The sequence below is a fragment of the Podarcis erhardii genome (genome assembly GCF_964252035.2).
Source record: "Podarcis erhardii genome assembly, chromosome: 7".
Taxonomy (NCBI): Eukaryota; Metazoa; Chordata; class Lepidosauria; order Squamata; family Lacertidae; genus Podarcis; species Podarcis erhardii.
The window spans coordinates 50,225,019-50,369,197 of NC_138511.1; the positions used below are offsets into that span (position 1 = coordinate 50,225,019).

At 42.0% G+C, this 144,179-nt stretch overlaps 4 protein-coding genes across 5 annotated transcripts in view; all 4 read left to right on the forward strand.

Moving 5' to 3' along the window:
* The first annotated feature begins 22,526 nt into the window (after nucleotides 1-22,526).
* On the forward strand, nucleotides 22,527-29,934 carry NUDT7 (nudix hydrolase 7). The gene is made up of 4 exons (XM_081869990.1): nucleotides 22,527-22,731; nucleotides 26,200-26,353; nucleotides 26,920-27,078; nucleotides 27,773-29,934. The coding sequence occupies exons 1-4, from the start codon at nucleotides 22,670-22,672 to the stop codon at nucleotides 28,139-28,141; spliced, it is 744 nt and encodes a 247-aa protein (XP_081726116.1). The 5' UTR covers nucleotides 22,527-22,669; the 3' UTR covers nucleotides 28,142-29,934.
* Nucleotides 29,935-43,608: 13,674 nt separating this feature from the next.
* Nucleotides 43,609-95,724, forward strand: VAT1L (vesicle amine transport 1 like). 2 transcript variants are annotated; one of them, XM_081871956.1, is made up of 9 exons: nucleotides 43,609-44,082; nucleotides 53,761-53,890; nucleotides 57,646-57,861; nucleotides 63,307-63,449; nucleotides 67,800-67,903; nucleotides 70,880-70,935; nucleotides 71,491-71,685; nucleotides 87,725-87,808; nucleotides 90,640-95,724. In XM_081871956.1, exons 1-9 carry the CDS (start codon nucleotides 43,859-43,861, stop codon nucleotides 90,739-90,741), a joined length of 1,254 nt encoding a protein of 417 aa, XP_081728082.1. In that variant the 5' UTR covers nucleotides 43,609-43,858; the 3' UTR covers nucleotides 90,742-95,724. The 2 variants fall into 2 exon arrangements, with proteins under 2 accessions (XP_081728082.1, XP_081728083.1); XM_081871957.1 differs by lacking the exon at nucleotides 43,609-44,082 and adding an exon at nucleotides 53,241-53,680.
* Nucleotides 95,725-112,731: 17,007 nt separating this feature from the next.
* Nucleotides 112,732-117,858, forward strand: CLEC3A (C-type lectin domain family 3 member A). The gene is made up of 3 exons (XM_081871997.1): nucleotides 112,732-113,078; nucleotides 114,520-114,603; nucleotides 116,668-117,858. Exons 1-3 carry the CDS (start codon nucleotides 112,934-112,936, stop codon nucleotides 117,057-117,059), a joined length of 621 nt encoding a protein of 206 aa, XP_081728123.1. The 5' UTR covers nucleotides 112,732-112,933; the 3' UTR covers nucleotides 117,060-117,858.
* Nucleotides 117,859-122,594: 4,736 nt separating this feature from the next.
* Nucleotides 122,595-144,179, forward strand: part of WWOX (WW domain containing oxidoreductase) — a 564,719-nt gene continuing 543,134 nt past the window's right edge. Inside the window, exons 1-4 of the mRNA XM_081871960.1 lie at nucleotides 122,595-122,782; nucleotides 125,194-125,258; nucleotides 126,522-126,579; nucleotides 131,067-131,245. Coding sequence (XP_081728086.1) covers nucleotides 122,676-122,782; nucleotides 125,194-125,258; nucleotides 126,522-126,579; nucleotides 131,067-131,245 — 409 coding nt within the window. The 5' untranslated portion in view covers nucleotides 122,595-122,675. The remainder of the gene's footprint in view (nucleotides 122,783-125,193; nucleotides 125,259-126,521; nucleotides 126,580-131,066; nucleotides 131,246-144,179) is intronic.

Genomic DNA, 144,179 nt, shown 5'->3' on the forward strand with positions numbered 1-144,179 from the left:
TGCATGCCTACCTGGGCATGTAAACAAGATATGTTTTTAAATTTTGTTGATTGTGTGTTGTATCCAATGTTAGTCCTACTCAGAGTAAACCCACTGAAATGAATGATCCCAAGTAAGTTATGCCCATTAGATTTTAATGGGTCTATTCAGAATATGTCTAGCGATGGATACAAATGTATATTTGTATAGTGATAATTGCTTTCAATTGTTTCATGTACACCATGTAGGGATACTTTGATCAAGTGGATTAAAAATTCATAAACATAGACAAACATTCAACTGCATATTGCATTTGTGCCTCCACTTCTGCAGATTTTACATCCCCACAGATATGCACCCCAGATGTTATCACCACTTTTTACTCCCCTCCCTTTCCTAAATTGTCCTGATATTCCCAGAGACTGGTCTGCCGGAATATGATATAGTTCTACTGTTAAAGCTAAGCAGATCTGGGCCTACAAACTAAGTGGATGAGACACCATCTGGGACCCATATGGAAAACACTCAAGTAATTTGGAGGAAGAGCAAAGCTGCAAGTGTGATTATTATTTTTTAAAATCCAAGGATTTATTGAGAGATTCTCTGTAAACAATGACTTAGGAATTAATAACAAACATATGTTCATCAAATGATGACTGCAGTATCAAGTGATGACTTCACATGTGAATGAGTGGTCAGAGATCAAACAGCTAAGATGTAACAATGAAGAATACGAATCCAGCATGCATGCATATAATGCAGATACATAATCAAGGAGACAGAATTGGCTCTTGCTGTATTATAATAGGAGAGTAGCAGAAAGTCCCCAGCATTACTCAGGAATTCTAAGAAATGATTAATAATAATAATAATAATAATAATAATAATAATAATATTTGCAGTGTTAAAAGATCCATTCTAATGACATCCAATAGTATATACAAAAATCTCTTTGATCTCAGAAACAATGATGCAAAAGTTTGTTACTGCCCTGATTCAGATCAATCTGAATCCAGCAACCACAGGGGCAACACTGCCCCCAAAGGCCTGGTCACAACAAAGGGGGAAAATAAGAGGCAAGGTCCAGAAGTAGTCCAAGGACAAAACAGAGGGAAGTCCCATCACCAGGTAGATCACAAGGCACACCAAGGAGCTTGTGCAAGGATGTTGTTTCAGCAATCTCTGTCAGGAACTGGAGGCTTTTTAACCATGGATAACTAAGTTCCAATCCTCACATTAGCCTAAGAGATTTAGATCAGGTCACCATATTAGAATATACCAAAACAAAACAAAAAACAAAACAAACACCCTGAATTCCTCAAGTATCGCTAACACCAGTGAAGGAGCAAGAGAAAAGACCAGATTCCATGAATACCTTCACTATATATTCTGAGAATAAAATGGAGGGTTCCAGTACAAAGTAATTGTGGTGTAGCAGTTATAGTTTTGGACTGGGAGACCAACAGTCCAATCCACAGTGGATTGCAAGTCACTGTCTCTCAGCCCAACCAACCTTAGATAGGGTCAGTGCAAGTCATTTTGCTGCCTGAAACAGAGCCCTCACCAATCCCTCATGTGCCACCCACATAGACCTCCTCCTCCTCATTTTTCATTGCTGCTGATATGCTGGTGTACCAAGGATTTCTGGAGCCTTCCACTGACAGTATTTGCTGCAACCAAAACAAAACAAAAACAACAAGCACAGGTGTTCTCTGAAGCCACCTTACCCAGAACGCTTCACTCTGGGGAAGGACCTGTCCTCAAGAGTGAGCCATTTGACCATGGGCACCACTAAAGAGTGCTGCAAAGTCATGGAGTGCTTCATTGCAGCAGCTTAGCTATTGTGATGCTCCTGGAGCAGTAAATGTTGGCAGATGGAAACAGAAATCCACCACCCTTCCTATTGTGCTACCTGAAAGAAAAATCTCAGTGTGGCGAAGTGGCTGTCTGTCCCTGTACATCAGCTTGTTATGGAGGGCAAACTATCTACACCACTGTGAGCTCCTTAGAAGAAAGATGGGATATGAATAAAACAAGTCAATGACAGAAAAATAAGCAAGCAGAGAAATACGTGGTGTCAGAAGCAGTGCTGAGAGCCAGACTGCCTTTTGTCTCCATTGCGGAAAACTTCCATTGACCTTGCTGAATTAAAACAAGCAGGATTGGCCTGAAGATTATCATTTAGTAATTGTAATGACAACATGCACTAGCTCGTGGCCTGTATTCTTCCAGTTATACACAAAGCACTTCTATACCCTTTGAAGTAGACTGCCTTCGAAACAATCATCAACAGCAGGGGAAAACATACTGTAACAATCAAGTGCAAAAAGAGGACCGCACTTGGATCCACGACAAAAAACCCCCACAAATGGAAGGCATCAATCCGGAGTTTCAAAAATGTTTGTTTCTTTCTAATCGTTCAGAGTGTGATGTGAGGCCAGCATAAATACATGGTGTGTGAGAAATGGGATAGGATATATAATTATGTGGTGAGGTTTCCGGTAAGGACTTTCCAAGACCGTAGTTAATTCCCAGATGTACCAGAGACATATTGTGTGAAATTGTTTGGGGGGATATTGTTTCGAGACAGCATTGCTGAACTCTGCTTCTATTTCATAAAACATGTCAGGGATCATTGGGTGGGTCAGTGGTCAAGTTTCCTTATCTGGGTTGACCCAGACTTCAGTCTGTTGGTGCCAGAGGGCAGATACATAGTTACTGCAGGCAAGGGAACCAGATAAGAAGTTTCCAGAAGTAGGCAGCATACTCCAAGGTGTCTCAAGAGAGTTCTGCCTGAGGTCCTGGAGAGCAGTTGGCAGTCACAACAGACAATACTGGGATAGACAGCCCAATGATATCTTTCTGTGGAAAGCAGTTTTGGGAAATGGACCACAGCTCAGTGCTGGCGCAGAAGCTTTGCTTGCTTATAAAAAGTCCTCCATTCGGATGTTAACAGATAAAGTTAAAGGCCTTAAGCTAAATCCCTAGCAGGTTCAGCTAAATGTTTACAGAAAGAAGAACTATGAAAGACCCCTTTCTACTTGAGTAAGACCCAGAGGAGCCTCTACTAGCAAGTGCAGACCAGCCTTCCCCAACCGGGTGCTCTCCAGATGTTTCGGACTGCAACTCCCATCATTTGTAACCATTGGCAATGGGGGAGATGGGAGCACCAAATTGGAGGAGGCTTGTGTAGATGATATTGGGCTAGATGGATTAGCCATTTGATTCATTATACAACAGCTTTCTTACTTCATTCCTCTCAAACATCCACCACATTTAAATTCTTCGCACCAAATGGATTCAGTATACAAAAGTGGTGGCTAACAGATTTTATATTTTAAGAAACATTTTCAAAAGGCCATTTCAGGGACAGAAAATTCAGGTTTGCAACCAACTAAATCCTACTCAGAGTAGAACCCTTGAAATTAATGAGTCTTAGTCCGTCATGTCCATTAACCTCAATGACTCTTCTCTGAGTATGACTAGCATGGATACAACCAGGGCTTTTTTCAGCCCAAACTCACCGGAACTCAGTGGGTGCCATTGCCATTATAAGAGAACAAAGGGGGTGTTCATGGTGAGTTCCAGCACCTCTTTTTCTAGAAAAATAGCACTGGATACAACCATCAATATGTACCCATGATCACTGGGTTTGGGTTACTCACCACCACCAGCAAAGATCATATTTCAGCATTGGAGGGGAGCATATATTCCCATGAATAAGAAAACTGGGTGCAAGAGTTATTCTCTTTAGTAGCACGATATCCAACAGCTTCTCAGCATTTGATTCTTCACTTTACATTACATTATCAATTCCACATTTACGCCTACAATAACTTCTGAAAACAAGATGAGTTGTGCAATTCAGAGAACATTGGAAGATATCTAAGGGTGCATTCAGACATTAGGATTATTGTGTTAGTTTTACCAATAATATTGTTAGAGCTTTTGCCCTGATTTCTAATGTTGCACTACAAAACTATGCATTTTTTAATCAATATGTACTGCCATGTTGTGCTAAATTTCATTTACACCAGTGGGCATAGTATAACACAACAGTGGATGTCTTCAGACTTGCATACTTCTGTTCCCCCATGATTCACCCATGAAAACATCAGGAAAGAACTGTATGCTGGAATAATGCTCCAAATTTCATCTCATGAGTGGGGTGGCATGATCCATGAAAACCATGGGGAAACTACAACACAAAACTCCCACAATTTTCTGGATTAATGGGGTATAAACATTTTTTTCCTGGAAGCTATTAACACAGAAATGAGTGCTAAATTCCGGTTAGATTCTTCAAGATTTCCAGAAGGAAATGTTGGGGGGTGGAATGAAGTCCTATCTGAATGTAGCCTAAGTTCTCTTGAGTTGTTCTGATTCTCATTATTTCGTACTGCATATTTTATTCTTTTTCAGTGAGCCATATTCAAAATGAGAAGAGTAAGAATATCAGCTTTAGGCAAAGTTTGACTCAAAGTGAATCAGGGAAAGAGTTCCTTTGTTAACATTCCCCTTGTGACAGCACATGAGGCATAGAATATGTAATTACCTGTTTTATCTGTAAGAGCTGTCAAAAGAAGCAGGTGGTAAAATAAGAACCACCCAGAAAAGAACAGACAGTACCAATATGTATGATCATTAAAAAAAAAACCACACACTTTCATAGGATGGGGCACTGGAATATCTGAGTTGCTGCCAAACGACAGTTAAAAAAAATAAATCAGTATTATAGATTTAATATCCCTCAAGAGGGAATAAAACTTTAGATCAGGGTGATTTGGATCCTGCCTTGTACTAGAACAAGAGTTTGTTCTTATGTTGTATTTCTGCCCCTCTTAAGAGAATCTCATATCCCCAGTATTTAGATAGCACGAGATTGTCAAATAACTAGGAAATAAAAGATCTTCCATGGTGGTACTGTGTTTGCCAGAGTTTACTGTGGGTTGCCACAAGTTCAATAATATGTAAGGAAAAAACTTGGGGAAATGTACAAAATCGGTCCTGATTTGGGCTTTGTGAAAATAGCTTTTGCTCCAAGTACAAGCATTCACCAGGCTAAAACTGGTGCACAGATTGAAATATTTTCTTTCCCCACCTCTGAACACACGGCCACAAATCAGAGAGAGTATTTTGCCCAAAACCTGAATAGGAACTTGGCTCTTAATCCAGCTTTTACAAGGTGATTTTGCTGGAGAGAAAGAGATGAGAAAAGCATTATTCATTTCCAAACTTCTTTTTTTGTGTGTGGTGGTGGCTGCGGTTTTTACGACTTAAGAGAGCTGCAATTAAGTGAATAAAGCAGAACTGATACATGCCAAAGAAGAAGAACAGTGACTCAGGGCCTCATTGAAACATTTCAGTAGGTGTAGCTAGTAGTCATTACAGGCCAGTCCTACCCCAGGTGTTTCTGTCACAAGGAAAAGAAAGGCTAGCAGATGAAACAGTGACTCTAGAACGTCTGCCAAGTCAAGCAATATTTCACTGGGCAGACCTTGGGGCAGAAATAGCCACACCTGGCAATGGAACTGAAAAGGGCAGCAGCACCAGAGCTGGATGTTAACGGTAAGGTCACAGCCACATTTAGAGTACTCAGGGCGCTTTCACAGTCATGGCTTCCCATAAAGAATCCTAGGAACTGTAGTTTGATAAGCATGCTGGGGTCTCCTAACAATTCTCTAAAATTCACACTTCTCCAAATTTTCGATATGTACAAAAATGCATATACCAGTTTAAAGTGTGCATAAAGATGCATATAATTCATGAAAATAACATCCAAAAACATTTCACGTGGGGAAATTGTTTTGCAAAGATGTGCATACAGTGGTACCTCAGGTTAAGTACTTAATTCGTTCTGGAGGTCCGTACTTAACCTGAAACTGTTCTTAACCTGAAGCACCACTTTAGCTAATGGGGCCTCCTGCTGCTGCCGCGCTGCCGGAGCCCGATTTCTGTTCTTATCCTGAAGCAAAGTTCTTAACCTGAAGCACTATTTCTGGGTTAGTGGAGTGTGTAACCTGAAGCGTATGTAACCCGAGGTACCACTGTATTAGAGAAGAAATATGCACTAAAATTTTGATGAAGTTTTATGGAGACTTTTGTTATTTAAAAAAAATGCAAGCTGATGCAGAAGTGTGGAATACTGAATTTAAGATTGAAAAAGAAAGAGAGACAAAAACTGAGATGAATAAAAATTCACCCATTCGCCCATTCCTACTACCATGTAAGCTCTTACTGCAAACAGTCATCCTCCCCTAACATGTGGTTGGAGCGGTCAGTGGGTGAGTGCACTTGTTAATCCAATGGAGAAAGGGACATCCAAAGGGTGTTTAGTGATCGATCTATCCAACGCATTTCCAGAAACACCATGTGAGGATTATGGGGAACTATTTCCTGTATGATTTGAAATGGCTTCTGTATGGTCTTATAAATATTTCACTAGAATAAATAATACTTCCTTTGCCCTTTCAGTTTCAATGCTCCAAATATCCATTTACACCATACACAAATATTATTGCATACAAGTACCACAGGTGGGACCTATTTGTGGTTCACTTTGGGAGTTGATTTTGAGCATGACTTTGCAAGCTACATTTCTTTTTTCCCTTTCTTTTTTTGGAGGCAAAGCATAAGTCTCCTGCAGCTCAGATCCCCCATTGACCCTCTCAGCTAAAAAGCACAGCTTGAGATCCTGAATTTTTTAATATACTTAAGCATAACAACATGTTGCGCGCATGAATTGAAGGCACAATTACTGTATTGCAGGGCCATTGACACAGCTGTGTGAGAGTGCTGTTACATGGTCTTTGCTTGCCAAAATTTGGTGTGTGCCTTTGTACATTTAAGAAACCAAGTGCTGGTTCAGGCATATTCTTTAGCTCCCTGAAGCTGTAAGAAATATGTTCTCAGCATGGAAAGCTTTGCCCTGCCAAGTCAGACCATTTGGTTATCCAGTTTTGTGTGCTCTGACTGGCAGGTCTCAGGCACAGCCCTTTCCTATCTCCTGCTACTGAACCTTTTCACTGGAGATGCCATCACCATTTAGGAACCACTATGAAGCTTCCAAAGAATAAAAGTGTTTGCTGAAATCACTGTTTGAACGCCACAGGTGCTAGTAACCGTACAAAACCTATTCTTTAAAATCTGCAGAGTTAATAATCCTATGCAGACAGTTATCAAACATACAAGTGAATGTTATACAGCCCACCTGGCAGTGGAGACTAGTCCATTATGGCAAATGTAGCATGGTGTTGCCCCATCAACCCCAGCGTACCCTCCGTCAGCCCCCATGTGCTTTAAAGGTATGGTGTGCACACAGCCTTAGTCCCAGTTTCGACCTTGTAGAACTCAGAAGGGACCAGAACTAGAGTTAGTTGGTCCCACACGTTATTGGCTCTCCCTTCACCTACTGTGGCCTACCTACCTGCTTTCTGCTTTTCCAGTCCCAGCCACCAATGCCACCAGTCTATACCTGAATGTGCTTAACTCCCTTGTATATGACAGTTTCTCTTAATTACTACTTCATTATTAATTGTCTTCATCCCTTTCTTAGTGAGTTACGTCAAGGGCCTTTCAGAACATAATTTAACTAATGACGTCTCAAAAAGAATGTTTGCACAATTATGGAAGATCATTGTGAGCAGGCCCCTATTCCCACACTAGTTTTGTGGCACCTTTGTAGCTAAGGACAATTTAAGGAGCAAACTAAATATGTCACCCTTTGGCTGCCTTCACGGTTAATATTATTACCCATGACTCACCCTGTTGGTGGGCAGTAACAATTTACACATGACTGAATGTCATTAAAAGGCTTTATAGTGCTATTTGATGTATAATGCTTCTCTTATTTTGCTAATGATGTTGCCTCTTCCTCCTTCTTTTTGAACATGGTTAGGCAACATCTCTGTTCTCACGGGTCATTCAGTTCTCTAGAAGGTGGCCCAGTCACCACCACCTGTAACAGTGCCAGTTCTATAGAACAAAGTGGTCAAGCGGGACTATGTGGGGTAAGGCAATCTCACAGGTAAACTGGTCCAAAGTTGTTAAGAGCTTTAGATACTAACAGTTGCACCTTTGCTAAGCCTTACCATTGGTCAACCCAGCAAAGTATCTTCTACTGTGATTGACAATGTGTCTTTCCCACATTGGTCCCTGAGATCCTTTCAAGAGGAGGTGCCATGGACTGAACCTTGGTCCTTTTGCATGCAGATCATGCACTCTACCATCTGAGTGACAACTCCTTCCATGAAGCCTGGAATGTTTCTACTGTAAAGATTCCAGGGGATTGAATGTTGCCACTTGGAGCCCATAGAGATTCATGGCCAATAAGCAGTTTTCCATCTTTACCAGAAAGTCAAGCCATGTATGACCCTGCTTTTTTTCTTTTTCTATAGGTTATGTGTGCAAAACAGGAGTAGAAAGGAAACATGGCTTTTGCTTCCTTATTAGCAACTAATGTGTTTAGCTTTCTTGGCCAGGGCTGAGAAACTTTAGGCCCAGGAGGCAAGTATGGCCCTCCAGATATCCCTGTCCAATCCTCTCCAGGCCACACACTTCACTGGCCCTGATCTGCACCCTCCCTCAAGTGATTTTGCCTTATTGGGTTGTTTACTCAAACTAGTATTAGCTCTGGTTTCCTGAATCAAGAATAGAGTGGTACTGGTGGGCAGCAGAAACTTATACATTTGTGTGGCCAGAATGTAGCCTACTGGATAATGGTAAGAGTAACATTGCACTGCAAACTCTTGCCTTGGGCACTGCCCACCATTGGCATGCACCCCTGAGAGGTTGCCTGTGAGTAGGGATGGACAAATATGTCAGTTTTTCTTCTATCAGTTTCTTAGTTGCCTCAGTCTTAAATCCAGTTCTTCACATTTCTTCATCAATTGGTGATAGGTCTTTAAAAAAAATATACTCAAGAATATTTGTTAGTATTATGGGGAGCATTTCTCCTAATAAATAAAGATTTGCATGACATTTTAGCTAATGCACACATTTCTTCCCAGAATTTCTTCCCCTATTGTAATTTTTTTTGTAACTTATGTCCACTAATATATGCATTTTTTAAAATTGGTTGGAGAACCTCATCACAAAATTGGGATAATTACAAATTTTGAAGTATAGCTGTATTTTGGTCCATATTTTGGTTCAAGAAGTGTGAATTAGGTGGTTTCTCATTAAATGCAAACAAAATTGTATGTCTATCCAATCCCTATCCATAACGGAATATGACCTTTGGGCTGAAAAGCTTTCCCCACCACCACCTTTGACAATAATTTGCTTTTTTTTCAAAGCTTTTTTTTTTAATGCCTGGGGGGTGGGGATGGAAGAAAGTCTCCTATGGGAGCTAGAAACTCAATGTCTTTGGAGGGTTATGATTCTTTTTAAGACTGCCTTAAAGAGGTTCCATGAAAAACTGAAATTATTTTATTAATACTGAAGCACTTGGTTGAAAGTAATCCAAGATTAAATGCAAAGAGCCTCCGGCAAAATATCTTTTCCAACTTTCTGTCTTGACTCAATAGTAGCTGTCAAGAGTAATGAATAATCTGTATGGAGTTTTGTTTTTTGAGATGGCAAAAAATAAACTAAAATAACGTTTGTTTTTGGACACAGGTCAGAGGAAACAAAAGAAGAACACCATTATTCTGGATTAAAGCAGATGTACAAAATTGGGAAATATTGATTCTGTTCTCATGTGTCCAAAAGGATTAGCTCTTTCAAGGTTCCAATTTTCAAAAGTCAAACAAGCTGGGGTGCTTACTTGTGTTATTAGTTATACATACCTTAAGGCATTCAAAACTATATTTACTTTGGGATAGTTCATGTTTGTGAACTTAAACAAATTGCCCTTGAAGACAACAGTAGTCTTTCACTATACACATGTAATGGGGCAGAACAGAACTGAAAGCTGTCGAATACTTTGGTTGTTGTAGAGCTAGCCCTACTGTTGGGCAAAGTGAGGCAATTACCTCAGGCAGCACATGTTTGAAGAGGGACAGTGGTGGCAGCCACCCAGCCATTTTTCTGAGACCTCTGGCCATTCTCCTCTGTTACAGATCAGAGCTGTGTGTCCCACACATATCTTGGCCACCCCCCCCCCCAATAACTATCCTTTTGGCCTCATATCCACCAAAGGATATAATTTATGTTGTACATAAATCTGGTGTAACTACCATTATGTAAATGAATGTGTATATGTGTACAGTATTCCAAATTTATTTTTGTAAAAAGAAGCCCTTCTCAAGTGTCCAAAATCCATTGATATTGAATATGCATGTTGGCCCACTCCACATCCAGCCTACTTGAGTTCCTTAGGATGTCTGAAGAGGGACACCATGAAGAAAGCTCACTCCACACTGCCAGAAACCTCACTAACAGCACAATCCAAACCGAAGATCTGACAGGAGGAAAGAGTTTGGATTTGGCAATTCTTGGACTTTCCTGACTAAGATGGCGTTCAGCCAAGACTACACTAGTGTAAGTCTGTTACCCTGGCTAAGCTGGAGACACACTGTTGTAAATCCTCCAAGAAGGGACACTCAAGGGGTGGGATGGGGCAAGACTTACACTTATTTCAAATCCTGTTCAGCCTGATCATGTTACCTAGGCCTTAAACCTCAAAACTCAGGCCCACACTCTCACCTGCCAGATCAGCTGGCAAGAGTGCCTCCCAGAGGCTCCTGAATGGAGTTTGAAATGGATGTAACTTAATTCCTGTAGTTGGGATAGCTCTGCAAGACATAATGGCTCTCTACATTTCCCCCCCTCCCAATTAATGAATGAAGACCAGGGGACAGCCTGCCTTTCCTCCACATGGGCATACTTATTATCCATGGGTTATGAATGTCTCAAAGGGCTTCTGTGAAAAACATTTAGAATAAAAATGGAATTCTCTAAAGGTTCTTTTCCACTAACTGAGCAAGTTTCTGTGAGATAATCAGCCTCATATAACCAACATGCTTAACTCTAATTAATGCATGAAGGAGTTAATACAATGGAGTAAGCTAGGTCTTAGCTAGGTCTATCACTCGCCTTGGAAGGAAGGGTTACCCAGTCTTTGATCTTTCCATTCCACCATGTAAACCCTACCAGTAAGGAGATCTAAGCTGGATGCTCCAAGCTTAGACCACATGGCTTAAGCAAGCCATCTTTGTGTTTCTATGCAAATAATTTAGAAACATTTACCACTTTGGCACCTAAGTTTCATTGCCTGTGTTTTCTAACTGCTATATAGAAAAGCACATGAATGTGACTTTGGAAATGTTTGTAAGTAAACCATTTTTAACTTACCAAATGTGGTCTCCTTCCATGCTAAGGGTACTGTGGGACTTTGGAAGCAACTTAAAAAGGGGATATTTAAAAAGTCTATCAGCCTATATTTCACGTTTCCACCAAGATATGGATTTCCACTTTCCACTAGAGGAAGTCCATCAGAGGAAATGCCTTCTGGAACCAGAAATAATAACCTCAATAACTAAAGCACGGCAAAAAAAAACCCTTCAAAAAATTAAGCATGTCATAAACACACAGCTCTGCCAATTAAAACTGATCTCCCCAATTAAAATTGCCTCCTGCTGGTAAGTCAACTAAAGCTTTTGTCGATTAATCTACTAATTAAAGGTTCCAAACCTAGTGTATGGTAGCATTCATTTCACTTTCCATGGCTATATGGCTGTTCAGAAGAGGGCATTGAGGGCAACAGAGTTGGAACTGTTTGAAATATAATCAGGTTCTTTGAGGTTTCCTTGACATGATTATTTATATGTCTCACAGCTGAATATTAGCCCTCTGCAGGCAATTTGAAAGAGAAATAGACATCTACATTATAAGTGATCTGCCCTCCTACTCGTCCTCCCCGCCCCCTTTGCAATTCACAAAGAATTCTTTCATGACAATGGATGGAGAACGACTTCATGAAAATAAATAGCCAAGAAGCAATATGGTTTTAATTGCCTGTGCTGCTGTATTGCTAAAATAAAACAGCTGTGATCACATACTGAGATAAAACCATTGTTCAATAAATAAGTCTTATTAAACATTGCTGCAGTGATGATGAGTTCAGCTGTCCAATGGCAAAGTGGGCCCACTTCCTGGACCACCCATTGCTCCAAAAGTGTAAAGATGTAACCGGCCTCTGTGTGAGGCTCTCTTGCCTGGGTGGAGCCCATAGTTCACAAATGGGTTACATTGTGATAACTTGGTTTATTTACTGATTGAACAAAGCATAGCTTGGCTTACCTATTGACTATCATATAGAGTGTTCCTCTCCAAAGGCTACAAGGATCCTCTCGTTTGCCTTTTCAATTTCATTTTTACTTTAATTTCTAACTGTTCACTGCAAAAAAATAATAAAATTATATACCTTAACATTATACTGAATGTAACAAAAGAATAATGATATATTGGTTCATAATCAATTCACCACAATTACTATGAAATTGGTCTTTGTTTATTCATAACGTGGATCTCACCTAGCAGCTCATAGGGTTCAATATTTGATGATGACCACAATTAAGTTTATACACCACGTAATGTCAAAATAGGTTTCTACATGGTTCACAGAGAATTAAAAACCAGTTAAGTGCCCACCCTCTTGGCTGCAGGACTCCTTGTCAGAATGTCAGGTGGCCTTTGCAGATGTAGTTGGTGAGGTTCCCATCGTCTCAGGCCAGGGGAAATGAACCATAGAATCATAGAATCATAGAATTGGAAGAGACCAAAAGGGCCATCGAGTCCAACCCCCTGCCAAGCAGGAAACACCATCAGAGCACTCCTGACATATGGTTGTCAAGCCTCTGCTTAAAGACCTCCAAAGAAGGAGACTCCACCACACTCCTTGGCAGCAAATTCCACTGTCGAACAGCTCTTACTGTCAGGAAGTTCTTCCTAATGTTTAGGTGGAATCTTCTTTCTTGTAGTTTGGATCCATTGCTCCGTGTCTGCTTCTCTGGAGCAGCAGAAAACAACCTTTCTCCCTCCTCTATGTGACATCCTTTTATATATTTGAACATGGCTATCATATCACCCCTTAACCTCCTCTTCTCCAGGCTAAACATGCCCAGCTCCCTTAGCCGTTCCTCATAAGGCATCATTTCCAGGCCTTTGACCATTTTGGTGGTCCTCCTCTGGACACGTTCCAGTTTGTCAGTGTCCTTCTTGAACTGTGGTGCCCAGAACTGGACACAGTACTCCAGGTGAGGTCTGACCAGAGCAGAATACAGTGGCACTATTACTTCCCTTGATCTAGATGCTATACTCCTATTGATGCAGCCCAGAATTGCATTAGCTTTTTTAGCTGCCGCATCACACTGTTGGCTCATGTCAAGTTTGTGGTCAACCAAGACTCCTAGATCCTTTTCACATGTACTGCTCTCAAGCCAGGTGTCACCCATCTTGTATTTGTGCCTCTCATTTTTTTTGCCCAAGTGCAATACTTTACATTTCTCGCTGTTAAAATTCATCTTGTTTGTTTTGGCCCAGTTCTCTAATCTCTCAAGGTCGTTTTGAAGTGTGATCCTGTCCTCTGGGGTGTTAGCCACCCCTCCCAGTTTGGTGTCATCTGCAAATTTGATCAGGATGCCCTTGAGTCCATCATCCAAGTCGTTGATCAAGATGTTGAATAAGACCGGGCCCAAGACAGAACCCTGTGGCACCCCACTAGTCACTCTTCTCCAGGATGAAGAGGAACCATTGATGAGCACCCTTTGGGTTCCGTCAGTCAGCCAGTTACAAATCCACTGAGTGGTAGCATAGTCAAGTCCGCATTTTACCAGCTTCTTTACAAGAATATCATGGGGCACCTTGTCAAATGCCTTGCTGAAATCAAGGTAGGCTGCATCCACTGCGTTCCCTTCATCTACCAGGGTTGTAATTCTGTCAAAAAACGAGATCAGGTTAGTCTGACATGACTTATTTTTCAGAAATCCATGCTGACTATTGGTGATCACAGCATTCCTTTCTAGGTGCTCAGACAGAACACAGAACACATTCTTGCAGGATTCACAGCTAGATGGCCTCTAATATAAAATGAAAGGTTATTTAGCACAGTAAAACAATCAAAACTTTAATATGAAAGAAATGCATCAACAGCAAATAAATCCCAAGTCAAAATTTACCAAACAGGTAAATCCAATACTAAAATACTATTAACGGCTTTCTACAGAGGGGATTGAAAAAGACTGATAAAGAATATGTTATAACATGGTCAGTGAATTGATCAGTGGTCAGTGAATTGATCAGCAATGTTTGGAAGGCTATGCAAACTAGTACAACACTTCCCTACATGCCTTTGGCTTTGTTGCTGTTGTTTAGTCGTTTAGTCATGTCCGACTCTTCATGACCCCATGGACCAGAGCACGCCAGGCACTTCTGTGTTCCACTGCCTCCCGCAGTTTGGTCAAACTCATGCTGGTAGCTTCAAGAACACTATCCAACCATCTCGTCCTCTGTCGTCCCCTTCTCCTTGTGCCCTCCATCTTTCCCAGCATCAGGGTCTTTTCCAGGGAATCTTCTCTTCTCATGAGGTGGTCAAAGTATTGGAGCCTCAGCTTCACGATCTGTCCTTCCAGTGAACACTCAGGGCTGATTTCCTTAAGAATGGATAGGTTTGATCTTCTTGAGCATACCCAAACCATTTTTTCTTTGCAAATGTGGCCCACACTTTAGCTAAGCGGCTTCTTTGTAAAAAGTAAAGGAATACATGCTGGCTGGTAGCATATCCTATTTTCAAACAGGAGCAATATATATTGACTTTGTTGTTATTATTATTGAGTATGGCATATTATTTAGTAAGGATTATGAGTTTTGTAATTATACCAGACAACTGGAGGAGCTGGTTCTTCGGGGAGAAATGAACATTCAATGTTCAAATGAACATTCAAAGAAAGTTGGCTATTTAAATTAAAAAAGTAAGTTTCTAGCCTCCCATGCCTCCCACCTAAGTGGGGGGAAAGCTACAAAAATAGTGCTATATAAAACAGACTCCTTTAGTAAGTGATCTACTAGGATGAAGGCTCCCCTCTAGTGGAAATATGTAGTATTAATATTGTATCACAGCCACTTAGTTACTAGTTTACATTCCCCCTATATTTTAGAATGCTTGTTATGGGAAGAAAGTGGGGCTCTCATTTTATTACGAGACAAGAGAGATGCTGATTTAGTTAAAGCCTGCTTTTGCAAGAGTCTGTGATCTACACATATGATTTATTTTAACAACGTCTACAAAAATATGTAACTACAATCAAGACATTTTCCCCTCTGTATCTCTAACCAACTCGCCCAGAATCCAGTCCACTAGAGAAGCTGCAAACTACTTTTTTTTAATTCTTCATTTCAGAATGGTTGGAATCATACTTCATAACTTGCAGTACCTCATGGTTAATGGTTAATTCACTCCTCTATACAGTTACTAATTTTATTTCTTTTTTTACAGCTTGCTCTTGAAAAGGACATAAAAATAGGATGAACAAAAGAACTATAGTGATTGTGCATGTAAGATTTCCATGTACATACACATGGCATATATTTGCTCAAAATCCTACTGCTTAACAATTTGATTAATGCACTTCCTATTTGCATCTCCCTCTCTTTCTGAACTCAGCTGTGCTGATTGGTTACAGCTGCAATGATGCCAATTTTCTTTATGGATAATCTAATTGAATAACATGGCATTGTGGTGTCAATAAACCACAGAGATGGAGGCAATGCCTGTTGCAAAGATGAAGGAAGCGCTGACAGGGGTGGGGGAGGCAGGTCATAAGCTTAAAACAGAGCAAGGTAGATTGCAGCTACAAAGACAAGCCTCTCCGTCAGCACAGGTTGGAGTGTGCTTATGGCTTCTGGTTGGATATACATTTAATAAATTTAAAAAACAACAGATGGGGAGGTTTCTCTAGGTGGCTTTCAAACAAGTGATGGATTGTATTTTGATTCCTGATTATGAGAGTTTCCTTAAAATTAATAAGTTTATATCGGATTCCTGCGTGGGGTTGGACTAGATGACCCTTGGGTCCCTTCCATGATTCTATGGTCATCAGGGGACAACTGTGTAAAAGACCTTAAAATTGTACCCGGCCTTTTTTTAAAAAAAAAATCTTTTGTATATTGTATGCATATTTCATTCAGTGTTAAGGAAAAAAATTAAAACTCTACTGTGGTATCGGCAGAAGCTGCTGGGTCTGATTGTTCTGAATTAACGAAGTAACTCTTAGAGTTGCCAGCTTGTGATTTAAAATGTTTTAATTGCTCCCTGTGCCGGCGATTTAAGTAGGTTGTTCTGTTATAATGGGTTTCTGTACTATTTATCATTAACTATCCTCCAAAATCTTTCTTGGGAGGCTAGACAGAGTTGCAGCATGTTGCTATGGAGACTTGATCTTTTGCATATTTGCTCCCAAAACCATGAATTTTGAAATTTCAAGGTAACTGGCAAATAGGTTCAGGAAGGGGAGGTTAAGCGCTATTTTTCCATCTATTTTTTTTTACACTGTAGTGCTGGACCATAGCTGTAAACATTTCCCTTTTTTTAAGGGAAATTCCCTTATTCCGAATAGGATTCCTCGCAAGAAAGGGGAAAAGTTGACAGCTATGTACTGGACTAGGACCTGGGAGAAGAGTGTTCGAAATCCCACTCAGCCATGACACACACTGGGTGACTTTGAGCCAGGCACAGTCTCTAAGCCTATCCTACCTCACAGGGTTGGTGCGATGTGGTGGAAGAGGACTGAACCATACGCTCCTTAGAGGATAGTGAGGTGTAGATGCAATATATAAAAAGACAATGGGTGGAACCACTCAGGCACAGGGGCCAAATGTGGCCTTTTTGGCACTCTTCTCATAGGCCCTTCTCCAATGTTCCATGAGTGGTTTTGCCTGATGAGAATGTGTCCTTGAACTCTGATAATGCCTCTTACTTGCCTGGATGGATTGTAGCCTACAGCCCAAAGGTTATACCCATTGCTCTGCCCACTTTTAACACTGACCCATTCACTTTTGCATCTGGTTGCGTGCATCATGTGTTTATATCTCTACCTTGCCCACACCTAGAGGCCCACAATCTGAAAAAAATAGTTCCCATCCTTGCTGCAAACCTAACAACATTTCAGACTCATTGGGCTACATACTGGCATTTTGCCCAAGAAACTGTGTGACAAAGTGTCCACTCGTGGTACAAAAGATTAAGTAAAAACAAAAACATGTGATTGAAACAAGGCAGGAAAGGGAATGGCAATACATATGCACCAAGGCTAAAGCAAGTGGGGGGTTTTAAGCCAAAAACTAAGGACCAAACTAGCTATGTGACCAGTTAGCTGTTGCACAAATGGCTTTCATCATCAGGCACTAAGATTATTTTGATCACGAATCTGATAAGGAGTGGGGATGCTTTAACCCAGGGATGGGCCTTCCCGAGGTTGTTGGACTCCAACTCCCATCAGCCTCTGTTCACATAGCCAATGAAAAGGGATGAAAGGAGTTGGAGTCCAGCAGCAGCCAAAGGGGCCATAGGTTCCCCCCCTTCTGCTTTAGCTCTTTCCTATAAAAAGTACCAGTTCAGATCAGCCTGTACAGGAGCTATTTGCATTGGAATAATAGCTCTCATTCTCACAAATGGAAGCTTTGCTCCCAAGGTAAAAGTAGGCACTGCACTGGGACCGCATTATAGGGGAGCAAAGGGTTAATGTCCCCAATGCACCACATCAGCATGATAATCCAGATTGGGAGGCTGTATTCCTAACCTATTAAAGAAAATGATTTTTTTTGAATGGCATTCCATCCCAGTCTGGCCCTAAACTGGCTCCCAATGTAGCAGGTTTCCCTATCAGCACACCCATTTGTTTACATAGCACTCACCATCTGACTTATTTCCAAGCATCTATACAGACAGCACCATTTCCCGGTTGGCAGAGGCATTTTCCAAGAACAGACAGATTAACAAATTAAGCTGCCTTGGAATTCCTTTATGATAAATGATCAGGGGCTGCCAAGCTTTTATTTTAATGGTTCCCGTTGCTAAGCCACTGCACAAGTGGGAGACCATTACAAAAGAAAAATAATTTTCAGTTCAGCAAATTGAATTTAACATCCAAAAAGATGAAAGGTTCGTTAATCAGCCACTTTTCATGCAGTCTTGACTATTGGCGGTGATGTAAAAATAACTTAACCACGGCTTTGGAAAGCATGGTATTGGAGGAAGAGTTTAAATTATATTATGAGATCAGAAAGCTACAAAACAACACCTAAAGCTTCCAGTTTAGCCTTCTCTAACCTGGTGCCCTCCAGATACCACTGGACTACAGCTCCCATCATTCATTACCACTGGCCATGCTGACTGGGGCTTCAGCACCAAGAGAATAAGCCAGGAAGCCGCATCTCATGATCTACTTGCTTACATGCAAAATGATAGGTAGGCCTACTCAGAAGTAAGCCCCAGTGTTCAGTGACATATCCTCCCATGTAAATGTGCATAGGATTGCAGCCTTACTGTATTTATAATTATATGTGCATTTAACATGCACAAATAACCACCATCGTAATAGCTGCTGACAACTTCAGTGAATTGGTCTACATTCATTTTAGTGCAAGGTGTTTTTCTTTCTCTAAGCATTCAGGAGGCACTGTGTGCAGGCACACAGGAGGCACATGCAAGTGAATTAATTAAATACCGTTTGTTTCTTTATTATGTTTATATTCCAGTTTCCTCTAAGGGAGCTCAAGGGAGCATGAATGGTTCTTTCCTCCTTGTTTTATGCTCACAGCAACCATACAAGGTAGGTCTGACTGTGAGATACTGACCAACTCGGGATCACCAAGTAAGTTTAATGGTTAAATAGAGTTATGAACATTAGTCTTCCCAGTCCTACTAAAACATTCTAACTCAGGAGTGGCCAATGTATTACTCTCCAGATCTTGTGGACTACAACTAACTCTCTTTGCTAACTATTGGCCATGTTCACTGGGACTGATGGGAACTGGAGGGCACGACATTGGCTACCATTGCTCTAACCACTGCACAACACTGGTTCTTGAAAGAGAACATGTGGTGCTGAAGTTGATTATTAGCAAAACACTGGGGATGGGGAACCTGTACTCAGTCTCCCACCATTTCTGTTGTCATGGGCTGGTTGGACTCAAAGGAATGGTGGGAGGAACAAGCTGGGGAAGAAGGCTCAAAGCCAGGGGGAGCTGGTGGGGTGACAATGAGTGGTCAAAGGAAGAAGACTGGGAGGAGCTGTCAGAAGCTGAAGAGGCACCTAAGGCCCAGCAGACACAACAAGAGAAACCTCAAGAAGACTTGGGCACATAATTATTTAACATCACATAATGTAGGCACCAGGGACGCAGGTGGTGCTGTGGGTAAAACCTCAGCGCCTAGGACTTGCCGATCGCATGGTCGGCGGTTCGAATCCCCGCAGCGGGGTGAGCTCCCGTCATTCGGTCCCAGCTCCTGCCCACCTAGCAGTTCGAAAGCACCCTTTAGTGCAAGTAGATAAATAGGTACCGCTTTATAGTGGTAAACGGCGTTTCCGTGTGCTGCGCTGGCTCGCCAGAGCAGCTTCGTCACGCTGGCCACGTGACCCGGAAGTGTCCTCGGACAGCACTGGCCCCCGGGCTCTTAAGCGAGATGGGCGCGCAACCCCAGAGTCGGACACGACTGGCCCATACGGGCAGGGGTACCTTTACCTTTACCTTTAATGTAGGCACAGATTACTACTGGTAAAAATGTATTATAAAATGGTGTTTTTCCTCTTCCTGAAGCACTTCTGCATTCTGAATGACAGAGCCAAAAGAGATATAAAGTCTGATTATTTCATTAGCTGGAATAATGGACCAGAAGAAGATACAGGAATAGAAACAGGACCTTATAAATACAGACGACATAACAATTTCCAAAAACAAACAAATAAACAATGAAGATGCATTTTATTTTCCTTAAAATAAATGGTGAAAAATTTATATATATGTATGTATGTATGTATGTCCCAAATGCCTACCATCTAGCACAACAAATTATTCTCTTTGAAACTCTGTTGCATTAACTGTACACTTCAGAGGAAGCATTAAGTAATTGCAGAGGTAAAGAATGGCATTTAATTCAGCTGACCAGCTGAAATTCCGTAGCAATGCAAACTAGAGTGCCACATTGTTGAACAAGCTATTTGTGGAACAGGTTTTGGTGTTATAGGTTAATTAAATCCATTTTGTACTGTACATGTTACACAAAAGCCAGCTTGTTTTGTGGAATCAACAGGGTTATAAAATAAATTTGCAGCTAATTGGAGAACCCTATCAGTACAAAAACGATCACAGCATGGTTTCCCATAGCCTTCCTATACATTATCACTTGTGTTGCAAATATCACCATTTTAATTGTTACTGGCAATTGCGGCCTGCTTCATGAGCCATTGTAGCATGATTACAGACCAATGAACTTTCTATTCTTGTTATAATTATTATAGCACACCATTATTAGTGTGCTACAAGCAACATAATCACAAGAAAAGGCAGGTGTTCCAACCCCCCATGATTGCAACCTACATTTTGCCATTGATAGAAAATAGGGGAGAAAAGAAATGGGGAAAGCAAGAATAATGAAGGATTCACAGAAGGAAATACATGTACCTAGGCTTTTCAGAATGGCCTCTTATTTCATATAGCAATCATGTTTGGTTTCATGTATTGTCATCACTTACATTATCAAAGGGTTGGCTCTAGGTTGGGGAAACAGGGGGGGGGGAGATGTGCAAAGAGCCCTTTATTGACCTCTTTCTACATGTTTTGATGGAGGTGGAAACAGTGATCAGTGCCAAGGCCAGAATTAAAAATGCCCCACAATGCCTTGGAATGACCCATCAGTGCCATCATAGGTACTAACTCCCTGAGGTGTCTTCAGCATCCTGTCCCCCCAAAACTTGAGGGTCTGGGCCTCATTGCGGTGAGCAGCACCAGGCCTTGCTGCCAGGAGCCTCAAAGCCTTGCTTACCAGTGGCTTCCAGTAAGATCTTGCTGCAAAAAGCCACAGCTGCCACACAACCCTGCAGGGTGCTCATAGGGGCACTGCTCTGTAGGATTCTGCAGCTCAAGGTACATCTCACAGGCAGGCAGGCCTTGGAAGGCAATTTGGGCAGCATCAGCAGAGAAGACCACATCTTCAGACCCTCCAAGTGTCCCTATATTCCAAGGACAGTCCTAGATTTACAGAAGCCATCCGTTTTTGATTTGATCCCAGAATGTCCTGCTTTTCCTTAAGACGTCCCCAGAGAACTGTTGGAGGGTATGGAGTTATCCAGCCCCAGAGTCTTCTTAAGGTAGCCCATTATAAAAAGGTAAAGGGACCCCTGACCATTAGGTCCAGTCGTGACCGACTCTGGGGTTGCGGCGCTCATCTCGCTTTATTGGCTGAGGGAGCTGGCGGGCAGCTTCCGGGTCATGTGGCCAGTATGACTAAGCCGCTTCTGGTGAACCAGAGCAGCACACGGAAACGCGTTTACCTTCCCGCCGGAGCGGTACCTATTTATCTACATGCACTTTGACATGCTTTCAAACTGCTAGGTTGGCAGGAGCAGGGACTGAGCAACGGGAGCTCACCCCGTCGCGGGGATTCAAACCGCGACCTTCTGATTGGCAAGTCCTTGGTTCTGTGGTTTAACCCACAGCGCCACCCACATCCCTTAGCCCATTATAGGGAAGTTTTTAAAAATAATTATTTTTTAAAATGTTTTTATATATATGGGAAGCCACCCAGATAGTAAAGTTGTTATTATGGAATAGGATGTCCCTATTTTCGTTGGAGAAATGTTGGAGGGTATGCATCTTTGATTCACTACCAATAAGATTCTTTTGGTAATGTAATGAAATCTTCATGTGTGTTTAAGAGGAACCACTATGCCCAGGCAAGTATGCTTAATATTGCAGTTTTAATATTTCTTAATTATGGCAGGATTGTGCCCCATAGTTCCCTATTTGTATTTTATTTCTCTTTCTGGGTCATTAATAGTTGTAAGCCACTATCATTTTTTCAAGTGTCTTTTTTGCCTTCCTTTTTTTAAAAAAAAGCTCCAATATTGCTGCCACTGCAACAGTTTCTGGTCCTAGATGTGATATGATTTTTAATTGTATTTTTAAATATATGCCCTAGACCGCCGCAGTGAAACTTGGGAGAACTGGTTTGGGAGCCCCCTGTGCTAATGTCAATATTTTCAGTTACTCCAGACACAGAGTGCAAAAAATAAAAACCTCCCCGCGCAAGGCTTTCTACAGAACAGTGTTCTACTTTTTATTTTAAGCTAACAATTTCTCCTTCCTTCCCACCCAGGAGCCTCTCTCTCAAGATTTGCAAAAGCAGAAAACAAACCTGCCTTCTGCCCCCGACCCCTTCACTGGTAAGAGAAAAACTTGCCGCGGATGATAAACTCAACGCCAACACAACCATCCAATAATCTCCGTATCCACAAGAGCCAATAGCAAGCCGGCTTCCTCACATTTTCGCCTCCCCCACTTTCCAATGCACGCCCTCCCTGCCTCTGACGTCACTTTTCACCAAAGGCAGCAATAGCAACTTGGCGTCGTTGCTGCACCGTCCCTGTCTTGCGTAACAGGGGCGCGGAGCTGCCAATCAGCGACAAAGAGCCAATAGAGTCATTCTTGCTGAAGGAGCGAGCAGGCGAGAGGGAGCTCACAGCTGCTGGCAATGACAGATGACTTTGGACTCGGGCTTTGCAAAATGGCTGCTGATGACGACAAACGGGGAAGGTAACGTGAACAACGTGTCCCCCTCCCACCAAGACGGGTGATTGACGTGCTGCTTTGTGAATAAAGAAGGGCAGAATTAGGGCAGTCTGGATGATTGTTTTAAGAAAGCCTGAGGTTGGTGCCTGTGGCTTTTCTTTTGGTACTATATATGCCCAACACTTTTATCTTATTTTTTGGTGCTTCATAAATAATTATTTACTTTCATTGAAAGTAAGCACAGTGATACAAGAAGGTTAGCGAAGGAATAAAACTAACAATCTTTAGGATGTTGAATGATTAGGTCCTTAATTATATCATACATAGCTTTTCCTGTGGCATGCACACTGAAACTTTATTTACTTTTTTAAGTTACAGATAGGTAGCCGTGTTGGTCTGCCATAGTCAAAACAAAACAAATTCCTTCCAGTAGCACCTTAAAGACCAACTAAGTCAGTTCTTGGTATGAGCTTTCGTGTGCATGCTCACGAAATCTGAAGAAGTGTGCATGCACACGAAAGCTCATACCAAGAACTGACTTAGTTGGTCTTTAAGGTGCTACTGGAAGGAATTTGTTTTGTTTTTACTTTTTTAAAGTATTCATGTGTGCTTCCTCCACAAGGAACTTATTTATTATTTACTTAAGGTGTTGATACGTTTTCCTCACAAGGTAACAAGACAGAATTATGACATTTGTCTGGGCAAATATTTACATAACGACTTTTAAGGCATAAGCAACCTTTCAAAGCAGTTTACAGTACTGCTAATATTAAAACAATATTTATTTACTTATTTTTAACGTTACTTCCTGTGCAGAGGTTGGAGACTAGCAATGCAGTCCTATGCAAGGGACTCTGAAGAAAGTCATATTGAGTTCAGTGGACTTTCGTCCAAGTAACTGGATACTGTATATGAGTGCAGCCTAAAGAACTGAAACTGTTGAGAGGAGCCACCTTGAGGATTTTTCAGCCTTGTGCAACCCTAAGACAAGCTTTATTCTTAGTGCACCTGGAATGGTTATATAACTCTTCAGGTTTCTGCTCCCTTTAAAATTTGGTTTATTTCTAAAATTTCAGTCACACACCTTCAACACCCAAATGTGGCCCAGGGTGGCATACAGTGATGATAAAATATAATTAATAAAGGTAAAACTCTTACAGCACAATTCAAGGAATGCAAACTCAGAAGCTTCACTGCATTCCATAGGGCCTGCCACTACCAGGTTGCATTCCTATGCATGTTTACCAGGTAGGATGACCTACTGAGACTTACTTTTGCATAAACATGCTGTAAGATTTGGCAGTGCAGCTACAACCTTACATTCCTTTGAGCTCTGGGTCTTGCATAATGTTTAAAATCCTGTTACCCGGTTGGCCTTTTCTTCTGTAAATTTATATACTAACCGTAAATATTTCCAAGCAGTTTACAAAACAATAAAATATTAAAAACTTAAATGTAAAGTGAAATAATGATCAATAAACAGCAGAATAAAAGGGTTATTCAAACCATCTCATGCAGTGCTGGATTTGGTTACTAGTTCCTGATTTCTTATTTGCTCAGAGTTTGAAACACTTTTTAAAAAGGAAATGTGATGTGTCCCTCCAAACCCAAAATAAACATTAGAATTCCCCGAATCTTATTTCTCCATGACTGGGGGACTCCCTACTTTGAGTACAATAATAATGTTATTCAAACAAAATTATTGCACTTGTGAAACGCTCATAAATGCCTGATGACATAATAAAGACCATATGAAATAAGCAACGGGGAGGGGCATCCCAAAATCTGCTGTAGGCCAGCACAAATGATACACCAGTGAATATGGGACAGGTATCTACAAGATAATGTTGGATCCTGCCTGGCCCAGAACTCCTTGTGGGCAAATGCCTCTGTCGAGGGCACCAATAATTGCAAGAAGGAAAAGAAGAACTGATGTTGGCCACTCCAAAATAAGCATTTGGCCACTTTATTTTGGCCCATGAATGCATTTGGAATTTTGTGGAGAGTGTCCTGGGCACAATCTCCTCTGGTCACATCCTTCTCTGTAAAATGCACCACCTCTGGATAGAAAGAAAGCACACACATATTCTTTCCTGGCTCTAGTAGTACTAAAATGGATCCTAGTTGCATAGGGCTGCATAATTTTACATGGAGGCTTCCCACCACCAAAAAACCCCCACCCACTTTCATAGTAAAGCTTGGCAGGCAGCATAGTTGAAATGACTGATCCTTTGCATGCCTACCATTAGTCAAAAACATTTATCCAAGGCTTCATGGATTTGCACAGAATCACAATAAAACCACCACCAAGTCACTAAATATATCTGTGGATACCAACATGACACATGATATGGTGGTGGTTTTGAGGGATTGCTTGCAAAAAATTTATAAGGATCTGTAATGGTTCTAGGGATTGCTCATGCGTAAACCGGTGCAACACCTGGCTGGGTTGCCTGAGTGAACCTTTTCTGTCCGGACAGCCACTCACCCGTGGCTGTCTCAATCGCTGGCAGAATCCGTCAGCGGGCGTTTCTTGAACTTCTTCCAGCAAAGAAGCTCTTTGACACATAGTCTCCTCCTACTCTCCCTGCGCGGAAGCCTTCTGCGCAAGGAGGGTGTAGGCAGCGGAGGACCCTTACTCTCCCCGCTGGTCCCTGGCAAGGAGTCATGGGACCGCCTTGCCGATTCCCCCATCTGCCCCCCTTCTCCACTGGTGCTACGCTGATTCTCTTCCCCAGAAGATGGGCTGCCTCTCCCCATCCCGGGACGCTCTCTGGGACCCCTCCGGAGCCCGCTCTCTCCCTCCGGCCCTGATGGCAGTTCCCTGACAGGATCCATGTGGGTTCATGTTTTTTTCCATCATAGTGCCGGAAAGCAGCTTATCTCTGATTTTTACAGTTCATGATCTGTGATTGATCCGGGGGATGACTCATGAAAAAGGAAATGTCATGGTAATGCCAAAACAGGCAAATTAATTTTCAATCTCTGTGTCTGTATGGAACAAGCAGCAACAGTCATTTGATATTCATTAACATGTATTAAATGGTGTGTAGAGTTTTTTAATGTATTTGCACTATAGTGAGACCGCAAAAATGTTTCAGTATTAAACTCTTATTTTGTGCAGTTATAGATTTGCCATGAACTGTAAGAAACAGCTCTTTTAGAATAAAACAGGCCATGCTCATAACCATCCCGTTGTTGTGTTTTATTCATTATGCTTTTTGTTCAAAGCTTGCTACATTACTAAACAAAGTGTTATTAGATTACTGTCAATATATGTACATTGCAGACAATTTTCCAGTTGTGTTTGCCTCTAGGTGAATACAAACTTATTGTGGGCCTCTAGAGATTTGGATTAGTAGAATATTTATCTTGTTGAATCTGCAAGAATATGAACAGATTTGTTTAATATTCCTTTTATGAAAATTAACAATAATCCTGGAGTGAAAATTCAGGTTTTTGTGAAATGCTTGTTCTTTTTGCTTGTTCTAGAATAAGTGTGAAAGATAAAGCTATACTGAACTTAAAGAAGTTTGATGTCGGAGACAGATTTTCCCATATAACACTTCCAAAAGCCTCTGTTCTTATTCCGCTGATGGTTAAAGATGGAAAGCTGTGGGTTCTTTTCACTGTCAGATCAATGAAGGTATGAAAATCTGGAAGAAAAAAACTTCCACAACGTGTAAGGTTTGCTGCGAAATATATTGCCTGGTGTCAATGTGTGAGAAGAGAGAATGTGAGTAGTATGTGAGTCTCTCAATTGTATGTAAGAATAGCTGGATCAGACCAGTGCCCATCTTTTTTCTACCCATTTTCTCTATTCCATGCATGATTCTATACACTTATTGGAGGTACAAATATTTCAAAAATTAGAAATCATAAGGGTTGGAAAATTTCCCCTTCCGTCTCTGCAATTTTATATCTCTCCTTCCTTGCAGAATTTAATCTTCCATGGATAACAATGTATAGTGTAACAGTTGAATAAATTCATTAATCTAGTATGCATGCAAAATATCAGCTGTAAACTGTTGCCAACATAGGTTTTTATGCAGAGAGATTGAGAACCATATAGAAGACTGTAACGTATGACTTGTAACGTACAAGTTGTTTAATAAAAAATGGGGAATCCTGATATGTTAAGAACTGTCTTCTAGGATCATATGTTTGTCGCTTAAAATAATTACTTAACAAGGCTGTTCTTCCAAATCCTAGCTGAGAAGATCCCCAGGAGAAGTGTGTTTTCCAGGAGGTAGAAGTGACCCAACAGACAGAGATGAAATAGCAACAGCTCTCCGCGAAGCCAAGGAAGAAGTGGGGCTCCATCCTGAACAGGCTGAGGTCATCTGTAGGCTTCTACCTGTAATAGATAAAGTAAGGTGCATTTAGATAAAGTATAAGGTACTTGCAAGCATGAGTACCTATTTATCTCTGACCCTGGGTCCAATTCTTTCTCCTACTCCTTCCTTCCTGCACTTAACTTACATTACTCTTTAGGTTTCTCCTATGAGCTCTTATTCTTTTGCTGCCTCCATCCAACTTGGGGTTGGATTATAGTAACGGTAATAAGAATTTTATTATCTGTACTCTGACCATCTGACTGGGTTGCCCCTGCCACTCTGGCAGATCAGTTCTGTTACCTGACCTCTCTGGTTAGGATTTAGGAGAGAGTCTCTGAATCTGCACAGGTGGTGTGCCCCACACAGTGGTGGAATTTGGGCTCTCAAATTTCAGTGGTGCCCTTTGCAATGCTAAAATTCAGTGTGTCCCCCTCCCATACTCCGTTCTGCAGCATTGTTGTAGAGCCCCCCTGCAACGTGTCACCCAGTGTGGCCAAACCGACCGCAGCACTCTAAAACCACTTGAGCTCTACATGTTGCCTCAGCAAGCATGGCCAGTGGCTATTTAATAACTAAAAAATGTTTTAGGGCTGATGGGAGTTTTGGTGCAGTATCTGGAGGCAAACTGGTAACCCCTGCTTTCCTTCTGTTTTCCACTGATATTTGTAGTGTTTCACCCTGACTTTTAGTTGCTTTAAAGAGCCAAACCTTTTTTTCCCCTTTTTCAGACTTGTTCTTTAGTAACTCCAGTTGTTGCCTTCATAGAGGATACATTCCAAGCCCATCTTAATCCAGAAGAAGTCAGTGATGTGTTTTCAGTACCATTGGAGTATTTTATTAGGCCTTTAAAGCACACAGGCATTCCCAAAAAAATTGGCAACGTCTCTTATTTATTGCATTCTTTTGAATATGATGACTCGGAACGCAATACTTCATTTCGAATATGGGGACTCACAGCACACTTTGCGGTATTTCTTGCTCTTGCAATTTTTAGAGAAAAACCAACATTTGAAGTTCTGTATGATCTTGATAACTGGAATTCTTCAGTTGAGAACAATTTCATAGAGTTAATCAATATGGCGAAAAGCAAACTTTGATGTGTGGAATTGTTTCTCCTGTAAAAACTTATCCTGCTTATAAGTTCAGCACACAAGTTGCTTCAAATATATTCCCTTAAATTATATCCATAAATTATATTGAATTTTATGGGTCCAGTATTGAGTAAAAATATCTTGATATAGGATTATATGAAATAAAATGCACTGATCAGTATTTATTTCATAAAATTTATACACTACTTGATTGTAAAAATAAAAAACCCACCTCAAAGCAGTTTATGAAAAGATAAAACAAGAAAATCAATAAAAAATACAGTCATACTTTAGAACATACAAATGTTAAAATTACCTCAATTTTTTCAGCATCTGGGTCTAAACAAGAAAGTTGTGTCACATACTCCATTGCTCTACTATGTATCATAAGGAACAAAAATTAAATACTCATCCATTTCTCTGGCTGCTATCCTGTGTACACTTTGGTGGAAGTGCCATTGAGCTCAGTAGGACTTTCTTATGAATTGACAAACTTCTGACTTGGGGGTGCAATATGACAATTTCTACATATTGTCTACCTATTGGCATTTCCCTTCTTTAAACGACATAGAAGTGGCAACCAGTAGAAAATTATAGACTTAGATATGTTTTAAAGTAGAGACTTGCAAATTTCATGATTGATATCACCTATTGTTAGCTTGTCTGTCACTGCTTGTATAATATGTAGAAGAGAAGCTGGGAGCCTGAATAATGTTTGGGAAATCTACCTACATTTCCCGGTGTGGGTCCTAGATGCAGGTTAATATATATTAAGGTGCTGGCTTTCTCTGTACCTCACTTCCAGCTTGCAAAACATAGAGTGGGGGCAATCTGTTATTTGCTTACAGATGGGATACAAGATATATATGTTTGTCTTAGCAGCTCTGCAGATCAGACAGAATTCCATTGTCCCATCTGCTGGAGACCCCCTGTGCTAAACATACTTCTACACTGTTTGTATTCTTTGTGATAACAAATGATTCCTAACAAATTTGACTGACCAGTACTGGACATTGACACAGTAAAGATATTGATTGCTTTATTGACTGACCAATTTACAAAATAAATAGGAGATGGCTCGTGACTGTTGGATTAAGATGAGGTTTACGAGACGACCTTAATCACTTCTCACTTTCTCATGATGCGAAAACTCATGGACATCAACTGAAGCTGAATGTTTAGGACAAAAAACCAAAGTATTTGTTCACACAACGCATAGGTGTGGAACTCGTTCCCACAAGAGGCAGTGATGGCTACCAACTTGGTTGACTTTAAGAAAGGATTAGCTAGATTCATGGCTATCAGTGGCAACTAGCTGGGTTGGGTATGCTCTGTCTCCATGGCTGGAGACAGAATGCTTCTGAATACTAGTTGCTGAAAACAGCAGGAACGGAGAGTGCTCCTGCACTCGGGTCCTGCTTGCGGGTTTCCCAAAAGCATCTGTTTGGCCACAGTGAGAGCAGACTGCTGGTCTAGATGAGCCACTGGCCTGATCCAGCAGGCTCTTCTTATGTTCTTATTACTTGTTTCATTCTCAACCTCACCTGGCTTTGAGGATAAAAAGAAGTAGCTTCATGCACTTGATCACTGAAGAAAGGATGTGACAAATAAACTACATTTGCAACTTGAGGTACATCACCAGGCATAGCTGGGCTTGCAGTTTTGCTTGAGGCCTCTGGGTGGGGCAGTTAGACATTTAACATAAACAGTAATTGTACTTTTAAACACCTATGTTTTGTTGCTTATTATTGACTCAAATTTATGTTACTTGAAATAAAGAATAAAACAATTATTGGTGAGTCAGTGAGGGAGTGAATTCTTTAGGGATCTGGCTGGTTTATTCACACTTAAGAATTTGATAGATTCTGTTCACCCACATGTATAAGTATAGCGTATGACAAAGTCCCCCATGATATTTTTGCAGAGCAGCTGGTAAAATGTGTACAAGATAAGGTGAATTTGTAGCTAGTTGACTGACCACACCCAAAGAGTACTCACTAACAGTTCATCATCATCCTGGGAAAATGTGACAAGAGAGGTACCACAGGGTTCTATCCTGGGCCCACTTGTTCAACAACTTTATACATGACATAGTTGAAGGTATTGACAGGGTGCTCATCAAGTTTGCAGATGACACCAAACTGGGAACGGTAGCCAATGCTACAGAAGACAGAATTGGGTTTCAAGATGACCTTAACTAGAGAACAGGGCCCAAATTAACAAAATGATTTTCAGTAGGGACAAACGTAATAACCAACTGCACAAATTTAAGATGGGGGACACCTGGCTTGCCAGTAGAACATGTGGAAAGTATCTAGTGGTCTTAGTAGACCACAGACATGCAGCAAAAAAGGCAAATGCTATTCTAAGCTGGATCAGATCAGGGCCAAGTCACTGGGTGACAGGAGTTACTTAGCTTCCCTAACCAACCCCACATGCCACTTTCCCAATCTAAATATCCTCCAATGAGGGAACACATAGGTACCTATATGCGTAAAGGTAAAGGGACCCCTGACATTTAAGTCCAGTCACAAACGACTCTGGGGTTGCAGCGCTCATCTCGCTTTACAGGCCAAGGGAGCCAGCGTTTGTCCACTTCCGCAGATTGTTTTCCGGGTCATGTGGCCAGCATGACTAAACCGCTTCTGGTGAAACCTGAACAGTGCACGAAAATGCAGTTTACCTTCCCGCCGGAGTGGTACCCATTTATCTACTTGCACTGTGTGCTTTCGAACTGCTAGGTTGGCAGGAGCTGGGACCAAACAGTGGGGGCTCACCCTGTCATGGGGATTTGAACCGCCTGCCTTTCGATTGGCAAGCCCAAGCAGCCCAGTGGTTTAACCCACAGTGCCACCCACATCCCTCACCTATATTCATACCTTCTAGGTTTTTCATTGTGGAAAAATATAGCTTCAGGGGAGCAATATAGTTTTGTGAGAATTAAAGCAGGGTTGGGGAGCCTATGGACAGCAAGATGATTTTGAGCTCCAACTCACATCAACCACAGCCAGCATAACCAATGTTCAGAGGTGATGGGAATAGTAGCCCAACAACATGGAGGGTCACAGGTCTCCAATCCCTGGACTAAAGGGTTGCATCAAAATCTTCACGGAAAAGGTAAGGTTTGAAGGAAAGTCACTATAATGAGAAAAATAAACAGACTATGTCTTAATATATTAAAAAAGTCCAATTTTTATATATTTTGACTGCGTCAGACCAACATGGCTACCTACCTGAATCTAGACTATGTCTTAGTTGAAATTCCTCAGAAGACGCTTTTCTAATAAAAGTTTTGAGATTTTTCTCAAAAACTCCTAGAACAGGAAGGCCCTTTTGCAGAATTGTATCCAAATGTTCTCCACCATTATAATTATTTTAAAAAAAATTTGATGCTCATTATTCTCCTTCCGTGGTGTTGCAGAATGATGCTTAGTCTGAGACATTGTGGAAGATACAAAATGGAGACCACGTTGCCAGTACAATTGGTACTGCTGCTAAAGACAGGTAAATAAGAGACTGTTTGTACACAGTTCTATGATATTCGAGGAGAAGAGCTATTATCTTCCACTTTTGGATATTCAAAGGTATACAGCAGTACGTACATGCCATGTGTATGACTGCTTGTTAAGCAGTACGTATATGCCATGTGTATGACTGCTTGTTAAACTCTCAGGAGTTTTCAGACCAGCCTCAATAAATTTCCATGCTGGAAGTGTTCACATAAAAATTGCAGAGGTTATATGACATCACCTATTTATTGAGTCTTCACCCTTTCCTTGTAGAAGTTATGCAACATTGCCCACTCCTGGTTGTTATCCCACACCTTCCAGTTCTGTACTGATGGTTTTTATGGTTAGAAAAGTGGGAGGTTAATTGCACTAGAAAGTTTGTGATAGCAATCACTGCTTGCTCAAAAAAAATAGCCTGAACAGAAGGACCCTCTGGGCATAATGGGGGCGGGGAGTTTGAATCATTTTGTGTGTGTGTTTTAATTCCTTCTTTATGAAAAGTGATGATAATTAGTTTTGTAGAAACATAAGAAGGCCCATCTAGTCCAACATCCTAGTCTCGCAGATGCCTATGGATATCTAAGGGTAACAGCACTCTTCTCACTTATGGTTCCAGGCAACTTGTATTCAGAGGAATACTGCCTCATCCTCCATCAGTCTGTCTAATCCTCTTTTAAATCTCTCCTAGTTTGTGGCCTACATCCAGTGTGGTGTAGTGGTTAAGAGCGGTAGTCTCCTAATCTGAGGAACCGGGTTCACGTCTCCGCTCCTCCACATGCAGCTGCTGGGTGACCTTGGGCCAGTCGCACTTCTTTGAAGTCTCTCAGCCCCACTCACCTCACAGAGTGTTTGTTGTGGGGGAGGAAGGGAAAGGAGAATGTTAGCCGCTTTGAGACTCCTTAAAGGGAGTGAAAGACGGGATATCAAATCCAAACTACTACTACTCTTCTTCTTCTTCTTCTTCTTCTTCTTCTTCTTCTTCTTCTTCTTCCATCTTGTGTGAGCAGATTCCATAGTATAACCATGGAATACCAGATGTGTGAGGAAGTTGTTGCACCATTGTGTTTTGAAGATGGGATTGCATGCCTCCAATACCTATGGGTATAATATACCAGATATCTGCATAGTTTTACATTTATAGAGGGCCACACAGAGAAAGAGTATTTATTGCTGTCATTCTTGGAATATTTGTGCCCTCCCCACATGGTAACATTGTTTGCAACTAACCTTTTTATGTTTAACCAAGAGAAATGCTTTGTTATGATGTTATATTGCTTTGATATCTGTACCTTTCACAAAAGGCAGGAAGTTCCCAACTTCAATTAAATTCAGAAATAGCAACTTTTACAAAATACTACAAAAATACAGTGGTTGTGAACTGTTAGCTGGAGAGCAGGAAAAGCCCCCTGGATACTGCAAGCAAAAACGTTTGTGTTGGATATAATACAGGGTGAGTCCTTTAAAAGAGGCCCCGTGGATATAGAGTATACATGTTCCACGGGGCCTCTTTTAAAAGACTTGCCCTGTACATTACGAGATTGTTATCATTTGCCTAGAAAAGCTAGCATAGATTGCATTTTGCCAGCTGTACTCTCCAGTTTTGGACTATTCTGGAGTAATTGGTGTACAGACTCTGGCCAAAGACCACGACCATTTTTCTTTAAGATATTTTTATTTGCCAGAGCATATAATGAATAGTGATTTTGATCTGATCTGAACAGTAGCATGCACTGACATTTATCTGATGTTTTACTTGCTTGTTATTAATTTCAACTCTTTCAGCTACTGGCTGAATGTTATTGTGCGAGTTTTAACATCTAAAGCTCTTAGGCACTTCTTGCTCCCATATAAAACGGCCCTTGTTGAACCCATTACCCTCTAGATGTTTTATTTATTGCTTCTTACATTTGCATCCCTCCTTTTCTCCAGGGAGCTCATGTCATCATACATGGTTCTCCCCCTCTCTATTTTATTCTCACAGCAATCCTTTGAAGTAGGTCTGACATTCAAGCTGCTGTAGCCCAACAACCATTGGTTCCAGCCGGTGTGTCCAATTGTCAAGGATAATGGAATTTATAGTCCAGTGTCTTGAACCCCTGGCCTACCTGGCATCAAATCAGTATGTAAGTCCAAAGTCTGGGGTCAAGCTACACAAGCAAAGTCCAAAAAGTCTGGAAATACAGTCCAGGATCAATCCAAGTATCCAAGCCTGAAGTCCAGTAATCAGGATACAGTCTGGAATCAGACCTGAAGCACAGTTCCATAGAGGTCCAGGAGCATCCAAGCCAACGTCCATCAACATGGGCAACTGAGCAGACAGCACCTCGACTCTGCTTCCCTTTTATACCATGCCTGCTGATTGCAGCATCTGGGCTTCATGAGGCATTTGACCTTCACCTGTTTCAAGACTATTCCAACTGAGGAATCTCACCCCTCCTCCCAGAGCTAGCAAGCCCCACCTTGCCTGCTAGGGAGCTGGGCTATGGGCCCTTGCCTGCCTCAGCCTCTTAGAGCACCCCTCCCACTGGCTGCTATAACAGAAGGACAATAGCTAACAGTGTGAGAAAGCTGAGTTAGAAGCAAGGGGAAGCCAGAGAGCATGAGGCATGTGTGAACCAGATGTATTTCCTTCCACTTTCATATTTCTGACATTACTGTTCCCTACCCCACACCACCCGTCTTGTGCATGCTGGATAGGGACTTGCAATTTTGGTTTTCCAGGAGGGTCATTAAATAAATAAATAAACAACCCCCTTTTAAAATGTCTTGCTGTGTTGTGATAGTATGCTTCAGGCAGGACATGCTGTGCCATTTCATCCATGCAAGTTGACACTTCATCTTAGACTACAATATAGCAAGCTCTGAACAGACTGATGGGTCAGTAATGTGTTTCATTCGACAGATGTACTTGTGCGGAATTGTAGTGTCACTGCAGCTTTATTTAGGTACAGTAGCTTGAGGCAGAGGAAGGTGCCTTCAAATGTTATAATTCAACTGACAAGTTATTTTTCTAGTTCTCAGAAGGATAAGGGAAATTGTATAGAATCATTCTGCTTATAGGGACTCCTTTACCTTTTACAGGGCAGGACTTTTTCAATAATGTTCACCATATGTCTCAAGGTCAGTAGGATACCTTTTGAAGGTGCAGCACACATCTGCAACATAGGCCAAGAAGGGTATATACACACCATGGAACTACAACTGATCGGTACTGAAACTCTGGTTTGGGTTACTGACGTCAACATATTCTGAGCACACTCTCCTGAACTAAACCTGCAGATCCAAAATGAAGGGGTAAGGGCTGTTTCACACATTAGATTTCATCACATGGCAGCAAAACCGGGGTTTCTGTGGTTGTTCACTGGACAAACCTCCTGAACATCCTGTAGCCCATATTGGTGTGATTCTAGCAAATATTTATTTGGTACAATTGCACACTACATTTTTTTATATACACACAACAATTTTAGGTGTAACGTGCACTTAAGAGGCATTTCTGACAAACCACACTTGAGTTGACAAAAAAGTAAAAGGATAAAGGTACCCCTGCCCGTACGGGCCAGTCTTGACAGACTCTAGGGTTGTGCGCTCATCTCACTCTAGAGGCCGGGAGCTAGCGTTGTCCGCAGACACTTCTGGGTCATGTGGCCAGCGTGACGACGCTGCTCCGGCGAACCAGCACCAGAGCAGCACACGGAAATGCTGTTTACCTTCCCGCTATAAAGCGGTCCCTATTTATCTACTTGCACTTAGGGGTGCTTTCGAACTGCTAGGTGGGCAGGAGCTGGGACCGGACGACAGGAGCTCACCCCGCCACAGGGATTCGAACCGCCGACCATGCGATCAGCAAGTCCTAGGCACTGAGGTTTTACCCACAGCGCCACCCGCGTCCCCGTGATAAAAAAGTATGCCTCCATAAATTTGTTGGTCTTGGCACAAGACTCTTTGATCATTCCTTTTCAAATTTGTTGTGAGTCTTCTTACAAGACATTTTAGCAACCTAAGAACTTGACTCATACTGCATCAGATTATTGGTCCATAAAGCTCAGCATTGTCAACATTGTTTGGCAGCAGCTTTCCAGGGTTTTGCACAGGGGTCTCTCATATCCCTAACTGGAGATGCTGAGGATTCAACCTAGGACCTTCTGCCTGCAGAAGCTTCAGACCCCATCATGTAGGGCTGGGAGTATCTCCTACCTGACATCTTGGACAACTGCTGCCAGAACTGTAGGCAGAACGGAGCTAGATAAACCATTTGTCTGACTAGATATAAGACAGATATAAGACTAGATATAAGACAGACTAGATATAAGACAGATAAATGGTTGCTTTTTTTATTAATTAATACTTCAATTCATTTTATGGTTTAGTTTGTGTTTTACTGTTTAGTGTGACATACATGTTCATATCGATTTTAGAGCTTTTTATTCCAACGTTAAAATTATTACTGTTATTCAGTGTCAAATGCTAAATATCATCACGTCAACTATCAATTACTGCCAAATATCAACTCAAAATATCATAATATGTTAAACATAGGTCTCAAATAGTTGGTGATGCTCAGTGAGTGTTTGGCATCAAAATTTACAGAAGAAACTTGATTGTTCTTACCATTTCTGCAAATGGCCCCCATTTGCTCCTGGAAGCAAGCAGTATTTTCAACATTTTCGTAGTATAGTGCATTCAGTAATACCTACATACATATAAATAATATATAATAATTTACCTAATATATAAACATATTTTGCCAAACGTACATAAACATTTTATGCAAGCTCTGCATTAACACATTTTGTCAGAGACATTCAGGCCTCAGGCAACAGCAAAAGAGGAAAGATGTCTTGGTAAGATAAGGGCTTCTGTATGTTTTGAAATGTGTGTCACAAAGATGCCTGTAAACCCAACATGTCGCAGCAGATGGGATTCTTTTCTCTCTCACGCCAAGTGTTGAGCTTGCAGGAGAATATTGTGATTTAAATCCTGCAAGTCGAAAACAATGCCCATCTACTTTTTAAACATTTTTGTCTAAAGGTTCTTGTCCAGAGCATGGTTTGAAATAGTTACTGAGTTTGCATTTAAAGATGAACCTACCTAATTCACACTTTCTGAAACGGTACACATCTCACCCTATGTCTGCATCAAGCAGACCACACATACAAACAGAATGCACTTACCTCTCCCCTCTCTCACACAGACCACATAAAACATACATACCACCTTCCTTCTCCCTTTCTCTCTCACACGTTAACACAGAGATATCACACATACATCTCTCTCTTTGCCTAATACTACTATTAATAAATAAAATTCCTCTCCTAATCCAAAATTTATCTCTAAAAAACAAGCAGACATGTGGGCACCAGGCTGGTGATCCCTGCCTGCTACAAGTTATGCATCTTAGTTTCCAATTGAATTCACCTCCATTTATCCTCTAATTAATAAGGAGCTAGTAAGACACTTCTCATTACTCTGAGCGAATATTCTTCCGGATGAATGTTTGAACAACTGACTTATATAAAGTTTATTTCCTATATTTGTTCTGCAGTAGAAATTTGTGTTGTTAATAGTAGGCTTCCTTATTAAATTTTTTATTCATTTTTTATTTATACGGGGGGGGGGTTAAAAACAAAAACACCAACCAACCACAAAACTATGAAATAAATAAAATTCATTGCTCAGAGCAAAGTTATGCAAGCCAATTTGCACACATGTTGTTTTTCATATGATTCCCTGGAGCATGCTTTATTCATCAACCTCTGGCAGAAGCCAGGCAAAAGGATGAGACTAAAGATCTATGTATGTATTTTTGATAATGTTATGAGACTGAATCAAATGAGGACCAATATTTTTTGTCTGGCATTCCCAACTAGAATTGTCATTCGGCAGCTTTGAATTAATGAGCCCCATTACCTTATATAACTTGCCTTTCCCTTCCCAAAGGAATTCAAAAATAATTTATACATTATCATCATTTTTCAGATACTGCATTTCCACTTATGGCAACTGGTCTTACTTCACTTAGAGACAGTTCCTCTTGCAAAATGGTGGCAAAAGGTAGCACTTATGTATCCAAATAAATATTGCCTGGAATATTTCCCCTGATGAAGCCAGGTTCACACAAAATGCTAAGCCTTTTTTTTAAAGCAAACAAACCAGAGTTGTCCCACAGATGAACAAATAAACCATGGTTTGTTCTCCAAAGCTTGGCCTCTTTTCCAGCTGCTCTTGCCTCATGCTTCTGTAGGGCTTTTTGTAATTATTATTTATAGTAATAATATAATATTATTGTTACATTTCTATACTGCTCCTCATCCGAGAATCATAGCGTGGTTTACAATATAAAAACACCAAAATGTATAACATTGTAACAAACCAAACAATCTCTCTCCCTCCCCCCTTACCTCTCTCCCTGTCTCTGAGCATGTGGGGTGAAGGAGTAAAACAACCCATGGTTAAGGAAGGGTGGTAAGTTAGCACCAAGCCATAGTTTAAAACACAACAAGTTTCAGAGGCCTGTAACAAACCATGATTTCATATACTGGTGTTTTAGCAGTAAAAAGGCTGGAGTTAAGCTTATGGGAAGGTTTGCCCACAATGCTAAGCTACGTGTCAGGGCTGGAGTCAGATGCAGGCCATCTTGAAGAAGCAACGTCAGTTGTCAGTGAAGTTAACACTTGATTCAAGGAGACAGCATACAACTCGGCAACACTTCCCAGCAGGTCTTGCCCCTGTGGGGCAGTTTCCAGGGCTGAAGGTCCCTGCCATCCACCCCTTCTAAGGCTCCTCCTCTCCCAGATGTTTCCCACGCAATCTCAAACTGCATCTGTCCACCTCTGTTCTGCTCTCCTCGTCCTGCACATTATTGGAGACTGGGGGGGGGGGGAGAGAGAGAGAGCATGGCACATCAGGAGAAGGAAACACCCAGGATACTTCAGCAGTCTTTTGACACCCACCCACCCCAGTTCAGCCTCAGAGTCTAAATAGAATTATTTGACAGATTCAGGCTTCAAGCCTGTATGGCAAGGACCATAACCTGCAGGCGGTGGCTATATGCACACTTACTCTTTGACTGCATGTCTGAGTAACATGCATAGGATTGCACCATCAGAAACGTAAGTCAGTAGGGGCCCTCACACCCCAAACATGAATGCACTGGGTTTTCTCTTCTTCCATTTAAAATGGAACCCATTTTCATTGTTCCAAATGCTTCCAAAGCACATTTGTATGTCTTTTCACAGCTGAAGGGGGAAATGCAGCTCCTAGTAGCAGCTCTAACAGCAAATTGCTTTGTTGCATCTATGATTCACTCTGACTTCTGCAGATAAGGGGGGGGGGAGGTGGATGAGCCTCCACTGAAGTTGACAGAAGGCGGGGGGGATTAAATGATCATCTCAGATTGTGAATGAGCTTTGTGAATTACAAGATTGCTTGATACAGAGACGTGCCAGTTAAGATATTTTCTTTCCTCGCTTTTGCAGACCCGCTTTTCATAATGAGAGCAAACAAACCCTGAACCTCATCTCCCTACCGATAACTGTGGCGGACAGTGGATTATAATAACAGACAAAAATAGCTTTCCTGGATAGAGACCCTGGCACCAACTATGTTATAAATTAAAAACATTTTTCATCTGTTAGCAATAATGTTTTATAGGACCAGAAAGAGAAAAAAGCAGGCAATGCAATGTGGCAGATGTGTGGAAGAGTCAATGCAGTTTCTCCTTATTTATTCCTAAACATTGTTCAGAGCCAATTTCAGACTAAGGTTGAGTCAAAATGACTCACATTCACATCGGCCAATAAAGTGAGATAAGCGCCGCAACCCCAGAGTCGTCCACGACTGGACCTAATGGTCAGGGGTCACTTTACCTTTAAGGCAATTAAAGATAGGGAAGTTACTTCCAGTTAAATAGGGTAAATAAACAGGCAAATCTTTTTCTTGCAAGGAGATCCAGGGCTTGAAAAGGTGCACCCATCTACTTACCGTAATCTATGGAGCAGCTGTGGTATTTGCTTTGTTTTTAATGTGCCAAAATATGCTGCTCTGTTCCGTTCAGAATGGTATTGCACGTTTTATCATTTTAACACTTTTAGCTGTTTTTATAATTGTATATATTCTAATGTTGTAACATGTCCTGGGGCATAGTGGTGAAGGGCTGGTAAAAAAAATATTATAAACAAACATGCAAATAATATCTAAAATGAAGTTAGGTTTCTTTACTATTTGTCTGGGGTTGCTTTTCACTTTCTTTTTCAGGACAAAGAAAACAAGGGTATCTCTGAGCCCAGTGTCCTTCGTCAGGGAATGCTGTAGCCACAGGGCAGGGCTGTAGCTCAGTAGCTCACACGCTGAAGGTCCCAGATTCTATCCCAGGGCTCTCCAGGTATCGCTGGGCATGTTGCCTGCTTGAAACCCCAGAGAGTCACTGCCAGTTAGTGTAGACAATACAGGATTAAATAGGCAAATGTTCTGACTCACTATGAGGCAGCATCCCATGTTCCATCCATTTTCCTGTCCACCTGAGTGGCACCTAGGATTTGAGGACTTCTCCCACATTACCTGATTTACATTTCCTCCCCCCCCCCCCAAACTAAAAACTGCTCAATTAGAAAACGTTCCTGTTGTTCTGGGAAGGGTTTGATGCGGTCTGATTGCGCCGACTCCTTTATTTCTTTCTGCTGGCGCAGGGTGCCTATTAGAAAGGAGATAGGATGGATGTTACAGGAGGCTCACAAAGAACCCAATCCCAACCTAAGTGGGTTGACACTTTGAGACAATGGAAGTTGTCAACATGCCTGGAGCAAAATGCCCCCCAAAGAAAAGACCAGACAGAACAAATGAGCTAAAATTTCAAGAGTGCTTTTCCTCCACTACAGCATTCATTTCAAAAGCATAATTTCAGATAAGTATGTCCACAGGTGTGTAATTTCAGGTTTTTAGTCTGGTAGCTATAGTTAAGGGAAGGGAGTGTTCAGAGGAGAAAGACTTATATAAAGATGGCTTAATTTGAACCACAGAAACTGTTCTTAAAAAATGAAGGCTCAATGATGGCTTGTTGGGAATAACAACCCAAAAGAGAGTGTGTCTCTTCACATGTGCAGAGTGCCCTTTTCCCAGCCACTGCAGTCCATGTTATCATACATACATTTACTTTCAAGGTGATTTCCCTGCAATTTGTGGCATGACTGAGCTGAGGGATGATTTGCAGAATCATAGAATGGAAGGGACTCCAAGGATCATCTAGTCCAGCCCTCTGCAATGCAGGGAGTGCCACATGTGCAAATGTGTCTCCCCCCCCCCCGACTTCTTGGTTAATTAGCATTGAATATTGTAATTGTAGCAATTTGGATGTTTGTTTGTTCTGTTCATCACTGGGATTTGTTATTAATTTTTTCTCACATTCTCTTAATTGGGTCAGGATTCCATCTTTCTTTTGTTCTCTTATTTTTTTCCTATGGCTATTTTGTTGGAGACCTGAATTCAAATCCAAACCCAGCTATGAAGTTCACTGCATGACCTTGGAGCATGAATCAGCTGAGGAGGCAGGGAGGAGTGGAGTGTGTATGCACTTACTTTCGGCCAACTGCAAATGCAGCCCCCAGCCAAAAAAAAGCTAGCCAGCCCTAGATTCAGTGGCATAGGAAGGGAGATGTGGTGGGTGTGAAGAGCCCCGGGTGTCATCACTGAGGGGGGTGACAAAATGGCAAACATATGTGTTTTTGAAAAAAAGTAACTCCCGCACCCACCGCGCACCCCTTCCTATGCCACTGCAGGAGCACTCTCCCCTCAAGTGATTTCCAGAAACCAGAAGCATTGCTGCCTCCAACTTTGCAAGCAGAGCACAGCCTTTGTGGCTAGTAGCCTTCGACAGCCCTCTGCTCCATGAATCTGCCTAATCCAGAGGCATAGGTATGTGAGGCACTGGGTGTCACGCCACAGGGCCTGCAGCGTGCCTGAGCCACACGTCTCTCCTGAGGGGGAGCGGGAGGGCAGACTCACTGCAAACAGCAGGCTGCTTTTTTGAGCAGCTCAGGGATTGCGTCTGCCCACTGCCTCAGCTGTCCTACAACTAAGGGGGAGGCTGCAGAGAAGAAGAAGACAAGAGTTTGGATTTGATATCCCGCTTTATCACTGCCCTAAGGAGTCTCAAAGCGGCTAACACTCTCCTTTCCCTTCCTCCCCCACAATAAACACTCTGTGAGGTGAGTGGGGCTGAGAGACTTCAGAGAAGTGTGACTAGCTGAAGGTCACCCAGCAGCTGCATGTGGAGGAGTGGGGAATCGAACCCGGTTCACCAGATTACGAGTCCACTGCTCTTAACCACTACACCACACTGGCTCTCGCAGAGAGGCTCCACGCAGTGCGCCCTACCTTGGCTCGCCCCGCCCCCAGCTGCAGGGAGCGCACGCAGTCCCAGGCACCCAATCGGCTAGCTATGCTGCTGCCTAGATCAATCAACTTCGCACTTTTAACTCTTTTGGTTCAGTTCCTACATTCTAGAGCAGAAGATGGCTGCATTTCTTTCTGGACAATATGGGGTGGGGGTGTCATATGCCAGTGTATTTAAGGCCAGAGACAAAAGTGAGCAAAACAATGAAAGTGAATTTTACCTTTATTTAATTATCTATTGTATTTATATCCCACCTTTCCTTCAAGAAGCTCAAGGTGGCATACATAATTCTCCTCCCTATTTCAGCAACCCTGTGAGGCAGCTTAGGCTGAGAGGGAGTGACTGGCCCAAGGTCACCCAGTGAGCTTTGTGGCTGAGTGGGGATTCGAACGCTGGTCTCCCAAGTCTTAGTCCTACATTCTAACCACTGCACCTGCCATCTGTACAGTAGGCTATACACACCAGTACCTGCCTCTCTAGCTTCTACCGAGTGTGGCACTGTGTGGGATCACCACCCAAAGCACCCCCTGTCACTTAACATCTAACAACTTTCACAAACAGGCCAGTGCAGCTGTTCCAGGTCTAATACTTCAGGCAGCCTCATATGATTGCTGACAGCCCATCATATTGTTGTAGGTCACTATTATTATTCACATGTTGTAGGCGGGGAGTCTCAGAGGGAGTGGCTTGGCTAAGAGAACCTAGTAAAGGGGTGAAGAACCTTTTTCTGGCTTGAAGGCCATATACTCTGCTGGGAAACCTTCCATGAGCCACATGATAGTGGTGGGTGGGGCAATGGATGTGACTCTTGCCACCACTCAGAAGGCTAGACAAAGGTCAGAAGTTTCTACACATTTTTCTTTCTGTCCAAGCAGGCATTATTACAGTTCAGGGACACATTCCAGCCTGGTCACAAAGAAAGAAAGAAAGAAAGAAAGAAAGAAAGAAAGAAAGAAAGAAAGAAAGAAAGAAAGAAAGACTGGAAGCGGGTGTGGAGCAGAGCCAATAAGAGGTTTGGTGTGGGAAGAGTCCTGAGGAGCAGTTGGAGAGCTGTGGAGGGCTGCACTTGACCTCCCAGCGCTGAGATTCTTCATCTCTGACCTAGAATCAACTAGGGACCCTGAAGGTCATCTAGTTCAACCCCCTGAAATGCAGACATCACAGCTAATGAGTCCCTGACAGATGGCCTATCCAACCTCTGTTTAAACCCACCACCACTTTCTTCATATTTACAGACGACTTTTAGCAGAAGTAGTTTGTCATTCAGAGCAAAGAGAAACTGCATCTGTTAAAATCCCGTCTTCTGCGTAGCTATAAAAGTTACGGAAGCCTTAGCAAATGTGGTATAGTAGAAAGCAATAGGCCCTTTGCAGCTTGACAACAAAAAGAGAGCAACTCCCTGCCCCGATAAGCTTACACACCTGCCCATTCGTCACCTCCACGCTCGTTCGCGGGGAATAAATTTCCAAGGACGGCGGGAAGGTTAATTTATTTATTTATTTGCAGCGTTCATTTATTTATACGGCGGCGGCGCCTCTACTCGCTTGGCGATGGTCAGGCTGGCGGTAGGACCGAGCTGTCTCCTCCAGCCGGCTGCAGCCATTGCATACATCTTTCAGCATCCCGCCGCGCGCACACGCGCGCGCGCTCACACGCACACACTCACGCAGAGCCCACGCTCGCATTCAACAGGAGAGGGAAAGGCTGCCGGAGTGAGAAGGGAAGGTCGCCCTCTCTGCCTTTTTGCTCTTCTGCATCTCTCCCTCCGTCCATCCGTCCGCCCTTCCTCCTTCCCCCTTCCCCTCCTCGTCTCCGAGCAGCGCCATGGCCAAGGAAGGAGCCGAGAAAGCCGAGGAGACGGAGCAGATGATCGAGAAGGAGGCAGCCGAAGGCGGCGGGGGCGGCAGCAGCAGCCCGAGAGGCGCGGACGCGAAGGAGATGCGCGCCGTGGTGCTCTCTGCCTTCGGGGGACTGAACAAGCTGCGGGTGTCCAAAAAAGTGATGCCGGAGCCTCAGGAAGGAGAACTCAAGATCAGAGTCAAAGCCTGGTCCAGTATTATTCTTATTCTTACTCTTATATCAGCATCGTCATCATCCTTCCCACCCACCCACCCATCCCTCCAGAAGCATATTCCTAGGAAGACAGGAAACTGAGTCAGACCCCTAAGCTCAGCAGCAACGTCTACACTGACTGGCAGGGGCTGTCCAGGTTCCAGGCAGAGAGTTTTTCCCAGTTCTACATCGAGGTGCCAGGCACCGAACCTGGGACCTTCTGCATGAGAAGATGTTCTGCCTCTGACCCCCATCCAGCCCCTTCCCCCCCCCCACTCCTTGCCATCCATATTCTGAAGCCCTTCTCTGCATTAATGATAGCATCCGTGTTTCACTGGGCGAGCATTTTTTTAAGTGCCTTGGTAGCCTATCGTTTCAGCTTGAGGGTGGACAGGAGAGAGATCTTGCTTGCCCTTGGGAATGAATGGATGGGATATGGGGATGTTCACCCCTCCAAGACACTTTTGCAAAGTTACAGGCCAGTCCTAGGCACATTTTCCCAGCACCCAGCAGTACAGTCGGGGCTTGGTGTCAAATATAAAGGGTGCCATCATGTGCATGTTTACCCACAAGCAGGTCCTGCTTAAGTGCAGTGTGTCTTACTCCCAAGTAAGAATGCATCAGATTGCCAGTTTACATACAGGGCGAACCTTTGAGGCATTTACTCAGATCTAAAACTGCTCAGTGGGGCTTTCTTCCAGGAGAATGTGCATAGGATAACCACCTTAATTTACCATTATTATGGTGCTGGTGATCACCTTAATTTTCCATTATGGTGGTCCTCATTCTGTACAGCTGAATGGAAGCTCTTCTGCTCCTATTGCTTCAGCCTTTTGAAATGGATATGAGGTCGAGGTAAGAGCTGGGAAACAGCATTTGGGCCTTCTGTGATTCTTTTCTGTCAGTCTTCCCTCTTCTCCCATGTTTGTGACTCTGCAGTTTAGTAGTAGACTGGCTGGTTTCCAAGACACTACTCGCCTCAGCATCCTATTAGGTTTCTTGTATGGTGTGAAGTTCTTTTTCTGTCTGTCAGCCATGCATTGATTGCATTTGGTTAATGTGACCCAGCATTGCCTTCGCTCTGAATGAATCCCCTTTTCCCCCAGCTGAGTCTTTTCTCATCTCTACATTTCTCTGCTGCCTGCTAATCCTAACACATTTTCTCATGGGGAAGCAACTCAGTGTTTGCCATTATTGCTAGTTTCCTGCATTGTGTGTGTGTAGCAACTGTGCTGAGGTGGTCCAACGCTTGGGCAAGCTGATGGTAGAGACTGGTATTTCAACTTCTAGGCCAGTGCTCTTCACCCCAGGGACCGGAAATATCATTGCTCTACAATTCCCATCATGCTGAGCCATTGACAATGGTCAGGGATGATGGGAGTTGCATTCTAGAAACATCTGGGGACCCATACGTTCTAGCAGTTACTGGCTGTAGGCTATTGGCATCTTTCTGAAGCTAAGCAAGTTTAGACCTAGTTATTGCCTGAATGGCAGACCTGGGAACCACATGTGATGCTATACTGAGTCCCTTGATGGAAGAAAGGTGTGGTACAAATGTAATAAAACAAATGTACAATGAAATAAATATTAGAATGAATTTGATGTAAGATTCAAGCTAGCTGGGGTGGGGGGCAGGAGGTCAGTGCCCCTCCCGTTCTTGGACAAAGTTAGGTACTTGAAGGTATTGTAAATAAGTTGAGACTGCAATCTAAGGTGTACTCACTTGATAAAGTCAACTCCATCAAAATCAATAGGACATCCATAAATTTATGGTGTGGATGTGACCTGAAAATGATGCAGCCTAGACACATATTGGCCACCTCGCTAAGAGCTAGGCCTCCGTTTTGATGTTTCCCCCCTCATTCCCCCCTCATGGAAGGGGACTAGACTTCCATGATGGCCTTTATACTATTGAGTTGTTTTCCTGCTCCCACTTGTCCCTAAGCTGCCCCCCAACCAAGCTGGCTTTCCCTGGAAGGGGATGGGAGGCTGGGGTTTCCTTACACATCATACAATTAGGCATGAGGATTTGCCTGATGATCCTCACTGTGCCTATGAATTTAGGCATTCCAGGGCAAGCAATATACAGTGCAGGTAAAGTGCAGATGTGCTTAGATGTATATCTGATTTGGTCTGCAGTTCATTAAACTGCAAAAAGGCATTCACCATAACAGTTTTATATGACCTTGTGGTGGAGGAAGCAGGGACTGAACAGCATGCACTTTGCATGAAAATGCACATTTTCTGAAGCCAGTCCTTACATGTACACTGCCCTTTTCTCAAGGCTAAGTCATTAGCAGCTGTCAGAGGTGAGCCAGGAATTGGAGCCAGCAAGTCAGAATAGAGGAACACACAGAAACACACTATACACAGCAAGACTACGGCACTTAATACCCCTTTGTGTCCTGGAGGGACATAGGAAATGGCTTTATATCAAGTTGGTCCATCTAGCTCAGAATTGCCTGCAGTGACTGGCAGTGGCTCCTTAGGGTTCCAAACAAGAGGCCATTCCCAGCCCTACCTGGAGATGCCAGGGATTTAATCCCTGACCTTCTGAATACAAGGCAGTAGTTTCTTTCCCACCCATAGATTTTATGAAAGTTTGAAAAAAGGTATACAAAAGTTAACATCAAATACTCAATATTTTTTAGAATATCAAAGATAGAAGTAGTTAATCCAAATAAAAACACAAACCTAAAAGAGGAAAAGAGATAGAAAAGAAAAAGAGTGAGAGTAAAAGAGAACTTCCAGTTCTTCATCTGGCGGCTATATGTAGAAAATTACTCAAAACATGCACTCAGAGGTAACACCAAACTATTCCACTTTCTAAAAATACTAAAAAGTATTATATTTAGTTCTCAAACCCAGATATCACAATTTTCATTTTAGACATCAGCTCTGGCCGATGGGGGGGGGGGGTCAGCTGGCTTTCACTGCACACACAGCGAAAACAAGCAAACCTGGTTATTTGGAAAGCCGACTCCATGCCCATCCTTTTTGTAGCTTGAAGGGATCCGTGCAGGGTAGGCTTTCCAAGGAAGACTTGCCCATCAGCTGGTATCACCAGTAACATTTGCAGCCAACCTGAATACAATATTGGGAGGGGGCAGGTAAGCCCCACTCCATGTAATCCATCACAAGACCATTTGAATGGCAAAATCCATCAACTTTGGGGCCCCCAGCCCCCTCAAATATTTTATCCCTAAGAGTTGGTTCCTATGATTTGCAGGTGGGTGGGTGGGTGTGGTTGGGGGGGGGGATAGACTTGCAGACCCTGATTGGCTGAGGTTCCTCACCCCTGCTCTAGGCCATAGTGAAATTCAAGTGGGTGAGAGAGCTCACACCTCCAGCTTGACCTTTGAAGGAAATATTCACTGTCAGTGTGTGAGTAGCATGGACTTTCATTCCTTTAGTCCATGTAAATATTTTGGCGGCCAAAGGGAGTAGGTTTCCCTGTCCCTGGCTTGTTTCCTAGTGCGTCTCTATGAGGAACAGTCACTCTACCCATGGTGGAAGCATCAGCCTCTTTTTCAATATAACTCCACATTTTAAAAAGAAAATCAATACAGGATGCTATTTCTCAAGTTCTTTGCAAGCAAAATCCATAGAAGTTAGGACTTCTGGGCATACATGCCAGGGAAGGAGAGTTTTGTCATGTAAACAGCTGTGCTCTGCTCTCACTACGCAAATGCCCTGGCATTTTCTGGGAAGAAAATGTCAAGGTGAACGCTAAGATGCTTATTTTAGAATCAGCTGATGTAATCTGGAGGGTGAGTTGGTTTGTTTTGCCAAGGGTCAGGTGCAGAGTGGGATCCAGTGAGTGTTGCTTTCTCTCTCAAAAACCCACTCAGTTCTGTTTGGTTTGCAACATTCAAACCAAGCTAGATTGATCAAGTTAGATTGTCTTAGGGCAGGAGTTTAATTGTGTATCACAAATTGTCGCTGGCTGCCTTGGTGCTAAGGTGGCCTCGTGACCTACAGAGGATAGTCTTCTCTGAAGGACTGACAGAGGACAGCTCTCTTTTTGAGGGACTCCTCTGTTTGAAGGGCTATCCAGTCCAGGTATGGTTAAAAGAAAAGAACCCTAACAAGGGAAAACTTTCATCTCCAAGGCAGCCCTCAACAGTTAGAGTGTGGACAGAAAACTTTGTAGACACTTAGATCACATGGAAAGGGCAGTAGCTCAGTAGTGTAGCATCTGTCTTGCAGGCAGAAAGTCTCTGGTTTAATCCCTGACATCTCCAGTTAGGGCTGGGACATAGCCCTGTCTCAAATCCTGGACACCCACTGCCAGTGAGTGTAGACAACATTGAGCCAGGTGAAGCAAAGGCCTGGCTCAGTATGAAGCAGCTTCCTGTGCTCCTGGCCATTACAGTGAAATTTATTGTATTTCTATTATGTTGTTGTTTAGTCGCTTAGTTGTGTCCGACTCTTCGTGACCCCATGGACCAGAGCACACCAGGCACTCCTGTCTTCCACTGCCTCCCGCAGTTTGGTCAAACTCATGTTAGTAGCTTCGAGAACACTGTCCAACCATCTCGTCCTCTGCCATCCCCTTCTCCTTGTGCCCTCCATCTTTCCCAACATCAGGATCTTTTCCAGGGAGTCTTCTCTTCTCATGAGGTGGCCAAAGTATTGGAGCCTCAGCTTCAGGATCTGTCCTTCCAGTGAGCACTCAGGGCTGATTTCCTTAAGAATGGATAGGTTTGATTTTCTTGCAGTCCATGGCACTCTCAAGAGTCTCCTCCAGCACCATAATTCAAAAGCATCAATTCTTCAGTGATCAGCCTTCTTTATGGTCCAGCTCTCACTTCCATACATCACTACTGGGAAAATCAAGGCTTTAATTTCTATTATAGTAATTAATTATTCCATAATGCACATCTATGAATATAAATTCTTACTTTATTTTCGAGTGATACATAAATGACAATCCTAAATTTTCCAAGTTTCATGTTGAGGAAGAATGATGATTTTTTTAAAAGTAGTGTAAGTCTACTGTAGTTACTGATGTATTCTCAGTGGTTCAGCAATGCTAACTCCCAGATCCAATTTACTTGTGACTAAGGCTTGATCTACAAATGGAGAGAATGAGGACATGGAGAGAATGTCGTGAAGTAGTAGAAAGGACTGTACCCGTGCAGAGGAGGTTGTTGTTTTAAATCATCACTTGTAAAAGGCTCCCTTCCAAAATGCACCTGGCATTGCAGGCTGAAAGGTCAGAGTTGCCCATCTACCACCTCTGCTACTTTCCTACATGCAGGTTGTTTTACATAGCAGAATGCTGCTGGTTGTTGTTGTTTTTTTTTAAAAAAAATTGATATTCCTCCCTTACCCCATGATATCTGAAAATGCACGGTTCTTTCTTGAATATATAGCTATACAGTGGTACCTTGGTTCTCAAACATAATCCGTTCCAGGAGTCTGTTTGACTTCCAAAATGTTCAAAAACCAAGGTGTGGCTTCTGATTGGTGCAGGCGCCCCAAAAACAATAGCCAACAGCTGCCTCAGACGTCCGGCTTCCAAAAAACGTTTGAAAATCAGAACAATTACTTCTGGGTTTTGAGAACCAAAGTTCCACTGTACAAATTACTATATCAGTTGTATAGTAATTTTCTGTGATGTGCCTGTTCTTAGCTTGTGGCGTGATTTGGTGTGATGTTTGAAGAGACGAGTTCGTAGTCATTTCTTGCAGCAGGAAACTGGATGAGGTTATTTTTAGCTCTTTTCAACCTCTGGGATTCAAGCATATTACATGCATCACTTTCCTCTCTCCCTTCCCTTTTCTAAACAAGTAACAAGGATGCTGACAAGTCCATTCATTTGGAACCTATGCATGTTTACTTGGAAGTAAGTTCTTCCTCAGTGGGGCTAACTCACAAATAAGTGTGCTTATAACTGCAACTCCTACCTTTTGGCTTATTGGATGTGCCCAAGATGTTATAAGAAATAACACAAAAGCAAAGTGGTTTCTGGACAGTTATACACAGCAGAGTCAGTATCATTAGTAGTAGTAGCAGCAGCAGTAGTTGTATATATTTATTTATACCTCTCCTTTTTCCCTAACAGGGACTCATAGCAGTTTACAGATAGAATAGGAATAGCTAAAAACATTGGGGGGGGGCGGGTCTTTCAAAACAAACATTTACAGAATTAAAACTATATATAAATATAAGAGATTTAAAAAAAACAAACCCATACAGATAATTACAATAAAAACAGCATAGCCCCAGGCCTTTCATTAAAAGCAGCTGGAATATGAAGGTGTTCTTCACCTGCTGGTGGAAGGACACCAAGAAGGGAGCCCATCTAACTTCTCTAGGGAGGGATTTTCAAAGTCTGGGAGCAGCCTACATCAGTACACCAGAACCAAAACTTTCAGCCTTACCAGTTGCCATTACTCATAAATCACAAAGCACTTAGTTGATTAATCTTCCACTTATACAAATATGGAGTTTCTAGTCTTAATAAGATTTGGTGCTATCAATGTCACAGTAGGCAGAGGGATATCATCTGGTTTTAGGGCTTCATTGTGACTTTTATTATAGCTTGTATGTTGCCCTGAACATATAAAAAGGCAGGGTATATCTGATAGATGCAGAATTGGAGACTGGGTCAGAGAGCCAATCAGTGCTCAACTTGCAATCAGGAGCAATAATTAAATTAGGCACTCATTTCCATTGATGTTTCCAATGACCTAGATCTCCTCATGAATGTTGTCTTGTATTCATGCAGCTTTTCATTCAGTTTTTTTCTGGGTCAGGCCCTTTCTGTCTTTAATGTCTGTGTTAGCTTCCACTCAGACATCCCTGGCTCAATGTTCCCAGAACACTGCTTTGCATATGAACAATCGGTGCAAGAACTCTTTATCCCCACATGAAGGATGTGATATTATAGGAGTTAGCATGGTGTAATGCAGCTCTCCCCAACCTCATGACCTCCATATGTTTTGTACTATCATTTCCATCAGGGTGTAATTCCCACTCTGCCAATGTGCATTGATTTATGGCAGTTGTAGTCCAGGATCACCTGGTGGGCTTCAGTTTCTCTACCCCTGGCTTAGAGGTGTACAGGAAAGCAGAAGACTTGCACAGGTGCTCACAAGGGATATCAAAATTAGTGTTTACCTCCACACAGAAATTTGAAATGTGGTGCGCAAGAAATACAGGGAGAAGTATCGAAGTCTGAAAACAGGGCTTTTTGATCCTTCACAAGCCCTGTTCACACAGCAATTCCATGTTCAATGAATGTGTGAACTGTGATTATGTCCACTTGTATGCATGTAGTCCCTGTTCATGGGTACAGCTAAGGTTGAAGATATGGGCAGTGGATGCAAGTCCATCCCCCCCCCCCCCGCGCCTCCACTTCACTCAGATATGCCCCCATTCCTGATTCCAGCTGCCTAGTCCAGTAACACATTCCCACCCTCTTCTATTTTTCCTTTTCCAAACGACTCAGCATTCTGTGACTCAGTCCTCATTGGACTGGTTTGGGGTAGAGATTGCCCCTTAGGGATTTTGTAGGTCTGCAAAATTTAGGCTTATCCTAAGCAGCTGATACACATGCGCACACCCCTGTTTCTCAGTGGCCTAGTTTTGGCACTCATCACCTGAGTTTGCTACTAGAGGGAGTGCTGTAAGGCAGTGAGAGTTCTGTGTCTCCCTTATACACTTGAATCCGCCTTGGATTGGGAGGGGCCCCAATTTCTAGTAGTAACCAAAACAATCTAGTTCCACTAACGTGTTGTTATCACATTCTTTGTTTGGAGCTGTTCTCTGAGATTACATCCAAGTCCGTTAGGAGACTTCAAAGGCAATGTAATGGTTAGTTTCTCTGGCACCTCTACAGAGAGGCAACGTGTAAACATGTTTCTATCTTTAAACAGCATTAATTATTTTCTGATATTCAGAGGGGACACAAAGAGAAGGAAATGCCCTGTCTCAAGGGTTTTTCTTAGTGTTGGGAATACAGTGAAACATTTTTCATGTCAGTATGAACACTCTGCTGTGTAAATTTTCTTGTAGCAGAGTCTGCCTACAGCAGAACCAGTCAAGAAAAAAGGTTTATATAGTTAATCCCATTTTGCTTTGTCTAGGCTGCATCCTAGCCACACTTATTTAGCAGTAAGTCTCAATGAAGTCAGCGTGGCTTGCTTCTGAATGTATGGGATTGCACTGTTAGTCATGTTTACCAGAGATGCAGTGAGGACATTTTCAAGTTGAGGAAAAACTCTTCCAACACATGGACAGTTTTGGTTCAGTCTTCAGCACCAGCTGAAAATGTCTAGAATGGACAGGAGAGAAGGAGCACTGGGCTTGTACACCTTTAATTATTGTGTGCAAGAGGGAGTTTCAAAAGGTGTAGCTTAAAACTATTTATCAAAGCTGCAAAAACTTCTCTTTTTCACCCGGTCACCCTAGGAAAGGGAAACTCAATGGGTATGAACCTATAATAGGTATCTTTGTTGGTCCATGGTGGGATCCACAGAAAAACAAAACCTTTATTAGGGCCATTTCAAATATTGCAAAGTATTTAGCAAACTTTTGAGTTCTTCAGAACTCATGTAGGATGTTATGCAACATCCCTGGGGGATGTTGTGTAAAGGCCCACCAGGGGTCCCAATTAGGTCTGTGAGACCATTTCTCCCAAGTCATATCCACCCCTAGCTGATTTTCAAGAGAAATCCAGCGTGCATCAAGATTTAAGCTTTTCGTTTAATCCTGATGGGCATGTCTTTTGCTGTGGATGCTCAGTTCAGTTTTCACTTCCATCCTGTGTCTACCTCAATGTTTGGATAAGAGATGGCTTTCTGTAGGTCAGTGTGGTTGCTGGAATTACATAATATGGCCTTTCCCCTTCTAAAATGTGCTTTTCAAATATGGGTTGTGCATGGTCTCTTAATACAGCTTTGAAAGACTTTACAAATGCAAACAGTGAAGTACAAATAATTCATAAGAAGACATGTCAAATTGCTGCACAGACTTTACGCAGAAAGTGAATACCCATCTGGATTAGGTCAGTTATGCTTTTCAAATATGCTCTGTATATCCTACATACTGGTAATCTATTTGCAGAAGACAATATTAAATATATCAAGAGAATTCTGGCATTGTGTCACCTGTACCTGTGTCATCAGTTTGTCTGTGACCAGTTGGTGGGTAATGCAATTCCCGAGATTCAGAAGGAGATGGCTATGCTATTGATGTTGAAACGTGGAAAAGACTTCTCTAAACTCCATTTCATGTGTTATGCATATAAACCTATCTAGACCCTTAGCGCTTTCTAAGAGGCCTTCTCCAGGTGGCCCTCTGAGGGACGCTTGGAGGGTGATGACAGAAGAGGGGGCATATTTAGTTGTGGCTCCCCATCTGTGGAATCCTCTCTCTAGTGAGGGCTGCCTGGCACCTTCACTGACATTTTTTTGGCACCAGGTAATGACTTACCTTTTCTCCCAGGATTTTTACTTGAGTGAGACAATGTTGTTTTGTTACTAGTGTGCTGCCAAAGCCTCCTGTGGCTGTTATGGTCATTGTTTTGTTTTGATGGCATAATTTATGGGACTAGTCCATGACATCTAGAGGACACCAGATTACGTAAGTCTCACCTACATTTTGTCTCCTTTGTTTACTGTACTGTGATACACATCCTCATTACTTGTTTCTTTTATTCACAGTGGGTTAAATTTTATTGACCTGATGGTTCGGCAGGGGAACATTGACAATCCACCCAAAACTCCACTTGTGCCTGGATTTGAATGCTCTGGGATTGTAGAAGCTCTGGGTGACAATGTGAAAGGCTATGAGGTAATCTCATATGTATATCTGATTGGGATGGTGGCAATGTATTTATTAGATATGATCACATATTAGTTGTGGTGGGTAGCTCAAGGAAAACTTCAATTTAGTATGCCACAGAAGTGAAAAATTCACATTCAACGATAGGGATTGTTGATAAAGACATTGAAAATCAAAATGACCCATATGATGATATCATTGTTATTTTTGACGTTCAGGTGATGTAGCCAAAATGGCACCACCTACAGACAAGAGGGAGGTATGATTACACTTGGAGGTGTGCAAAATCACTGAGGTAAATAAAAAATATCCAGATGAGGACTAAGTGTGCTCGGTGGCTACAGAATGCTGATTGACTATTTGTGGCAATTCTAGACAAACTGGGGGTGGGGGGATGGAATAAACTTTCCTGAAGGGAGGGGACTGAGGAGGGGACTGGACACTGCAGCCTTTTGTTATAGGCCTCACTTATTCTATTTCTGATGTTCAGGGTGTGAGTGTCATTGCTTCTGTAGCTGATATAGCAAAAATGGCAGCACCATTGCCTCCCATTCTGCACATGCTCTCAAGTGCACTAATTTGTGTCCCCTCAGCTCAGTGCCCTGTGTGGGGAACTGCCTGCCCCACCTAAATCTGGTACTGCATACCCTGAAGTTCTGAAGGGGACTTCTTTCATTATCGGGTTCCTGATCACAGGCAAAATACCTGACCCAGTAACCAATCACAGGCAAAGTTTTTATTTATTTTTTTTTTTTTATAAATATTTATTAAAGTTTTTAAATATAAATGCACAAATAATAAACAATCTTACTTCTATCACGGACATAATTTCGTGACTTCTTTGGACTCCCTCGCGTCTCCCGCTCCCATTTACATCGTTAAAAGTTTTTTCCAAACAAATTATCAACTTGTTTACAATCTCACGTCCACACATTCAAATATAATCTAACACTTCTTCCAAAAAGTTTTATATTTTCTTTAGTCTCACTTATCATCAAATTTCAAATCTAATTTAGTGGTGGCCAATTTTTTATAATCTAGCATCCTTCTTAACATTCAACCAAATTACAATGTTTTTGTAAATACTTCTTGAATTTCTCCCAGTCTTCCTCCATCTTCTCTTCTCCCAGGTCACGGATTCTGCCAGTCATCTCGGCCAGTTGCATATAGTCCATCAGTTGCATCTGCCACTCTTCCAGCGTGGGTAGATCTTGAGTTTTCCATTTTTTTGCGATGAGTATCCTTGCTGCCGTTGTTGCATACATAAAGAATGTTCGGTCCTTCTTTAACACCTTCTGGCCGACAATACCCAGAAGGAAGGCCTCTGGTTTCTTAGTGAAGGTATACTTAAATACCTTTTTCAGCTCATTATATATCATTTCCCAGAAGACCTTCACCTTAGGGCATGTCCACCAGAGGTGAAAGAATGTTCCTTCGTTTTCTTTACATTTCCAACATTTATTATCAGACGAATGGTATATTTTGGCAAGTTTAACTGGGGTCATGTACCATCTATATATCATTTTCATTACATTTTCCTTCAGAGCATTACATGCGGTGAAGTTCAGCCCAGTGGTCCACAACCTTTCCCAGTCCTCAAACATGATATTATGCCCAATGTCCTGTGCCCATTTTATCATAGCCGATTTAACCATTTCGTCTTGTGTATTCCATTTTAACAGCAAGTTATACATTCTAGATAATACCTTAGTCTTTGGTTCTAACAATTCAGTTTCTAACTTCGATTTCTCCACCTGGAACCCTAACTTTTTATCATTTTTAAAAACTTCTTTAATCTGAGCATAATGTAACCAGTCTCGCACCTTATCCTTCATTTTCTCTAAACTCTGCAATTTCCAATTGTCTCCATCTTTTTCTAATATTTCCCAATATTTTGGCCATTTGGCCTCCATATTGGGTCTTTTTAGGGCCTTAGCCTCCAGAGGTGAGAGCCACCTTGGAGTTTTATTTTCCAGTAAGTCTTTGTATTTTGTCCAGACATTAAACACTGCTTTCCTGACAATATGGTTCTTAAAGGCCTTATTGATCTTAACTTTATCATACCATAAGTATGCATGCCAACCAAAAGCATTGTTAAAACCTTCCAAGTCCAACACGTCAGTGTCTTCGAGAAGTAGCCAGTCTTTTAGCCAGCAAAAAGCTGCGGCTTCATAGTACAACTTTAAGTCTGGCAGGGCAAAGCCCCCTCACAGGCAAAGTTTTTAGTTGGGTTCCCTATCACTTGTAGGGTTCGTGATCATGGAGAGGTTTCTGAGTGTGTATGTCAGTGGAGTTAACAAGCCATCAGATTTTTGTGCCTAGCACATGAAGTTCAGGAGTGAAGAGGGAAGGGAATCAGACAGGCAGTGACATCGTGGGCAAGGCCTGTAGGTTTGCTTCTAACCCCCCCTACACACTTTTTGTCCTCACGTTCAAGCTGAACTCTTGAGGCGGGATTTCAGTAGCTTCTAGGGTCCTCTAAAACAGCATGTTCCTTTTGAAAAATATTTGAGCACCAATATGAAGATTATCTATAGCAAAACCTGCAGAGAACATTACCGAATAAATTACCTTTATTCTTATGGACTTCAACATAACATGCTGAACATGATATATAGAATAACAATTTCCATTTTTTAAAAAAAGATTTCTACTGCATCATATTTGAAATAAGTCCCTCTCCACCACCAACCTTTTCTTCTGGTGTAGTATCTCTTTGTTTATAATTGAATTTCAGCCAGAAGAGTAATATGAATTGCTTTCCTATTTTAGAATCTGTCAAAAGGAAATGATAAAGTTGGTTGTAGGAATGAGAAGGCAATGATATAAAGTTTGCAGTAAAAATACAATCTATACTAAAAAATACACACATATACACTTGTGATAATTTCAAGATAATTCCAGCAAAGTCCAAAAATGTCGCTAAGAACTTGAAAATATGCACTGATATAACACTAGCAGTGATCAGAGAAGATGAAAAAAATCTGTTCATTGAGGTCAGTAGGATAATTTGCTGCTCTCCTCTATTGCAACTTTCCTAAGCTTTAGGGATTGGCGGGATTTTGAGATAATTCATTATCTACAAAGGAGCTGTGCAGTTCCAATTTGCCTGTCCTTTTTTTTTAAAGGCAAGTTATAAGAAACCCCCCTGACCTGATTGAATAAGAGCTATAGAGAAACATAATGATATGAGACAGGCATCTTCCAACATGTATATTTTTACTTTAAATTAGTTGCAGCGGGTTCTATATTGATTGAAATAGCAGTGTTGGAGGCTGTTGTTTAACACTGTCCAAGGAGTCACCAACATTTTAGGCCCTGGGCACATCTGCAAACCAAATAAAATTTTATGGGCATAGCAAGTACACACTTCAGCATAGTCTGTTAACTACGGTAGATGTTTATTTCAAGCCTTCTTTCTATTTTTAGTGGGAAATGGGTAGGCACTATAGGAAATCCACAGAGGGAAAGTCTTTATGGGCACAAATTGATATTTGAGGCAAGAATTAAAAGCCTTGAATCATATTTCTTATCCCAGACCACTGTTTTGGCAACATGTGTGTCATTTGATCCTTATATGCTAGGCATACACTCAATGGCTGGTAGGTAAATGTGTGAACTGTTCCCCACTGGGAACAATTGTGCCTGCCTGCAATGACATAAAAAGTTCCCTGTTGTGCTTTCCATTCCTCTGTAGCCATGTTGCCAGGGACATCCTGAAAGCTGTAACCCCGAATGTGTGTTTCCCCCCAAAATGTCTACAGATTGGAGACAGAGTCATGGCCTTTGTCAACTACAATGCCTGGGCAGAAGTTGTGTGCACACCTCTTGAATTTGTGTACAAAATCCCAGACGATATGAGCTTTTCTGAAGCTGCTGCTTTTCCTATGAACTTTGTAACTGCATACATGATGCTCTTTGAAGTCGCCAACTTACGAGAAGGCATGTCGGTTCTGGTTCACTCTGCAGGCGGCGGTGTGGTAAGTTGGCTTAACTTTTGTCCTAAAAGGAATTATAACTTTCAACCTGTGTGTCAAATTTCAGTCCAACCTCAGCCCCCTCTGAGTGGTTTGTTTTTTGCCTTGCTGGAGTGTTTCCTTAAACTCTGACGATTCACTCCCCAGAAGGAGAGAGATCTTGAGTCAGGATCCCCTCAACTCAATCTCAACTCAACAGCCAGGGGTTGGAGGCTTGCCTCTTCTGTATCTGACAACCACTGCCCCCACCCCATCACTAAAAGAAATAACCAACCTGAAAGATTTGGAATGTATTTGGAAAAGAAGATTGCAAGCTCTGGGGGCCCATCATCACTGTCTGCCAAAATCCTGACCATGCAGGCTACAACTGGCCCTAACAAGGATAAAAATCATTTTAGCACAAAATCTCTTTAGCCCCAAATAATTGTGTTTAAGATGAATGACCCATTGCAGTAAAGGACTGGAATTTATAATCTTATTACAGCTCAGTACAGTACAGAGGAGCTCTGTTTTATTCTTGTTGAATGTTAAAAAAAAATAAATCCCAAGTGTGGGATTTGAAAATAACACAGAGCTTTAAAAAAATAATGTTGGGCTTAGGGACTCCACAGGGCAATTGTGGTCCGTGTTAGTGTGTTCTTTAACTTAAATAGACAGTGCCTTACAGGTCAAAAGAAGGGTAGATCCTTGCCCCAATGAAAATGCAAATCATGGGGCACATGTCCAAAAGAGGGGAAGAGAAAGAGCCTTTGGAATACACTGCACATTTCTAGTTACACTTTTTTAAAAGAAAAGAAGCAAATAAAGGAAAAGAAAGGTATCACGAGACTGGAAAAGGTGCAAAACAGGGCGACAAAGGGTTGCCCAGAATGGGATGTGGCTCTTGGGCTGAAAAACATCCCTCCTACCCTTTGTGAAAGCCTCTCTCTTCCCACAGTGCATAGAGGATCGAAGTCTTTCTCCCTACCCCACCACATCCCGCACCACTTGCTATTTAGGTTTTTTTATTAAAAAAAAAAAAAGCTACTCAATGCCAAACTGCATAACAAGCATCACATCTAGTCTGACCCTGACTGACAGTAATTCAAATGCAAGTATCCCTTCAGTGTGTAATTAACTTAAGGAGTTCACTGTCACAAGCTGTAGTGATGGCCCCGACCTGATATTTAGGGAAGCCACTTAATATATCACGAAAGGGTAGGAAATGAATAACAAAAAAGGAGGCCAGAAGAGGATTTGGATTTGCATAACATTTTCATATGCTAATTTATGTGAATAGATGCAAATGTAGAAATAATTACTATATTTTTATTATTATTTGCGTTTTTAAAATGTGTCAAAGTAGCTTACAGAATATTAATATTTGTATCCACTTATCAAACATTTAAAATCAACAACAGATAATAACACAGGAATAATAAAAGTGTTCATCCGTCAACAAGAATAAAATGGGACAAATCCTACCCCACTAAAAGTTGAACATCAGACCAGGACTGGCTTATTCCACATTATTGCTAAATTGAGATCTAAAAGCCTGGGTAAACAGGAACTGTGGTGGGCCACTTCAAGGCCCCTACTCTTCAGTCTTGAGAGTTATTTACAGTATCTTTAAATGGAAGTTGGACCAGAAAACCATTCAGACAGGATTGCCTTCTGTACAGTAGGACACATTGCCAACATACACTAGGTGGTTAATCATTCTCATCCAGGAGAGCTGCTCTTAGATTCATATGTTCTTAATTGTGCACCAGGATGGGTTAAAACCTAGTTTTACAAAACCTTCCTACTCTTAAATTCACTCCACCATCCTCCCAAATCTGAACAGTAAAGAAATTATTTAGGGGTGTTGGCATCCAGCTAAGCATTAGAGAGAATGAACTGCCAAAGTCACAAGAACATTAAGCCAGAGGCTCCCACACTAAATCTCCACATATTAATCCACTGCAACAACTTTAGCCGAAAATAAAGTTCATTATGAATAATGTAGGACAACAGGCCTTGGAAATGGTTTCTGATTAGACGTTGCTGGACTTCTCCTGATAATAAATTCAAGGGCCTTGAATGTACCCACTTTGTTCCCAAATGCCATGGGCATACTGAAATGTCCAGAAAAATCAATGGGGGCCCTGTGGCATCAGAGCATTGGTGCTTGTTTTGTTCACGTCAGTGCAAAATTCAGTTTCTCTGCTTAATGCATTTTAAGCATCTAAGGGCATGTTTGCTTTCTGAAAAATCCAATCTGTTGAAAGCTACAGCCAAGGCCTCTTCTGGGTTTTGTGAAGACCTGAGCAAAAGTGAATCAGTAGAGCCCACAATTGTTGCATCCTCCCTGCTTTGTAGTGCAATAAAAAGACAGAAAGTATATTTCTTAACCCAGAAGTTCTCTGATGTCCAGAAAACCAGTGTAGTGTAGTCATTAAAAATTGGACTTGGGGTATCTCCTTCCTGTTCCTAATGTCCCCTTCTGGGAACAGGAATTGAGCACACCCACAGCTTTGATTCCAAGTGTTGAAAAGGAATGCTTGAAAGGCCCAATTGATTTTGGGGGTTGAACATACACCAGGCTACTCATTCATCTGTACCAAGGAGGGCATTGAAAGGTCTGTGTGCTCTTTCATTCTGATTTATTGCTATGTCTGGCTCTCAGAGGAAGAGATCAATGTAAATCACAATATGCCATGCTGATTATACCACTTGGCCTTCAAGAGGCTTTCTTCTCTTCCATTTGGGACCTTGATTGGCACACCACTTAGGGGAGCTCTTAAGCATTGCGGGAGCTGCTCCGAAACACTTGGTTAACCTCCTATGCCATCACCTGAGTTTACCCATATCACTGACTTTGCGGGATGAACATTGGTGCAATGCTCCTTTGCCTCTGTGGCTGAAGCCTAAAGGGAAGAGAGAAAGACAGACTTAAGGCCTCTCACCTACTCAATTAACACACAAGGGTTCTGGCTAACTATTCTAATTCCCAACCTCCACCCAGTCAACTAAAGTTTTGAACAGAGCCTGTGTAAACACAATTGTGGCTTCATCTGTACCATGCAGTATGATACCACAGCCACAGCCCCCCCCCCCCCGAAGAATCTCAGAAATTGTAGTTTGTAAAGGGTGCTGAGATTTGTTAGGAGGCCCCTATTCCTGCACAGGGCTGCAATTCCCAGAGTTCCCTGGGAAGAGAGATGGATTGTAAATTTCACTATGGATGCAAATAGCAAACCAATGGAGGAGGGGACCATGTACAAAGGGAAGGGGTTAAATACCGCTTCCCCACCCATTGCATTCCTGTTGTTGCTCAGACCCCCCCAACAGCTGAGATGCACACTAATTGTGTTCATGCCATTAATGTAATGTCTAGTTGTGCCCTAAATCAGTTTCAGTTCAAGAACTGGGTTTACAGAGTGACTATTGACATTTCCCCCCATTCAAATATTATTTCCCTCAGGAACTAAAATCAAAAAGAGATTCATGCAGAAGCATTGATTGCTACCCTATAGCACCAACTTGATCTCCAGTTTCAAGTTTGACTCAAAACAGTTTGAGCTGACTACAAAGGGAATGTCATATGTTTGAACTACAAAACGTAGCTGGGTCAGAGTGCAGCTTTGCTTCCCTTTTTGTAAAAACCATCAACTAATGCTGTTACCTTCCTGCACATATTGAATATCCATTGTCAGTGCAAACTTGCTGAACCTAGAAATCCAATGCATCATACTTAAAGCCCATATGTGTACATTTTAGTCTGCATTTTCAAAGCACCTGATGGAGGTTTTCCTTTTTAAAAAATATAATCAGGGTGCTATGCTAATATCACTTTAAAATCATTATAATTTTAACTATTCCATGGCTGTTGTCTGGAAGAAAACTCACTTTCCACCTTTAAAAACAGAATCTGAGCTAGGTTCCTCCTGGCCTGCAAACCTGTAATAGGCAGGATATTCATTCAAACATACAACCCTCCCACCTCACTTGAAGTGGTACAGTCCAGCAATAGATACATGATCAAGTGTTTTGTCTCTGAGATATTGGAGAAGGCCAAAGGGGTGGACACAAGTAAAAGCATTTGGGGATCCTGGACAGGGAGAAGTGCAGTATAGAAAGAACAGCTGGGTCTGTGCACAGCTGCCCCAGGTGGTGAGTTCCTGAACTACAGATGGTAGCTTCTCACTCATCATTATATTCATTTGATTTATTACAGTAATTCCCAAATTAAATTTCTCATGGACCATGTGAAATTCACTGAGAGTTTTGATGGATCACTAAAAAAAATAAATCTGCCTATTTTAGCAACTGTAATGTAGTGTGCTAGATGCTGTGTGACTTTAAATGTATTTCATTGCTTCTTTTATTTGTTATATTGCATTTTATTATATTACATCTTGAATTTATAGATTTTAAGTGTTCCTCACAGACATGCCACATATCTCCTGAATGAAACTCAGAAACCGCTGGTGGTCTGTGGCACATACCTGTTATTTATTGAAAGTATTACTTTCCTATCTCTAAGTTAAAGATTCCCAGAGTTCCCTGGGAAGAGAGATGGATTGTAAATAATAATAATAATAATAATAATAATAATAATAATAATAATAATTTATTATTTATACCCCGCCCATCTGGCTGGGCCTCCCTAGCCACTCTGGGCGGATTCCATAGAAACCAAAAATACAGTAAAATCACACGTTAAAAACTTCCCTGAACAGGGCTGCCTTAAGATGTCTTCTGAATGTCAGGTAGTTGTTTATCGCTTTGACATCTGCTGGAAGGGCGTTCCACAGGGCGGGCGCCACTACCGAGAAGGCCCTCTGCCTGGTTCCCTGTAGCTTTGCTTCTCGCAATGAGGGAACCGCCAGAAGGCCCTCGGCGCTGGACCTCAGCGTCCGGGCAGAATGATGGGGGTGGAGACGCTCCTTCAGGTATACTGGACCGAGGCCGTTTAGGGCTTTAAAGGTCAGCACCAACACTTTGAATTGTGCTCAGAAACATACTGGGAGTAATATCAGCTTCCATTAAATGCTAGAGAATTGCAAAATGAAAGTTGATGAAACTGGATCCTGAATTTTAAACACCCATGTATTCTTCTCTGGATGCTCTTCACACGTCAGGATTCAGAATAGCTGAGTCCATCTATAGCTGCCCGTTGTGGTGAAACACTGAACTGCTGGCAGCTTTTGAATGAAGTACCTTCAGAAGCTGGACTAACTCCATGAACTCAGGCTGGCTGTTGGAACCTCCTGGCTGTCCACTTGAGCCTTTCTTGAGCAACAAGGTCTTCCTGATCTAGAAAAGAAACCCAATTCCCCCATTGCTTGTCTCATTGCAACTCGCAGGAGGGGACATATGACTTCATCAGCAACTGAGAGGGTCTAAACCAAGGGGTCCAAATAAATAAAAGATAGATAAAAGACTCCATTTGTCAGAATAGCTAATGCAGTGGTGCATTTGCAGGGACAAGCCGTTGCTCAGCTCTGCTCAACAGTCCCCGACGTTACCGTGTTTGGAACAGCTTCTTTCTTCAAGCATGAGGCAATCAAAGATTCTGTAACCCACCTGTTTGACCGAAATGCAGATTACGTCCAAGAAGTTAAAAAGTAAGAGATTTGCTTTATTTTACTTGTTGAGAATAACTATAAAAGCTAGCAAAGTGTTATTCATACTCAAAGTAGACCTGCTGAAATTCATGGGCATAACTAACTTGGTCTGTTAATTTCTATGGGTGTACTCTGAGTATTTATTTATTATCTAGTTTATATCCTGCTCTTCCTTCCAGGTAGAGTAGAGCTTAGTTGGATACAACCTAAAATGTGAGCTATGTTCAATATATGATTTCTGTTGTCCTATTTTGTAGGCTTTCATCATAATTATAGGTGGGTAGGTTTATAATCCTTCATTGAGAATTATGGGATGGCTCCCTAATTGTGAAACACTGTCCCCAGAGAACCACACCTGGCACCATTGCCACCTGTTTTTAGGGACCAGACACACACATTCTAATTTACGCAGACTTATGACTTTTTAACAGGGAGGGTAGTTGATGTCTCTTTGTTCAGCTCATCCTTTAACTGATGTGGGGAGGACTTGTTCCTTTTAACTATACTGTCAGATGAGTATTTTAGTTTTTGTTTATTGTTTTTATGTGCTTTTAATGTTTTTGTTGTTTTATTTTCTCTGTGTAAATTGCTTTGAGGCACCTGAGTGCAAAACTGCAACTAATAAACACCATAAATATACCGTATTTTTCGCTCCATAGGATGCACCAAGTTTTTTGGGGGGGAAATAAAGAAAAAAATATTTATTTCCCCCCCCCCAGGTGCAGGGCTGGGGCGGGGGAAGCGCCCCATGACTAGCGGAGTGCTGCGTGAAGCCCGAAGCTTCCGGATAGCTTCCTGAAGCCTGGAGAGTGAGAGGGGTCGGTGCGCACTGACCCCCTCGCTCTCCAGGCTTCAGCGAAAGCCTGCATTCGCCCCATAGGACGCACACACATTTCCCCTTCATTTTTGGAGGGGGAAAAGTGTGTCCTATAGGGCGGAAAATACGGTAGATCACAGCAACAAATCCCATCAGTTTTTTCAACTGCTGTGGTTATCACAGAATGACCGCTTAACTACCTTTGTGCTCCAGCAGCTTTGCATGCTACGAGCATGATCCACTTACACCATGGATGCAGTGCCTGTTTAGGAAAGATGCCAAGATATCTCAATAGAGCCCTGCTTTCCTCCTTTCACCACTTATGCATGTGCCTCGGCACTCAAGCAGGCTGCACAAGAGACTAGAGAAGATCTGTGTGCTTGTCCATTCCCCATGTAACCTTCCTTGCCCATGCCCTCCAAGTGACTCATGTTCTAGGAACTTCCATGAGGTAGCAAGGAAGGTCTGAGATTTTGCCCTTATATTCTTAGATAAGCATCAAGACTGCTCTTAAGGATGACAAAGATATTGCATGAACTGGCTCTAAAGAGGATGATGTCTACATTAAAAGTTTTTTTTAGTTTCTGAAAGGAAAGGCTAATCATTGTGCTTTTACAAGAGGAAGCTCATCAATGATGATATTATTAGCTTACACTCCTTTTTGATTGCTCAGGGCAAAGGATTATATCTTTCAATAAAATTGTTTCAACTTACTAAGATGAAAAGAGGTGGAAAATCCAATTGACACCTGTTAAAATGCAAACCAGTACCTCAGTTGAGCTAAGTGGGCAGGGGCTCAGGTTTCTCCCTAGGGCATTCTCGAACTAAACCAGAATGATGAGTTGTTATTTCTGGAAGCAGCATTTGAGATCTCCAGAGTCAAGTGAAAGGAGGTTTTCTTCTTTGTCATAATTTGCAAAAATGGCATTGCAATCTGGGGTATTCTTTCTTGATACTCTGCTCCCATTCATTCTGCTGTCAAGTGGAACATATTCAGCAATCACATGTAGCATCATGACAAACAACCTGGGCACTTTACTGTGCATGGCAAAAGACACAGAGGTGGATGAGGTTCAACCTATTTTCTCACTGGGAGGGGAACACACAACCACAAGTACATCATTCAGGGCCCTCCTGGCCAGAGGACACAGCCTTGCCACTATCCTCTGACCCTGCAGATGAGTCCCCAGAGTACCTCTATCTCCTCAGCCTCAAAGAAGTCAAAATAATGTGAGGGCCCTGTAGCCAGCCTGCCAACTCCTCTGTAGAGGCACAGCCAACCATACTTGGGGGCTGGTCAACTTATTTTACCTGTCCTTATTTTATTTGTAAGCTGCCTTGAGTCTCCAAAAGGGAGAAAGGTGGGGTATAAAAAATATAACAAGAACAACAACTTATTTAAGGCTTCAGTTAGCTGTTGCACCATGTGGAGACAACAGTTCCTATGGGTGCCTTAGCAGGCCTTTTTTTTGGAACTGTCCAAGGTCCTGTTCCTTTCTGCTTTCTGACTTGAATTGACTGTAATCAGATACTGCCTGCTTATCCAACAAGCCTTATGCTCCCATGGAACTGAGCAATCAGCCTGCTTTATGTGGTGCTGAAATGTCACATGATGTATAATAGCAAAGGGTTTCATGATGTCATTGCACAACCACAGGAACATATTGCAGGTTGCAGTCATCCGACTTCTAGTTGAGGCCTCTCTAGTATTCCATATTTTCCTAAATCACCCATCTAGTGGCAGGTGCTCTTCTTGTTTCCGAAAAAGAAAGAAAAATCATCTTTCAGGCCACAAAGTTTAGGCTGTGCTATGACTATAGGTGCTATTATCTAATTTCAGACAGTATCATTGCTATAAAATAAATGCCTTTTGTGTGGATTAAAAAATGTTTGGTGCACCTTATGCCTTTCAGTCTCTCTAGGGTGCAATTATCCATTTTAGCTGCACCAATCATTTCCATAACTGTTTAATTAAAATTAGCTCTTAGCTCTCTCTCTCTCTCTCTTTTTTACAACTGCTATGATCAGTGACGCAAATATAGTTTATAATTGCAGAGTGCAGAGTGCCAGGATTTCACAGGTTTGGTTAGGATGAAGAATTATTAAACAAAAAAACAAAACAAAAAAACAGAAATTGCCATTTAAGCAAGAAAGGGAATACAGTTTGAATCCTGGCTTTTTATCCTTTAAGGCAGATCTGGGAAAACTTATTCAGCCTAATGGTCACTTTCCTTTCTGAATAATTTTCTGGGGACCTCATGCCTTTGGTAAGCCAAACCAAAATGGAAAGTGGGTGGAGCAATAAATTTTAATGCTGTCTCCAACACACACACTAATAGACAAATTCTGGGGCCACAGAATTCTTTTGGCATCGTGTCACCTTAGGCAAAGTATTCTTATTTTTAAGTGAAATGTGTGGGTTTAAAAAAAATGACAGGGGCACAAAAAATCTATTGTATGCTGTGTGACTTATGGGCTGCATGCTGGCCAACCCTGCTCTAACCACTACACCACACTGGCTTGCCTCACTCAAAAAAAGGGGGGGGCATGATTATGCAAAGCAAATGTCTGTGTTCAGTAGACATTTACAATCAGTTGTAACTACAGTTACTTCTTAACTTAAAATGCTCACAATCCCTGCTTTTGTTGTCTTTATGCACTCCTATAAACTGAGCTGTAATTTATCTTTATTTCTGTGGTGACGGCCTCTGCTCCCATCCTGTCTTGTAAAATTGCAATAGCAATAAATAATGACATTTTATATCTCCTTTCTTCCTCTGTAGTCTGCTGCAGAGGTTACCAACCTGTAGTTTTAACTTCCCTGGTTTGTTTCACTTAATTGTCTGGTTATAGTCCCATCATCTATATTGGCCCAATATATACAGAGTCCATACCAAGTAGGTATAGGATTGCAACCTAAGTTACAAGGTGTCTAAGGAGACTCAACAAATCTTAATTGTATGGTTAATACTAGGAATGAGAAGACTAATCCAGTCTAGTTCCATTCCATTCCCTTTCCTGATCCATTCTGTACCATTTGCACATAACTGTGCAGAACTTTAAAAATAACAACCCATAGAAACCCCTGATTTCACCCCCTGTTATCATGCGAGTGCCATCTGAGCCACAGATTGCAGACTTTCTCAGAAGGCGTGAGTATAAGTCTACCATATGCAGCTGATGCATTTAAATAAGACAGGAACTTTCACACTGGCAAGTGCTTTATCTATGGTCCTTGGCACATTTATGCATCTGTCTCTTAGGAGTAGGCTGTGGTGGTGAGTACTTGAACCATTTATTCCTTCTTGTGGTTCATGAGTCCATTTAAGTCATACTCAGGGTGGACCCACTGAAATCAATTGGCATGACGAACTTATATTCTCAGTGGGTCTGCTCTGAATATGACTTAGCTGTATGCAGCCCCATTTTTAAAAAAATGTGTATGGGTTTCAGTTCCTCAGAAAATCTTCTGAGGTCTATGGAGTCGAAGGCAGCAAGCCACATTGTCTTAATTTGTGTCTGTTGCTTTTTAGAATCTCTGCAGATGGCGTAGACATTGTCCTGGACTGCCTTTGTGGAGAAAATACAGGCAAAGGCATCAGTCTTCTCAAACCACTCGGGACTTACATTTTATATGGTGAGTGAAAGTCAGCTGGCAAATAGAACCCCACCCGCTCTGCCAATCGCCACTCTATGGTAGCCAATTCAGGTTGTCATTGGTATCAATCTATGGTGTCTCATATGGTGGAAATGGATGACATCAACTCAGAACTGCTCTATGATGCAGTATGCATGAACAATCATTGCGGCCTCAATGGACAAATACAATTATTATTATTATTATTATTATTATTATTAATTACAATATAACCCACCTTTCCTCCAAAGAATTCGTGGTGGCATACATGGTTCTCTGTCCCATTTTATCCTCACAACAAAAAGCAGCACAGCTACTGTTCTGGGCAGCAAGTGAAAGTAATCCCTTTCTGGCATTACTATACAGAGGGAGACATACGCAGACACATACACACATGGAAGAAGCAGGCAGCTTCAGGACATATGTGACTGGGGCTGCATGTCTACCTGTGCTTAATGCAGGGATAGGCCTCTGAACATTATGGACCAGAGGTGCCATCAGCCCTAGTCAGCATGACTAACATAAAAGTGCTAATTCATTTGAATTGCCTCTGAGTCTGCTTTCATACTAATGCTTGGAGTTTGAACCTTGAAGGAACATAAGAGAAATTTACACCAGCTCTAGGCAATGCAATGGGCATCTAGTTTACAGGCATCCTTTACCTTTTCATACATTGAGGGTATCTAGGGGGCAAAGGGGCAGTTGCACACATGCACACCATTAACCATTATCCCCAGATCAGTAGCTTTCATTTGGGGATGGGTGGGGTGGAGAGAATAGGCTTCTAGCATTTGAAGAACCTGAAATATAGGGCAAAATGTATGTTCACTATTCTTCTTACTTTTTTTAATGAGAAACTCACCTGCTCCCTGATTCAGTGCTTTGCTTGCATTTCACCAAGCTGTAAGACTGTCGAGTCTTAACATAAATATGTGAGCAGTACTTCCTGCTACAATTCAGGATCCAGCTCAAGTCCCTCATCTGGCAGCATCCCCTACTTTAGCTCCCCGTGAACCGTTCCAGATTCTGGATTGGGAGACACTGATCTCAAGTCTTGATTTGAATTGCACGATTGACCCTGACAGCTGAGTCATGGAGGGAGATGCGGAGGAGAGAGCTGAGGCAGGGTATAAAGCAAGCCCAGCTTGGCAGAGAGGAAGAAAAGGCCCTGTCAATGATATCAAAAGGTTTAGCAGAAACCCCTCTCCCCACATCTCTCAAGGATTTCACTTCCCCTACCTCACAAAGTATCCTTTTGGCAGCACAGAAAAAGTACCCTTCCCTGCCAAGAGAGGACCAAGGAATCTGGGCTGTGAGCCCAATTTCTCCTTGTGCACAAAGGATGCTCTTGGTAGAAAAACAGAAGGACCCCTCCCCCCAATCTCTGAAAGAATTCTTCAGAAGAGAATTTCGCTCTGTGGATGTATGCCAGAGAGTGCACCATACTTAAGAGTTCAGTTCTCATCTACATTTGACAATGACAACTCCCCCCTGCCCACTTTGCTGTTATTGGGCATTCAGTCATCTGGCAGTTCCTGGGACTGGTGGGGGTGAAAGGCCCATTATGAGATTGGCATAGTGTCTGTGGGCAGGCTCTGTGAGTGCCAGGATGGTCTCCCCAGAATCATCAGGCCTATCAGGCATGCTGGCTCACTTACCATCTTCCAACACAATTGGATTACTCTCTCTCTCTCTCTCTCTCTCTCCCCACAAAAGCAAATGACAAGAAAACACTCAAAGCATAGCAGGCAGCATCCTTAGTTATTACAAATCAGTCTTTGATCATCAGTTCATACTGCTAGATTCTCCTAGTTTTCCATAATTATGGATGCATACAAAATAACTCGTTCATCTGGGATCTTGACAATATGTTTACACCAATAAAGCAGATGTTCTACGCCAGCTTTCCCCCAACTTGGTGTCCGCAAAATGGTCTGGATCAATAGTAGCAACAGGTGGTGTGTTCATACCAGAAAATCCTCATCCATGGGGAAATAATACAATCCCCAAACATCTGGAGGACACCAGGTTGGAAAAGCCTACTCTCTGCACACACATTTCAGTTAAAATATTTCTCAACTGCCCTCCCTCAAAAATATTACAAGTCAGTGTGCAAACGTGTACACTGCCAAGCCCAGGCTGGTTCATCTCTGTTTCCCTTCACTGTCAAGGACATAGACTCTTTCAGAGACTTTAGTTTTATTTACAATTTATATGCCAACTATTACTGTTCTCAGGGTGTCTTACATAATGGTAGAAATGGTTGTATCGGTTTTAGTTTTTTGAGTTTGTAACATTTTGCTTTTCATCTTATTTTTATCTCTTTTGGCTATGAACACTATTATCATTTTTTAAACAGCAATAACAAACAAACCATGTAAACACCTGTAAAAAAACAACAAGTGAAGGTAAATCTTTTCAAATACAAAATTCCATTTTTAATTCAAAGGAAAGTGAAATGTGTTTCAGCTATCAGAAATTGGGAAGTACTATGCTGAAAAACAAGAATGTAAGGCACTGTACTGTAGGGGGGGGGGGTAAGTATGTAAGACATAAACACAAAATCATACAAGACAGCTTTCCTCAACCTGATGCTCTTCAGATGCTGTTGGACTACAACTCCCATAATCCCTTATTATTTGCCCTGCTGGCTGGGGTTGGTGCAAGCTGTAGCCCCAAAGATCTGGTGGGTACCAGCTTGGTGAAAGCTGGACTCTACCAGATGCCTCGCTGCATATTTGAATAGACACCAATTTTCAGAGGTTTGCATGTGTTCTGAAACTGTGGACAGGATGTGCTATTCTTTCTCAGTACTACTTTCATAAAATCTTTACAGTGAACTGGAATGTTATTTTAAGATTTTGATTCGGATCTCCAAATTCTTAGGCCTGGTCCTCAAGGCACACAATGAGCAATATTTTAATTTAAAATGTAATTATCTTTCTCCCACCCCTACTCTGGCCCTTATTTTTCTAGGCTCATCAAACATGGTTACCGGGGAAACCAAAAGTTTCTTCAGCTTTGCAAAATCAGTAAGTATAATAACTTTGTGGCTTGGCTAGATGGTGCTCATTTATATGTCACTAAATCATTGGCTCGGAAAAGGACTCTGAGCTCCTCTAGGGCTGGATCTAGACACATCAAAGAAGTGTTTCAGTTTAAAGCATTTTTAAACAGGGAAAACAGGTAGAGGAAAATGGGACTCCACATCGCCAATGGCACAATGTTATATCGCACATACAACACAGATAAATCACTTTTTCTTTACCAGTCTAGCTGAGTCCTAGTTCAGCCCCACCACCACTAGTGCACCAAACACACTTTGTTTTAACAGAATGGCTAACCTTTGCAGACTTAAAACCAGTGCACATGGGGAAATAATCCTGATTTCTTAAAATTAAATATTGCCATTTCTGGTGGTTGCCAGTTTTAGTTCCACTGAGTTGACCCTTTGAGGATAGCCATGTCCATTCATCTCACTGGGTCTATTCTGCCTAGAATTAACATTGGATAAAAGTTTATCGCTTTATACTTGCTTAAATAACTTACATGGGTCTGATCTTGTTGCTATTTGCTTGTCTCTCTAGTGGTGGCAAGTGGAGAAAGTAAACCCGATCAAGCTATATGAAGAAAACAAAGTCATGGCTGGATTTTCTCTCTTAAACCTGCTTTTCAAACAAGGCCGAAGTGGCCTGATTCAAAATGTAATGGACAAACTCTTAAAACTGTACAACGAGAAGAAGATCAAACCTCTCGTTGATTCACTATGGGCCCTGGAAGAGGTAGGATAATCACCTCTCTTTCATCTTACTCTGATACATTTTTTTAAAAAAATGCATCCCTGAATTAAGATACTTAGGCTGCAATCTTACCTGGTAATAAGATCAACTGAACACTGTGTGACTTACTTCTGAGGACACATGCATAAGATTGCATTGTTAATTATTTTTAGGAAATATGACATCTGTGCATATAATTTTGATTCCTCCAAATGAGATAGTTCGAGAACTGGCATTTTATACGTTTGCATTTATAATGAATATATGACTAGGCAGAATAATTCCGTTTTGTAGTTCCCTTTTCTGATTCTGAGCACTGATTTCTGTGAAAATGCCGCTGCTGATATGAGCTTTGACAGATTCTTACTGATTTTCATTTTGTTCAGTATAATCACAGAGACTTCATCTTGTTCAGTATTGTTGCACATGTTGGATGTTTTCACTCTGCATGTGCATTGATCTCAGTTTCACTGTGGAGGAATTGGCCTCTACAGTCACTGACCATTGTCCTGCATTCCTATGAATGAAAGAGCTGAGGCTAACAAAGGAGGGATTTAAGCAAATGCAGTCACACATACAGCGTTTTGCTTGGGGGTGAGAACCAAGATACCAGTCACAGGAAATGTGAGTTTTGAGAGAGAGGTGAAGAAAGACAGCCAAGGCCATAGCCAGAAGTGTCATGATGCAGGAGGCCTAAGGGGTTGGGGAATTTTGTTTTTTTAAAAAAAAATAATTTCTGCAGCAATCGCTGCAGGACAGGCAACACACAAAATCCAGCTAGTCTGATATTCTTTACAATTACCTAATTGCATCAAATGCCAATGAAATAGCATTTAATTGTTTTTTTATTCGTAGGCCAGAAAGGTAGGAACAAGTTTACCATTTAGTAAGCTATCAGGCAGCATTCTGCCTGCACATTTTCCTTATCTCGCTATTAGTAAATGAGCTAGTGCTGGGATCTATTGACCATGTGGTGCTCTAGCTAATTTCAGCCTCTTAAAGACTTCTAGATGCAGCCTAGCTCCACCAACCCAGGCTAAGCATTGGCACCTCCTGGGCATAAAGGGGTATAGGTAGGATTGCCATATTCCCCAAAGTGAAAATCCAGTCAAAGTTGTTGAGCGGCAAACATCTCCACCCAAAAACTATGTCTTTGGGGAGCATTTTTCTAATAAAATTGCCCTAGTTGCCATATGTACGGATTTTCCTGGACATTTTTCTGATTCAGGAAACATCTGCCCAGACGCCATTTTGACACTCCGATTCCGAACATATGGCAGCCCTAGTATAGGACTTTTTTCCAGCTCACTCTTGCTTGAGCAGCAAAGTCTATGTTAGTTCTAATGTGTCTTGCATTTCTGGGCTTGCTTCTTAGTCCTCCGGTTGTCCTCCAGTCCTGCTTCCTGTGTTGCCTTCTGATTCTGTTCACTCTTCAGTCCTGACTACTGGCTTGAACCTGCCACTTGGTTGCCATTGACTCTTGATTGCCTTTGCATGCTGGCTTCCAGTTCCTGACAGTATCAAGCCTGTGGTTTTTGAGAGGCTGCCTGTGGCATTCAAGGCACAGATAAGAGTCTCCTGTTATTGGGGTAGTGAAGGAAGCATGGATAATGAATATATAACACAGGTTCCTGTTAGTGTGACTTGCAAGCAGATGCAAAGCAGATTTCAGACTCTGCTAGAATTCACAGATTGGATTTGAAAGTAACATATAGGCCTGTAACCAGATGTTGCAGTGAGTCATCACATTGTTGTTCTTCAAGGTTCCAGCTAGCCTCAAACAGAAGCGTTGTAGTTCTGTTCATTTTTAAGGGGGAGTGTAAGCAAAGAGATATCTCTCTCATTCTGCTCCCATAAGGCCTTCCCTTGATGCAAGATCATTTGGATTTTATTGTATAGGTAAATAGCAAGGTTGTGGAGAGTAGTGAAGGTAGAAGGCATCTTTCCCTGCTTTCCTTCCAGTTGGGACATCACCGTATGGTGCAGGAAAGAGAGTTTGTGGTTTTCGTCTTAACTCTAATAGCCCATCCAGGATACTTTGCGTAAGCTGCTAGTTCTCATTGCACTGTTTTTGATTCCCCTGCCTTGGTTTTTCCCCATTTTATTTTATTTTATTTTGTCTGTGTGTGCGTGTGTGTGCGCGCGCGTGCGTGCGTGCGTGTGTGCGTGCGTGTGCGCTTCTGCAAACTTGGAGGGTTCCCCAAGTCTGCTGCTACCTCCCTCTCGTGCATGGATGGTACGGTTTTGGCTATATAAGGTTGGCACTGGGAAACTGAATTCTCTTTTGGTGTATATGACACCTTCAATTGCAGGTGGTACTCTGTGCTAAAATGAGAAATAGCATGTGCTCAGCCCTCTGGTTTACAGTATAAAAGTAAACTCACTGTTAGGGAGAAAGAGAAAGGGAAATGGGAGGCGAATCAGTTGGGAAAAGCCACAGTGAATACCAGTTACACTCATTTTTGAGGTGGTAAACCTTAGAATGGGAGAATGATCTATTTGCACAGCAAAAATGTCAAATCCTGGTATGACATTTACTTTAACCATCATGATAAGAATGAGATACTGAATTAAAGTACAGAAGACATAGATTCAGATTTTTTATCAATTTACATTTACACAACCATTACATTCGACAAGAAGGTAAAATAAACGCAAAGATAAATCCTTTTGACAGTTTAAAATCTCTGTAGTTACCTTCTGCAGAAGCTTTCCCTAGCCTTGAAGATTAAGAAATCAGTACATATTGATATTATTTTGTTATAGTTTTTATGGTTGATTTCTGTACAGCCTACACAGGACAAGCTACTGAAGACAGATATAGATATACATATAACGGGTGTATTGATCAACTTCTTCCTTGGAATATTGAGTTTTTCTAGCCAAAATTGGAAGCATGTAAATAAAAAAATGAATTGAATGCAAGAGCCATAAAACAAATCCATCCCAAACCCTGGGATCATTATATTCTTGCTGATGATTCCAAGCTGTAACATGCTCTACAAATTCCCCACTAGATCATGAGCAGTTAGTAGGCTTGATAAATGAGCTAGGCTGCAATCTCAAACAGATTGTATTTGCATACTTCTCAGGCTAGTGTCAAAATGACAGGATAGAAATCTACCAAATGTTAAATGAATGTTGCCAAACAATTGAGGAGGGACAGGGACGCTGCCATATATGACTACCAACACAGCTTGTCTTAGCACTATTTACATATTTAAAAGGAGATTGTTGCCCTACCCTGAATCCCCACTTGACATCATTGTTGCCACCATTGAGCAAATAGGTAATGCCCAATGCTAGTCATACTCTGAATAGACCCATTGAAATGAAGGAGATTAATAAATAAATTTACTCCCATTAGTCTACTCTGAGTAAAATTTAAGTGCAACCCTGCATGTTGTCACAGGGATAATTTTTTCAACACTAAGAACTGCATCCACACCATATATTTAAAGCACTATTATACCACTTTAGGCAGTCGTGGATTTCCCCCAAATAATCCTGGGTATTGTAGCTTGTTAAGAGTGCTGAAAGTTGTTAGGAGATCCCTACAGAGCTGAAATCCTCAGAATTCCCTGGAAAGAGAGGTTGGTTGTTGAACAAAGACGGTTAAAGTTGTGTAATAGTGCTTTAAATATATGGTGCAGATGTGGACTATGAATGCACATGCAGTGTCATTAAAAATAGGGATTGGAAGAGTGGTTGAAACAGCAGCGGTAGATATGGTGCAAAAAGTGAGTGGTGAATTTACATCTAAAACAAGCTGGAGGGACAACAGACTATGAATGGATTTTCTTGTGATCAAATTAGTCAGAAGGTTTGCATGCTAAGGGTGATTTTAAAAACTGCTATCCACTATGACATTGGGTTCTTCCATTAGAGTTGCCACTGATACTTGATAATTGACAGCCTTGCGTCCAGGTCTAGGTTGCAGGGTTTGGACTGCTTCCTGAAAAACATGATACGTGTTACAGGAGCCTTGAGTAGAAGGCGTTTCTCAAAATAAAGTGGAGACACTTTGCCCAAGGAGAGAGCTCTGCTTGTGCAAGGTTGCGATTGTGAGCAGTTCTCCCACTTCCTCAGCATCTTCATGCCTCATTCCAGACTCCTCAGGCAGACCCACTGACCCTTTAGAGAAGATTTCCATGTGGTACATGGGACTCTGAAGAGAAAGGTACTGGAAATTCTCCCTCCACAAATTCCTTTCACCTTGCCACAACTGTGACAACATTCACAGTTTCTGCTGAATGGGAGTCTCAGTCTCATTAGCTGCTGTTGATTTTGTGCAGGGGTCTGTCTTGAGCAGTGGTGCCTTTCAACCTACTAGGGGCATTCTTGTTCCAGCCAACCAGCCATGCCTCCCCTTCAAGCACCAATCACTCCAGTAGTGGTGAATGTAGTGGGATGACCCACCTGATACTGACACCAGTGCTGCTTAGCTGGATGAGTCTGGGCAGAGCTGCAAGGTCAGAGTTGCATGGGCGCATCCGTGGCAAAGCTTAATTGACAGCAGAAATCCCACTTGCTTGCCCAGTCCAAAGGACAGCCCCACTTGCCACGCTGAAGTTGTGCCCATCCCATTCCCATATAATGAGGCCCAAGGGGTTCTCTCCCTTGTTGAATCATCTTAGCTTGCTTAGCTATACACAGCACTTGTTGTACCTTTGAACCTTCTTTTGCCTATGTACCATGCTGATTTGAGCTTTAAAGATTTTGATGGAAACCATACTCCAAATTCAAGTTCTTCATCCTCCAGCAAAAACCAGGGAAAACTGTTGACTTGAGCAAGGACCAGGCAAGGTCCTATGCACAAATGCAGATTCCAGAGCACTAGTACAGAGAAGGACACAGGGTTGTATCCAACTAAGTTCTACTCAGAGTAGTCCCACTGAAATTAATGGACCTAGGTTAGCAATGTCCATGAATTTCAATGGAAATACTCTGGGTAGAACTAACATTGGTTACAACCCAGGAAGCTCTTAGGCATGAAAGATATAGAACATGAGCAAGCATGGGTCAAATACAGAGCTTTCAGGACCTTAGATAAGTCACTGAACTCCCGTCCAATCTCTTCTCTGCTCCAAGGACACCCATCATGTGGCTTTGGACTACATCATATGCTTTGGACTACAACTCCCATTATCACTAGCCATGCTGCTGGGGTTGATGGGAGTTGTGGTTTAAAACATCTGGAGGGAATCACATTGGTGACCCTACAAACTGAACTCTTTTATATCTCCTGGCCCTGACAATCCCTGCTGAGCTTTGTCCATCTCCAAGAGTGGGAAGTCCAGGCCTAGGTCCTGGACCTAAGCACCCCGTTAGGTAACAATTTCCAACTCGAACACTGCTTCTGTTGGTGATCAAAATCTGGGGAGCATGAAGTTTCTAATGAGGAGGGGCCTGGTAGCTCTGTCAAGTGAAGCTCAGGCAGTGCTGTTCTGGGCAGGCTGTCTGTCTTCATTCAGGGGTTTTGGTTTTCAAGGGCCCCTGGTTGTCAACTTCTGGCTTACTTACAGGGTTTGATGCCAAATGCTGGTGCTGGCTGTTCCATGTCTGTGGCTGAGACTTGGCTGCTGGCCAACGTCCAAGTCAAACCAATTCCAGTGCTGCAAGCTGGTCGCCAGGCATCTTTTTGCCTGCTGGAACATGGACAAATATCACATCTATCAAATGGCAAGGAATAATCTTCTTCCATCAGTGGTAGTGGGGGTGGACTAATAACTATATTCATTTGTATTGATTACAGTAGTGGATATTAATTCAATATATCGGCTGCATCATCACAATAAAGTTTATACCATCAAGCCAAAAGTTAGAAATAGAAAAGCAATTGCATTAATTGGAGCATTTCTTTTCCAAGGTGCACCTCATCTAGAGCTGAATTATGGTAATATAATGCACTCTTCTGTCACTCCTGATATTTCCATGACAGCATTTCCTTTCTCATGCAAATGCATTTATGGATGGGAAAATGCCAGAGAGAGTGGTGCGCTGGCATCCTGTTTTGTCATTTGCCTTGCAGTACTTTACATTCTGCTTGTCATGATACCTCTATTGAGTAAACCACTGATGCTCAAGGTCTACTAATATGTTTAAATGGTAGATCAATGTTGTCTCTCTCTGTACAAGATAGTCATAATAAATTAAGCCTCTTTCAGAAAGCTGGCAACTGAACTGCCCTATAAGTTTAGCATGTTGTGCTGGCAGAACTTTGATGAAGAAAAGAGAAGGACTAAACTAAGAAGAGGCAGAGAGCAAACCAACAAAAAATCAGTTACAGAAATGAATCTTAGCATCTCCACAAAGAGCAAATTGTCTGCTAGATTCCAAGAAAGCGATACATGCACTTGGCTTGAAGCATCAGTAGCAATTAACAATAATGAGCTTCACTTCTAAATAAATGAGAACAGACCTGGGGGGAGATGCTTCTATCTAAACAGTCTGGCAAAGGCTGTGTTCCCTAAATAACCTTAGCTGAACTGACACATTCCAAATGATCAGAAGCCAGTTTTTAGTGATATCCCCTTTGAGAAGAGGATAAAGCCAGGATGGATGTACTCCTGAATAGAATGGTGCTGTGTGTAGATGAATGTTCAGTAGCTGGTTATCCCTGTACAAAGCCTGGCACTTTGGAGTGTCATCTAAGCTTCCCTGCAAAGGAAAATGAGGGGGGTGGCTAAGCAACAACCATGGAAATAGGACTTGGCAACAGGTCATCTTGGAGTGAGAGTAAAGTTGCTTCAGGGCCTTGCCAAAACTGTAGCCAAAACTGAGTTAAGGACTCACCACACTGAGTCTGCAAGATGGCACCCTGGCATGAAACAAGTCTGATCTTCTTTAACATATTTAGTCACCGATAGAGGTATAGTCTTATAGCAAGTGTAGAAGTGAAAATGTTAGCATCCTGATGCAGGAGTTCTATATAGGATGGCATAACCCCAGAGACACTGTGTCCCTCCCTAGCTTCAATGTACAGGTAACTCGCTGATTACATGCATTTAACTTGTGCGCATTCGGCTTTACACGCTTTGTAGTAATAATTATAATGATAATAGTCCTAGACGTATTGTAATTCCTTTGCCTTCACTCTATTCAGACCCAAGATATTTCCCTTCTCTCCCCAACCCCATATCCCTAAACTGCAGCATGCAAAGAAAAACACACTACCCTTTTAAACTGAAAATGCAGTTCCTTATGCCAGGTTGAAAAAAGCCTCACCTTCCAAAATATCATCTTTCTACATACCAGGTTACTCATTTCTCTCTCTGCCCCCCTTTCAAAGGGAATTCCAATGAGAGACAGGTGGTCCCATGGGTGCAAGCCACCTTAGGTCTGGGCTTGACTCACTTGTGGGTCCTGATTCATCAGTTGAAGATCATGGTTGTGACTGAAAGACTGTAAACAAAACAGTGTCAGGAACTTTTTTTTTTACATATTTATAGGCTAATGGGGAAACTTGAGAGTTTGCACTCCAATTGTGGGACTGTGCAGCTTCGTTTAAATAGCTAAAATTGGTCCCTGAGAGTCCAGGTTTGCCTTCACTAGCAGTTTTTGGTCCTTTTTAAAGAAAATTCTTCATTTCTGGCCTGTTTTTATATTGGCTACCATGGCAACAGACCATTCAGGGGGAAAGGCGTCCTTCTGTACTGAAAGAAAAAGCAAAGGAAAGTGTAGCTACTGTGCAGGGCCAACCCAAGCCTTTTTGCTGCCTGAGGCAATGATAGCACATTCCTCATTCCATGTACTAACCCAACCAAATAGGCAGCTAAATCTTAGTAGGGTGTGACAGTGCCCTCCACTGCTCCTGAGAGCAGCAGCCTAGTTTAGAAGAAGGCAAGCTATTCTATATGGCACACACAGCTCTGCCCCCTATCACTTACCTCAGTATCTGCTGCCTGAAGCAGCCGCCTTAGTCTACCTAATGGTAGGGCCAGCCCTGTTGGTGTGGACAGGGCACCTGAAAACAAACATACTTCATTGTAAAAGCAAAAAAAATGACACAGCTGTCTTTTTAGCCCCTCCAAGTGCTCTACAGCTTTAGAATACAAACGTAGGAAGTATCCTATGCCCCAGAAGACCCTATTTACCAGGGATGTGTCTGGTAAATATCTGGTCCTATTTTGCAACCGTTTTGTAAGCTTCTTCAAGGATGTCTTGTTATGTTTAAAATGTTGCATGCCTAGAGGTTATCCAATTTAGGGTTCCTTCAATCTCTGGGTGGCACACTAGTAAAGAATAAATAATAGCCATTTCTTACCAGCTTCTCTCCAGGCTAGTTTATACACACTCTTGCACACCTCTCTATCCTTCATCCAGTCAAGCACGAAGCATTGTCAGAGTTCAAGGACACATTGCAGTCTGGCAAGAACACTCAAGGAGGATGAGAAGCATTGTCAGAGTTCAAGGGCACATTGCAGTCTGGCAAGAACACTCAAGGAGGATGAGAAGCAATGCCAGTGCAGGGTGAAGCTGGGGATAGAGGTTGGGGTTGGGGTGTGGCATTAGGAGAGTCCTAGGGCTAAATAGAGAGACCCAGAGATTTGCATTTGGACCCAAGATGAGGTTCCCTAGCCATGTTTAATGTGGCATTCACATGAAGGACTAGTCTGGTCCTTAGTAAAGGGTAGGGGCACCTTTACTTTACTATGCATGCGTATAAATGCATTCTAGTCCAGCACTCTGTCATCCAGTGGCCAATCAGATGCTTATGAGAAGTCCACAAGCAGGACTTGCATGCAGCAATGCTCTCCCTGTTTGCAATTCTCAGAAGGTATGCAGAGACATACTGCCTCTGACTGTGGAGGCAGAACGTAGCCACTAATAGCCTTATCATCAATGAATTTGTCTAATCCTCTCTCAAAGCCTTCCAAGTCAGTGGTCATCACTACAGAGTCACTTCTCACACTTTCCTTTAGGTTGCAAGCCTGCAACAGGGCCCTTGGCCTTTTAAACATTCTATGCAGTTCCTTGTGACATCAAGTGTTTGTGATTTATTTATTTTAAACTCTAAACCATCATGCCCCTCATCTGGACCGAGGAATGCCCTAAGCACCTATATTTTACTAAGTTAACATTGTAGCTCTGATAAACCAGAAAAAATCAACAGTGATAATGAAAACCATTAGGGGTGATGGCTCCACTGGAAGGTTACAATATTGAAAGTGTTGCTTAAGAGCTATCCGTGCTAAAATATGTCATACCTGGAGATGCCTGGCATTGAACCTGCAACCTTCCACATGCAAGTAGGTGCACTACTACTGAGCTACATACCTTTCCACCCTTGCCTGGAGCACCTTTACATGCAGAGCCCCCCTTTATATGCACCCAATGTGCAGTCACCAGAGGCAGGGGGGAATGGTGGTTAGTGATCCCACTCTCCTATGTGTGTTCAGTGAATGCATAGGAGCTGCAAATACACCCTATGGTGACTGATAGTGCACCTCTGAATGCAAAATAGACACATTTTTGTCTGGATTTATCCTGTCATAAATCTGGGCAAGATCTGCATCAGTTACCTCTGCCATTTGTGTTGCCAAAGTAACTCTGACGCTAAAAGCTTGTATTTGTAGACCACATGACCTGTAACCATGGAGATCTCATCCCTGTGATTCGTCACAACGTGATTTAGCTGCTTGTTCCTTAGCAGCACCGGGGCAAGGCAGATGGGGAAAGGAATTAATTAGAGATGGGGAATTTATCTTTTTGCAGTGTAACTGACCAGTGGCTTAAATCTGTCCTCCAATGATGCTCAACTTGTATGAGTAGAAAAAGCTACACACAATCCATCAAGGTTCTATAACAGAAACAGCATGAGCTAGGGACTGGAGGATACTGCTAATATCCAGTTGGGGTGTTAAACACGACAAGGGTTTGACCTAGGAATATGCGAAACTCCATTTAGAAATTTCCTCTGTGATGCTTTACATACAGCTGTGGAGCATGCCAGGGGCAAGAAGCGCTGGGAAAACCATTGCAGAGATGAGGGGCAAGGAACACTGGGAAATTAGCAGTGTGTTTGTTTGTTTGTTTGTTTGTTTGTTTGTTTTTGTTTGTTTAGTGCCATCACCACAGTACTTCAGAGCTCAAGAAAGCAGCTCCTTGCCACAAGGAGCTTACCATCTAAGAATTGGTATGGGAAAAACAATATGAGAAAGAAGGCAGGGGTAAATAAGGAAGCAATATGTATTTGTTTCAACCCATCTGTTGAGCATTCATTCTGATTTTGTTGCAGGAAGGTTAGATGTCATTGCATCAAAACGAGCAGTATCCTACACTTTTCAATGCATTCTCCCATCACTTTCCTTATCACAAAAAGTCCCATCATTTGGGGAAGCAAGTTTATTGCACATGAACTCCTAATCCACTATCATTGATAGCAACCTGGATTTGCCGTACCCAAAACAATGCCCTCAGTCTGGAAGCACCCTCAGTTGCCCATGCTTAGGCTTCTCGACTGGCTGGATCACAATAAGGCATGAGAGATGGGCGATTGTGCAAAGGCTTTGTGGGTTTTGAAGAGGGGTGTGAAGGAAGGAGGCAGTTCCAAGCATGCAATAGCAAAGGAGTACTTCTTTTGAAGAAGTAGGAATCCTTCAGATGGTAGAGGGTGGTGGAGCTGGAGCAGCAAAGATCATGAGACAGATGCCAGAGAAGGGAGGAGAGAATGAAGACCTCTCTTTCCCTTTCTCCATTCCCCTGTTGCTAATGATAGACCAGCAGCAAAGGTATGTGGGTGAGAAAAGGCAGGAGAAGAAGCAGGAAGCTGGATGCTCCCAGGCAGGACCAGAAGAGTGCTTGCTTTTCCCCCTCTTTCCTCCAGCCTTTTTTCTTGTGGGTCATGTAGTTTAGACAGGCAGGAACTCTCTTGTTTTAACTTATGGTATGTAAGACTCTTTGGGAGTCTTTTTGGCTAAAAAGCAGGGTACAAAAGCAATAAGTAAATAAATAGTACTGGGCTATCTCCAACAACTGCAGAGATGGAGGCTGAGGAACAGGGGCTTACCTAGTGTGATTGTGGCAAATAGCTCATACTCTTTGCTGCTACACTGCCACCAGACAGGTAGTGTGGTGCAGTGGTTAGTGTCAGTCAAGGCTGAGTTCAGATCTCCACAAAGCTTACTGGGTGACTTTGGGTTCAGTCACCCTATCTCTGCCAAAAGTACTACATAGGGTGACTGCAAAGATAAAAGTTAGCAGTGGTTGTAATAAAAGTTAGGGAAATTGTGGAATAAAAATGCAGTAAATAGTACCCACTCTCTTATACCAGGTTCTGCATTTTCTGCTCACACAGAAGCCAAATAGTCATTGATTATTATGCAGCAGTTCATCAGGAGTAGGAGAATTCCCTACAGTGTACATTTCTTAGATCCAGCAGAGCAAGAAAAGGAGGTCCGTGTCTCCATGTCTACAGAGTACAATAGTCTCCTTAACTTAGGTGGAGAAAATTTTAAACAGCACAGTAGATAATGTTGAATTAAATGCAGCGTTGGTTTTAAAATGCAACCAGCTCTGGAGATATGAAAGCAACCAGTATTGCTGGAACAGGGCCTAATGACCAGATGTTACATTATATGTGAGACTACCATGTTATCCACCAGTGTGGGTGAAATGCTTCTTTCTTCCCTTTGGTATGATGTGATGCAGTAATGATTCATTCGGTGTTGTGGCTGTGTTTTCTGCTACATTTGACTATGAGTTTCTTTCCATACGCTTCTGAAGATCTATCAAACCATGCACGAATGCTTGTGTTTACTAAAAAGCAGCTACAGAGGCAGGGAGCTATCTGACCAAGCGTTGGTAGAGGGCATTGATCCAGTTACTGTCAGTGAGCTGCAAAGCAGAAGGCATGCAGACATAATATAGGTGCCTGTATCTTTCCCCCTCGATGACTAATAACAAGACTTCCCAGGTGAGCAGATGGATGGGGGACCATGGAAAAGATTGGCAACTCTTGCCACCTCTATATTATGGCCTTGATCTAACTCATGGTCAGAATACAGCCTGACAAAGACCCCTATGTAGATCTATTATGAAGAAGAGGCAAGGGCCCCACAGAGAATCCCAGTACAACTGGGACCTAGAAAGGCCCCTTATACTCCTTAGGCAGCCCAAAATACCTAGCAACAATGGAAGCTGCTCTATATTGAGTCAGACTATTGGCCCATCTAGCTGAGTAGTGTCTACACCAGAGGTGGGGGAACTTTGGCCCTCTAGATGTTGTTGTGTTGTTGGACTGCAACTCCCATCATCCTTGACCAGCATGCTGCCTGGGTCTGATGGGAGTTGGGACTTACCAACATTTGAAGGGCCACATGTTCCCCATCTGTGGTCTACACTCACTGGCAATGGCAATCCGTTATTTCAGAGAGGTGATGTTCCCAGCTCTACCTACAGATGCTGGGATTGAATGCTTCCTCTGTGGATCCACATCCTTAGTGCAATGGTATTATGGACAGAAACTTCACAAACTGCTCTTCCCTTTTCCCACTTCTATATGCAGCATATAAACCAGCTGTAAGAAATGCAGGTAATGCCTTCAATTGTAATGTGGCACGTGAACCAGTCCTGAGAGGGCAGTACTTTGCAAACTGAGAAATGAAACACAAGGCAATTAAGTGTTATTGTATCCCACTTGAGTCAGAACTCCTTAAACATTTACTCGGTGCGTATGGGGGCTGGTAAATTGTTTCATTTAGACACTAATGACTTTGTGCTTTTAGAGAAATTCCAAATGAGCCTGAAGATTGGAAATGGTGGATGGGAGTCTCAGCAGTCTTTATTCAGCTGAGCAATAGAGGTGGCAAAGTACACTGGGGGAAAGGAAAGGGTTGGACTGGAAGGATTCACCAAGCTGCTTTCTGTTCTTGAGTCCAGACTAGCTTCATTTTACTGGCACCTTCATTGCTTATCTCAATGCTGATTTGTTCCTTCTGGACCACTTATCCCCACTTGGCCTTGAAGCTCACTCGGTGACCTTGGGCCAGTCACTGCCTCTCAGCCAAAGTGACATCACAGGGTTGTTATGAGGATTAAATGAGGAGGGGAGAAACCATGTTCTTGGAAGAAAAAAGCAGGATATAAATGCAATAGACATATAAAATAAATCATTTATACAGGTATTTCATAAAATAACTGCTTGATATACATGGTTTGATTGTAAAAAACAAACAAACCTAAAAGTGGTTAAAAATAGCTAACTAACACACCTTTTAGCAACTGGTATTGTGTTCACAGGGTCTAAAAGCAGGAAGGGGGGCAGGCATATTCCTGCAACCCCCAGCCCTACACGGATGTGCCAGGTATTGAAATTGGGGCCTTTGGCATACAAACCAGCTTCTCTTCTACTGAGCTGTAGCCCTTAAGTAAGGTGGTCTGTTGTAAAAGAGGACAGGGTCCTTGCAATTTTAAGTTATGTAAAGAAATAGTAATAATAATAAATTAAATAAATAAATGTTACAGAAGCAAGGGCAAAGAGCCTGCACAGCAGAGGGGACAGCAATGCTTTGCACCAAATATTTTCATGCCTTTTCAGTATTTTTATTTGGCATATATGTTGCTCACAATCAAGAGAAAAGCAGGGGGAGTCAACATGGTGCCCTTCAATGGCCAGGGATGATTAGATTTTCTGTCCAAAAACAGCTGGACTTCCCCTGGAGTAAAGTAACCACAATGAACACTTGTAGATTACACTGCTTTTTCAAAATAGAGACACAGAGAAAGAATACTGGACATATCCAAAAGTGGGTCTTTAAACTTGGCTAATTCTTTTGCTGCTCTCTACAACAAAACTATTTTTCTGTCCCCTAGAAATCTGATACAGCTCCATCTATGCATAGAATTTCTTTTTTACAGTTCTCTCCTAACTCCCTCCATCTGCATTCAATACACAGAGCAGCCTTATTTTTATATATTAAAAATTGGAATCATATTGTTTTCTTTCCCAGCACCTGTTGCTCAAATTATGGAGAATTTGCCTATAAGCACACCTTGAGCTTTTCCCCAGAGGGTTAAACCTGATACTGTGTATGAGAGAAAAATGCAAGGGAAGCTTATTTCCTTCCACTGAGCATGAGATATGGGCATGCAGCAACTACTTTAATCACCATTTTTTGGCTGCCAGCCCAAAACCACATATTTGTGAGTAGTCCATTACTTTTCTTTTTCTTTTGGCAAAGAAATAGATCCAGGATTTGGGTGATAAGTCTCACCTAGCAGTCTAACATGCTTGCTCAGTCATTCAGATCTGGAACTATTTCCAGCTTTGGTACAGCAAACCCTTATAGTTTGCTAAGAAATTCTAAATGGCTTTATTTGCTGTCAAAAAGCTTGCAAAATAAGTGATTGGCAAGGATCCCTTGCTAAAGTATTAGTGGTGCAGTGAGGATGTGGTGTAGCAGCTACACCACAGTTTAGTGTGAGGAGAATGATAGAGACTTGAACTTGTACACTCCATTCCTGGTGTAGCTGCAAGAAGAAATTGTTTTACTTCCAGTTTCCATTTACCACATCTTACATTATTTGTACCCAACAAACTGTGGTTAATCTTAACACTGGTTTGTTTGAAACAAGCAAATTTCAAACCATGGGTTAGGAAGGTGGCTTGTTTTAGCAATTGGGATCCTCTTAAGGAAGGGTCCTGCTTTTGTGCAGGGCTTGAAGGACCCCTCTATGCCCGGCTCTTTCTTCTATTGGTCCTGCAATCGCGCCACCTCTAGGCAGCCAATCAGGCCGCTTGGCGCAATCGTGAGGGATATAAATCGGCAGCGGGACACGTCATGCTCACTTGCTTCCCACCGCCAAAGACCCACCCTCCCGCCCTCTTCTGTGTCAGTGGCCTGGCCTTGCTTGGGACTTTGGTTGGTCGCCTGTTTTGCCTCCAGAGGCCTGGTAGGAATTTCTCCACTTGGCAAATTGGCACTGGCCATTTGGTTTTCGCCTACCTCCCAGCAATTGTCACAACTTTGTAAGGTTTGGCGGTTAGGCATTGACTCTATGAGGGATGTGGGAGGGGAGGTGCGGCCATTACCTGCCCCTCCATGAAAAAGGGTATTCCATTAAAGGAATCCAGGGGTCCTGGATCTCGTCCAAAGTCCACTTGAGGGGCTAGGGCCATGCCAGGACCATGGGAACATTGGGGCGAGCTTCCGTTGATCTACATCGATGTAGCTCCCTCGTTGGGTTACCTTCTAGACTCCCTGCGAGGCGGGCAGAAGTCAGTTATAGTTCGTCAATGCCTAAGCCAATACCGCTCACTTTGTGTAATTCAATAAAGTTGTGGCCTAAATTTTGCCCAGCAACCTTAATCTTAAATATGTATCTGTGTGAATTCTTTTACGGGGGCGTGTCCTGAGGCCCTCGAGACGCAAACCATGTTTAAGTTTATGATATTACGTATTGTATCTTTTTCTGTGCTGTAAGTCGCTTGGAGACCTTCAGGTGACAAGCAACTAATAAGTTTAAGAAATAACTAAAATAAATTTAGTGAGGTACTTTTCAAAAGCTTTTTGTTATTCTTAAGTACACAGTACACATGCTGCTTTCGCTTCAGCAAGACTTGTTCTATATGCTTGGTAATTCTATCTTAAATCTATCTTAAATCATACTTTCCACCAAGTTCCCAAGAACATACATTAAGCTAACCAGTCTGTAATTTCCCAGATCCCTACTGGATCTCTTTTTTAAAAAAAAGTTTTATGGCCCTCAGAAACAGAGACTTATATTAGGAAGGAGTTGTGTATTTTCATCATAAGATTAGCAATTTCACATTTGAGGATTGCAGTCTTAATATTCAATATTCTCTTTTAACACTTGGTTGAATGGGTTCATTTTTATATCACTAATGTACTGCACACCTTTCTCATCCAATTTTTGGTACTTCAACATGTTCTCATTGGGCTAAAGATTCGAGTTCATTTCTATTTGCGTCATGAAATATGCTTGCATTCAAAGGTGAACTGTTTTTTGTTTGTTTGCTTGTTTGTTTGTTTATGTGCATCACAAAGGGGATGTAACTTGGGCATTTGTTACCTTATAGGTGAAAGAAGCAATGCAAAGAATCCATGACAGAGGCAACATAGGAAAATTAATTTTGGATGTGGAGAAAACACCAACTCCATTGGTAAGTGAAAATAAGTTTTAGGCAGTGGTGACTAATTTCTTTTTTGGACAGATGGTCACATTCACTATTGTTGAACCCTCTGGGGGGCACATTGCAGCAGTGGGTGTTGCCCAAAATGGGCATGGTTCCCTATTTGTGGAATGCTCTCTTGACCAATTCTGTGCCTGGTTCCATGAGGTTTTATCATCTCTTAACAATGCATTTAGAGGTTTGGACAGCATCCATTTCTCCACCCATTTCTGGGAGGGGAGTTCTTATTAAAAAAAAAAAAAGCCCTTTCAATTGTTCCAAATGGAAGGCAAATTAGAGCTCGCATAAGTTTCTTTCTGGCTTTGGGGTGTATTGGGAGAATGGGAAGTGTTGGATCAGTTCCTTTCTCTACACTGTTGCTCCTACATGCCCCCTTTTCAGTCTTACTGGCATCAGCACTCTGCCAATCAGCAGGACAAGGGGCATAGAAGTTTCTGCTGCTACAGAGAAGTGTCATCCAACATCTGATCTCCTTCTCCAAAGCCAGAATTCTTTCTCTGCCCTTGGCGTGGAAGATCTCATGATCTATATAACCCTGGGACATTCTCCCAGGGAACATAGAATTGCAAAGTTACACTGGATTAACAAGAAAGGAACAGTCATTTGCAAACAGCCTTCACTTTAATTAATCAAGTTCATGAAATCTACACATTTTTACATCAACACAGACCCGGCGAGACCACTGTGTATATGAAGGGCATTTATTGGCAAACTTTACAAGTATTTTCCTAAGGGACTGTATTTTACTTTTCATCAATGCCCTGCTCATTTTTTCTTGGTTGCTATATAGGACATATTTCATTGTGGTGAAAGAGTGATGGAGGATTCTACACATAATTCATTCACTGGTTCCATTTCTTTTTATGGCCTAAGAACTAAATTTCTGAACAGTTTGCTTTCCATAACAATCTGAACTCTTGCTTTTTAATAGATAATGTGGACACAATGCGTAATTCATTTATAGAACTTGTTGCTGCAAGATGTAGTGATGGCCACTGACTTTGGTGGCTTTTAAAAAAGGATTAGGCAAATTAATGTAGGAAAATAGATCCATAAATAAGTTGTAGGGTGCCTCTAAACTGTCAGTATTTTGTGGGAGTTATGCAAATGTATGCCAGAACATCCAGTCTGTGCATGTGAAATGGATTAAAGTGCTCTGTTTCCCTAGCACAACAAATCTACTTGTTAAAAGAATCCGACTTTTTGCAGTTGGAAAGTGATGTAGAGAATACATTTAAAAGCTTGCAATGGATGAATGACTAACATCCTGCAAAAATATAATAATGAATGCTCAGTAAAGACTGGATATAATTAATCTTCACATCAGTTTTGCGCCAGAAAATCAGGATGAATGCTCATTAAAAGTAGGTCATCTGAAGTTGCCCCAAGCCATAATGGAAGTTATCTCCACTCTTAGAGATAGTATGCCATTGAGTACCAGTTGCTGAAGGCAAAACAGCATGGGAAGGCTGTTGCTTTCAAACTCCACTGGTGATTAAGTGATAACACATGTCCCCAAACCCTTGGTGAGTTAGGGACTTCCCATGCATGCGAAGTCAGGCTCTGGTGGATTGAGCAGATGAGAACAATAGTGGGTCCAATTGTCAATAAGGCAGTTTCTGCACATCAGTTAGCCTAATAAAGTTATTGACATAATATGGATTTGGAGCTGTATTCAAATTTAAATTTTACTCAGAGCAAAACAATTGAAATTCATGGACATGACTAGGGATGGGACTTGTTGCTTTTCTTAACTCAGTTTGCATTTGCAGTTTTTATCACAGTTGCTCAGTCCATGATGCCACTGATCTCCTTACTCCTTACTGCAGTACACTGGTACCTCGGTTTAAGAACAGCCTTATTTACGAACTATTCGGTTTATGAACTCCACAAAACTGGAAGTAGTGTCCCGGTTTGTGAACTTTACCTCAGTCTAAGAACGGAAGCCGAACGGTGGAAGGGCAGCGGTGGTGGGAGGCCTCATTAGGGAAAGCACACCTTGGGTTAAGAACGGTCAGTTTAAGAACGGACTTCCGGAACAGATTAAGTTTGTAAACCAAGGTACCACTGCTTGTTGTGCAGCCTTAAATGTCAACAGTGAACTTGGTTCTGATGTCAATCTTTATCATTCTAACCAAAAGAAATGTGAGCTGCAAATCACCTGCCCCCAGGGCACACAAGAATAACTTCTGTCCTTTGGGCCACCTCCCAGTGTGATCCTTTCTTCGCCCCACAGTGGGATCGTGTATTAGAATACAATAGAATTGAACTCAGTGAAACTTACTTCTGAGTAAACATGCATAAGATATGCTTTTGACTCTGGTCCCTTGAGGCAAAAGCTTGGCAAAAGCTTGTTTCCTCCTTGGCAGGGGGTTGGACTCGATGGCCCTTGTGGTCTCTTCCAACTCTATGAAAATATGATTCTATGATTCTATGTTCACTCTGGATAATCAGTATCACAGGACATTTGCAAGATCTCTGTTTGTGAACATGCATTCTTTTTTCTTTAATGGCTTTGAGATCACTTTTTGTGAACTTAGGCATAACTAACTTTGGTCCATCAATTTTAATAACTCTACTGTGAGTAGAGCTAACATTGTATGTGTGCAACCTTTAATTTTTAAAAAATGTTGCCTTATGGGCCAACTCTGCTATCCTTGGCATTTTTTCTTGACGCATTGCATAGAATCATAGGATCGTAAAGTTGGAAGGGACCAGCCCCCTGCCAAGCAGGAATCTCAACTAAAACATCCATGGCAGGTGGCCATCCAACCTCTTGGTTTCCTTTGTTTTGTTCATAGATGGCCAATGACAGTACAGAAACCAGTGAAGCTGGCGAAGAAGAAGAAGACCACGAGGGGGACAATGAGAATAAAGAGCGTATGCCATTCATCCAGCAATAGCTATGAGTGGAGGGAATGAAAGCGGGAAGAATTGATAGAGCAAAAGAAGGGAAGATGACTGGGAGGTCCATTTTGTGCACCAGTGAACAAATGCTCTAGTACAGTGTGTGTTGTTCTTTTTTTGTCTGCAGTCAGCTGAGCTATAAGCTGTTGATCATTGATGTTTTGAAACTCAAGTGCCATTCCCACCCAGTCCAGTATTATAACATTCCATCACATGGCACCCAGTTTGCCTGTTGAGTTCCTGTCTGAAGCCTTATTAGCATCCACATGTGAAATGTGAACGTCTTCTCTTGTGGTTTCAAAAAGGCAAGTTTTCAAGCCAGTTTTAGAAGGGTGATTTCTGGTTGGCTTCTTCTTAAACCTCACCTATTCCAATGGCCAGTGAAATGATTATAAAAACATTTATAATCATTTATTTCAGTGGGTGAGCTCACTCACCCACCTGCCTAAGGATAATTCTGTGGTGGACAAAATGGGTATGTGTACTCCTTTCAGCACTGCATATTAGGCATTATGAGAGAAGGCTGAGTAGGCTTGATTCCTGTCATTCTTTTTTAAAAAGAAAGAGAGAGAGTGCTTTGTGAATTGGGCCTCCATGTAAATAGGCCCACATATTAGACTCATACAACAGCTTATGTTGTTCAAGGTGGGAGAAAGCACCCACATTCTGCACTCCAAATTTCAACCTTTAACCAAATGATGGAGATCCCGAGCATCTCCATCTATACAAAGAGGGAAGACTGCCTTCAACACATATGTCAATTAGAATTTTCACCAAGGATTTATTGATGCTCCTACCTGTGCGAGGAGCTTTTAGAGGAAAGTGAGAACTTTTCTTTTGAAGCACAAATGCAGGCTGCTGACAGGACAGTTCACTATCCATTCGATCCCCTGATGATACTTCTGAACCAACAAGTCCTTCTTAAACTCTCAAGACAATAAAATACCTCATTTGTTCTTTATTGTTTGGTGTACAGGGAAATAGACTAGGTGACAGAAAAGCACTGTACATTAGTGGACAGAACCCATTAATTAATTGGGGGGAAAGTATTCAGTCCTGGTGCCAACAAATATGTTTAATGTTGGCCCATCTAAGTTTATTGCCTTATAAAGAAAAACATACATGACAGTTCCCCCCTCCCCAAATTCTAAAAAGTTCATTTGCCACAAAGAACTACAGAATTCCCTGATCATTCAAAAGTGCACTCTTAATATTTTTAAAGGTTGGTCAATGATAGACATCTCTGTACATCACATTGGGACAAATGTTTATTAATCCTTCATCCAAGCACCAAAACAGAGCTGACCTAATTTAAGTAATTCTTCTCTCAGTTTGAAGCACTTCACCACACACTGATCTAACTGAGAACCGTGTCAGGCCCCAAGAGAGAGGTCTCTTAGACTCCAGTGCCTGCCCTTCCGCATTGACACAGCTCACTCACACCCATGTAATTCTAGTATTGTACATCACACTAATTAAAGAAAACATCTCACCTAAATGTGTAGTTGAACTGTTAAACTTAACATCATTTTTCCAAGACAGCAAAGAAAAATCAGTTGCTAACCTTTTTCCTCACAGTGACAATGATGGATTTGGATTAACACAGTATGTCATTTTAATGATTCTCATTCTGGTATTTTTCTAATTTTCTCACATTGCGTTCTGTGTATAACTGTCTCCTTTGTTCACATGAAAATTGGATTTGGGTGGTAAATCATTATATATTGAGCCTACTAGCATTTAGCCTGACTCTAAATCAACAAAGCTACTGATATGAAAAAAATGTATAAGGATGAGAAATGCTTAAAAAGGGCCCGGCGGGGGGGGGGGGAGGGTGGAAGTATAATTGTCTAAGTGTTAGAAGAAATAATCAGATTTGTATGAACAGTTTAGCATAATTCCAGCATATCTCTTTATCCTATTCCTCATATAAAGTAAAAGTGCCATATTGGCTGCACTTTGCAGTTGGTGTGCAAGCAAAATGAAGCCATTTGGAATGTCATAGCCACTGGGACAGCAGCTGAGGTATTTAAAAGAAGCAGCCATTCATTTTTAATTAAAAAGTAAGGTAGAGCTAGAAGGGGCAGGTGTGAGATAGAACAACATTTAACTTACAGAGCAATCCTATGCACATTTACTCAGATGTAGGTCCCACTGTATTCCATGGAGCAGTATTTCAATCAAATAATTCCTCATACGTGACAATTCACACAATAAACCATAGTTATGAATGACCAGGTGTTTCATATACATTTGGGTCATTCTTTAGGTTAGTCAGGAACACGAAAAGAGCGGGCAGATACATCTCTCTAAATACTTTATTTGGGAGAGGGCAGGTCTGCTTAAGGCTTAAGGGTACTTGTCTCTGTTGAAATGAGCTGAGCCAGGACGTGGTTCATTTCTTTTACAGATGAACCAAAGAGAAAACAACAAAAGCCAGGAGCATGGAAAAAAAAGCATACTTTTTTAAAAAAATAATAATACCGAAGTAAATGCAAGTTGACTTTTAAAGTTGATTTCCCATGGTGAACTGACCTTCTGAATGCTGCAGAACGGGTCTAGGTTATGGCTCAACCCATCCTGACACAATCATGGCCTGAAAAGATTTTTCAGCAGGCAGAGTTATAATGTATACCAGCATTGGAGCATTCACAAGATGAGCTCCAGTATTCACTCCAGTACAGTCGTACCTTGGTTTTCGAACAGCTTAGTTCCCTAATGTTTTGGTTCCCAAACGATGCAAACCCGGAAGTGACTGTTCTGGTTTCTGAACTATTTTTGGAAGCCAAACGTCCGGCGGGGCTTCCACAGCTTCTGATTGGCTGCAGGAGCTTTGGTTTTTGAATGTTTTTGAAGTCGAACGGACTTTCGGAACGGATTCTGTTCGACTTCCAAGGTACGACTGTATTGTTGATTTAATCAGAATTGACTGTGTTACTCAATCCATGCATGTTTTCTGACAAGAGAGTCCCATGTCCAGTGGGATTACTCCCAGGTAGGTTTGCATAGCATAGTAACTTTAATACTGCAGATGCAAATCTAAGAAGACTTACTGCCACCTACTTTTTGCTGCACAAATTTTCACTTCATTTTGAACTAGGTGTGGCAAATATTACTCGCAAGAACTCACACCTAAGTTATAATCAAGCATTTATCCTGAGCATGCACAAAGTATAAAGGGGGCTGCTCACTGGTCCTACTCTGTCTACTCCTGACCTTTATGTGTTTAACATAAGGGTCTAAAGTGTGTTGTTTTTTAAAGTGCATTTAGAAACCCTGAGCCCTGCTCTCCATATCCTTTTTGGCATCACATGTTTAAGGCTGAACAACATTTGTTCTTGGTGTGATTCTCCTCAGAGTATTTCCATCGAACAAGACTGAAGATTAAACATTTTTCCTGAGTGTAAACTGAAGACACTACAAAACCAAGAGCCTAATCAGCACCAGATCAGGATTGTTGCTTTGCTTTAGAGATGCATTGATAGGGTCCAACTTGTAGGGGTCAATATGTAGTACAGTATTCCTAAGCATCTACTTTTGTTGATGAGGGTTGTGGATTCATGCCAAATTCAAAATGGACCAATTGCATCATAGGGATTTACAAATGCTGGCTGCTTCCAGGAGCAAATTGTGCAGCAAGATACACATACACATGTGCAATGTGTTCCATTAATGAGTCACACATATAGTTCAATCTCATTCTCAGTTCCGTAGTGTTATGCCTTTTTGTATCATCAGGAAGCAAGATGTGGGTGGAACTCTTTTGTTTGCTTTGAGATCTGATTGTGGGAATCACTCCAGGAGGCCTCCCATCCCTGGGAAATATTATTTTGGAACATTGCACTGAAAGAACATTTTGCTGTCAAGTTTAATCAGAGCTGTCCAGTTCATGCAAATTTACTATAACGAGGTTGAAACTGAAATCCCACCTTTATTGACCTCCACTTAATTTGCACCATTTTCACTAGAGTCAGGATTTGATCCTGATACTTAAGATTTAAGTACACTAACAGGTGCAAACCACATGAGACATTCATTCATGTTCTCTCCCTCCCTCCCTCCCTCCCTCCCTCTCATTCCTGGCTTGAAATTCTCAGAAAACTGCATTCTCCTACCATGCCAACATTGCATTGTTGCTCACTTCGAAAATGAGCCCCATACATACTCCCATCTGTTAGAGAGATGACTGGGAGCGCAAGGCCATTTCAGACTGTATGTTCCTTGTCTGGATTTGATGGCACTACAACAGTGCACATAATCACCCAATGCCCAATCTCAATTGTCCAATCAAATGCTTAGAAAGAGATTTAGAGAGATGGCCCGTTTCAAATACATTGGGGGAGCATGTAGCTGTGTGTTTGCTCCTCACAGATTTTTTTTTTTAAAAAAACCATTGTATTTTGAAAGTAAGGTAGAGTCTAGCCTTCAAATGATATGCTAGTATTCCTTGTGAGAGAGTATCCACATACGTAACTACTCCACATGCATTTTGAAGTGACACAAGTCTGCAAAGACTATGTCACCTTCTGTTCTTCACACCTATGTCTAATCACAAATTTAGCGTTCGCTTTCATGGGACTACTCTGAAGGACATGGCCCTATTTCTTTAAGTACAAATGGTTGAATCACCTCTCTTCTGGGTAGTAGAAGAGACTGCAGAAAGGGAGTTAGCATTTCCTCAGTGTTTTACTGGTACTGGGGAAACGGAATCATTACTGAACTCCAAACTGTAACACTGTCAGTGGGGTGCTTTCAATTTCTCTCTAATTAATTGGTTATTTTCTCCCAGTGAAAGCAAATTATTTCTCAATTTCGATAATGGAACTGTGAAGGCCTCTCTTTACCATCAGCCTGAAGGAAGAGAACCGGAACACTTGTTTTAATTGTTATTTGTTGCTTTAGAGCTTTTGTTATATTGTGCCTACCAAGCAAATGATGTTTACATGAAAATATGAATAAAATATTAAGCATAGCATTAACTTTGGCTGGTGTCGTTTAATAGAGAGTGCTGCTCCTGACCAGTGGCGTAGCGTGGGTTGTCAGCACCCGGGGCAAGGCAAGTAATTTGCGCCCCCTAACCCGTGGATTTGCACCCCCTAACCCTAACCCCCAAATGTTGCGCCCGGTGCGGCCGGCCCCCCCTGTACCCCCATGCTACGCCACTGCTCCTGACCAGAGGTGAGCTCAGGACGGGCCCATAGCTCAGTGACAGAGTAGACACTTTGAATGCAGATGTTCCCGAGTTCTGTCCCAAGAATCTCTGCTTAGAAGGACCTAAGATAGCAAAGGTAAGAAAGACCTCTAGTCTGAGACTTTGAAGAGCTAATACTGCTCCCCTGTATAAACCAAGGAGAACCCTGGGAGGAAGGGATAAAGAATATCCAGCATTTGCTTCTATTCCAGCTGGGCTGGTTTGGTTTTGAATGCTTGGTTATTCTTGCAAGACAAGATTTCTACTTGCAGGGAACTTTTAACATGAAAGAACATTCAAAAACACGACTCCATACCTACAGTCTGTAGTGGAACAGGGAAACTGTGGCCCTCCAGAGATTGTTGGACTACACCTGCTCTGCTCAAGGACAGTTCTTTCTGACTTGGAGGCAATAGGCCTGCTTTCAGGTGAAGTTTTACACGTTTTATTAGCTACACAGCACACACTTAGACATAAGGGGCACATATGTAATTACTAAGGCAAACTACTAGCATTGAAGGACTGTCATAGCATAACCCTTCCTGTGCCCATGACTAACTGAAGTCCCATTGAGTGTAACAGTTTGTGCAATCCTAAACATGACTACTCTTATATATGCCCCATTTTCAATGGGACTTAGGGTGCTTCCAGATGACCTGCTTATTTAGCATTCATCCTTGGCTTGCAGGGAGATTAGTAGGGATGTCTGCTGGGTTTGGCCGAATCCTGAAGCCAGAACCAAAGCTGAGATGAGCCCCAGATCATCCCAGGGCAGAATGTAGGAAATGTGCTAAGGAGGCAGACCCCCCTCAGAACATCCCAATCAACTCCAACTGTGGAATCTGAATTTGTCATGGCAGTCTGGAAGTGCCCTTACTCTCAGGCAAGTGTGTCTAGGGCTGTAGACTTAGTCTGGATGGAACACAAGAACTCTGTGGTCTCACTGAATTTACATGAGATGGTTAAGCATGTGCTTAAATTTCACACTGTAATAATCACTAGGCAGGACTGCCATAATACACCATGTGCTGGGCTACCATTAAAGACTTCAACAGGTAAAAAATGTAGAGCTTGCTTGCCAACAGAAGTGAGTTGAGATGCTCCTAGCACATCTAAGCCATATTTTCTCAGCTGCACAAAATGATATAGAATCCAATTTAGCTGTTTTTCTGTTTCGTACATTGAAGATTACATGTGAAAATAAAACTTTACATTTGATCATCAGAACCTTTTGTTTTCCTTTCCAAATAGGTACAAGTTTTATAGTTAGGATTTAATTAATTTTTTCAAAATCACGGTTAGCAAGCAGAGCTATAATTATAATATGAATGGGAACAGGCTCAGGCATGTAGGCAAAATATGAAACAAGAGTCAAAGAAAAAGCAACAACAATCATTTGGGCCATACTGGGAACTTTAGGAATTCTTTCTCCATCTCTGTAACTTGAACAAGATTTATTTTCTCTGCTTTTTTGTTTGTAATTCCTTTATTTTACAAGATACTATACCCTTAGGCATATGTTGCATGGGTGCAGGGCAATGCTGTCTTCACTAAAAAGTGGGGTCATGCTATTAGCCTGAGGCTGGGGAACGCACATCTAGGCTTATCTGTCTAGCCCTTGAAAGGCATACTTTCTCCCTAAGCTGCACCCACTCTTCTGAAGCCATATCACCTTTTTGTCCCTGTTTACTGCCTGCTTGAAGTGCTTTTTCCTGACTTGATCTGTGTTCTACCAAGAAAAGAGGTCTTTTTTGGATTCATACAAGGCAAAGAGCAGCACACCAAGTCTTTTCCTTGATAAATGGGTTTAATCTGTAGGCCAGTTGAAAACAAAACAAAACAGGAAACAAAGAGAAAAGCAAAAGCAAAAGCAAAAGACAGACAGCTTATGTTCCTTCAGTCACCAGGAATCCCCTGGAAGAGCAATGGTAGGACTCCTCCAATGGCCGATAAGTAGCACCTTATACAGTCATGGTCTATGCTGACATTCATCAAGGTGCGGTTTCCAATCCCTTTTATATCTTGGCAACAAACATTCTCAGAGACCTTATGACTTAACACCAGTGCTCCTTTAACAGGTGAATAACCTTGAAACATTGCCAAGAGCTGTCCATGACTAAGAGCTGCCCACAACCTTTATTAGAAGGTGTTCAAACCCAAGATAATAAATATTGCTACCTAATTAATAGGCTCCAGACCCAGATAGAAGTACTGGGCAGAAGAGGAGCAATTGTTAGGATAATGGGGCTGGGAGAAATCCATTTGCATGTGTAAGGAGTTAGCTAAGAAGAGATATGCTGCCATAGGGAAAATGGGAGACGTTTTCAGGAGGATGGGGGTAGGCCTATTCCCACCTCATATAGCTGGGTGCCATGTCACCCTAATGCGGGGCTAATCTGTGTGTGAGTTTAGGCTGATGCAGGAATCTGGAAGAGGGATAAGGAGGCTTGAATTGCTCTGTGTGCAAAATCCAAAGCTATGGCTTTGGAGACCCCCTCAAAGTCTCATGAGAAAGCAATAACTGTTAGAGCATTAATGCTGTGAGCCCTTCCATAGACTGTATACGTGTGCAAATAAAACCACATATACTAAACATGCCAGAGCCTCCATTAACCATTCCAAGGACACCAAACCCTAGGTAAGCACTGGCATCCCTAGAATCTCTTGCTGCTCTGAAATTGGGGTTCATGCAACAGTACACATTTTTGCAAAGCAATTTCCCCATATACAATACAGTGGTACCTTGGGTTACAAACACTTCAGGTTACAGACTCTGCTAACCCAGAAATAGTGCCTCGGGTTAAGAACTTTGCTTCAGGGTGAGAACAGAAATCGTGCTCCGGCAGCGCGGCAGCAGCAGGAGGCCCCATTAGCTAAAGTAGTGCTTCAGGTTAAGAACAGTTTCAGGTTAAGAACATACCTCCAGAACGAATTAAGTTCTTAACCGGAGGTACCACTATACATTAGAATGTTATTTTCACTACTATATGCATTTTTATACACAATTTACCTTACTATATGCATTTTTGTACACATTTTGTACACATTTACTGGAGAACGACAATGCAAAATTCAGAAAAGTGTAGATTTTGAAGGATAGCTGTGGTTTGGTTCTTATATTGTTTTAGGAAGTATGAATTAGGTCACATTTAAATGTGAACTGAATTTAATTTCTCCCCCATCCTCACTCAGATGTATTGTTGCCTGGCCAATTATTCCCCACCCCTAGATAGCCGTGGGTCTCGGTTCATTCCTGCACCAGAGACACTCAGATTGATAGTAATGACACTGCATTAGAGGGCTCATTAAACAGGCTGAAGTCAGATCTAGGAAGTGAAGGAGAAGCATCTAATCAGGAAATTTGCCAGCAGACGCATACAATGATCAATGCAAAAAGCAGGCCTTTTTTTGTCCTCTCCCTTCAAAGATAATGTTATTCAATCCATAAGGCAGACTCAGGATAACACACTCCATTTCATCTTTTGCCCACGTAAAACACATCAAAATCAAAGGCTTCTCCCAGTGCTCTGAGGAATATGGACTTTATTCATCAGTAGGATGATAATGCTTGCAGCATCTCTAGCCATTGATTCAATATATAGACATGTGCACTTTCTCTGTCTCTGTGATAAATTGGCCTTTTTCTTCCTTTTTCCCCCCAAAAAATAGGAAGCCATGTGTCAGGGGCTCAGGAGCAGAGGCACAGGAGAGGGAGGAAATGGAGAGCGAGGGGGAGGAATACGAGGGGAGCGTAGGCGGTGACAGTGGTCAGAGTGATTCCATGAGCCTCTCCAGTGAATCGGAAGATTCACAGAAGGGAGCGCCGATGGCCAGGGCAAGGGGGGTGCCAAGGGGAAAACCCCAGAAGGAAGGGGCCAGCGGGGACTCCCAGAGCAGCAGTTGGAAATCAGGACCAGCTTCCCCACCAGAGCGCAGTGGGGGGGGAGGAGTCCCAGGCATCGGGACCAGTGTTCTCACCACCAGCGAGAGGAGATGAGTCAGGATTGACCACGCCTCCATCAGAGAGCGGGGAAACGGTCAAGAGGAAAGTTACCGGCTGGGCGCGCGCGCCAAGTTCAAATGTACAGGCGAGCGGCACAGCAGGTAGCCCGGATAGGGAGCCAGGTCCTAAAGCCCGCCGGAAGGAGGGGCAAGACTCAGGGGGGTCAGCGTCAGAAGAGTCCAGAAAGGAGGAAACCCCAGGGGGCAGAAGGACCCAGAGGAGGAAAGAACAACGGAAGAGGTGGAGTAAGGCTAGAGTCTTAAACTGGTGTCTAGGAGGCGGAGACTCAGATGGAGCTTCGCCGGTCTAGGTTCTAAGACGTGGAGTTGCACGCTGCGGTTTGGAAATGGAAACTAACCTTCAATAAAGACTTTTATACGTTATTACTGGCTAGCGTTGGTCCTCTGTGAGCTGGGACCTAGAGGCAACTCTGACAGTAAGCTCCATCTCGAAAAAAGAAAACCTCGCAACGTGAGTGGACGCAGCGAGGGGCGAAGATTGGTGCTTTGCGAGCTCACGAAGGCAGGACAAGATGACTACCGAACAACAAATAACAGCCCTGCAAAACGCAGTGGCACAACTTAACTCGGAAATACTGGCATCCAGGAAGAGGGAAGAAGAATCCGCTGCTGCCTGCAAGGATCTGCAAATCAGGTTGGAAATATTGGCTAAACAGGGGGCGCCGGGAACCAGACCAGAGGGGATTGGGCTGGGAAAGAGAGGAGGCAGCCTTGTGTCGCATTTCGATGGGAATCTGCAGCAGTATCCTAACTTCAGAGCAGACGTGGTTTTCGCCCTAGAATTGCTGGAGAAGGACTTTAGAGATGAGCAGGAGAAAGTAGGCTTCATACTGACGCATCTCCACGGAGACGCCAAAGCGTGGCTGCGGAATCTGTACCGAGATAAAGACCCAGCCCTCCAAAATGCGAAAGCCTTCCTTAAGGCGATGGATGCGTGCTTTTTATCAGAGATTGATGTAGATATTGCCAGAAAAGAGGTACATGGATTGAAACAAGGCAGAGCCACTGTCAGGCAATATCACTCCCGCTTTTTTGCATTGGTCAACGCGCTGGGATGGGAAAAAGATTCAGCTGCCGTCAGGGACCTGTTCTGGGAGGGGTTGAACGGGGCTGTGAAAGACGAAATTGCGAGGGGGGAGCGACCCCAGACCACTAAAGACGTGATCCAGAGAGTGCTGACGATTGGGGTGAGGCTGGAGGAACGTTCCTGGAGCAAGGACGAAGGGCATTGGGGACGCACACCAGCAAGAGCACCTCCTTTCTTTCCCAGGGAAACAGCACGCGCTCAATCCACGCCCCCAATGGGAGGGGGAGAGGAGCCGATGGAGTTAGGTGGTGCCAAGGCTCAGTCAGCAGCCAGAGCCCTAACACCAGGAGCAGTCAAACCGAAGCCTCCTAGAGGGAATAGGAAGTGTTACATCTGCGACAGTGCTCAGCATATGGCGAAAGAGTGTCCCCAGAGGATTTGCAAGCACACTGCAGCCTCAGCGACAGTTACGGAAATAGTTCAGCAGAGTGAGCCACAGCAGGGAAACGACGGAATCAGAGGCACTGGGGCCCAGCCAGACAAGTCAGTGAAGCAGTCCCCAGGGATCTTACAGCCCACAGACCCCCTCCCACCCAAACCAGTGGTGCAGCTCACCGCATCCCTCCAGCTTCCCAATGGGCTCACCATGGAAATCCCTATCACCATTGACTCTGGTAGCAATGCAGACTTTATGGGAGTGGATTTCATCAAGCAGCAAGGCATAGCGCTCCTGCCTGCCACGATGCCCCTGAAAGTAGTGACAGTCGACGGCAGAGACTTGCTGGGGGGACAGGTGGTACAGCAAACGCCGCCAATGGTTATGCAAATTGGAAATCACCGCGAAGTCATCAGCTTCAACGTCACCCAACTGTCGGACACGCCCATAGTACTGGGCATGAGTTGGCTGGACAGGCACAGCCCGGCATTAGCATGGTACCAGCGTCAATTGACTTTCTGCTCCTCCTACTGCGCAGAACACTGCATCCTCGCTAACCAGGAAGATGAGGGGCACGAAGATGGACCACAGCTACACTTAGGCATGTTGCAAGCGGTACCCAACAAGTACAAAGACTTTTTGGAGGTCTTCTGCGAGAAGGAAGCGGACAAGCTGCCTCCCCACAGGCCCTACGACTGCAAGATTGACCTCCTGCCGGGGGCGACGCTGCCGACGGGGAAATTGTATTCCATGTCTGAGGATGAACTGCAGGAACTCAGGGAGTTCATAGATCACAACTTGAAGCGGGGATTCATCCGAGAATCCAAGGCAGTGGGGGGCAGTCCCGTGTTTTTTGTGAAGAAGCGGGACACGCCCCAAAAGAGGCTTGTAGTTGATTACAGAATTTTGAATTTGAAAACCAAGCCCACAGCCTTCCCATGCCCAAGATCGATGACCTGCTGGCGACGGTGAGGAAGGGTCGCATCTTTACCAAGTTGGATCTACGCGGAGCGTACAATCTCATACGCGTGCGGGAGGGCGACGAGTGGAAGACGGCCATGTTTACGCCGCTAGGCACCTATGAATATAGAGTTATGCCGTTTGGATTACAAAATGGTTCCCATTGTTTTCAAGCCTTCATGCACCACGTCTTAGCGGGTCTCCTCTACAAGAAGTGCGTCTGCTTCCTGGACGACATCCTGATCTTCTCGGAGTCGCAGGAGGCCCACGAGAGAGATGTCAAGGAAGTCCTGCAGAGGCTGAGGGAGCACAGGCTTTATGCCAAGCTGGAGAAGTGCCAGTTCGACATGACGGAGGTGGATTTCCTGGGCTACAAGCTGTCCGACAAGGGGCTCGCCATGGACAGCGCCAAGGTCCGCTCGGTGCTGGACTGGAAAAGCCCACGCAATCGGAAGGAGGTCCAGAAGTTTGTTGGATTTGCCAACTTTTATCGCAAGTTTATCAAGGGTTTCGCTATGCAGACGGCGGCCATCACGGACACCCTCAGCTCCAAGAAGAAGAAGTTCATCTGGACGGAGCAGGCGGAGCAGTCCTTTCAGAAGCTCAAGCGTCTCTTCGCGTCTGAAGAGCAGCTGCTGCACGTGAACCCCAGCAAACCCATGAGGGTTGAGACGGATGCCTCCGACCGAGCTGTGGGGGCGGTCCTGTTGCAGCAAGATCCGCAAGGGGACTGGAGGCCGTGCGCTTTCTACTCCAGGAAACTCAGCAAGTCGGAGCAGAACTACACCATCTGGGACAGAGAGTTGCTGGCCATTCATGCCGCATTCAAGGCGTGGCGGCACTTCCTCATCGGAGCCAAACACACAGTGCAGGTCCGCACAGACCATAAGAACATGGAGTACTGGCGCACGGCGAGGTTCCTGAACCAGAGACACATCCGCTGGGCGGAGTTCTTTGCAGATTTCGACTTCAGGATAGAATACATCCCGGAGACAACAACATCATGGCAGATGCGCTATCCAGGAAACCGCAGTATCTCGAGGAAGAGGCACTGGCGGCGGCCAAGCACATTTTCGCACCGAAGGCGTGGGCATGCGCCTCAGCCACGGTGGACCTGGACGCAGTACGTCGCGCGCTGCAGACGGACTCCTTCGCACGAGCCAAGATGGAGGAGGTGCGCAGCGGCACAGCGAAGGGCGACGAGTTCCAGATACGCGACGGACTGCTCATCCACAGAGGGGCCCTCTACGTGCCAGGAGACGACCTCCGCGCGAGAGTACTGCAACAGTTACACGACGCGCCCAGCGCTGGGCACTTCGGCAAAGAGAAGACTGTGGAATTAGTAGCCAGAGACTTTTGGTGGCCCAAGATGCGGGGAGAAGTCGCGGATTACGTCAATAGGTGTGACACCTGCCAAAGGGCCAAGCCAGTACACAGGCCGCCAGCGGGACTGTTGGAACCGCTACAGACCCCGCTCGAACCGTGGGAGAGGGTGGCCCTGGACTTTGTCACTGATCTGCCCAGCTCGAGGGGCAAAACAGCAGTACTCGTGGTAGTAGACTTGTTCACCAAGATGGCCCACTTCATTCCTTGCGCGAAGGTGGCCACGGCGGAGCAGACCGCCAAGCTGTTCATTGACCACGTGTTCAAGGTGCACGGCCTACCACGGTCTATCCTGTCCGACCGGGGGCGCCAGTTCATCTCCAGCTTCTGGCAGAAGCTGATGGGCATTCTGAACGTCAAGGTCAGCCTAGCGTCGGCAAGACACCCGCAGACCAACGGACAAGCGGAGAGGGTCAACGCCATCATGCAGCAGTACCTGAGATGCTACGCAAACCAACAGCCCTCGACCTGGGTGGACTACCTACCGCTGGCCGAATTTGCCTACAACAACACGAAACACGTGTCCACGGGGGTGACACCATTTTTCGCCAACAATGGGCGGCATCCCAGAACCTTCCCGGGTTTAGAGAAAGTGGGGGAGGGGGAGCCGCAGGGAGCAGAGGCCTTGGCAGCAGAGTTACAGGAGGTCCACGAGCAACTCCGAAGGCAGTTAGAGCTAGCAAAACACGCGTACAAAATGCAGGCAGACAGACACAGGAGAGTTGGGGAGGACATCCAGGTGGGGGACTGGGTCTGGTTGGCAGCCCAGGCAGTGCCAGCCAGATCGTTAGCTAAGAAGAAGCTCGGACACAAGCAGATAGGCCCTTACCAAGTCGAGGCACAGATCAACCCAGTGGCCTTCCGGTTGACACTCCCGGAGGGATCCAGAATGCACCCGGTCTTTCATAGATCGGTGCTCACGCCCTACAAGGCACCTCACAGGTTTCAGGCGCCAGGGACAGCACCAGACCCGCTCAGGGAAGCACCCACGAAGGGGGGGTCACCGAGAGGGGAGCCACTCAACGAGGCCACAGCGATTTTAGACTCCAGATTGGGGGGAGGAAGGGATTGAATATCTCCTTGCCAGGGAAGACACCCCGGTCAGCGCCAACGGGTGGGTACCGGACTATGCCGTGGAGGAGCAATGGCTCAAAGACGAATTCCATGCACTTTTCCCGCACAGGCCCATGCCGGCAGATTATTTCGACGAATATCTTTTCACACCCACACTCTCAGCCAGCACGTTTCAGGGGTTCTCTTCAGCTGAGGACACGACGCTAGAGACTAGCTCTCCAGACGGATCGCTCTTGGGGTTTGGCACAGGGGGCTCCTATTGGTGGGAGGATCAACCTGACGTGGGGTGGCGCAGAGAACTGCCGAGAAGGCCATTGCACGCAGCATCACCCCAGGCGACAGGGGAAGAGGGGGCCATGGGCGAGTTGGGGGTAGATCCAGGTTTCGAACACACCTCCCAAGAGATGGAAGCAGAGGAGATCGCCGTCGACGAGACCATGGAGGACTTCCCGGACTTATCCGGCTGGCTGCACGCCACGGGGGACGAACTGTATCCTGCATTCACCCCCACAACACTGGAGCACCCAGAACCCACACCTGAAGAGGGGGAGGGGGGAAGGGGGGCTTCGAGGGGGGGATGGATGTCAGGGGCTCAGGAGCAGAGGCACAGGAGAGGGAGGAAATGGAGAGCGAGGGGGAGGAATCCGAGGGGAGCGTAGGCGGTGACAGTGGTCAGAGTGATTCCATGAGCCTCTCCAGCGAATTGGAAGATTCACAGAAGGGAGCGCCGATGGCCAGGGCAAGGGGGGTGCCAAGGGGGAAACCCCAGAAGGAAGGGGCCAGCGGGGACTCCCAGAGCAGCAGTTGGAAATCAGGACCAGCTTCCCCACCAGAGCGCAGTGGGGGGGAGGAGTCCCAGGCATCGGGACCAGTGTTCTCACCACCAGCGAGAGGAGATGAGTCAGGATTGACCACGCCTCCATCGGAGAGCGGGGAAACGGTCAAGAGGAAAGTCAAGAGGAAAGTTAGCACAGCAGGTAGCCCGGATAGGGAGCCAGGTCCTAAAGCCCGCCGGAAGGAGGGGCAAGACTCAGGGGGGTCAGCGTCAGAAGAGTCCAGAAAGGAGGAAACCCCAGGGGGCAGAAGGACCCAGAGGAGGAAAGAACAACGGAAGAGGTGGAGTAAGGCTAGAGTCTTAAACTGGTGTCTAGGAGGCGGAGACTCAGATGGAGCTTCGCCGGTCTAGGTTCTAAGACGTGGAGTTGCACGCTGCGGTTTGGAAATGGAAACTAATCTTCAATAAAGACTTTTATAAGTAATTACTGACTAGCGTTGGTCCTCTGTGAGCTGGGACCTAGAGGCAACTCTGACACCATGGATATGACAAGGTTGATCTTTTGTCCCCCTTTTGTTTACCTTAGGGACAGTTCTCCTGGGTTTGTCAGCCAGGGATGATGATAAAGGGTAGCAAGGGGTTAGTGGACATATGCCCCCAAATCTTCCTGCTATCACATTCACTCTCCCAGCTTACAGTCACAATATACTAGGGGTCTATAGAGCATGGATTTAAATTGTGTTCCCCTAATAATGGTCCACAACCTTTTCACTTCTTCAAACTAGTGGGTTTTATCCAGCTAAGCCCTACTCAAAGAACCATAAGAATGAGCCAATTCTGAGTAAAATTAATGCTGGATACAATCCATGGTTTCTGGAGCCACCCAATTATCACTACCCACCTGATAAGATGTTATCTACAGAATTCCCTTTTCAACTAGCCTTCTATGATTTTTACCCCAATTGGATTCCGTCCTAGAGCTGGATTAATTTTATGTCTGTGCTGTTGTTAAACTGTTTTTATAACTGTTGTTTTTATTTATGCAGTTGTTTAAGATATATATATATATATATAATCTTTTACATACACTGTAAATTGCTTTGAGATGCTTCTTTGGAAGGAAAACATGACACAATCGTTCAGTGACCCATTCACTAAAACAGGCCTCTTTGTTCTTCGTCGTTTTCAAATGCCCATCACAGCATCCTTGACTAAATATTTTCTGACAAGATTCCTGCTTAGTACAGAAACGAGAGGGGGAGAGGCTGTCCCCCCCAACCCAGACTGGAGGCAGACAATTCTTTTTCCATGAGGAATCTAAGATGGCATAAAATGATAAAATGATACCCTCGATCTTAAGGTACATACTCATTTCTGCTCCCAGGCTCAGGGATCAAATAGCTTTTCCATGTTTCGGCAATGCCATAAACCTTGTATAACCTGCTGACCAGAAATGGACACATGATGAAGGTGCAAAGCCATTGTGGCTAGTAGCCATTGATGGCCCTCTCTTCCATGAATCTGATGAATCCTCTTTTAAAGCCATCCGGGTTGGTGGCCATGGCTGCCTCCTGTGGGAGGGAGTGCCATAGCTTAACTACATGCTTCAGGAAGAAGTACTTTCTTTTATCTGTCTTGAATCTTCCAACATTCAGCTGCACTGCAAGCCCATGAGTTCCAGAGCTATGAACATTTGTCTGGGCACCGTGGGAAGCAGGTTACTGGGCTAGATGGAGCTTTGGTCTGATCCAGCTGGGCTCTGGATCATTGGTTCCCCTTGACCTGGAAGAACTGAAAACCGGAGCATTGCCTGGGCAGTCTCAGTGTCTGATTCCTGGTGCTTAACACCACAGCTGTCTATGACCCTGGCACTGAAGGGCAGTGTTATTTACAGGGCAATCAGTTACATTATCACCAAAAAGAAAGAATGAATCACCAATGAAGAGGATAGAGGTTTCATGAAATTTGCATACGTATATGTCTAAAAGCATATTTAGAAATAATTGCTATAATTCAAATAGAAATGTATTTGTTTATTTAACTATTTATAAACCTCACTTTTATAAAAAAAAAAATACAGTAAGCAGCACTGTCGATTTTCAGGAAGCCTTGTTTGGTTCTGAGTATTGTACACCATGCAAAAATCACAACCTATAATAAACAGGAAAAATCTAAGGAGATACACAGAGAGAGAGAGAGAGAGAGAAATACTGGCTGGTTAAAAGAGATTTCAAATTTCAAAGTCTTGTGTAAATTACACAATTTCTAGGCAGTGGCTAAAAGAAAGCAGGGATTATTCCTTCCAAACTGCTACTAGCAGGGAGTTCCACGGGGCAGGGTCCACCTCACTAAGGGCTTGGTCAGTAATAAAAGCCAACCAAACCTCAGGGATGTGGGAAACCACTAGAAATGCCCCATCAGAGGATATCAGTGATTGAGGTGACACATTTCACTGTAGCAGCAGGAAACTGACCAAGTGACCTGTGTGCCTACCAACAACCTTGTACATTGTTCCTGCTGGCTGGGGCTGATGGGAATTGTAGTCAAAAACATCTGGAAGCCTTGTCTAGGCAAATTTCCAATGCAATTCTGTGTATGTCTACTCAAAAGTAGACATGCCAGGAAAATGTGCATAAAGTACTTTTAAGGCTGCAATCCTATATCCTCACTTACTAAGGAGGAAGCCCCACTGAGCTTAATCTTTCTTACATCTGAGTAAACATGTGTTAGGGTTGCACTGCACATCTTGTTGATTTTAGTGGTTGATTTTAAACATGGGGACTTTATTATATTACCACAGGTTCCCTTATACCGCCCTTCAATTAAAAACAATAGCTCTAAATCCTGCCCAGACTTTAAACTATCTATTGATCTATATGAAAATGTAAAATCTCTGTCTGATACTATTTTTTGCTCAAGCTGGGATTACTAGTGTGAACCTCATTTTTCTTGAATCACTGAAGCAACTTGCAAAACAAATTAGGTATGAAATGGAAAATTCCTACACTGGGGTATGGGGAATCCACACATGTTGCCTTGGCTGTTCTGGTATGTCCTTCACATCAGGATCTGCTGTTAAAATAGCAGAGAAATTCATTCAAAGTAGGCTTGGCAATAATGATATGAAAGGTTGCTGACCTTACAAAACTAGGCAATATATCCTTTCCTGATAGATCCCATATTCAGAATTTGAACAGAAACAAAAGCCCAGAGTTCACATATGAAATACGAAGCTAGACACTTAACAGATAGATGCCTATCAAATGCAAAAAAGGTGACACGACTGATTTTTTTTCCAAATGCTGCCACCTTGAGGATGATCCAGGCAACATCTGGCTTATATGAACTGAAGACCAGTACAGTGGTACCTCGGATTAAGTACTTAATTCATTCCGGAGGTCCGTTCTTAACCTGAAACTGTTCTTAACCTGAAGCACCACTTTAGTTAATGGGGCCTCCCGCTGCTGCCGCAGCGCCGGAACACGATTTCTGTTCTCATCCTGAATCAAATTCTTAACCCGAGGTACTATTTCTGGGTTAGAGGAGTCTGTAACCTGAAGCATATGTAACCTGAGGTACCACTGTTTTTGATCTCTCTCAAGTTAGTATTGTTGTGGGATTGGGAGGGTTAGACTGAGGAGGATTCAAGGAGCCAGGTCCTGCAACTGAGTGCATTAACAGTCATAGCAAAGTTGCCAAGTGCCTCTCTCTTGTTAGCAGTGGGTGCTGGTAGGGCAAAAGGCAGGGATGCCAACAGTAAGGAGGAACCAGAGGCAGGTATAGAGTCAACTAATGATGGGTTTGTCTCCATCCTCCTCCCTGAATTTCACAAAGGGAATGCCGAGAGTGAGGATGCCAACAGCCAGCACCACACATTTTACTAGCTGGAAGGAGGCAAGCAGGGAGAGGAGCTGGCAGACAGCAGAACCTGATGGACATCATTTGCACTAATGTAGTAGCTTCTACAGGTTGTTAGGGAAGTTACAGGCAAATGCCCCACGATGACTAGGAAAAGGCCAGAAAATGGTTTGGATGGCGATCGCCAGATTGTCAAGGGGGGGGGGCATGTCTTACACTTACGTTTTCCATTGGGAAACAGCTGCAGCTTAGAGAATTTGCTTTGCAAACAGAAGTTCCTGATTCATTCCCCAGCATCTTCAAATAGGGATGGGAATACCTCTTGTCTGAAAAACCTGGAGAGTCACTGCCAGGCAGTGTGGGCAAGGCTGAACTAGATGGAACAATGGTCCAGCTCAATATACGATGGCTTCCTATGTCCTATGTTCACACACTGCTCGTGACATCTTGCTGTCCTAGGCAAAAGGCACGTATTGGACTGGTAGCTGAAGTCTCCTTCAAGCATTGGTGATGGAACAGCATCCTTCACTGCATTTGAAACTGACAAACTAGCTTATGGAGTGGAGGGCTGGGCCAGGCTCTGTTCTCCAACACCTAATTGCTGACACCACCACCACCCCAGCATGTCACCTGAGGAAGCTGCCTCACACTGCCTAATGTTAGAACTGACCCTGCCTGGTGAGGATGGCATGATCTAGGTGACAGGACAGAAAAAATGGGCTGCTGTTTGAGAAATGTACTGAGAAAGATACAGAGAGCTGAGAATGGTCTGGGCAAAAACAGCTTAGAATGCTGCTTGTCCCCCTAGAGTTTTAGCAATAGCTGTAATATATGCAAACTTACTATGAATGGGGAACCTGTGGACATTCTAGTCCAACGACATCTGGCAGGCCACAGGTTCTCTTCCTGCAGCATGCTCAATAGGTAGGTGGGCTGACTATTCACAGACAATTCCAGTTGTCCAGCCTTGTCAAGGATGAGGAAAGCTGTTCCAGAGATTGTCAGGATGGTTTACAAACTTCTGTTAACTTACAGGCCTGCTTTCGTCTATTAACTGGTTACAAGCAAGAAGGAAAGAAGACTGCCTTCCTCACAAGACGCTGTTATGTCCAAAATGCTTGTGAATGGTTTCAGCTGAAACTCAAACCTGAATGGATCAAGGCAGCTTCCACCGCTGGGTAACTGATGCCATTATAACATGTATAAGCAACATATTTCTGTTCTCGGACTAAGTCTGAGGCTTTTTTTAAAGGAAGCTTGGCATGTTCTTTCAAGCAGCCGCCAGTCTTTCTGGTGACTTCCCAAGGCAGCATAAGGAGCGCTTTGTTGCTGAACCATCAGGAGCCTGTAGAAGATGCAGCATTCCGTGCTGTTTACTTCATTCCAACGATGTAATCAAAACAAAGATGTGTTTCTGTACTGAAAACTTCACTGTGCTTCCCAACCCATGTCTATATTTATGGCTGACTTCACTATAACAACAGCAGGCTCTCTTTTTCCGTTGAGGATGCAGTTATCCAGTGAGAGGCAGCAAGGTGCAGACATGCCCAAATAATGCCTTCAAGCAACTGGTAAATGAGCCCAGTCTCTGGGAAGCCCTTACATTCCAAATCATGTATTTATTTATCTATCCTGCCCTTCATGGGCCTAGGCGCTACAGTTTCAAATCATAATATTATAAAACGTGAAGATCCAAAAAGACACATGAAAGGCAACAGACCACAGATAAAGCATGCCTTTTGCAGCTAATACGTAGCAGGCAAAACTTGTCTTTATTACTCAGCAAAGACCAGAAAGCAATATAAACCAGAAAGCAATATAAAGCATAGAATTGTACAGATGCGTATTGTAGTCCAAAACATCTGAAGGATACCAGGTTGGTGAAGGTTGGTGTATTGTCTTTCTGCCCTTTGCCCCCAAAATATTTAGAAACATAAACTGCCTTATGATGAATCTGACCATTGTTTATCTAGCACAGTAATGGCTACACTGGCTAGCAGTGGCCCACCGGGATTTCAGAGAGAGGTCCCTCCCAGCTCTCCGCGGAAATTCCTGGGATCAAACCTGGGACAAAGCATGCAAAGCAGGTGCTCTGATACTGAGCAACAGCTCTACTTCTCTTCTTATTCTGTGTTTAGCCTGTGCGCAAGCAATGGCAGAGACTTCTCCCTTAATGCTCCCATTGCACTATCCATGATACAGCAATACAGTGGTACCTCAGGTTAAGTGCTTAATTCGTTACGGAGGTCCGTACTTAACCTGAAACTGTTCTTAACCTGAAGACCACTTTAGCTAATGGGGCCTCCTGCTGCTGTTCTCATCCTGAGGTAAAGTTCTTAACCCGAGGTAATATTTCTGGGTTGGTGGAGTCTGTAACCTGAAGCGTATGTAACCTGAAGCGTATGTAACCTGAAGCGTATGTAACCCGAGGTACCACTGTAGATAATTTCCCTCTAAGTGGGCAACATGTCCCACCAACTGCAATAACCATTTACCCATGTGCTATAGAATGATGAAATTGACAAGAGTGGGAGCTGCTTGCAGTCAGTTTTATCAGTCCTAAATGGGATTGGGAGGGAAATGTCCTTTTTTATAGTAGACAGCAAGGGCCACTGTGGAATAATGGGGAGACCCAGGTTCAAATCACCACTCAGCAACAAAGCTGTGATTCGACCAAGGTCACTGAATTTCTTTATCTAACCTACCTCACAGGGCTGTTGTGAGGACAAAGTACTTCAGAGTATGGCAGCTTGAGTTCCTTGAAGCAAACGCAAGATATAAACCTAATAATAAAATTAACAGGATGGAAAGCTTGAATCTGCTGTTCCTGGTCTGTATCTGTATAGGATCATAATAAACTCTGCAAAATAGAATTGTTTTTAAATGTTTTAATAGTTCATGTTTGCTGCCCAGGGCTCCTTTGGGAAGAAGGGCATGCATTAAACAATTATGAGATCAACTGATACAGGGCTCACATTAGGAGGCTGAGCTGTTCTAACAGCCCTTAGGATTAAGAGGCCACTTTTCCAGTAAAGGGAATGGTAAACCTGTTTTGTTGGACTACAGCTTTCATCAGCCTCTGACCATTGGCCATGCTGGCTGCTACTGGCTGGTGTAGAAGTCCAGCAACATTTGGTGGCCCACAGATTCCCCATCCTTGTTACAAAGAGCATACTCTCCAGCATTGAACTATGCAGGCGTTACTCTTGAGTAAAAACGTTAAGCCCTGGATTGCAAGCCTGATAAATTCAATTGGTCAGAGTTGACAGGAAGTATAAATCTGGTGTGGGAGAGGCTAAAGACTGAGAACAAGAGGGCACCTTATGCTGAAGCCTGCTTGAGTATTTTGCTCATTTAATAAACAAGGAGCGCAGCCAATTCTCTCACTACCCTTTAATAAAGCCAAACACCATCAGTTCTACAGGGCTGCAGTTCTCACAACTGCTTTCAAGCTGCTGTTGATGACTCTTGCTCACTGTCTGAAAATAGAGATGGCACAAATGGGATTTCTGATTTTCCTCCTTGTTACCATCCTTTTGCTGGATCAAACAACTGGCCAGTCTGTCCATTCCAAAGCCAGAAAACACAGCAAACGGAGGGTTAAAGGTAAGCAAACTTAGTAGGCCACAGAGAATGAAGATTATGATAAATATATTATTTGATTGCTACCTTAGTAAATTTATTAACAAGTATTATTTTATTTTTTGATATGTTGGTTCATCTGATTTGGATAGTTTTATTTATGAATTCTATGACAGAAAAAGCCTGGGCACATAACATATAACACATACTATACCCGGAGTTCCCAGGCACAGATCAAACCTAGACCTCTTCAGCTTCATGTGTTTTTTAAGTAGGGATGGGGAGCCTTTGGCCCTTCGGGTGTTGTTGTAGGAAAGGACCATAGCTCAGTTGCATGCTGAAGATTCCAGGTTCAGTCTCAAGGTACATCTGGGAAAAGTTCCTGCCCGAAACCCTGGAGAGCTGCTGTCAGTCAGTGTGGACAGTACTAAGCTTGATGTACCAGTGGTCTGATTCAGTATAAGTCACCTTCTGGTGTTTCTATGACTCCATTCCTCATCAGCCCAAACCAGCTTGACCAGTGGTCAAGGATGGTGAGAACTGGGTAGGAGGCAGGGAAATGTTGATCTCCCAGAATTAGTGGCTGGGAAGAGAAAAGAAAGATCCCAGGTGAGATTTGGAAGAGGGTGGTAAGGGTTAAGAAGTACCTTTAACAAAGGACTCTATGCTCTATTTTTACTTTTGGTAGCTGTTTTCGTTTACATTAGTTTTCTGTATCTTATTGTATCATTAAAAATTTAGTGGGGTGGGGGGAGAGAGAAAGAACTGTCATTCAGCAACACCTGGAACATCCCTCAGCTCTGCTTTGGACCATGCCATGAGATAGTTACTGTAACAGACAGCAAATAATCATGGGAAAACCTCATATTTGGGCAGTTTTTCTTTTCGTTGTGCCATGATAAGACACTTTTGCATACCCTGTTCTCACATTCTACCAGTAACATTCAAAGAGGCTAAAGCATGTGGGATGGGAAGGTAGCAAAGGTAATTCTCACACCTCTACCGCACTTCTCTAGGTAGCCTCTTTGTGTCAAATATTACTGACGTGGCATGAGGATTTGAACACTCAAAACTGGCAAAATAAAAATTAAAATGACCCTCACCTGTGTAGTGTGGAGCATGGAAATAAAGAAAGCTGCCTGCAACCAAAAGTACATACCATACACTTAAAACACACCTGCCCCCCCCCAAATGCTTGGAACTGTAGTTTACCCCTCATAGCGCACTTAACAAACTGTGGGTGTCTATTGTGTACACAGCCATATAGAACCCTACTATATGCAGACTTCACCCTTCACAGACAGCTACCTCCCCATGATAAAGGAAGCCTGCAAATAATTCAGTAGGATTTATTCACAGGTTAGTGGGGTTAGGATTGCAGCCTTTGTATTGCACTCCACATCTTACTGTAAATGTTTTGATGTGTCTAAATATGTTAATGTATACATATACTTACTTATTTAAGAGAAAGACGGTGACCTAAAGAGTCAAATTAACAAGCTTTGGCAAGAGGTAAACTCCCTGAAGGAAATGCAAGCACTGCAGACAGGTAAGGGTTGCTTTTTATTATTCTACAGAAGGGGTGCATAATGTCTGGTCCTCCAGATGTTGGTGGATTACAACTCCCATCATCTCTGACCATTAGTCAGTGCTGGTTCTGACTGACAGAAATAATAGTTCAGCAGTATCTGGAGGGACACAAGTCCTCCATCCTTGCTCTGCAGGGTTGAATTGTTTCCTTTAGTTGGCTCTCCCCTGAATATTTTTCAGTTTTAAATAACTTTAAATGCTCATTTTAAAACTGGGATTGGGGTGGGGGAAGAGAGATAGATGGTAAATGGACTGAAAGATGTTATTCCATTTGTTGTTCCATTTTTTATCAAATGATTTAAGATATTATTAAATACATGAATACTCAGGGTGTTTGCTGCAGACTTTAAAATAGTGTTTTCAGATATCTTGTCCTGGTTTTATTTGCTAAGCACTGAGTTGACCTCATGCACAGCTAGCTTTACTTTGGCACTTTGTGTTTCTAAGTACTGAAAAGAACTTTAGATCCCTGCCCTTGGTGGACAGCCAAGTATACACCTATTTCCTGATAGTTCAGCCCATTCTGATGTCAAGACAAATATCTGTTTTTCCTTGCAGTATGCCATGAAACCAAAGTGGTGAGGTGGAGGGGACTGTTTTCCAAACATAAATAGTACAAATAACAGTCCTGGCTCATTTTTAGTTTCTCTCCGCCACTCTCTGGCTCTTCTCCTTGGACTTCCAAAACCAAAACAGCTTAAAGAGTCAGTGACATAATATAATATCTGGGTAATAAAGTCATGGAGGGCAGTTGTCCCAAGAGATCACAACATGCTAACAAAAAGGCCTGTTTTTTCAGTGCCCCCTTCTGCCACTTGTAATTGCACACAGGAAAGAGAGGCAGTTTTAAAAGGGATTATCCAGAGAGCCTGGGGACTCAGGGCACTTCCAGATGACCATTCTGATTTATTTACAGAGAGATTAGATTATGCTGGCTATTAAATGAGCATTCATTCTTATTTTTTGTGGTAAGGTTAAATGGCATGTCAAAGCAAATGCTATCTCTCAGTTTCCCTCCACTTTTGTTATTGCAAAAAGCCCAGCATTTTGGGGGAGCAGGTTTGTTGTGCAGCACTTTCCAAACAACTAGAATTGTGCAACCTGAATTGTCTGGTATGCAATTGAATCCTACCACAAAATAGACATTCTCAGACTAAGTCTGAGGTAGGCATACATACTGTAGAACTGTAGACTGAGACTGGAGGTTCAACAATGGTAATATTCTAGAAGCACCCAGAGTTGTGGGAATGTTGAAATTAGCCATCAGTATTCTCTTCTTATGTCCTCGTGTTATATTCAGTGTCATCAATCCAGGGATTTATATGCTAACTTTCAGTATTTCAGATACAGAGATTGGCCCAAAGCACTCAACCACATCAAGCTTTTCCTGTTAATTTGGGGATCCAGTAAGTGTTAGTGCTCACCTGCCCAGTGTCTACCCAATGCACTAGTATTAACTGCATCCCCTAACCAGGGTTCAGTTTTTTCTTTAAAGCAACCCATTGTATCTACTATTGGGATGATGCTACAAAGAGAGGCCAACAGGCTGAAGGAGCCATTAACTCCATCAATTACTGCAAAGCAATAAGCAGCCATCATCTTTATAGCTGGTTATCTTTATGCCTGTTTCAGTAGCTTGCAAATGAACAAATTGAAACTGTGATTAGAAGACCCAATTAACATTGCCCTTAGCACATGTTGGGCTGCTTCTTTGATTCGGCAGGAAATGAAAGTGTTGTGATGAGGTATCTTGCTACCTCTCAAAATCAATAATGGTGCAAGGAACTACAGTGCTGATGCTGTGTCTGAAGAAATGGTGTTTATGGGAAAACAATCACTGCAAACTGAAAGTTTGTACGGGCTTAGGCTCTTAGGGCCAAAATAGATGCCCACCCATCCTAAATTCTGCCAAGAGAAATTCCAAATCCAGGGAAATTTCAGGTAGCAATAAGCAGTGAAGAACCACTTTGGTCCACTTAACATGGATTCTTTAATCATTGTATCCAACTTCTTTCATTCACAGTCTGTCTTCGTGGAACAAAGGTCCATAAAAAATGCTACTTGGCATCCGATGGTGCAAAACATTTCCATGAAGCAAACGAAGACTGCATAGCCAAGGGAGGGACTCTTGCTATCCCCAGAGACGGCGATGAAACCAATGCTCTCCGAGAGTACAGCAAGAAGAGCTTGTCAGGTGTGGCAGATTTTTGGCTGGGTGTCACTGACATGGTAAACGAAGGGAAATTTGTTGATGTCAATGGAATGGTCCTCAACTACTTCAACTGGGACCGGTCACAACCCAATGGAGGAAAACGGGAAAATTGTGTCTTGTTTTCACAGTCAGCTCAAGGAAAGTGGTTGGATGAAGTCTGCCGTACTGTCAAACGATATATTTGTGAATTCCTGATCCCTTAATCACAGCTAGGTCTGCTTCCTTCTTTCACTTCTGAAACACATATATGGTAGGGATGCCAGTTTTCAGTCATCACCAAGCTTCACAACAAATCCAGAGTCAGAGACCACACTTTCAGGTAATTAGTTTTGTATGGGGCAGTCAAAATAGCCTTTAGTCATGATGGATTGTTGAGTTCAAGTATATACCTCTTGATAATCCTTCCTGTTTACTAAAACTGCAAACCTCTCTTTTAAAGCAGATACTTCCTCTATTAATTAATTTTCCATTCAGTTGCAATTCCCTGTGTGTTCCGTTGCTGCAAGAAAATCAATGCTCTGCTTTGAACACTGCTAATGTCATAAACAGAGGTGATAGGACAACCAACACGGAATTGATTGTGCTGTTAGTGGTAGATCCACTATTTGATCCTAGTCAGTATCCCAGCACTGCAGGGTTAATTACAGGGTAGCTGCATCCCAAGATTTATAATGGACTGCAGGACAGAGGGAATGTGAGGTTTTGCTGTAAGCATACTGTAGATACTGAGGTATTAAATCCTCATCAGTGTGGCTTCTTAAGCACGCTTCTTATTTCCAAGGCTCCTATGATATCAGGACACAGGCAACAAACTACTCTTGTTATAATTCAAAGCTTGTTATCATAAAAAGTGTCCCTGCTATCAACATATATATAGTGAGTGGGATGAATACTTCTCTGACATGTAACTTCCCATCATGCTTTATATCTAACACATTTTAATATCGTCACTCTTTGCATGATTTACACATTTCAATAAAGTTATTTTTCAAAAGCACAAGAGTTGGATGTTGCAGTGGCAATGTTGTGTTTTAATGCATGGATGTGTGTGTGTGAACAGGGGAGTCGAAGACATCCAATCCTATGTACACTTATTTGAGATTATGTGCTGTACTTAATTTTAAAGTTATCAGCCCATTAAACACAGTGCAAGCCTATACATGTCTACAGTGGTACCTTGGTTTAAGAACAGCTTAGTTTATGAACAACTTGGATTAAGAACGCTGCAAAACCTGAAGTAGGTGTTTTGGTTTGTGGCACACCTTGGTTTAAGAATCCTTTGGTTTAAGAACGGACTTCTGGAACGGATTAAGTTCGTAAACCAAGGTACCACTGTACTCATAAGTAATCTCCACCGAGTTATGGGGAACTTACTCCCAGGTAAATGTGTATAGAATTGCAGCCATTTGAGTTTTACTGGCATAATCAATTAACTTATGAATTATATTTGTTGATAAAACCAGTAATTCTGAAGTAAAAAGCCTAATTCGTGGTTTTGTTGATTATGCAGTTTTATTTGTGAGCCACCCTGTGCTTTATTTATTTTTAAGGTTGAGAGATAATAATGTAAATTAAAAATAAAATAAAATGACCCACATCTGTCACAGCAGGCACCAAAAGGGATCCCCTTCTATGGGAAAGGGCCACCTGTGTGCTGGCCACGAGTAGACCCACTGAAATAAATGATTCTACTCTGAATAAAATTTGGCTGCCTATATAAAATCAGTTAACTGGATTTTTGAAAACCAATCTTATTAGTTAAACATTGCCAACCTTCTTAATTCTGAGTGAACATGCATAGGAATGGGCTGCAATTCTTATTAGGAAGGACATAGGAAGCTTCCTTATGCCAGCATTATCTACTCTGTTTAGCAGCAGCCTTGCAGGGTCTGAGGCAGAGAGAGAGAGAGGTGCCCCCCTCACTGCCTGCCCACAATTCTTACTATGGGGTCCTGCTTAATTTGAGAGACCAGGAATTGAACCAGGGGCCTTCTGCTTGGAAAGTTGGTGTCCTACCACTGATATGGTTCCTTCCCATCAGAGTAACACAGTACATAATCATTGTTTCTGTTTGTTCAATCCAGGTGTGATCTGATCTTAAAATAATCATCATTAGCCCTAAATAGTGGTGAATTCACAACTTTTAAAATTGTGGGTCACTCCCCACTTTCTGTTTTTTGGTGTGTGTTTTTTAAAGCTTGCTTTCAAAAGCATTTCCATGATTACTCAGCCAAATTTTCTCTTGGTCCTGATCTTCCACTAGGAAACAAAAATTATTGTTTTCCCAATTCACAGTAGGAGTGTAAGTAAAAGATATGTTAATGCAAGTTGGTAGTGGTTGGAGGAGGTGTTACTGTCATCCTTTTACCTTCAGCAGAGGCAGGGAGTGGCAGGCAAACATTGGATTAACACTCCACCTGGGTTTAAGGCACAGTTACAGGAGGAGCATGGAGAAGGCAGCTGCCAACCTCTGCAAGCTGTCCTGGAAGCAGCTCTGAGTACCTTGCCTGCCATAGTGCTATACAGGCATTGACGGTTATATTTTCCATTGAAGGGCAAAGTTCACTGTGCTGGTGGTGGGTACTGGCCCTATGAGCCTGACTACTGCACCAGTAATGCTGTCCACTCAAGTTAGGTGCTGAATCTAATGCTGCCATTTGAACACCACAGCATTGCACTCCTCTGCAGGCCACAGGAAATCACGCTGGAACTTTGCAGCATCCACATTCTAGGGCTTGGGCTCAGGATGGTATTGGACAACATGAAAGCCTGTTGGGACCAGGAGCACTTCTTCACAAATATTAGGATCTTCGCAGAACAGCTGCTCAGCATCCTGGAACATCCACATCTTGCTGGGCACAGTGAGCGAGAGAGAATTTGCCAGGGCTTTCTCCTGAGCAAGCCAGAGCTCAGAGTGGTGGCATCTTTCAGTTCGGAAAACACATACAATGATAATGGGGAAGAAAATTTCTCTGGGCGGGTGAAGATCATCCTTCCAAGACAGGAGCCTAGGATTGGGAATAAAGGTGGTGCTGAAAATACATGGGGTACAGAGCAGTCTCTCTGGACTCATTATATTTTGTGATGGTCATCTTAGCTATTGTTATTAAAATAACACAGGAAGCTGCTTTATGGAGAGTCAGACTATTGGCTCATCTAGCTCAAAATTGCCTACAGTGGATTATTTCTTATTTTGCACCCCACTTTGTACCTGTTCCCATTCTGCCTTGTCTTTTCTCTCCCCACCCTCTCAAAGAACCAATTGTAATCCTATCCCGTGGTAGGCAACCTAAGCCCCGGGAGCCGGATGTGGCCCAATCGCCTTCTCAATCCGGCCCGCAGATGGTCCGGGAATCAGCATGTTTTTACATGAGTAGAATGTGTCCTTTTATTTAAAATGCATCTCTGGGTTATTTGTGGGGCCTGCCTGGTGTTTTTACATGAGTAGAATGTGTGCTTTTATTTAAAATGCATCTCTGGGTTATTTGTGGGGTATAGGAATTCGTTCATCCCCCTCCAACAAAAATATAGTCCGGGCCCCCACAAGGTCTGAGGGACGGTGGACCAGCCCATGGCTGAAAAAGGTTGCTGACCCCTGTCCTATCCCCTCCCTTTCCACCAGCCTATCTTTTGTCACACAGATCCTGCCCCCAAACACAGACAAATCCACCAAGCCCCCTTCAAAAACTTCTCCGAAGCCTGAAATTATGTATAGTGACTAGGAAATGTGCAAAATTCCCTCTTAATGGCTGGACTATGTGCACATTTGTCATGAGGCCTGGCGAATATGCATCATGGTCACATTAACGACTCAACTTACATTCTCCTTAAAATACTTACACAGAGAGTGAAAGCGAGAGAGTGAGCAGGTGTGGGGATGGTGTTTAATCTGACCACAGAGGTGTAGAAAAGAAAACTGTAGGATTATTCGTAATTCATCCATATTCAAACTAACCTGCTTGATATTTCCCATGTTACAAAACATGGTACTTCCCATGTTACAAAACAGATATGAAATCGAATAATCTTACAGATTAATAACCAATCTATATATATATTTTAAAAGATATTTATTAAAATTTTGTATAATAAAACAAGGATCACAATCAAACAAAAAAAAGAAAGACAATAAAAAACATCACAATCAAGCAAAACAGAAAAATACAATAAAAAACATAGAAAAAGTAAGGAAAAAGCAAAAACAAACAAAAAAAGAAAATCTAGTTTTATACTTATTTATCTTCATAACCCTCTTACCTGACTTCCTCACATCTCCCTTTTCTGTGTTCCCCTTTACACAATCAAATTCAGCAATTCCTTACCCTCTTTCAAATCTTATTCAATATTGTACATTTCACCCTATTATGTCTCCAGTTTATCCTTTCTTTTTGAATCCATTTTTACATGTTCTTTATAACTTAATCCCTTGTATCATTTTGTTTAAATTTGACATAATATTACTCTGGTCTTTTCACCCTTTCCATTTTAAAACATTTTTGCATATTCCTTTTAACTGTCACTGATGCCATATTATCTTTATATCCAACATCATTTTAGCATTCTTAATAACCAATCTATAGATTCATAAAACAAGTACATGATACAGCTCTATTGTACAATCAGGCAGTAGACTTTTAAAAATAATAAATAAATTATCTGAAATAAATAGTTAGAAACTTTGGGTTGGAAGGATTTAAGTATACAGGCAATATAAAATGGTCCATGTATCGTTCTTTTGGTTACTTGTTCGTAGCATTAAAAAGATTACAAGCAGACTATTCTGCTATATTATTTTGTATACTGCACCATCTGGTGCTGTGTTCAGTTATTACACTTACAATGCAGTGCAGTGTTTTTATTATAGCTTCCCTGACTAGGGGGACAATCATGCAAATAAGATGAACATTTTAATTTGTCAACTCAGTCTACATGGCAATTCATGTAGACTTTCTGAGTCTGAAAACTGAATTCAGCTACATATCCACTATATACCCACCCGCAATATTTTGGGATTTGTATTTTTCTAGATGCAGTTTTTACAACCAAGAGTGGTGGGTGCCGGGGAGTTTCTTTGGGAATGCAGACTGCGGCACAAAGCAAAGTGGTTACAAAGTGCGTAAAATGGGATTTATTCTCATGTGTGAAAAAGATTGCAGGCGCACTTGAAGTACAAAAACAACCGCTGAACTTGAAACTGGCAAAGCGCAACTGTTGCCAGAGGGAAAATTTCCTCTTTATTATTCTTATCTGTAGAAATAGTATTTGCAGAAGCAGCCCTCTCTTTCTGCTCCTGCTTTCAAAACTTCTCAACAACCTTCCCTCCAAATCGGGGCATTTCTCTCAAAATCATACATCCACCCACATACATTTACCGCAAACATAAGCAGGAACAATGACAGAGCAATACACGGGGCATATTCAGTACAGTAAAGACAAACTACAGAGACGCAGTTACATATAGCCCAAACTTTAAGATGAATCTCGCACGGGACTACAAAAAGCCACCCTTGCCCGCTGCAGCAACACCCACGAGCGCAACGTCGGTACTGTATTTTCCTTCCTCGGAAAGCTCGGCTTGGCACGTGCTTTCCCCTCACCCGGGACTACGCTTCCCATGATACAATTCGTCCTCCGCGCCCTGGGATTGGCTCAACAGAACCGGAAGGGGCTGTCCCCCCTTAAAAAATACCCAACAACTCCCCCCGCCCCCCAAATCTGAACCGTGCTTGCAAGAGGAGGGGGAAGAGGAGGCGGGCGATAATTGAAGCGGGAGGGTGGCGTTTCTGAGGAGAACCTTCCTGGGACCGTCGCGAGGTACTATGGCGGCGCTGAAGTACGCGGGGCTGGACGACACCGACAGCGACGAGGAGCTGCCCCCCGGCTGGGAGGAGAGGACCACGAAGGATGGCTGGGTCTACTACGCCAAGTAAGTGGGAGAGGGGCAGGTGGGCAGGCAGGCAGGTGAGGAAGGGCTCCCGCCTCTGAGGTGGGCTTTCTCTGAGGGAAGGCTTGTGAGGGGTGGGCGGCAAAGGGTCGCTTTTCTGAGTGGCTTGTCCGGCGTGGGTGGGTGGGGGGTACTTAAAGTCTTCTCCTCCTCTCCCTCAGTTTACCCGTGTAGGATACAAAAAGTAACATTTCTCAGTGGTTTATGAGGGTGGCATGCAGAAAAGTTTTCTCTCCTTCCCCTCCACCTTCGTAATGTCTTGAGGTGTGTGCAGAATTTCACTTGAACCTGAATGGTTGGTGAGGTTATATTGGTGAGAGGCAAGAAGTCCCCCAGTGCAACATGGTTCCTGGAAATAATGAGGGTTATGATGGTGGTAAAAATATTAATAACAACCCCCTCCCTATAGTTCTGTAAGGAGTTTACGCTGGGGGGGGGGTGCAAGCTGTCACCCGCAGTTGTATTGGTTTGGTTGGGTGACCCGTACAAAAGCGAACAGCGCACCTCAGGAGCATCGCCTCTTTTCTGCCACGACCAGCAGGTGCAGCTTGTCCTGCAAACTCACACCTGCTGAAATTACTTCTTCTACTCGGCTCTTAAAGGTGCAAGCATGTCGTTCCCTTTTGTATCTGACCAGTCTAAGGTTGGGGGCAGTTGCAGACCACTGGCCACAAAGCAACAGTAGCATAAGTACAGAACAAACTGAAGAAGGACAGCACAGGAGTCTTCTGGTATCTTCAAAGGCAAACGAAGTAGAGCCCAATCCCGTGTGCTTTTATTCAGAAGTAAGCCTTTTCAAAAATAAGGGGTCCATGGCTTGGCCTGGTTCAGGGGATCTGCAGAACGGAGCTAATTGGGAACCACTGCCCTGGGGGATTTTTCCAGTGGAGAAAGCTGGTGATCCTGTCAAATCCCTTGTCTCACTGTGGAATGGTCAGATGAAATAGGTAGTTGATGTGACTCCTAAGCATCCTCTTTGGCGCCTTGGAACCTGAGCAGTTCCTTGGTATTTTGAGGAGTTGCGGAATATGAAACTGTGTTTGATCCAGCAGCTGTAGTGTGGAAGGCTGTAGCATGCATGATTGCTGATGGGATTGAGGCCTTGTTAACATAGAGCGCCTGTGCTCAGAGATCTGCACTGGTTGCCGATTTGCTACTGGGCCAATTTTACCATTAAAATAAAAAGCCCTTAACAACTTGGGACCAGTTTACCCGAGCAGTGGCGTAGCGTGGGTTGTCAGCACCCGGGGCAAGGCAAGTAATTTGTGCCCCCTAACCCATGGATTTGTGCCCCCTAACCCGTGGATTTTTGCCCCCTAACCCTAACCCCCAGATGTTGCGCCCGGTGCGGCCGGCCCCCCTGCACCCCCCACGCTACGCCACTGTACCTGAGATTGCTTTACCCTATATGGGCCTACTTGACTGTTTCAGTGAGTAGAGTTGGCACTACAACAGGTGCCACATATTGCCCTTTCTGCATTTGGAAGAACTTGATTGTTTAGTGGGGCAGCACCTATACTTTGGAACTCCCCACCTATTGACAGCAAGCGGGGGCCTTCACTGTTCACTTTTCGGTGCCTGCAACAATAATTCTTGTTTAGATGAGCCTACTCAAATGCTTAGAAAGTTGAGGTAATTCTTCAGATACCTTCAGAAGTGCGCATGCACACGAAAGCTTATACCCAGAACAAACTTAGTTGGTCTCTAAGGTGCTACTGGACAATTTTTTATTTATTTTATTTATTCATACAGACAGGTTATCTTTTCTGTGTCTTGTTTGTAACCACTGCCTTGGTATGAATTTTTTTTAAATAGTATTTTTATTAATTTTCCATTTTTAACAATAATTATATCACATTAACACCTTTTGCAAAATGTTATGCTCTACCGAGCTCACAACTTCCCTCCGTTCGTCTTCTGGTTTTCATAAAACACATATTATGTCCACACATTTGTGTTTGCTTAATTCTACATATATCTAAAATTATTCAAAAGTCAAAACACATGTAGAAAGTTCCTTCTTTTAAACGTTGTGAGTTTTATCTCAGTCCTGCTAGTGTTTTTATATGTTTACAATGATTGTCTATATATTGCATAAATTTACTCAAATCTCTCTGGAACGCTTGGTCACTCTGGTTTCGGATTTTCCCTGTCAGCTTTGCCTTTGTATGAATTAGCAGTGACCCATATTCTTTCATTATAGTATTCTAGGAATTATTTGTGCCCCAAAGCAGCTAGAAGGCATAGGTAGGGGGAGCACACTGCTTTACTGCAAATGTTTGTTGCACCAGGAAGATTGGCCAGTTTTAATATTACCAATGCATAGTGACACAATTGAGCTCTCACTTCATTTGTGAAATATATTTGTTTATATTGAAATGCTTCCCTTTCAGTCACCTGGAAGAAAGAACTCAGTGGGATCATCCCAAATCCGGGAAACGGAAACGAGTTGCAGGAGGTTTGTGTCTAGTTTTGCTGACTGGTGGTTCTAAACACAGGGGGAAAAGCTATAAATAAGTCAGAAATTAGATTGTTTTAACAAAATAAAAAATTTCTATGGAAAACCTCATTTTAAAATTTCCCGCGGTCTGGTGCCATCTGGTGTTGTTACATGTTTATAGCATATTCAGTTCACTGTTTCTTTACTAATGTAGCTGAGTCCTAATACTAGTAAATTAGTCTGTCCCATTATCTGTGTGATACTTTTCCAAGTAAAATATCAAGGGAAAATAGTGGAAGCACATTTTTTAAAAGACCCACTAACAATTAATGTTTTCCAATAAAACACATATAATTGTTTTAAATACACTTTTATTTTAAATTGCTATCCTGGGCACCTTTGGGAGGAAGGGTGGACTAGTAATTTAATTTAATAATAAATAAACTTTGAAAAGTTAAAGCCTGAGCCATCAATTTGTTGTGCCATAATTTGCAAATGATTGCAGATAATCTCTATGGCTTGGAAACAAGACATGAATACTTGTGTCATAGGAAGACCCTAATGTTGGTCCTTAAACCATTTAATCTGGAATGTTTCCTCAAAAAATTGTGAGGCTTCTTCTGTAGTGGAAGTAAATTATTGCAGCTGTTCACTCATTGTCTTCCTTTTATAAAATATAGCTGCAGAAGAACAAATTGTCCTGCATTATTGGGGTTGCTGTATTGGGCATACTAGAACTTTGGATTGTATACAACATGAAACATCAGTGGCCATTGCCATGACTCTTCCATTTCAGATTAAATGTTGCAGTTAAAATGCTTTCTCTTTTCTCATCTCCCTACTTCAGTAATTTCAGATCTTCAATTATATATAGCCTTAGCAATAAACTTATAAAGAAAGGTGTGTGCAGACTAACTGAATCCCTTAAGGGCCACTAACTACCGAACAGGCATTGCTCATTTTCAGCTTGATCCAATGCTTGGTTATCTGGAAGCAAGTCTCATTGAATTCAGTGTGGGCTTAGTCCCAAAAGAGTGTGCATAGGATTATAGCATTAAAACCATGTGGAAGGTTAATTTGTTGATTGTCTTCCATTATTGTGTCACACTCTTCCTTTCCTGGATATTACTGGTTCTTGTCTCCACCACATTCTTCAGTTGAAGACAAAATGTTGCTGAGGATATACAATTTAAGCTCAAAGCTTTAAATTGCTTTAAATTGCTTTAAAAAAGCTTTAAATTGCTTTAAAAATGCCACTAAAATTATTTTATATTCCTTCAGATTTGCCATATGGATGGGAGCAAGAAACAGATGAAAATGGACAAGTCTACTTTGTTGAGTAAGTGAGAGAACTGCAAGCGTTCTAATTCTCCTCCAGATGACATTTCTGCAGTTTTGTTATTTTGATGGTCACTGGTTTCCAAATTGTCTATCCTTGCACTATTCAAAGCAGGAATGCAGTGAAATACTTATCCAGATTTTCTTGTAGCATGTTGAAGCTTGTTTTGTAAAAAGCCTCTTGAAAGGTATAGTTAATAAAAAATGCCAAACCATATTAAATCTAACATGATTTAATTCATTTTCTTTGGAAAAGTTGCTTGAAGCTGTCAATGGCAAGTCTGCCTAGAGATTTGAAGAATTCACAGCTAATTTACAGAGCATATGCATGTAAATAGTTCCCATAATATTGGAATACAAAAGAGCAGGAGAAACAGAAAGTACCATTTCACACCATGCATAGCTAAACTGTCGAATTTTCTCCCACAAGAGGTAGCAATGGCCACCAACCTAGGTGTCTTCAAAAGAGTTTTAGACAAATTAATGGAGAATAAGGCTATCAATGGTTACTAGCCACAGTGACTAGGTTCTACCCTGCTATTGTCAGAGGCATTAAGTTTCCAAATACTAATTCCTGGGAGCTGGGGAGAGTGCTGTTGTTCTTAGTTCCTGCTTTTGGGATTCCTATAGGCATCTGCTTTGCCACTGTGAGAACAGGAGGCTGGACTAGATGGGTCATTGAACTGATTCAGCAGGCTCTTTTATGTTTACAGGTTTCATCCCTTGCACTTACAATTACATGGTGCCTGGTTGAAGGTCCTGGGAAATACCTCTCCCCGAGACTCAGTGAACCACTGTCCTGGTGAACAATAGTAGACTTGATAGTCTGACTGTTTAAACCAGCTTCATGTAGTCATTGCATTTTATTCTTTTTCATAGCCATTTTTCTGTCACCTTCCCAACACACAGAACTGAGACTGTAAGCCAGTAATATCACAATTGGCCTTCAGTTACAGACTATTAATGTTTATTACTTGTTGCGGACCACTTTATTTTTACTTAAGGAAAGCTAATCCATAGAGATGAAACTGGAAACTATTCCCTATTGACTTTCAGCCTTTTGTGCTACAGGAACAAAACAATGGAAAACTCAAGAGTTCTATATTTGTAGGTTTAAGATAGCCACAGGTCTTGTAAACTGCTGGGTGTTTTTTTTAGCAATCAATCTCTGTTTTTTCAATCTGAGTATTCAGGAAGTTAGCGGTATGTCTTTTATAGATTTCTGGCCAGAAGAATGCCTTACAAACAGTGACAATTTAATGTAAACAGTAATGGACAATGCAAAATGTATCTCATTTGAATCCCTCTTTTGATATACCTGTTGTTGGTTAGAGCCTGCAAGATTATTGGTAGGATTTTTTGGTTTGTCCTCTAGGGTCTAATTTCATTCCTAAAAGACTCTTATCATGACCTCCAAATTGTGTGATAAAATTATACAAATTTACAAATTATACAACTATTTACAAATTATACAACTATAAAATTATACAAATAGTTTAAAAACAAAACAAAACAAAACCTTATTTATAAAAAATATTTGTAATCCACCCTTCCCCTGAAGGTTCCAGGGCAGGAACATGTAAACATCAAAATTAGAGTTGAAACAATGTAGTACTAAGCTGAATGCAAGAATGAAAATCTGCCATCAAATTGCAGATCCCTAAAAGCAAAGTAGCAATGACAAACAGATGCTCATGTTTTCCAAGTTAGACCTCCCCAAAAATCTGGGCAAAAAATTTTGGCTTCACCTGCCAATGAAATGAGGGTAATGTTATTGTGAATCACACCTTGGTGGGCAGGTTATTCAAAGAGTAAATTCAAAGTGATGAATTTTTTAAAAATAATACATTTTCTTTTATTAATACACAAAATCAACCAAAGATAGAGCATAAAGAAATACAATTACAGTAGGTTGAAAGCAGCATGTTTGGACATTATCCTTATACTTGTTCCAGAACGTTAAAAAAAAAAACTTTTAAAATAAACCTGTTAGACTAGTTTATATGTATTCTTTTATAAGTTAGTTAGTTTAATCATAGTTACTATGGATCATTTTTTCTCAATCCATTCAGATATTGTGGGATATATACTTTACCTCCAATTTTAGCTATTTTAGTCTTAGCAATAGTTATAAAATTGAACACTATTTTTAAATCATTTTCTGGAATAACATCTTTTAAATAACGAAGCAGAAATATTTAAGGCTCCAAGGGTATATGATAATTTTATCTGAGACTAATTCCAAAGGATACGTATTTAATCCTCTTTCTATCATCCACATTTTCAACATCTATCCAATCCTAACTTATATATTAAATTTAATTTACAAGGTGTTGATCAAACCATTGATCAATGGTTTTAAAATAGTTCTCCTTTAGGTCTGCTGAAATTATATTAGATAAGAAGTTGGCACAAATCCATTGTTTCCTTGTTATTCTTTGAATCTCACACCCATTTTCTCTCTCTCTCTTTTTTTTTTAATAATTTTTATTAATTTTCCAATTTTAACAACGAAACAACACCAAACAATACAAACAACAACAAACATAGACACATACATACATTTTTGCTTTCTTAACCTCATTTTCATAAGCCTCTTTTCTCGGACTTCCCCGTACCTTCCCCTTTTTGCATCCTAATTTCAAAATTTTTCAGCAACCCTTTTAGCCAATTATAGTTTAACTTATTCTCCTTTCAATTACACTTTGAATCAAAAGATATATATAGCTGTAATTATACATCTTCCTTTCCCTTAACACTTTAACACTCCTCAATTTTATAGCAATTTTAAAGATATGCTTTAAACTTCTTCCAGTCTTCCTCCACAGTCTCTTTCTCTTGGTCACGGATTCTGCCAGTCATTTCTGCCAATCCCATAAAGTCGATCACTTTCACCTGCCACTCTTCCAGCGTGGGTAACTCTTGTGTCTTCCAATACTTTGCTAGAAGGATCCTTGCTGCCGTTGTGGCGTACATAAAAAAGATCTTATCCCTCCTTGACACCAATTGGCCGACCATACCCAAAAGAAATGCCTCTGGTTTCTTATGAAAAGTACATTTAAGTAGTTTCTTAATTTCATTATAAATCAGTTCCCAGAAGGCCTTAATCTTTGGGCAGGTCCACCAAAGGTGAAAAAAGGTACCTTCGGTCTCATTACATTTCCAACATTTATTATTGGGCAAATGATAAATCTTCGCAAGCTTGGCTGGGGTCATGTACCACCTGTAAATCATTTTCATAATGTTTTCTCTTAAGGCATTACAAGCCGTGAATTTAATACCTGTGGTCCACAACTGTTCCCAGTCAGCAAACATAATATCATGACCTAAGTCCTGTGCCCATCTAATCATGGCTGATTTAACTGTCTCATCAATTGTATTCCACTTCAACAGCAAGTTATACATCCTTGATAAATTCTTCGTATTGGGTTCTAACAATTCCGTTTCTAATTTCGATTTTTCCACCTGGAATCCAATTTTCCTGTCTTGTTTAAAGGCCTCCATTATTTGAAAATAATGGAGCCAATCTCGTACCTTGGACTTTATCTTCTCAAAGCTCTGTAATTTAAATTCACCACTTTCTAGTTCCAAAATCTCAGAATATTTTGGCCAATTAGTTCTCATATTAAGTTTCTTCACCTCTTTAGCCTCCATTGGTGATAGCCACCTGGGAGTTTTGTTTTCCAACAAATCCTTATACCGAATCCAAACATTATATAGTGCTTTCCTGACAATATGGTTTTTGAAACCCTTGTGCACTTTAACCTTGTCATACCAGATATATGCATGCCAACCAAACATATTGTTAAAACCTTCCAAATCCAGAATGTCTGCATTTTCAAGTAGTAGCCAGTCTTTCAACCAGCAAAATGCTGCGGGTTCATAATACAGTCTTAAGTCCGGCAGGGCAAAACCCCCTCTTTCTTTTGCGTCAGTAAGTATCTTAAACTTTATTCTGGGCTTTTTGCCCTGCCAGACAAATTTAGATATATCTTTCTGCCACTTCTTGAAACAATTTAATTTATCCACAATTTGTAGTGTCTGAAACAAAAATAACATTCTAGGCAGCACATTCATTTTAATCACTGCAATTCGGCCTAACAAGGAAAGCTTCAAGTTCAACCATATTTTCTCATATATGTATCCTGGTTATGATCCAAGTTTAACCAAAGGTCATAGAATCTTGCAGTTATGCCTTTATCCAGATGAGAGATAAATATAATTTCTCATTTGTCCTCTTTCCTTACTATTCCACATTTTTGTATCGGAGAGGAACCCCCTGATAAAACTTAATTTTTGCACTTCTCCAGGATTGTGAAAGAATGGGGGTTGTGGAGACTAACAAGGTAGGACTCAGCAATACAAGCAGCAAGTCTATAACTTAAAACTGAACAGGGACATAGCAGTGTTTGAATATAAAGTAGTTCTCAGTGTTTGCATTGTTACTGAAGATATATTAGCATGACCATCGTTCTTTTTTTTCTTAAGCCACATAAATAAAAGGACAACATACCTTGACCCAAGACTAGCATTTACCGTAGAAGATAATCCAATGAAACCCAATGCCAAGCAGAAGTATGATGGAAACACCACTGCAATGGAAATCCTTCAGGGTCGTGATATGAGTGGAAAAGTGGTCATAGTCACTGGAGCAAATTCAGGAATAGGTAGGTCAATATTGCATTCAGTTTTGTGGCAAGCTGTATTGGTGAATTTGCATGTGTTACATGCATGTGGATACTACCTCAGTGGTCTTCATAACTGATTTTCAAAATACAAGGTTGATCAATGCTATATGTGGTATATTTATGTATAAAAGGACCAGCATTCCAAACTTAAATTTATTTAATTGGATGCAAGTCCCAATAACTACTTATTTCCATGTAAAGGTTCATCTGCACAGAAACTTGTCCCAGTTCTGATTTGTCCCTTAGCATCAAATCTAAAAGTACAGTCTGTCATCAAAGGAAGGTAAGAAATGACTCAGGAAAACTGCATGGCAAGTGATGGTGCGTTATTACACAATTGTCTGGTTTGGCTACCTCACAAGGAACATTCTAGATAATTATTTAGAGGTTTTGGTCATAGTTAAATTCTTGGCAGTTATTGTTCTGGATAGCTTTGCTATCAGGTACTTCCCATTGCTTGGTCCCTGCTCCTGCCAACCTAGCAATTTGAAAGCATGTCAAAGTGCAAGTAGATAAATAGGTACCGCTCTGGTGGGAAGGTAAACAGTGTTTCCATGTGCTGCTCTGGTTTCGCCAGAAGCAGCTTAGTCATGCTGGCCACATGACCCAGAAAAACTGTCTACGTCAGCTCCCTTGGCTAGTAAAACGAGATGAGCTCCGCAACCCCAGAGTCTTCCGCGACTGCACCTAACGGTCAGGGGTCCCTTTACTTTTACCTTCTTTTAATATTGAGCCCAAAACAGGAGCTCATTATACCAACGAAGCAAATAACTGTTAAATAAAAAAGAGTTCATGTATATATGTGCCAGTGAGTAATGTGATTTACTATTTCCCATGGTGATTTGAACACTGTATTTTCAAAAAAGACAATATGTGTAAGCTGTTGCATCAAACTATGGAGTTCTAAATTTAACTAGAAAGAAAGCATACTCGCAGTATGAAAATTCAAAGCTACCTAAGGAGGTGGGGGAGAATATATTTGGCAGTTAACTGCTTTCTAGTTCCTTTAAACTTCATAGAGTGAGGAAATGTATAATAAGATGACAAACATAAGAGGCTTTTCCTTTGAGTACACCACCTTTTCAAAATGAATTTTTTAAAATATTCATTGTTGGGTTCTACTTACTTGCTATTAAAGGTCTTGTCAGTTTGGTTTTCTGCATTTCTGTGGAGCACAAAAAATATTAGCTGACAGTTTATAAACACTTGTTGTAATTAGCAACTAGCATCCCTTCACCTGTATTTCCAGTAAAAGAAGTGAAAATTAGTGATGGGTTTTGAAATTTTACTGCTTCCAAGTTTTATAAAAAATGTAGTGCAGGGTATTTCCATGTCTCATAAGGCATAGTTCAGGGAAGTCTGTTTCTATCAAGTGGCAAGGTTTTGTGTTTGTATTTTGTTCAGTCTATGGAAAGTAATATATTTTGCTCATAGCTTTAATATTATTGGATTTTTTTATGTGTCTTAGCATTTCCAGTGTGGTGTAAAGCAGAAACATAGCATAATAATGTTTTAAAATAATACACATTTGGCAGCCATATCCTGGGTTCCTACCTTACTTGTGAGTTAGTCTTGATTTTTCCCCCCACTAGAGGGCTCTATTGCTCTTCTGAAAAAAATGAAGCAAAAAGAAGGAGAAAAAAGAGCAACATATCAAAGTGCTTCAAAGTTTACCAAAACAAATATTAGTTTTGTCTTGGGCTTTTTATATATCAATTGTTGGTGCTAAAGTTCAAATGTGGAAGAGTAGGTGAACTAATTTCTGCAAGTAGCTGACTTCAACTTCATTGGCAAATGTATCTGACAAAACTAAACATAGTAGTTCGTAGTATCCCAGAATTTTTAACTTAAGATAAAGATAAATGTGGATATCAAAACACTAGCCTTTGTCTTTTAAGGCTTATATAAAGCTTTCTTTATGTCCTTGAAATCCTGTGTAGTCTAGCTTTGTGTATGCAGTACTCACTTGGATCTAATATCTTGTAGGCAGTGCAAGAACTCTGCAACACGATGCAAGAACACTTGTGATGCTGCTGAAATTCTTTAAAGGAACACTTTTTCTCTAGGGGCATAGGCAAAGCTCCCTAAATTCTTCTATTACAAACTGTAACGTGCTTAAACTCTTTTGAGGAAAAGCAATATTGTATCTGCTACTGTACAATAGTAGATTTGGTCATGATCGCCATACGCATGCATGCCACGAGTCTCCTTCAACAAACGTTTTGCCTTTGAATGTCAAAGTAATTGGAAAACTGTTTGAGTGTGTGTTGATGCCTGGCCCCTGAGTTTATGTGTACATGGGAGATTAAAGAGAGATGGAAACTAAACAATTCAGCAAGTCGCATCTTGTCAGTTTCAGTTGCACCACTCTGAGAGGAAATATATACACCATGGCCAGGATGCAAAAAACAGCACAATTAGATCTGTACACTCAAGGGGGAGCTTTTTATTCCCCATTCTCAAACATTAGCCCTATATTGCTTGTGTCAAGCAGTTCTCAAAAACTGAAAAAAAGTTACAAAACCACTTTGTGGTGGGGGGGGGGGTCTGATCTTTCAAGAAGAACAAGTCAACTTATACTTATCACAGACAACCCTTGAATTACTCTTTGCCCACAACCCAGTGTCTCTGCACCTGCCTTCTATGATATTTGTACAGTGGTACCTCTGGATACCAACAGGATCCGTTCCAGAGTCCAGTTCACATCCTGACGTGAACGCAACCCGCGTCTGCGGGTCGCAATTCGCCGCTTCCGCATGTGTGTGACGTCATTTTTACCATCATGCATGAGCGGTGAAACCCGGAAGCAACGCATTCCATTACTTCTGGGTCACCGTGGAGCGCAACCTGAAAGCGCTCAACCTGAAGCAACTTCAACCCGAGGTATGACTGTACATGTTAGTAACTACTTTGTGTTGCTCCCTTGTCTTTGAGTCCTGCATAGGTATTTGATCTTGCATTGTTTTGCATTTGTCTCTGCCTGAGACATGATGAAATTGATACAAGATATCACAATTGGCCCCTCAAAAGGTAGCTGCCAATAACACTTTTGTGCTCTACAGTGCCATCCCTTTTGTTATAGCTGCTTTCCAAAACCTGACTAAGTGATGATAAGAGATGCAGTTTTTAAATAGTTTTGCAAACGTGCTTACCTTGGTGTCCTTGTTTTGTTTGCCCTTGTGGGCTGAATACTTTTTTTTGTAATGTCTGGTGCTTGAAATGGAAAAGCAAACTAATGGCATGTGAGGTATGCAAAACTATCTTTGTGTAACATTTGTGTTAAATTTCTTTTAGGCTTGTCAAAAGTAGACAAATGCAAAGAGAAAATGAATTGGAATGCAGTCATTGGAACCATAGTGGCAGATGTGATCAAATATATTTGGATTAAGGGAAAACTGTAAAACCATAGTGTTGGGGCAAAGCTATCAAAATTGTTAGATTGAATTATGAATATTGTTTTTCCTCTATGCAGAACTTTTGAATAGTTTCTGTTGTCAAATCTTAAAACTAGGAGAGAGCTAATATGAACAGGAACTTGATTAAGGTGAAAAAAAATCTTTAAAATGTTAGCAGAGGATAGCCTAAACGTCCTTGGACTATGGAAGTGGTTTTTTAGATGGTGAAGAGTTTAGTAATACCCTACCTCCTGCAGATCATATAGTAGGATACTTTCTTTAGTATATTTTCAGCTGAAAATAATCATCTTGCTGTTGGCTCAAAATCCCAAACCTGCACATTAATCAGAAAGTAGAGTTTCATTAGAATCCTGATTATCTAAATTTGATGTGAAAGTTCTCTTAAATCCCCCAAGCACAGAAGCCAGGCATTGCTTGTTTTTGTTTTTTCCAAGACATGTGGCTTTTGGGAGTTTTCTGTGAAATCTACAGCTCTTGGGAACTTTGGCCTTTATTTTTAAAAATAAGCAAAGTGAAAACCTAGTCCTTGTAATGGTAGAGATGCATTTTTAATATGTTATTTTTGTGGGTGGGGAGTGAAGCAGTCCTTATCACTGTCCATCCTTAATGGAATTTCTTCAATGCCTGCCTAGTAGAAAACTGTACAGTGGAGGAAAGTTGCATGGAACTTACTTGCATTTAGTGCCACGTAGAGAACAGAAAAAATGCTCAAGGTCTGTTATCTTACTCCCCCAAAGTGTGCTGCAAGCATTCTATACTGTTGCAGGAAGAATCTCACAATCAAGTATACCTGAAGTTTTGTTTTTGTTTTTTTGATGGGGTTTAAGTTCAAATGACCTCCTAGTATGTATATTAGCGTTGCCATCTTTTACTGTGCTTACTTTTACATTAGGTACCATTTTCTCTACGCTCTAGATTATGGAGTTAAATTCTTAATAATAATGCTTTTGTTGAAATCTAGTAATTTCCACTGAGGTATTTCTAGAAATGGTATCTGTTCCTTGTATTGCCTCATGCCTGCTTTGATAAATCTATTACTTGGGTAATGAGCAGTATACATGGATGGTTAGTCAAGTTATTGAACTCTATCAACTTTGGCTGAAATTCACAATGCAAGACAAACTTGTAGTATGTAAGATTACATTGAGGCCAAAAGGCTCAATAATTACACTTGTAATGAAATCTCTTTGGTATATCACTTGTTAACATTATTTATCTTTCATTACAGAACAACTCTGTGCACTACCTAACTCTATAAGTTGGGGTCACATGAAGGCTTATTTAAGGAATGTAACAGCTCCCCCTCTTTTGCCCTGTCACAGCTTCCCCTGTAAGCCTTTGTGGCAGTTTTGGTTCGTAGCTGGATTAAAGCTCAGTTCTTGTGAACAAGCTGTCATTGCTGCTTTTATATCTCCCTTCCAATTTTCCTGTAAGCCTTTTGGGAGCATTGTTTACTTCTGACACTTCAAGAATATCTAATGGTTAGGGCTGCAACATCTAGCTGGCTAATAGTAGGTTAGGCTAACTGCTTATAAACCTTCTGATCTATTTGAAAAGTGTGCTGTTCATGGACTGGGCATCATTTTTTTTAAAAAAAAGTTTAATGTAAGTCCTTAATAAAAATTACAGGTGACAGGTGCTATCTCAGAAAGAAGGAATGCCTTTTCTAAGATAATGTATGTTGTGATGTACGTGCAGTTGCATCTAGTTTGACTTTCTAAATGGAAGACTTAAATTAATGACTTACTTGGGTGGATGTAGGGAGGCAGAATGGGAAATAGAAAGTATTTTGTTTTCAACACATCTTTCAGACTTGAAGCCCTTCTAGTCTATATCAGGTAATGTTGCTTTTTAGGGGCTTTATAAACCTATTAAAGTCTGCCTTGGGCAAACATAATGTGGATTAATGGTTGCAGTAGTTGGCTGGGATGCTGCATATAATCTGCTTAGAGTTTGATAATATTTGTTTTGGTGCTACATAGGCTCATAAAATTGTAGATTTGGGGTCAAGAGTCATCTAGTCCAACCCCCTGCAATACAGGAATCTTTTGCCTAATATGGGGCTCAAACCGACAACACTGAGATTAGCAATCTCATGCTCTACTGACTCTACTCTAGCAGTCTATAGTAGCAAAGCAAACTGTTATCCTCCCCCTGCCCCCAAATCAGAATAATTGCAAGACTTTCTCCATACTTTACTGGGAGAAGTAAGAACTGTTATATCCATAAACAAAAGAGAAACCTAAGGCATCCTTCTAAACTGCTAGTACTGATCTAAGAGCTGCCATTTAGGTGGTGACATCATGACATTGTTGCTGTCCTTGTATTTCTTAAAAATTCCATATATTCCTACAATTTGTCATGACCCTGGTTTGCATGGAATTTGAAGGAGGGAATAATATACTGTGTTGGGACGGCAACCCTTTAGGGGCATCCTGCATTATGTATAGAACTGCATTCGCAGAGTTTCTTGGAAGAAGCAGACAAAAGGATTGAAGGCTATCGAGCAGATGAGCCTTTCCATTTATCTTCTTGCTCAGAAAAATTCTGTGAGCTTGTTTGGGTGAAACTTGTATGTTTGTTTGTTTTTTGGGGGGGGGGCTATTGTCTTTTGTTAATTGATTCCCAATGTCCATTTGATCTCTCTGTGTATAAATAGAAGAATAAATAGAAAATGATCTAAGGAAACTGCCGTTGGTTCCATTTGTGTCTAGAAGTCACACTTGTTTTCCCAACTCAGAGAAAATGTGTTGGTTTAATGCTTGAAAAAATCCAGCACACTTTAGCTGACAAAACAGTCTTCTAATTTCATCTGAGATGAAATATGCCTTTTTAATTTTATGAAACTGCTTGTATTAATATTGCACTGTTGTACTTGCCAAAAGGAGATTTAAAACATGCAACTAATTTTGTTTTTCCTTAATGCTTAATTAGTACTCTGTTCTGCAGTAGCTTGCTCACAGAGGAGCTGCACAGTAATTTTCACATCTGAAGAAGAAGCTGTTGAGTAGCAAGTACCCCCTCCTGCTCTATTTTGCTGTGGGCATGAAAACCTACCTTCTCTTAAACTTCATTCTCACAAAGGCATTCTTTCCCTGGAAGATAAACTTGCTTTGTCTTCTGAAAAAAAATGGAAAAAGAATTAATAGATAGAGCAATTGTGAAATACAAAGCTGTGGGTTGTAGATTGTTGCAAGAAACAAATCTGCTGGGTAGGTATTGAAAAAGAGAAGAAGGGGGTCTTGCTAACTGAAATGAAGTAAAATTCCAGGAATTTGGTTTAATACAGGCTAATCTGATGGCATGTAGCTGAAGACCGAGATTTCCAGTTGAAGAGAAGGCAGTGAGACATCTGTCCTGAAGTATATGAAATTCTTAAAGGCTGATGCTGCTATTTGCGATGTACCAGATTGAAAGAAGTTGACTTACAGAGATATCCAGAAAACTGAGCTTTCATCAGAAATCTGTGTTGTTTTTGTTCACTAATATTGGCAGGGATTCAAATAAGTGCTTCAGGTTCAGCTGAAGGCTCAAGCATGTCCAGTGTAATTTTTAATGTGCTCTTTATTTATTTCTGTTTCTCTCTCTCTCTCTGAATAGCAGAACCTCATACCATGTCACAAAATAAAGTTGAAAAACCACTCACTTGAAAAAGAGGGTTACAGTGTGGCATGATATTCAAGAAATAGATGTTCAAAGTTCTCTTGGATACATGAAATTATTTTTGTGGGATGCAGGTCATCATGTTTAACCAAAGCAAAGACAAAGTAGTAGGTGATTGTCCTTTAAGCTCAGCCAGGAAATGCTGGCATAGTAGAAACCACAACTTACCTTTATCAATATATGCAACTAAATAAACTGAATATTTTAACTGATGACTCAATTTTTGTGTGCCATCTTCTGGATGCAGGTCATTTTTTCCATTATATTGATACCACAGAGGAAAAGGACAGATTTTGCCTCAAAAGAGTGGCTGTAAAGCAAACAGTTACATTATGAATATACCAAATACAGATATACTAAATACAGATTTCTGCTAATGAAACATGTATGCACAAGAATACTTAAGTGGAGACTAGTTTCATTTGTGAGTTGCCGAGCTGTGTTTGCTCTTAAGCATGCACTTCCAAAAAGTGTTTGGGACTGTAAAGTAGAAGCCTGTAAAAAGTGACAATAATGGGCTGTTTTACTCAATCTGGAAATTCTCTTTGCTTCTTCTCCCAACCCCAGTATCTCACTGAATTGATGCTGTAGCGTAGCCACTCACATGGTCAGCTGCCTGCTTGATAGAGGAGCATGAGGGCAACTGTATTGAATCTCAGTGTCTCCTTTCCTACATCATAATGTACTGATACCTGTGAAAGCTTTACCTCACTTCAATATGAAAGGTGCTGTGACTGTTCACCTTTAGCAGAGCACATTGTGAAAGGATGGCTGACTTGGCACTATGCTTAGAATTGGAGGTAAAACTAGTTTTGAGAAGTATAGATTAAATCTGCATTATGCTGGCTTCAATGTAATTTAACTACTAAATACACAATATTGTGTACACAATAATAAAGACGTTTGAAATGCAAACTAATATGCAGAATGGTAGCAAATAAAGTAGTTCAAAACAACTACGCTGGGAAGTTAAAACTAACAACTTGGCAGTTCAAATGTCTTCTTAAAGAAATAGTGAAAGGTCATAACAAAGTATCTGAGTGAGGACACTCGCTAGGTAGGCAGTGCCAGAGAATAAGCTTAGCCACAGAAAGAAAAAATCCTCTCACACATCTTGTCTAAATGTGATTTGGACGTTAGTGGGTATTTGATCTGCTTCATCTATTTATTTTTGTCTTTTTGTTTGAATAGGCTGTTATTACAATTGGATTAAACATTTGGTTCTATTCCCCTGTTTGTGTACATCAACATATTACTTTGCCTTTTTGCAGCTAGTTAACAAATGTTAACATATATCATATGACTCTTATTTTAATGGGTGGGGTGGAAGTTAGAATTGATAAATTAGGCAATATATTTTGTTTGCATACTCTATCTTTATTCCCTTAATCCATATAAGATGCACATCTTAGATTCCCTTAGATGCACATTCCGGCAAAGTGTGTCTTAAATTTTTCATCAAATGTTAAAGTACACTGAAAGTACATGATTAGCAAAATGAAGACTTAAATAGGTAATTGCAACATTTCCTTAATCCTGTTCTTGAAAATGGCACTTTGCTATTCATGCTCATCCAAACCTTCTGAAACCTTCACTTAAATTTTGTATTTCATGTGCTATAGAGCAACAGACCTCTGTTTACTGTGGTACATATTCAACAGGGAACACCAATTACTTCTATATGAACACACCTGTCAGATTTTCATATTTTATAAATAGGTAAGCTTGATTCAGAGTACAGTGGTACCTTGGGTTACATACGCCTCAGGTTACAGTATAATACCTTGGGTATTATAACTTTGCTTCAGGATGGGAACAGAAATCGTGCAGCGGTGGCGTGGCAGCAGCAGGAGGCCCCATTAGCTAAAGCGGTGCTTCAGGTTAAGAACAGTTTCAGGTTAAGAACGGACCTCCGGAACGAATTAAGTATGTAACCAGAGGTACCACTGTAGACTGATTGAAATTAATGGATCTGTTAGACATGTCCATTAATTTAAATGGGCTTACTTTGCATATTATTAACTTTGGATACAATCATTGGGATAGTGTCCAACTATGTCTTTCATAGATGGAGGACTTCCTGATCCAGTACCATTTTTCCTGATTTGCCTTGTGTGTGCCCCATCCCAAAAGTTTGCTGTAGAGAATTAGGAAACCTTAAGAGCAGCTTAGGTTGTAGGAAAATGGGATGCAGAGGAAGGGAAATCTTCAAAAATCATCTTTCACCCTCTCCTACTAAAAGAAACCTGCTGTATCAAATAGCAGTATGTGAAAGGATACATCTGGATACTTTACAACTAATTTCTGCTTCATGGTTTTATATACACACATGCACAGGATTGTATCCAGCTAAGTTCTGTTCAGAGGAGACCAACTGAAGTTACCATCTAAGTTAGTTATGGGGATTGGACTAGATTATCCTCTGGATCCCTTCCAACTCTATAATTCTATGATTCTGTGCCTATCATTTTCAGTAGATCCACTGTGAGTAGGACTAACATTGGTATAACCCACTATGTATGATTTCAGATCTATACCTAAGATGAACACCTTAAAAATATGTGTTGAAGCCATGACAAATCATGTCAGAAAAATAAACCTTCCTTGATATTACTCCTGATGGAAACTGATAGGAAGCAAAAGAAACTAGGCCTCTGTAGATAACGTACGAGAGCACTAGGAAGGTAGAATTGGAGCCCCTAAGCAGACTTTCTGTTACCAGTTACTGAGCTAGTTCAGATATTGTTCCCAAGTAAGAAAACTCAAGGTGGAAGGGCCTCAGGTGTATTCCCTGGGCCAAAACAACTTAGTTGATGAACACATTGGCTCCTGAATGCCGCAAAACCAGAAGTGTCTGTTCTGGTTTACGAAAAAAATTTCAGAAGCCGAACGTCCGACGCAGTTTCCGATGGAGTGCAGGGAGCTCCTGCAGCCATTCGGAAGCCGTGCCTTGGTTTTTGAATGGTTTCGGGAGTTGAAAGGACTCCCGGAACGGATTAAGTTTGAGAACCAAGGTACCACTGTATGCTGCTCAGTGGGTAGGTTTGATTATTACAAAGTACCGGTATTTTTCTGTTTTACACTGCCTTGGTGCTGTAGAAAAAGAAGCAGAAATGGGCAGTTTTAATAAATTAAGAAAACATTTTGTTCTGCATAGAGCTTTTAATGTTTAAACTTTCACATGAAATGTTATAAAATGTTAAGGGTTCACTAGGGATGAGGGAACAACCAAAACCCGAGTATTGGATTTGAGGCTTTAAAAAGTTTTGTAAGGCTTATATTCCATCATGCTTGTATTCTTACTGCTGTTAAAAATAGGATTGTCACTAGGGGGTCAGATAAGAGTTTTTTCAACTGGAGACTAGTTGGGTCAGTCTTGTCTCATGAGATTTTTAGGGTGGTCGTTTTAGAATTTATAACACACTGACTGTTATACTGAACATTATTGCCCCGACCTGAATTTGCATGGGCATTTTAAATTCAGACTGGATGTACTTTGTACAGTTCTCTCCTGCGTCTCCATATTCTACTTTTATTTATGTATTTATTTATTTACATAATAGTTAAACAGAAATCCAGCTAGTGCAGGGGATTATTGCAAAAATATTTCATTTCCGGCTACCAGCACCATATAGGTAAAGTTATATGCATATGGAAATTTGCAAAACTTCTGGGAGATGCACACTTTCAAACAGCACAGGAGAAAGGCCACATTCAGTAGCAGATCACATACTTTGCACTCAAATGATCCTAGGTATAATTCCTGGCATCTCCAGGTAGCTATGGGAAAGACAGTAAATAATAGTGTTCTGAGCTGGATGGATCAGTAGACTAACTCAGTATAAGTCAGCTTTACATATTTCTTTTCCTGTTACACAGTTTCAGACACCTACATAGCATATAATATCTGGGAATTTTACAGAGAAATGAACGGCTACAATTGTCATCTGAGACCCTTCTTTGTGTGCCTCCTCTGTGAGAAGTCCAGAGGGTGGCAACATGGAAATGGGCCTTTTCTGTGGTGGCTCCCTGGTTGTGGAATGCGCTCCCCAGGAAGGCTCATTACATTGCCTTCATTACATACCTTTAGGCACCAGGCAAAAACATTTCTCCCAGGCCTTTGGCTAATTAAAGAATCTATAGCCTTTTAGACTGTGTGTGTGGAGATTATTGAGGATTTTTTTTCTTACTATGGTATGCATTTTTGTGTTTTTATATTGTAAGCCACCCTCTGATCCTTGGCAGTATAGAAATTTAATATAAATAAATAAAACAACTCTGAGATTTGTATCTCCTGCTCCTATCCTGATTTACACACAAAAGCCTATAATACCTTCTTTTCATTTTAACCTAGTTCTGTTATTTTAAGAGACTTACCGATACCTGAAAACTTTTTGGGTGATGGTTAGATCTGCTCCTAGATAAAAAAAATCTTTCTTCCAACACTTGTTTGCTGTCAGATATCATTCAGTTCATATATCTATTTAGTTGGACTAGTAATAAATTGTGAGGAGTTAGTATTACAGTATGAAACTAATTTTAAAACCAATACAAATACAATTCAATATCAATGCTTATTTTTACTGAAACAGTAAAATGCATGACTGGCTAATAATGTTTGCAATTTTTAAGTTTCCTTGCTACATTTGCTTAGAATGGAATTAGAAAGGTTGCATGTGTTGAAACTGGATTCATCTGTGTGCAATGAATTGCCCAGATAATTAAAGTTGCTCGGTACAATGAATGGCTTTAAAAAGGCAAGCAGGAAAATTGCTAAGACTTAAATACTGTAAGCATGTAATTGCGGAGAATGGTATAACTTTATGTGGTGTCTGTTGATTCTATAATCTAAGTTATACCCTGTGTTGTAAACTAAATTTCTCTTGCCCCAGGGTGTTTCTAGAAGTGAAGCAGCCTGTGTTTAATAGCTTTTTTCCCTGGGTAAACAACGTTTAAATGGATGCTGCAGCATATTTAAAATAAAAGTGGAACAAATAGTTACCTTGTTCTGTCAATTTCTTGGTATTGATATACTTATATTATTGTCGTATTAAGTATTCATGTGCTAATTCAAGTGTTTACAGTTGGAAGTCATTATGCTGTAGTATCATGAGAACTTGGTAGGAAATTTTCTATTTGATCTATCAAAAACATGCACCAAAACTACCTAATAATTCTTGCTGCTATATTTCCTACCAGTTGTCACAGCTGGAAAAGTTGACTATGGGCATTGATAATGTATTGTGAAATAACAGGAAGGAATTTAGCAAAACAATTGGGCTCTGCTCTTTGTGTTCTTCCTTTCTTGAATCCTACTGCTATATCTGAGGACCAAACTAGACAATTTTTAAATCAGTGAAGGGGTTAGCCCCCTTCCTCCTGTGAGGCAGTCCTGATGAACATCCCCTCCTCCACCAACCTGAAGCTACTGTTAGCCCTGGAGTATTATTTAATTAACGATTTTGAGTCTATGTTTTGCAAAGTTGTTGCTTGCTATGCATTTGGATGCCTCTTAAGATGTCATGACCAAATGCTGCCATGGTGGTTCCTGAGATCAACTAGCAGGTTTTTGTCTATCTTCAGATACAGTTCAAGATGGGAGATTAAACATATCAAAACTGCACTATATTTTGGTTTATTAGAATTCCTCAGCCACACTTGGAATAGTGCTGCTAGTATTACGGTAAGTAACTTGAAGTTATTAAGGTGTATATCATGGCTAGATTGTGTTTGAGTGGGGGCAGTTTGATGCTGTGTATGGAACATTCTTCAGAGCTCTCAGGTTTCTTTGGGACATCTTTTATGAGTTGCTACCCCATGAAACTTAGAAAATT

Excerpts from the sequence above, each read along its gene's own strand:
- VAT1L (XM_081871956.1), top strand. The coding sequence starts at position 43,859 with ATGGCCAAGGAAGGAGCCGAGAAAGCCGAGGAGACGGAGCAGATGATC. Across the intron at positions 63,450-67,799 it reads TACGTCCAAGAAGTTAAAAA|AATCTCTGCAGATGGCGTAG; the intron begins GTAAGAGATTTG and ends GTTGCTTTTTAG. Across the intron at positions 67,904-70,879 it reads CGGGACTTACATTTTATATG|GCTCATCAAACATGGTTACC; the intron begins GTGAGTGAAAGT and ends TTATTTTTCTAG.
- NUDT7 (XM_081869990.1), top strand. The coding sequence starts at position 22,670 with ATGACAGATGACTTTGGACTCGGGCTTTGCAAAATGGCTGCTGATGAC. Across the intron at positions 22,732-26,199 it reads GATGACGACAAACGGGGAAG|AATAAGTGTGAAAGATAAAG; the intron begins GTAACGTGAACA and ends TGCTTGTTCTAG. Across the intron at positions 27,079-27,772 it reads TTCTACCTGTAATAGATAAA|ACTTGTTCTTTAGTAACTCC; the intron begins GTAAGGTGCATT and ends CCCCTTTTTCAG.
- CLEC3A (XM_081871997.1), top strand. The coding sequence starts at position 112,934 with ATGACTCTTGCTCACTGTCTGAAAATAGAGATGGCACAAATGGGATTT. Across the intron at positions 113,079-114,519 it reads CAGCAAACGGAGGGTTAAAG|AGAAAGACGGTGACCTAAAG; the intron begins GTAAGCAAACTT and ends TACTTATTTAAG. Across the intron at positions 114,604-116,667 it reads AATGCAAGCACTGCAGACAG|TCTGTCTTCGTGGAACAAAG; the intron begins GTAAGGGTTGCT and ends TTTCATTCACAG.